Genomic DNA, 120,681 nt, shown 5'->3' on the forward strand with positions numbered 1-120,681 from the left:
TCCACTATCAAAGGCAAGTATTGACCCAAAGATGGAAGTCATAGTGAAACTCTTGTTGATCCCACATCAATGGAAGCAAGGGAAATTTTAAAGCTAGTGGTATCATATCACATCTACCCAAACAATCAGCATAGTATAATGCCTCTTCCTGGGATGAAATCTTGTGATCATGATCTGAAAGGAAGAAATGAAGCAGCCATCAGGCCCACACCAGATGGCAGGCACAGGTCAGGTGCTCCTGCATTTCATTCATGTTAGGGATCTGCTGGTGACCCTTGTTGCCATGGGTCAGAAGTCAGCTCCTGCAGTACCTTCGTGGAACAGCAAGTGGCCTGCAACTTCTCTGTGTTCCTGGAAATTTGGGGTAGGTTTGTTTGCAACTTTGTGTGGATGAGGTTTCAGCTCTTCAGCAGGACACAGCATCCTGGACATGATGGCACATTGATGCAAGTCCTAATAAGCACCAGATGAGTTCCATACTGCCCTAAGTTCCAGCTTATCCTACAAGATGCAGCCACGCATGCAGGTTTGAATGACCCTTGCCTTCCCATACTTCATACCCGCCTCCTTTCCTCATTGCACACACGGCTAACCAGGGACCGCTGCCTCCCGAACTCCCACAATCAAACATAATATCTTACTGTTGTTGGTGTCACTGTACCACTGCAGTGCTGCACCTAGGACCTCAGATGTACCACATGAGCATCGACCCCGACCTACAGCCCAAATCCTCTTTGTTCTCTGTGACAGGGTCTCATTGACTTACCCAGGCTGGCCTTGAACTTAACCGCCCCGCCCCAGCCTCCTGAGTACATTTTTCACAGGTGTTTATTACCTTCCTTCAGAAATCAATGTGGCCTGCCCCAAGAAACTAAGTTACCATGTGACCTGTACTTCCTACCATTAGCACATTGATTCATAAGGCAGACCACCAGCACAATAGAGGTGGTATATGAAAAAGTGAGCTCAAAACAGGTTTTAAGTGAAGGCAAGAACAAGGGGTACAAGTCTACCTTGCCCCTCATCAACCTCATGAACCCATGACCTCTCAGGGAGTTCCTGACACCTGCATTCCTTACATCTATTGTTAGACTGAGGAAGAAAACCAACTTAGAGGATTCTGTGTGATGAACTGGTTAGATGCTTAGGGCTGGGCAAGAAGAATCCTAGAAAAGTGGCACAGGGTCTGGGGAGAACTGTACAGGAACTCCACACGGGCATAACTAAGAAGACAAGTCCTGTGGGAATGCCCATTAACAATAACGAGGAAGACTCTAATCCATCAATGGACAAAACCTCCTGGACATCAGCCAAGGCCATTCTTGTACAAGAGCAAGAACACAACACTGTCTGTGTTACAGCATCAATATCCACTCACTGAAACTAATCTGGTTACACACAGGTCAGTGTCCAGCCTGCAGACTGCACATACTCACTGAGTCTCCTCTGTAGCACCATTCTTAAAAAGGAAGACCAGATGCCTGGCAGCAGACTAACAAGACACTGGAACCTTCTATGATGGAAGTGTCTCAGTCATGTACACTTGCTCTGCACATGGGCTTGCCTTCCCTGAAATGCTTCTGTGGAATCCACCATACTTCAATTTAGAAAATGCCTTATGGACAATATTCATATTTTGCACAGACTACTTCTAACCACAGCTCACAAAGTTCTTGGAAAAGTACTGGTTAATTTGCATCCCTCAGTATTTAGAATAACAAGGTTGAGAGAATAATAAAAAGACATTTTTAGAAAATCAATTGTAGTGCCAGCTGGGTAACAATACTTTAAAGGCTAGAGTAGTTTCTCTATGTCTCTTTGGCTCTCTGTCTCTATCTCTCTCTCACAAACACACACACACACACACACACACAGAGAGAGAGAGAGAGAGAGAGAGAGAGAGAGAGAGAGAGAGAGAGCGCGCCAGTGGTCTCATGGTCTGCTCCACATCAGTGAATACTGATGCCTCTGCCGGAACATCAATTCACAGCCTTAGGAGGCAGTGGCCCCTCCTACTGTGACCTTGAATGAGCCACTAATTAAAGTGCCACTCATTCCTCAGACTTTGGATGCTGCTGGTCTTGAGGCTCTAGGTACCAAGGAAAAAAGCAGTGCTCCAAAAACCAGAAGCCAAAGGCTTGCACTTGCACACTAGAAAATCAACAGACTAAGGCAGCTGAGCTGGCTGGGAAAGTGGCGCTGAGTACTAAGGGGAAGGTGAGTCACTATTACACCATAGAAATAAGGAGTGTGTCGGGAACAGGAGTCCATTGGGCACCTCCACCATTCCCATACATTCCTGTGATAAAGCTATTACAAAGTGACAATGTTTAATAATTTTTGTAATAAGCACACCAATAAGAGAAGTCTTTGCCTAGAAATGAACCTTAAACAGCTCAAGAAGGAAGCTGGAGAAGGCAATACTAAACACCAACTCTGACCACTGAACACCAAGAACAAGGCATGCATACCACATCTTTCTCCTTCATCTTTTGACTTGCCTATTGGCCGCACTCTTGTGTATTTCTGTCTTTTTTTTTTTTTTTTTTAGCTGAGGGTCAAACCAGGCAAGTGCTCTACCACTGAGCTAAATCCCCACCCCATATTTCTGTTTTTGGTTTCCTGGTTCTTCTCCTATTTCTCAAGCACACACATAAAATGGTTAATGGTAGTTAACTCCTACGTTAGGCTGTGAGTCTCACGTTAACCAAGAGAGTGGGACTGCGATGAATGAAGACAAATCAGTGCTCTGGGAGGCTGTACAGGGAGAGTTTCGCCATGGAAGAAGCATGACTGCATCACTGCCTGCATTGGTCAGTTCGGTAAGACAGAGGCCAAGTGGTAGAATCTGTGCTGTGCTGCCTCAGCCAGGGCCGAACTACACAGTGGCCCAGCATCCCCTTCCCTGGGCAGTTCTAGAGAGCCCTCCTTTCCACATCTCCATGTCTAGATGAGTGTCAGATCAGGGCTGGTCACCTTGCTGACGTGGAACTGCTGTGAGATGACCTCAGGAAAGCAGCAGGGCCTGCAGGGCCTGCAGAACCCATCCTCCTTCAGTTCTCCAAACCTTCAGCCAGGCTGCGTGCAGAAGTACAGCAGCTCTGTGACAGTGTCCCCATCTTCACAGACAGTAGTTTGCCTTTGCTTTCCCCACGCTCTAGGACTCCTCTTCTACCTGCTGTTCAGGCACCTCAGGCCTAGTGTCAGACACACAGATAACACACAGGGCTCAGCTGCTTCCCACAGTCATGCAGAGTTAATCATTAGTCACTGCAGAGATTCTCTTTCCACAGACATGCACTTCTGCTTCTCAACCAAATACTGCCTCATCCAGTGTCAACCCCGAAACAAAGTCAGCACTGGTGACCCTCACACAAAGTCCTGATGGACTAAGAATGGAAGAAAACCTGGGTGTTGAGACCTACTCAAAATGATACCGTTTCTAAAGCTAGCCTATACAATACAGGTAACAGGAGGTGAAAGTAAATACTCAAGTGAACGACTTCAGCAAGCCACGAAGAGAACAAGGCAAGAGCATGGCACTGCTGCTACTTCATCTCAGAGCACATTGACGTGAGTGGGTCACACGCCAGTCTTCTTAAGCTTGTGGTTCATGTGTGGATGTTCTAGCAATGTCTCAAGCTGAAACTCAGCAAGTGCTTCCCTCCCATCAAATACAAAACAACAAACCAAAGGCAATTTCAAAGGGTGTCTCAAATACAGATCAACAGATGGGTAGAAGAGCAGAGGAAGTAGACTAACTTCTTAAGATAGATCTGCTCCATTATTTGGTTAGTTTTAAATCACACTGGAAGAGTTGAAGTCTGAATAAGTAAAGTAAGACGAGAAATCCAGCCATGACCACACTAGACCTCTGCTCAACAGCACCTATTAGTCCATTACCATGAAGTAAAGCCTATTTGGGTAAGGACCTAAACAAATTATTACCACTGATCACTAACTTGCAGGCTGTGAGAACAAGTCCTGAGACAAAGCCAAAAACATGGGTAATTATATATCCACACTTACACTTAGGCAAACTGTAATGTTGTATGCCAGTTTGTGTGGTGGGTGTGTTCTATACAGAAGAAAACCCCTTCTGAGTATTTTTCTAAAGAGAACTCGGTCTTGTTTCCCAGCTGGTAGGGTAGCATGCAGCAAAGGCCATAACCATTACACCACAGAAAAGACTGGAGAACCATCCTAGTTAACGTTCCCTGCCCCTGCTAGTGGGTCACCCATCAATCAAACCAAGAGCAAAATCTGACTATCAGAGCACAGTCTGACCATGTGAAACCTGCAATAAAGGGAAACAGCTGATCTGAGGAAGGTCAATAATAGACAGACTGCTTCTGAGAACTTAGGGACTACTCAGAGAGCCACACAAAGCTTTAGATTCCAGTATGTTCAGTGCTGCATGGCTCATATTGTCAAAATAGAGCAAAAGTTCAAATAAATAAGGTCAGTTTTTTAAAAGTCACCCATTTCAGGCAGTAAAAATAGAATAATTAAACTACAGAATTTATTTAGTACCACATATATATTCTATATTTTTTCAAAACACATTCCAAAACTGTACAAATCATTAAAAACTTGGTTGAAAACTAATAAAACTAACGTCAATTAGCATTCATATTAACTGGGGCATTGGGGTTATGAGTGATTTGTATTTTCTTCTTTATCTGTTCTCAGTCTCCTATTTTCAGTCAAAAACAATCTCAGAGCACTTATGCACTGCTGATGGGAACATAAACGATGCAGCCACTGTGCAAAACAGCACTAGCTCCTCAAAACACTTAACATGAAATTACCATTTGATCCAGCCGATCCAATGAACAACTGGAGAGATTGTAGCATATATCTTAAAAGTTCTTATTAATAAAATCAACCCCGGAGCCAGGTGTTGGGGTGAATACTGGAAGATCAGAAAAGCAGAATAAGTCACAGCCACCTCACCTTGCCAATTCCTCAGCTGATCTTGTTTCCTCAGACTGGAAGCCTCTGAGTCCTCATCCGAATGGATCTCAGCTGAACTGCTTCTAAAAGCCTAAAAGCTTAACCAGCCAAATGCTTCTAGTTTCTGGTCTTCATGCCTTATATATCTTTCTGCTTCCTGTCATCACTCCCTGAGATTAAAGGCGTGAGTCACCATGTCTGGCTGTTTCCAGTGTGGCCTTGAACTCACAAAGATCCAGACGGATTTCTGCCTCTGGAATGCTAGGATTAAAGGCGTTGAGTGCCACCATTTTCTAGCCTCTGTATCTAGTGGCTGCTCTCTGTTCTCTGATCCCATATAAGTTTATTAGGGTGCACAATACTTTGGGGAAACACAATACCACCACAAGAGATGGCCAATGAGACGGCTCAATGGGTAATGCTTGCTGTGCTTGCCTGACAGCCTGAGTTCTATCCCTTGACTCCACAGTGGAAAGAGAACTGATTCCAAAATATTGTCCACTGACCTCTCCAACAATGCTGTGGCACATATACACCCATATTTACACCACAAACACACACACATAATTAAAAATCCATTGTAAGGAGAAACTTAAGACATTTCTATACTGAAGACTGTTAGAATTTTTCATAGTTGTCAAATTGAGCAAAAAAAAAAATTAACTATTCATCAACAGATGAATGAACAAACAAAACACAGCATATACATACAGTAGGACATTATGGGCCTTAAAAAGGAAAAGTATTTTGACACACATTACCTTGAAGGCATAACGCCATATGAGGTTAGATGGATACCCCTGTGTAGGAGGTCCCTAAAAGGTCACATTCAGAGAGAGAAAGGAGAACAGTAACTCTCCAGGGTTGGAGGAAAGGAAGTGTGAGGAGCTTTGTGGACCAGCAATCAGTCTGGGGTGGTCAGAAGGTTCTAGCGACAGACAGCAGTGACAGTCACACAGTGTGAATGCTCTGACCATCAGTGAGCCATTTGTTTACTAATACTGAAATGGGAAATTCTGTTGTGCACATAAATAAAACAGCTTTTAAAAAATCATTTCTAAAATGAGAATTTTTCAAACTTTTTTTCACTCAAAGAGTAAGTTAAAGTAGAACACAGTAACATACAGAGAATAACTGCAACCACTAACCTGAGACCGATGCCATTCTAAAGCTGAACTGGAGATCCAAGCGTCCTTCTAAAAGTGAAAGAACAAATACGGCAGCATTTTCTAATAGCAATACTGCTGGGTTGGCACAGGTCCTGTTCAGCATGCACAGGCATTAGTTACTAGGCAAGGCAGGCATTTTCCAGGAGCAGATTCCTGTGTCACACACTTCCAAAATCTTTACTGTCAGCTAAAACTGTTATGCTGCAAAATGGGTTTGTGCAGGAATGTATCCTTCCCAATTCTCCTGCCCTCATAGGAATAATGAACAGGCCTCCCTAACCAATTCCTAACTCTTCCTTTGTTCCTGAAGAGCATCATTTTTAAAACAATTCCCCTGTTCTCCCTGCCTCCTGATGGCAATAAATCTTTCTCCACTCTTTCAGGTCTCAGATGTACTTGTTCTGGCTTTGGGTTCACCAAGATGTGAATTCATGGTTTTTAGCCACAGTTTAATCTCCAGCACCACAAAACAAAATGCAAACCAAACCAATACAATCAACAATTCTCAGTCGATGACAATCTGTCACTATTGTGTGCAAAAAGAGCTAGAAAGCAAACCGTTTTTAAAATCCTACAGATGCTGGTGCTGAATAGAAGGTCAACAACTCTCACCAAACGTCCTACCGTTGCAAAGTGATAGAGCCAAAAAGGCCCAACATTAAATAAATCTGCCACCAGGACCATGTGGACCTTAACAGCATGACACACTGGTCCTCTAAGCCTTAAAAATTGGGATGGCAGGACTCATGGCCTCATCTCACAGAAGGTTATCCTGCCTCCCAGTGCTGGGACTAAAGGCATGCACAACCATGTCTGGCAGGACTTACTGTACAAATAATAAGTCAGAAATATTCAAATATCAAAGATTAGGTAAAAACATAAATAAGGGAACCACTTAGCATTTTACTGAGCACTTGCTTTAGTGTTACTGTTAAACTTACCCTTAAGAGAAACTAGTATTCTAAGCAGGTCATTTTCAGGACCTCCTCTCTGCTACAGGGAGCTTACTCCAACTTCTCTAGATTTTGCTCACTTGCAAAGAGAGAGGGTGGGGGAGTCTAGTATTCTATTGGCTTAAAGGAATCTGAAACGGTTAAAAATGGGAGAACACATGATTTATATTAAATTTTAATGGCTAAAGCTTAAACCTGAATGACTTCTCCAAACTGTTGTGAACTTCTTTGCATAGTCAATGACAATCTGGCACCATTACATACAAAAAATAAAATAAAAAATAGAAAGCATGTTATATTTTGCTTAATTTTGGATTTTGCTGAATCTAAGAGTGCACACCAAAGACTGATTCTGAGGCCCTCTATTCTCTCTTGGACTGTTTGCTTTATCAAACCACACCCTTCCTGTACACAGCTGTTAAGACAGATTGAGCCTTGACTAAATGGTATGGAATGGCCACACATCACTAACGAGCATTTAAGGATGAGTATAGGTCAAGCCTCCTCCTTCCTCACGTATACCAGCATCTCCTCACCATTTCCTAGAGTGATAATACTCTGTATGGACCATAACGTAAGGTCTGAGCAGAGTCTGACTCTATTCATTTTTTTTTTTTTTTTAATCAAACAGCCTAGCAAAATGCCTTTTCAAAACCTGAAAACAGGAGCTCTCTTCGCTTAGGAGAGGTACGATCTAAGTCCACTTCCTCCCATTCTTTCAAGTAATCTTTTTTTGGACTTTGCTGCCAAAAACCTGTCCCTTTTCTCCAAACTATGTAACTTCACAACAAAAGATATCTCCGCACAAAATATATCCAGGAACTAATTAAGTTACGAAAAGGCCTGTCAGTCAAAAGCCTGAGCCAGGTCCGCAGTCATCAATGCGTGAGGACAACGCAAGCTAACCCAGAGCGCGCCCCTCCACCCCGCTGCCTCCACAGGAGGAGGTGGAAGCGCATGCTGCGGCGGCGGCAGAGACGAGAACCGGCTCCCACCCGTGCCGCAGACACCTGCGGGCCCACGCGCGGGGCTCGGCGCCTGCACGCACCTGTCAGCCGCTCCGAGGTGAAAAAAAAAACCTTCCCGCCACCGGCCCGCAGCACCCACCCTTCCGGGTCGGCCCCCGCCACCAATCACAAACCAGCTTCTCTCTGATTGGCGGCGTGGCGCGCGCCCAGGCGCACATCCGAACAAGAGCATGTACTATTGGCCCCGCTGCAGCCAATAGCGCGCGGCCTTGCGGCCCGACGGCGGCGGCTGCGTGTTTCCGGAAGACGTGGCGGCTCGGGCCGGGCGGCGTCCCCGTGGCTCTTCTCCGGACTAGGCTTCGCAGCGTGGGCCCCGAGGCTCCGCGGTCCTCGCCGCCGCCGCCGCCATGATCTCCCTCACGGATACGCAGAGTAAGCGCCGCCAGGGCCTCGCGTTGGCCTTGCTCCCGCCGCAGCCTCTGCTCCGCCCCGCAATGAATGGAGCGAGCGCGGCGTGGGGCGGCGGCCTGCGGGAGGGAGGGGGTCGCGACCGGAGGACAGTCGGCTTACCCCGGCTCGAGTGGAGCCGCCGCCGGACAAAGTTTCCGGGGCGCCGGGAATGGGACAGTCCGCCCGCACTTGGGTTCCTGCGAGTCACTTGGGGTGGCTCGGGGCATAAGAGATTGGTAGTGATTTGTCTTCAGACACTGCTCTTAGCAGCCTGCCCAAAATTCCCTTGCAAAGACTTCAGTTTTCTGCCCGTTTAAGTTTCAACCGAGTTTGTCAATTTTAAGGTCACTTTGCGCCCAGATAGAGCACTGACTTTTGTTGGGAGTGGTGGCTTGGTTTTCTGTGTTAGGAGTCGGGATCACACTGTGTATGTAAATGAACCCTGCCTTTCGCTCTTTGTGTGGGCTGGTTGGTAATCCTTCTGCCTCAGCCTCGAAAGCTCTGAGATTCCAAGCATGAGCAACCCTGCCTGTCTCTACAGGTAAAGGATTTCTTTATTAGTGTTGTATACTATACTTAGTGGTGTGATTTATTTTAGCATCCGTTTCTGCCTATCTCAGCATTTCGATCAGCTTTGCAGTCTTGCCTTTTTTTGTGGCCCATAGAGATGAGAGCATACTGGACAAGTGTTCTGTGGACCAGTAGAGCTGTGGCCCGGCTCCGTCATTTTAATTTTTCTACCTTTCTTGACAATCTCAATTATTTTTCCACCAGACCCTGTTTACTTTGAAAGTTGTTTTTGTTTTCTTGTTTGTTTTTGTTTTTTATGAGTATGACATCTTTTTGCCTCACCCTTCCTCAGTGACCTTTGCGTCTTCACAAACTCTAGTCACCTTAGATTTTCAAGATTCTATTGAACTGGAACGAAAGCCTTCCTTGAAGTTATTGTCAAATGAAGTCTGAAGATTTAAATTCAAGTCATGACACACTGGAATGTTACAGCTCTTCTATGCTCCCTGTACACCTTGGTAGCCCAATCACACCCATGGGTTTTTGATTTGGACTAGCCCCGGAGTGTTTCCTATTGGTGCACCAGCTTCATTTGGTTCTAATCAGAAATAAGAGTCCCTTTTTCTTTTTCACAGTTGTAGAAGTGTTTTCTTTTCTTTTCATGTAAGGTGTAGATAAGTAGAAGGGGAGGGGTATGGACATATGCATGTGAGTGCCAGGGAGGCCAGAGATGGAGTTACAAACAGTTGTTAGCTGCCTAATGTGGGTACCGGGAACCAAACTCAGATCCTCTGGAAGAGCAGGGGTTTGGGGTTTGGTTTGGATTGCTTTGTTTTTTATGTTTGAGATAGCATGAGCATGGGAAGGCAGACTTAGGCTATTTAAAAACTGGAACATGTAAGACATTCAGGTACTCACACACACAGATAGAAAACGCTATGGTCCCAAGACTCATGGCTCAGAAGTCTTTGTTCTTTTCACTGTACTGCTGGCTTCTAAGGAGACTTGATGTAAAGGATGAAATTCTGTGATGTTCACGTGCCAGTGTCTGAGGTGAGATGAGTTACAACCCAGTGGTTGGAGGACCAGAGCTTTTAAATTCAGATTGTGTCTGTGTTTACTGCAGGTTTGGACCAGTATCATCCCAGAGAGATGCCAACATGATTGGGGCTTTAGGTTCTGAGAAGGGTGGGTGACGGTTGGTGCTGACTTAAGACACAATAGTAGTACTCTCTCCCCATTCCAGCAGTGCCGAAAGAAATGCCAAGGCTTGCAGTGGGGGCAGCGGCCATGTTACCTCTTGATTGTCATACTAAGTAAAATTCCGCTGTAGTGTTTGACTTACCGAGATTGATGCCCACTTGAACTTACCTGTTTTTTTAAAGGTTGTGATGGCAAAGGAGAGGCTACCCTCACTCTCTGTGAAGTATCCCTGTCACTGAAACGTCAGCTGGGTGGACATTAAGTTAAAGGGTTTTTTTTATAAAATTTCCTAAGTAGGCTTTTTTTTAAAAAATGTTATCTAATTTAACCCCTCAGATTGCTTATATCAAAATTTACTTTTTATGGGCAGAAAAAAAAATGGAGATAGGATATTATGTTTTCCCAAGTGCGATCCTGGCAGGGAGATCGTTGGGCCGTATAGGCCTTTTGAATTCAGAGGACTTAGGGATGGATAAGGACAGAGACAAAGGAAAATTTGGAGATGAGAAAGGGTGTGGTGAGGGGTTTTGGCCCATTTCAGTAGGATATTCCTGGCAGCATTGTGGTAATGATAATTTGACAAAGATTCCACAGGCAGCTGTCCCCTTCTGAGCTGCACTTGATGAGGCCGTGGGAATGTTTGGGTTCTGGGCTGTAGCAGGATTATGGACTGAGAGGACTAGATGTGAAGTCTACCTGCTGCCGGTGGCTTGGCTGCCACCCCCACTAATACTTACATACAGCAGTCAGTAATCAGATGTCTGCGGGAAACTTGAGCCATGGCTGCTTGGTGCCTCAGACCTTTGTTAAAAGAATCACCAGGCATGAGTATGGACACTGCCAGTGATGAGCCACGTGAGGCACCCTTTTCCACCGCAGCAACCTCTTAACAGTTCTGGTACCTACTAAGACTAAATGTAAGTCAGTTACATCATTCTATGTAGTCCAGGACCCTTGAGTTCAGTAAATATGTTTTTAAACTGTAGATAAAAATATTTATAGTGGTTAAAACAGACCTGTTTCAAATACTTGACCACAGTTTGATTTGGGGCAGCTTAAATCCCCTCTCTGCACATCATCATCCTCCAACCCTAAAGTGATTCTGCCTACATTCCTGTGATACTGGGAAGTTGCATTGCATATGCTCTGGGAAACAATTCACAGTGCCTGACTCCTGGCAAGTTCTCAGTGCATAATAACTATATTTCCATTTAATTTCCTCCATTTTTAAGCTTGGGGAATGCTTTTACTTTGTGTGTGCATGCACAGCTCTGTCCACATTGACATTGGGTGTCTTCAATCATTCTCTGTTTTATATATATATATATATATATGAATGAATGACAGGATCTCTCACTGAACCTGGAGCTTACTGATTTGGCTAGCCTGCCTGGCCAGAGTTTCAGAATCCTCCTGTCTCTGCTTCCCTAACCCCGGGATCGCAGGCATGAACCACCATGTCTGGCTTTGTAGGTGGGTGCTAGGGATCTGAACTCAGATCTTCATGCTTGCACAGCAAGTACTTTACCAGCTTGATTTCCTTTTTCAAAAACAAACATCTTAGATTTGGTGTAGCTATTAAGATAATTTGTGAACAGAGAAGTTAGTCACATTTGGATAACTTGGCTCTTACGAATTGCTCCTGTCAACTAGTTGCTTAATAGAGTTTCACTTTTAGTTGTTTTAGTAAATTCTCCTAAAACATTTGAGCAAGAAAATAATTAATCTGGAGTTTTGGTATTTGCATCTGAAATACATTTAAACTACAATGATGGTAGACAAGCTTGTAGATTCTTTCAGAATAATTTTAGAAACAGAATATATAACAAAAGTATAAAAAATTGAGGCCTAAGCCGGGTGGTGGTGGCACATGCCTTTAATCCCAGCACTCAGGAGGCAGAGGCAAGCGGATCTCTGTGAGTTCAAGGCCAGACAGTAACAAGAGTGTCTGTGACCTTAGACAGAAGATAGGACCTAGAAAATGTAAGGTCAATAAGGCATTTTATATGCAGGGTAGACCTCAATTATACTGTGTCCACCCGTATTTAGTACCTACAACACCCCTTGGTCTCTAGTAGTTGATTGGCAAATCTTGGTTTCTAAGTGAACAAGTGAAAAACATGTGCTAGGTTGTAATTTCAGGTTCTAGTCTACTTTATACTACATTGATAGTGTAAAGTTTGTAGGAGACAAATAGTTAAAACCTGTGCATTTTTGTCTAAAACCAGAGAGGTTTTTCAGAGGTAAATATATATATAATAGAAGGTTTAGAATCTGGACCTGTCTTTTCTTGTCTCCTGCCTAAGAATTGGGAATTTTCTTCTTTCCTGATTTACATTTGGCCATATAACTACTTGTGTTGCATCTTGTTGTTAAAGATCTTGATGCCATTAAGAAGCTGACTGACAGGATTTTGTGCTGGATTTGCAGGATTGTGAGGGACCTGATTCTTCTCTGCCATAACCATGTGCTTTGTGTTGCAGAAATCGGCATGGGCCTAACAGGATTCGGAGTGTTTTTCCTGTTCTTTGGAATGATTCTCTTTTTTGACAAAGCACTGCTGGCTATTGGAAATGTAAGTTTTGAATATGTGCATTTTAAATTCATCAAGCACTTTACCTATTAGTGACCTCCTTTACCTATTAGTGTTCCTTGCTGTCAGTCATAGGTAAATGACTCTCAAGTTCACTGTTTGCAGCAGCAGTGAACCCCATCAGCTCTCGGTGTGAATAAAAGATAAACTTAAGTGCAGTGGGTATCTGTATGCTGTGAATGTGTTGCTCTGATTGATAAATAAAACACTGATTGGCCAGTAGCCAGGCAAGAAGTATAGGCAGGACAGAGAGAGGAGAATTCTGGGAACAAGAGGGCTGAGTCAGGAGACACTGCCAGCTGCCGCCATGAGAAGCAAGATGTAAAGTGCCGGTAAGCCACAAGCCATGTAGCAACTTATAGATTAATAGAAATGGGTTAATTTAAGATGATAACAAGAAGCCTGAACCATTAGGCCAAACAGCTTAAATAATATAAGCATCTGTGTGTTTATTTGAGTCTGAGTGGCTGTAGGCCTGAGGGGACTAGAGGTAACTTCAGCTACACTTAAGGCTCCCACTTGGTCAACTACTCTAAGTGTTTGTGGTATGATTTACAATGGACTACATGAGTGCTACCCCTAAGTAGGAAGGGTTGGGAGGCAGAAGACCTAGCCAGGCATGGTGGCTTAGACCTATAAGCTCAACAGGTAGAAAACCAAGGCAGGAGGATTGCCACAAGTTTAAAGCTAGCCTGGGCTACAGAGCAAGGTGTTATCTCAAAAAATAAAGAGAAGAAAGATGATACGCTAGCCCCTATGTGTGGTAAATTTACAAAACTATTTTGAATATAAATGTGAAACCATGTATGTGGTTAAATTACATAAACAAATTTTTAATAACCTAGAAGCTTTTAAAAAGTACACCTTTTGGCCGGGCGGTGGTGATGCATGCCTTTCATCCCAGCACTCGGGAGGCAGAGGCAGGAGGATCTCTATAAGGCCAGCCTGGTCTAGAGAGTGAGTTCCAGGACAGGCTCCAAAACTTCACAGAAAAACCCTGTCTGAAAAAAACAAAAAAAAAAAAAGATGTACATCTTTTGTCATGAGATGGCTCAGTGGGTAAAGGGCCTTGCCACCAACTAATCCCTGGAACCTACAAGATGGAGGAAGAGAACCAACTCCTCTAAGATATCCTCTGACCTCCATGCACATGCCCACATACCGGTAAATAAGTGAATAAATCAGTGTAATTTTTTTGAGTACTTGCTTGTATTCCTGACTTCTAGAAAGGATGTGCTTTGTTTGCTTGCTTGTGTACTGCCCTGTCCATGTGTTGGGGTTGTACAGGAGTTCCAGGAGGAAATAAACCCCCTTGTGAGAAGATGGAAAAGTCACTGAATGATGTTGAGAAGATTTTGAAGTCTGTGGCCTACTTTAATTGAAAAGAGAAAGGATAGCAAAGTTGGTGTTTTCATCTGGTGGTATAAACAGAACTATTATCTGGGAATGTGGCACTTAGCTGGTAGGCTTGGTGTGTATTGGAAAGGAGAAATTTTTCCTGAGGAAAGTAGTGGGGGAAGAATTCTTATCCGCATGTGTCTATTCTGCTGCTGGGTTCTTCTCCCTGGCTTTGCACTGACCCTCTGCTGTCTGCATAGCCACCACCCAAATTACCCACCCATAGAAATCCCTACACCCCACCATGACTATTGCGGAATTAGAGGCTACATTTGGTGGCACATTAAAGCAAGCTGACCATCTAGGCCTTGCCAGATGTCCATTTGACTAAGCCATTTCCTTTGCCATCCAACCAAGCTGAGAAAACTTGCTACAGATGTGGGTTCCTGTGTCCCATTTCATCATCTTTCTCCATTGAATGGAGTTAGACAAGGAATGAGGCCAGTGACGACAGCCAGGACTTCCAGCATGTGGCCCCCATGCCCTGGCTCTGCTGTGAGATGTACAGGCAGGACTCTGGCACTGCACAGCAGATGCCAAGCAAACTGCTTCACTGCTGACTTAACTCCTTGCTCTTCACTTGATGAGGTGTTTAACCCTTTCTCTGTTGTGTTGTCTTTCTCTCCTAGGTTCTGTTTGTGGCTGGCTTGGCTTTTGTAATTGGTCTAGAAAGAACATTCAGATTCTTCTTCCAGAAACACAAAGTGAAAGCCACCGGATTTTTCCTGGGTGGTGTGTTCGTGGTCCTTATTGGTTGGCCTTTGATAGGCATGATCTTCGAAATTTATGGATTCTTTCTCTTATTCAGGTAAGGCCATTATTTTTTTCCCTTTACTGTGCCACTGTATCACATAACTATTACAGAATCCTGGGTAGTTTGGTTAATGTAAGAGGATCACTTCCTGAATGACCGTTGTTTAGACTGAGTCTTTTCATTTCAGGTCAGTCAACTATAAAAATGTTCCCTAAATGTAAATGACTGCCTGAATAAGGTAACAAAGTATTCGTTGAGTATTTTCTATGTTCCTTCCTCTGATGACTCTAGCTTGTGTCAACTTGACACACAAAACCAGCCAATACAACTGACCCCTTTTCAACTTTACACACAGACACATCACTATTAAGCCACAAACCTTCCTTTCTTATTCATCCCCAAGATCTTAAATAACTTTAAAAGTCCCACGGTCTTTACAAACTCAAACACATTTACAATTTCAGTTCTTTTAAAATAGTCAATCTCTTTAAAAACACAAAGTCTTTTAAAATGAAGTCTCTCAACAGTGGGCTCCAGTAAAATACCTTCTTACTTCAAGAGGGAAAAAAATCAGGACATAGTCACAATCACATCAAAGCACAATAAAATTCTAACTGTTCAATATCTGGGATCCATTCATGATCTTCTGGACTCTTCCAAAGGGTGTGGGTCACTTCTCTTGCTCTGCCGTCTGCAGCACACATCTTTCCTTCTAGGTTCTGGCTAGGTCCACTCTACTCCTGCTACTGTTCTTATGGTCATCCCATGGTACTGGCATCTCCAATATGCTGGGGTCACTTGCTGCAGCCAGCCTGCACTTTCACCAGTAGCCTCTCATAGGCTTTTCTCATGGTGCCAAGCTTCAGCTTCTTTGCATGACTCAGTCCCGGGCCTTTCGCTGCCACTGAGGCTGTACCTTCACCAATGGCATTTTCTGGCCTCTCAGAATACCAAGCCTCAGCTGCTCTCCATGACCCCTTCATTCCTTCTAAACCAGTGCCACCTGGGTGATGCTTATACATTACAAGTCCAACTGCCAACACGAGGTACAACCTTGGCTGCCTCTAGAACACAGCTTCTCTGTGCTCTCAGGAAACACATCCCAGAAGATTTCACCTCAGTGATGTTTGTCTCTTCTTAATCACTGCTAATTTCTTAGTCCAGCCAACCAGCATCAGGTATCCCAGCAAAGCAAAATTTTTGCCTTAATAGTTCTGGTATCTTGTTAATCACAGCTTTTTTCTTAAGCCCCAGTTAACCAGAACCACGGGCTCTTAATTCAAAATAACACATGGCCGCATAGAGTCTTTAAACTTCCCTCTGAAACTTTGCAAGCCAGGCCCCTATCCTCTGCACTTTCTTTCAACATTCTTCTAAGTTACTAAAGAACACCTCACTGAGCTCTCAACACTTAATGGTTCTTCTAGCCCAAAGTTCCAAAGTCCTTCCACAATCCTCCCAAAAACATGGTCAGGTCTGTCACAGCAGTACCCCACTCTTGGTAGCAATTTGTCTTAGGGCTTCTATTGCTGCAATGAATCACCATGACCAAAGAGCAAGTTGAGGAGGAAAGGGTTTATTTGGCTTACACTTCCACATTGCTGCCTATCACTGAAGGAAGTCAGAACAAGAACTCAAACAGGGCAGGATCTTGGAGGCAGGAGCTAATGCAGAGGCCATGGAAGAGAGCTGCTTACTGGCTTGTTTCCCCTGGCTTCCTCAACCCACCTTCTTCTAGAACCCAGGACCAGCAGCCCAGGGATGACATCACCCACCATGGGCTGGGCCCTCCCCCATTGGTCACTAAATGAGAAAATGCCTTACAGCTGGATCTCATGGGGACATTTCCTCAACTGAGGCTCCTTCCTCTGATGACTCTAGCTTGTATCAAGTTGACACACACAACCAGTCAGTACAACAGGGTTTGATGTTTCTTTAGTGGGATAGATGGGTGGAGAGACATGTCGTTTTCTTACGTAAATATGTTGCTTTATAGTGGCTGCTTCTTGACAGCAGCAGCATGCTTAGTGCATGTGCTGGTAAGAAGTCCAGTACTGAACACACTGAAAATGTTGATCAGGTGCTATCTTGTGGTAACAAGTTAGGCAATAAGCAGAGGGTTCATGGTGAGAAGATGTGTTCAGTAACACTACTTGTATTTATTTTTTTTTAATGCTAGGCACCATGTGACTTAAACCATGAAAACGAATTAAGTGCCAAATCTGTCTTAGGAAAACTACCATTTCTAATGTGGAAAACAGACTATAAAGTCTCAAAAACATACAGTGATAATGTTATGTCACCAAAGAAAGACACAGACTATTCTAAGATCTTAGTAATCAGGGAGAGGCCAGGAATGTTCAGATAAGCTGAGACTTAAAGAATAGATCAGACCACATCCTGTGGGTCAGAAAGAAGTTAGCTTGTTGATTGACAGGAGAGACTGGCAGGCTTGTGAAAGCTGTTTGTTCTGAAAAGGGGGAGCAGTTTCCCAATGGCAGTGTGGTCCATACGCAGGAAGAGGCTACAGTGAGGCCAAAAAGAATGTGTAAGCCAGCCAGGCTGCAAACTTTTCTGAATGAGTTGCTTATTGTCTTACCAGATTTAGGCTAAGGAGCTGTGTCTGCAGCAGAGAGGCAGGGACACAAAGATTTTTAAGCTAGAAACATTTGAACCAGGTAGGCGTCTTAGAGAGACTGCTCTAGTATCAATGAAATGCACATCAAGGTTCAATGAGATTGCCCAGTGGCTAAAGGTGTAAAGGTCTTTGCCACTAAGCCTGAGGACAGACCTGAGTTGGATCCCCAGGACCTACATGGTGGACTTAGAGAACCGCTGACTCCTATATGTTGTCCTCTGACCGCCACACCTGGCATGGTATGTGCTACGTGCACACATACATTAATAAGAAAAATTTTAGGGTGCATTTCAGAAAGACCAATTGGAGGCAAGGAAAATAGTTAAAAGGCTCAGATTTGGTGCCCAGTATAAAGTTAGGAAATTGAACATTAGCTGTTTGCCGTTGGAGTGGAAAAAGAAAGCAGAGCAGGGTTATGAATAAATCACTGGGTTAAGGAAGGGCGGGCAGCTCTTAAGGCAAGTTGAGCATGTGAGAGACTAAGAATGAATGTTGGCAACTATACAGCCTCCAGCAATGGAGGTTAAAAGGCCAGATTTGGCCCCTGATGCCAGTACAGAACAGGATACCATTCTTTGATTGGTAAACTGCATTAATGTATCAGCTTCATGATTTAAAGAGGCTTCTGGAAAAGTCCTCATGCTTCTGCAGAGTTTTGTTTATTCTTAGGGAGGCTTGGCTTAAGATCTAGAGCTAAGAGTCTTTATTGTTCTTTCTCCAAATCCATACAACCCCCAATAGCAGTGTATGAAGTCACAATTGTGTATTTTTTTTTTTAAAGATAATTTTAAAAATGCATTTGAACTCAGTACTGCTAAGAAAGCAACCTGTATGTCTCTGAAGCATGTGCCTAGTTGGACTGGAAGAGCTGTTCCTCTGGGGTGGGTCAGTTCACTTTCTGTGGTTCAGAGTTGAAGCTGGCAGCTCCGACCTCTCTCATGGTACTTTCATCCCTGGGAACTGCATTTTAAGAACCAGACACATGTTAGTTCTTATGTATTCTTAAACTCCTTCTCATCTTAGAGAGAGGTGGCCTCACTGACCCACACATAAACTAATTAGAGGCTGGGTCGCTTCTAATGGAGGTCAGAGGTCGACTTGCAGGAGTCAGCAGTTCTCCAAGTCCACCATGTAGGTCCTGGGGATCCAACTCAGGTCTGTCCTCAGGCTTAGTGGCAAAGACCTTTACACCTTTAGCCACTGGGCAATCTCACTGAACCTTGATGTGCCTGCATTTCATGTATCCAACACCCAAAACTGGCAAGATGTGAGGCTTACCATCTAGTAGGTGTTCTGTTGGTGGTGTTCTCATGGTTCCATGCATACAGGCTCAGCAGCTCATTTCTTCTGGTTACCCCCTCCCCCAGCTCCCCTGTCTTCAGCAGTGGAACAGAAAGCCCATGGTCTAATCACGGCACAGCTAGGTCCTGTTATACTCTGGGCACCATTTTACCAGTCATCACATTATTAACTGTGTTTGTTATAACTGGTGATTCTGGAGTATCCATTTCACTTCGCTAGTGGTTCCTCCTGGTAGAAAGCATTGAAGTCTACTGACCTGTCTTCTGCCTCCAGGGGCTTCTTTCCTGTGGTCGTTGGCTTTATCAGAAGAGTGCCTGTCCTTGGATCTCTCCTAAATCTACCTGGAATCAGATCAGTAAGTAGTCATGTATTTAGTAATACATTCTTAAAACCACCCAAATGAATAGATTATGATGCCTTTTTACTGGGTGCTTGAATCATTGATATGATTGAGTCATTGTGATAAAAATGATTGTGTCACATGTATCCTGGTTACCCCGAAAACCAGAAATTAATCGTTCCTAGATCTGTGAAACCTGATGTTCCGTTTAAACATGCCATTTTCAGTATTGTTTTCTATTTTTGATGTTACTTCAGTTGATAATGCTAAGCTACTTTTGTGAATTGATAAGTGAAACTCTTCTGCATTCAGGTGCAGTCTGTGGGTGCATGATACTAACCTGCCATGGAAGCTCCATCTATTGTGGGGTCTCTGAAGCCTCAGGATTTACCTGCCTTCCCAACTCTCTGTGGCAGACTCAGAATGGCTTTGCCTGCCTTCCTTGTACATACCTCTGTCATAACATGTGCCTGTTTTAATGATCAAGAAGAGAGCTCCAGAGCTGTGATCATAGTCCTTTAGGGCAGAGGTAGACAGATGGCTATTAGCCATTCTTCCCCAGGGCCCAGTATAACACCTGCCACTCACAATAAATATGCCAAACATTTTTTCCCAAGTCCATGAATGAAGGGTGATATTTCACTGACGCAGTCAATCTCATGACAGCTCTAGGTGACTTCTTTTTAGTCATCTTCCTTAGTCTGAAAACTAAGTGAGATCTTGAAATACGGAGAGAATGCTGGAGATGGAGTCCTTTTGAGAAGGAGACAATTTTGGGGGCTCTAGAGCTAACACATGTCAGGCGTCACTGGTGAAGTTCCGTGCTCTTTCTGAACAACTAGGTTAAAGTATAAAAGGTAATGAGGCCCATTAGTCTGTCTGGAGATTGCAGGGAGAGCCATAGTATTAGCTGAGAAGGACTTCCAGAAAAAAGAATACCACTGTAAGCCCAGTCATTTCCAAACCAGGTCAGTCTTAGAGGCAGAGCACCCTGACTCAGCCTGGGCATTTGCATTTATTTATCTGTGGAGAATGAATATGGTGTTTCTTTTACCACTGAAATTTATTTTAAGGTTCTAGTGAATTCACAAATATTATCAATCACCTGTTTATGATCATTTCTAAAGTTGGTACCTCAGCTTGGGGTGAGGTGGACCCCGGCCTTATTTATTCTTATTACCAGACTCAACTTAGATATTGTTTACATATCGAATAATGTTTGAATTTACTAAGACCTATAGTTGTAAGAGCATATTGTGTTCTCAGTTACGAATTCTGTAATGATTGTGTAAATGGGCACTGCCTAAGTGATCTGAAACATGCGTACAAAAGCCCCGCCGGCTAGAACCCGGCAGTTCTCTGCCTTGCAGCATTGCTATGTTTATATACACTCTGTTGCAAGCTGTACATCTCCGTCTGGGATGCCAAAGATAAAGGTTCTGATGTGGGATGAAGTAACCAAAGTCAATAACCATTTTCATGAGTGTTTGTTGAAGTTCATATTTGACAACTATAAGTTTATGTTGGCAACACTGAATGTTTCAGTGTCTTTGCCCCCTTCAGTATGATGTCCAGAATGCTCATTTAACATATTTTTAGTTGATAGTTGTTGTTTATTACTGAACTTAATTGAGTTAAATCTGTTTGTCCAAAGACCACATAGGCCCAGAAGAGATCCACAGGAATGGTCAGTGGCAATACCTTGTTGGGTTCGGTTCATTAATGCATGAGTGGCTGGCATTTCAGTCTTTTCTTTTGTGGAGCTAGCAGTGTCGGTGTCATTTTCTACATTCTTTTATTCATTGTGTTGCATTTTTCATGTTTCACCCTTAAATTCATGTGTATGACATGCCATGCAAAAGCAACTTTTAGAAAAGTAAATTATATACACACCTGAGAAGATGGTGGTGGACACCATCCAGTTAACCACTATCAGTCATGCCTTGAATTCTCGCAAATCTTGTAAAACTGGATGTTTTAAACCAGCATTTAAAGTGTGATTCAGTACTATACAGTGCCTGAGCTCCTTTGAATTATGTTTTTTTTTTCTCCTTACAGTTTGTAGACAAAGTTGGAGAAAGCAACAATATGGTATAACAGCAAGGCAACTGAAGACTTTAAATATTATATTATTTATAAACCCTTTGAAGACTATTCAGCACAAAGTTAAGTTTCACAAACTAGCTTGTAAAATCCTTCCAGAAGTTTTAATCATACACCCTCCAAAGTACCAACAGTTATTGAAGAAGCAATGACAGCAAGCTTGTGATCAGGTGATCGGAGTGATCAGCGGCTCAAGAGGATGAAGCCTTGTTACAATGCTTAGTGACTTGAGAAGGCTGTTTCTTAGTCTTGCTGCAACTTGTGAAACAGCCGTTCATAGAGAACCATGGTATTTGTTACTTTTTTTTCTTTTTAGAAGATTCAGGAACACTGATAGGCATTTATATATATATATATATATAATGTCCATTTTGATGACCCAGATATTTCTAGGTGTGCTGGGTCTCTGATAATGATGCCTGAATTGGATTGGATTATGTCGTCCGTGTATCAGTCCAAGGAAAGCCCAGTTTCATGTGTGAATCACTTTTTTTGTAAACATGAAAATAAAACTTTTGTGGTCCTTTTGAATCTTAATATTTTGGAGCCAGATAAAATTCTGAACTAGCTGTTCTTCGGAATACACAGAGGTCATTCTGAGCTGTCACTTCCTCAACCGTAGCTGACCAAGTGCTTTCTTGACTCTACAACACTCTGGATGCACAGATGTCTTGAGTGTGGCCTAGGTGTGTTTGTACAATTTGTTGCACGCAGACACCAAGCAGAAAGCATTCTGACCATGAAGTAGTCTGCCACAAAAGGGGTTGAAGTCAAGTTTTGAGATCCTAAATGATGCCTACCAGATGATTTCTCCCATGTCATGATGTAGTTTTTCTTCTTGTTGTGTTCTTATGAAATTTGGCTGCAGTTTCCCACTTTGGTTTCATAACTTGCGGTGACATTGAAGGTGTGTAATATGTTAAAGGCTTGATTCTGTGATTGTAAGAAGTATTAATTTCATTTGATTTTCCTCTTATTTTCAGCTTTATTATAACATCCAAAAATCAGCGTGCATCACATCTGCTTCCTCCACTGTTCTCCATCTTGAGTTAGGAGAGGAGATGCCCCCATTGACATGCAAAAGCTATTACACTATAACTAAACTTGTGGTTCCTCAACAAGTGCTGGGGGCGGCTTGTCGTCATTCCCTTCTGTGGCTAGTCTGCCAACAGGAATAGCAATGGCTTCCTTCCTTCCCCAGGCGTTAGTTTTCTTGTGGGAGGTGGGAGCACTTCACACACAGTAGTACTATTTATCTTACCACTGATGGTTATACTATTTATTCTTAACAGTGGCAAAGCTTTTTAATGCAGAAAATCATAATTGAAATTCTATTTATTTACAAACCATTTCTACAAGACATTACAATGTTAGTTGTGTTTAGTTAAATTTCTTGGTGCCAGCAAAGTTCCCGGCCTTGCTGGTCTGAGAAGGAAGCGCTGGTTTGTAGTGGGGTGGTTCACTCTTGTGGATTAATAGCGTGTCCAAACACGATATACTTGCATCTGACTTTATGGTGTAACCTGTGAAAACTCGATAAATGGAGAATCCTACCTCAATAGCTTATGGGATAATAAAAGAACTGGCGTTGTGTCTGATGTTCCTCAAAAAGTCACACCTTCCCTGGATAGTCAGTGCTGTGCTTTGAGAACTGACTTGTGTGAGGTGCCTGGTAGACTTCTCATTAGGCTTTGGCCCATGTGATTTGACAATGGCTAGGTGTCACTGTTAGATCAGGAGTCTGCCATTTAAACCTTTCGTAGGCATGACCCTATCAAAGTGTTTTTTTGCACTACAGCAAGCACTCCCTTTCAGCAGTCTGATTTCAGAAAACACTGGACTTGAGAAGATGCAAGAAGTTCACAATCCTTAGTAAGGTGGAGGGCTGGGATGCAGGGATGGCTTTCATTTTCAAGTGAGTGCAGTGGACCTGGGACTGCTTGCCAACACTGCACTCTGTCAGAACCTTGAAGAGGCTCTGTTTTTAAACCAGCCTTTTGACTTCTGGAAGCCCTATTCTTGAGGGTTCCCTAACCCCTGTCCCTTCTAAAATAAGCCTTCTGTCTTTGTGACAAAAAGGAAAAAAAAAATTGATGATTCCCCCAGATGGAGGAAAAGTTCCAGTACTCAGCCTTAAGTGTTTCTGTCATGTTGAAATGTATCTTCTGTAACAGAAACATGCCTGCAATGTTTTCCCTTACAGTTCCCTGGAATTCAACTGCTTTAGAAGTCTCATGGTCAAAATATATACTCTAACAATGGTATATTGTAAATAACACTTGTCTTACCTCAATAAAAGGGTACTTTTTTATTCATTGGTGGTCAAGTTTATCTTTGAAGTTTTAAAACTTAAATAGCCCTATAAATAATCTACCTCCTTTTAAAAAAATAATAATAGGCTCCAGTGCAATTTTGTCTGTCGAATGGCCTTGATGTTTTAATTTCTAAATTGCTTAAGTACAGTCATACAACAACTAAATTAGTAAGACACATTTGAAAACTATTAACACGTATAAAAGAATATTGAGTGGATGGAGAGGTGGCCCGGTTGTTTGGAGCTCTTGCAGAGCATCCAGATTTGGTTCCTGGCAACCATGTGGCATCTCACAACCTTCAGTAACTACAGGTCCAAAAAATCTGGTGCCCTCTTTGAGCCTCAGGCACCCAGCATACATGCAATGCGCACACAGGCAAAATGCTCGTACACATAAACGTCAATGAATATTCATTGCCTTGAGTTGTATGCTGTTGTTTTGTTTTGTTTTGAAATGTTGAGCTCCGAGCATTCAGGAAGCAGTGCAGGCAGATCCCTGTGAGATCCAGGCAGCCTCGCCTATGTAGGTGTGTTCTCAAGAAACAAAACAAACTGGACTCAAAGATTTGCTAAGCATTTGGTTATTCAACAGACATTTTTCTGAGTGTCTTCTGGGAACTTAAAGCTCATGACCAAATGCCAGCAATTAGAAGAATAAGCCCTGTCCACGGGACTTTTTAACTCTTAACATCTCCAAATATACTCTTGAGTTACACTGAAACAGATGGTAAAATAATGTCCAGACATCCAAGCCTTCCAGTTTCTTCCACTTTCAGCCTCCACCTGTGTAACAGACTTGTTTTTTAAGATGTGTGTTGTGTATTGGCATTCTCTAGAGAAATGGGACCCATGAAATGACCATATGTTACAGTGGGGGTTAGTTGGCTGTAAGATTCAATCTAACCGTCTCTGTCTCAGTGATGTCCAGTCTGGTGCTGAAGGCTTGGGGGTTCCTGGAGAGCTGCAATACTTCAGTCCATGTTGGAAGGCCAAGAAAACTGAGTTCTGATAGCAGCGGAGGACTGAAGCAGCAGAGGAGGGCAGGCAAAGCAGCTGCTTTCCCTCAGACCTGGCTCGCTGCAGGAAGGAGCTGGCATTCATGAAAGATGTTCCCTGGTTCAGTCAAACCTTCCAGGAGATTACCTCAGAAGCTTGCCTACAGGTGTCTCCTAGTTGATCCAGTGACATTATCCCAGTATCTTTGGAGGACAGAAAATGCTATTGGCATTAATTGGGGGAGTTTTCCCTCAAAATGTGGGGTTTTTTTTCTATTCTAGAAATGTATTTATTGTAGGGTGAAAGGATGGGTGTTGGGAGACATTTTTGCTGCTGCTGCTGTTGTTGTAATGTAAACCTCAAGATTCAGAACTGTCACTGCTACTCACTGTAAAAGCTGGCTCTGGATCTTTGTCACTACATTTAGCCAGGCTTTTTAGGGAAACCTGTTGTGTTTGCTGTTTGCTACCATTAATTACAGAATTTAAAAAATTCTAGCATGAGTAGAGATTAATTTCTAAGTTCAAAGGACTTGTAATATTTTTTTTCTGGGAAAGGAATTTATTACATTTGAATACTTGAGAGTCTTCATCCATAGTGTTTTCATCATAAATTCTGTTATAAGCACGCACAAAAAAAAAAAAAAAAAAAAAAAAAAAAAAAAAAAAAACGCCACTAACCTGGTATTTACTGAGTCCTGATTTAAACTTGACTGCCGTCAGTTGTCACTTGGGAACTGGGTGTCTTCAGTCTGTTAAGTATCTTACCACTTGGGAGGCTGAAATAGGATTGCCGGAACTTCATGGTCAGCCTGGACTAAATAATGAAACATTATCTTGTCTGATAGATGATGGATTAGTTGTAAGTGGATTTTTCTTATCCCGCCAGCCAGCTCCCAAATCATGACAAGGAGATTTATATTGATTATGCAAGCTCAGACGATAGCTTAGACTTGTTCCTAACTAGCTCTTCTAAGTTAAATTAACCCATAACTTTCAATCTATGTGTTGCCACATGGCTCGTGGCTTTACCTGTCCCCCAGCATGTCTTGCTCCCTCTGCATCTGCTGGCAACTCCTCTGATTCCACTCTGCCCCGAAAACCCTATTTATCTGTCAGCGAATCAGCTCTTTATTAACAATGAGAGCAACACATCTTCACAGTGTACACGATTATTCCACAGTAATTGGTGACTGATGATTTATAGATAAATAAATGATTATGGATGGACAGATGATGATCTAGCACATCTCTCAAACCTTGTCCAGGACCCAAAAGTTTCAACTTGAGTCCTGTTGTTCACTGAAGTCAGATGTGTGAAAGTTACTGACTGGCTGCAGTACTTTCCTGTGATGTTACTCAGTGGTGAGGACCTCACTAAACACCACTAGCATAGCTCTCCTTTCCTGTCTGCTGGGCTATCTTCAGGGTCCTTTGCATTTCTACTTCTACACTGATTTGGTAGCAAATGATTCTCAAGGCTCCAGTCCCTTATGATGGATACCCAGCCCTGGCATTTCACAGGTGCAGTAAGTGTTGAATGAAAGTCCTATTATCCGGGTTTGCTGCTGTCCTCTCCAACGCCTAGTGCGTTGAAGTCAGTTTTTTGAAAGCAGACATCTCTGTCAGCCACAGTGAATGAGGTGAATCCTGTAGAAGTCTCTGCTTCACATCCTGACCTTCACACAAAGTGACTTGTTACTGGAGAAGATGGGTCACCAAGGGCAGCCTTTCTTCCCTAAGAAAGCGAGATGCGGGTTGGGGATTTAGCTCGGTGGTAGAGCGCTTGCCTAGCAAGCACAAGGCCCTGAGTTCAGTCCTCAGCTCCGACAAAAAAGAAAAGAAAAAAAAAAAAGCGAAATGCTAGGAAGTCCCTCTTGACATCACTAAGGGGGTGTGAATCATTGGTTCTCAGGTCACCCTCCTTTCCATTGTGAAATAAAGGGGCGGAGGAGGACTTCGTAATTAGAAAGAATTCTCCTCAGGGGAAAGCAATGATGTAAACTTGCTCCCTAAGTGAATGTATCTGAAAATATCAATGTGCTTCAATCTCTGGCATGTGAAACTGTTTGTGATGGGCAATCAAATCCTTGGGCCTTGAGCCTTTTGATGAGGTGCTGTGATTGGAATTATAATGCAAAAGGCCAGCTGTGGCAGCGCCAACAGACTGGGCTGGCAGCTGATGTCAATACTCAACTGGAAAGATAATTATGAAAAGCAGAGACAGGAGATGTTTCTCCATGTGCATTGGGAAGGGAACTAAAGGAGCCCAGGGATCCCCAGTTAATCTTGAGTAGGCTGATGTGGGTTTCAACAGGTAAATTTGGGGCAGGATAGGTATGCAGTCCTGACTACAGTGTGGCCCAGTAATGCTTTGTCTTAGCTCTGATTCCACAGGGTCTAAAGAAGTCATTAGCTAGGCATGCTGGCACACAACTGTAAATCCTGGAATTTAGGCAAAGGTCAAAAGGTCAGGCTTCTGTTGCTGCTAGGCCTGAGTGAGGAGTCTTCTTCCTGGAAAAAAATGAACTTCTAAGCACCTCTTCTCGTGCTCTTGAGCCAATGAGGCAGCCCTGACTCCAGCCATGTGTAAGCACAGGTACTAACTGCCTTGGCTGAGCATCCAATTCAAATATATGTAACTTGAAGGGATGTCCCTCAAGTGACAGCAGTTATAGTTACAACTTAGTATATATATAATATCTTAGATAGAATATATTAAGTACTAGACTCAGGTTCTTTAGGATAGGACACCTTTTGGAATGATCTTTGTAACATGCCACCTACCCACACTCTAGACTTCCCTGGATTTTAGTACGTGCTTGATATAGTTTGCATTTATTGTAGTTCCATCTTATCTAGGTCATTATCCCTCATTACTCCTGGACAATATTTGATAACCATCTCTTTGTATATAGTCTTGTATTAGGTTAGAACCTTCTTATTTAGACAAAAGGGGGAGATGTAGTGGGTAGCCATCCCAGCCTTGGCCTGGAAGTTCCAACCCCCATTGAGGCTTCGGTAATGGTCACGCCCACAAGGCGGGGCTGAGAGAGGAGGTCTCTCTTGGTGCCCGGACCCTGGACACTGGAGGTAGACCGAGCAGAGTTCTCCAGAGAACACCGCCAGACTGCGCCATACCTTTGCCAGACCCTACAACCTATCCCTTCACTTGTAAGTTACCCCACAAAATAAACCTCCCTTTTAACTACGTGGAGTGGCCTTAATAATTTCACCAATAGGTGTCACTCAGTTACAAGTGATTGTTGTTCAAATGGAACCTGGGAAACCTAGAGCCAGGTTTCAAAATCTAAGTTATCTTAGTGACAAGGGCAAAAATGATCTCTAATGAATATACCTTTAAGGAAGACATCAGAGCCTATTTGATTGACAACCTGCTAGTGCATACTGTCAGCAGAAGAAAGTTCAGTATTTTGACCTATCGTATTTTGAACCAAACAATGGGGCCCCTCTCTTGATTCAGAAGTGCATCTGTCTTTAAAGCCTATGATGTAGCAGCAGTTCGCTCCTGGAGGCAGTGGCCTCTGTCCAGCCTTGCAGAGCAGCATCTGGCATGCTGTCTTTGATGAGGCCACAATATTGATAATATGTCAGAGCCATTCCCTCCATTTCTTCAACAAAATGGAAAATGGCAGCTTTGACGTAAAATACCTATTTAGGGATTCACCAGATAAACTAAGTGTGTATTTATTCTTCCTTAGACTGGAAGTTTCTCTTGGTGATTCATTTCCCTGTTCCTCTTCCTAAAACTTCCATGTGGTTTTTTTAAAAGATGTTTTGTTACATTTCTTACCTGTGTGGGGGAGCAAGGAGGGTGGGGTGAGCGCATGGGCCACAGCATACATGTAGAGATCAGAAGACAACTTTTCACGTTATGGGATCTGGAGATTAACCTCAGGCTCTCAGGTTTGTCGAGCATTGCTGTACCCACTGTGGCCAGCTCCCTGGCCCCTAGCACTCAGTTGAATCTGTCTCCTAAGACAGTGGGTGCTAGCCACCACTTCAGCAGCTCTGGCTCCTCTGGTGGGTGATCAGAGGTTACCGTTTTGTTGCTCTTCCTTTTGATAAGTGTTTTTAATTGAGATAGGATTATATCACTTCCCCTCCCTGTCCTCCAGCCCTTCTAAGTTGCCCTCCCTCAAACCCCTTTCATGTTCCTAACTCTGCAGTTGATAGCCTCTTTTTCTTTAATTATATTTGTTATATACGTGTGTGTGTGTGTGTGTGTGTGTGTGTGTGTGTGTGTGTGTGTGTAACCTGCTGACTTTTAAATAAGTTTGAGACAGTTGTAGACTATGGAGACTTTTGAAGTTGTACTGAATGCATTATTGCATTATGATATGGCTATGGCTACAAGCCTTTGGGGACCAGGCAGTAGAATGTGGTGGTTTGCAAAAAAAAAAAAAAAAAAAAAAAAAAATGGCCATGAAAGGGAGTGACATTATTAGATGTGGCCCTATTGGAAGAAGTGGGTCACCGTGGAGGTGGGCTTTGAGGTCTCATATGTGCTCAAGCTGTGCTCAGTGTCACAGTTCACTTCCTGTTGCCTTTGGATCAAGATACAGAATCCTCAGCTCCTTCTCCAGCAACTTGTCTGCCTGCACACTGCCATACTCCCAGCCACCACAATAATGGACTATACCTCTGAAACTGTAAACTACCACCTCAATTAAATGTTCTCCTTTATAAGAGTTGCTGTGGTCATGTGTCTCTTCATAACAATAGAAACCCTAACTAAGACAGACACAGAGCCTCAGGTCTCTGTCAGCCCATTATAGTGGAGCAGAATGGTTACATGCAGGGAAGATAAAGAAGAGGAAGATTGGGGTTCTGACTATCCATGTCAGGAGTGCACTAGAAAGACCTGGAGGCTCCCCACTGGGCCCTCTGAAAGGCTCTGCCATCTTTAAGTCCCACTCTGGGGAATAAACTTTCAACTCAAGGGTCTTTGGGGAACATTAGAGTTCCAAACCAGGACATCAGTTCACTGTAGTGTTATGCAGCCTACATGGCTGCCATCTCTCACACTCTCCTTCCATGAGTGGTAGAGTGTGTGGGGTGGAGCTCAGGTTTTCATCCAGTATCTTTTTGTGTGCAGAGCTGTTTGGGTTGACTTCTAGCACAGTTGACACCCTGTCCCTCTTGCTGTACTCTCCTTTCTTTATAGCATTGTTTTCATTTATGTGTATGTGTGGGCCTGCATGTCTGTGTATGCAACACATCTGTTCAGGTGCCCATGGAGGCCAAGAGAGGTATTGGATCCCCTGGAACTGGAGTTACAGTATGTTGTACACTGCCCAATGTGTGTGCTGGGAACCGAATCTGGGTCCTCTGCAAGAGTACTATGTGCTCTTAAACCCTGAGCCATCTCTCCAGTCATTTGTAGCAAGCTTTCTTGTCAGACTATCTTTGGATCACCAGCCCTCAAATAATGACATGGAGACTTATTATTAATTATGGTAGTTTGGTCTTTAGCTTAGACTTGTCCCCAACTAGCTCTTATAACTCAAATTAACCTGTTTCTATTAATCTACATTCTGCCACGTGGCTTGATTACCTCTGCTCTGTGCTGTATATCTGACTTCTTCAGAATCTTTCTGGTGTAATCCTTGCCTAGATTCCTCCTCCTCTTCCTCTCTTCCTGGAAATCCTGCCTATCTCTACCGCCTAACTCTTGGCCATTCAGCTTTTTATTAAACCAGTCACAGTGATACATCTTCACACAGTGTAAACAAATACTCTGCAACACATTCATTTAGTTTTTTCTTTATCTTTACTCTGTTATCAATTGCTCTGATTATCTTGGATGGATTAAGTCTTAGAAATGATTGTTATCAACAGACAATGACAAATCTAATGGATCTAAACAAAGACACAAAGGGAAGAGCATCACATCACACCCACTGAGTTCTAGAATACACTGTTAACACTGACACAATTGCTCTAGAAACTACATCTGTCTACACTGTACCAGCAGCTCCTTCTGCCCCAGCTGGAGGCTCTATCACATATGCATGCATGCTAGAGAAGCCTGGGGGTGCAGAGTCTACAAAGGTAGAGAGGCGCTTGCAATCTACACAGAAGAAGAAAAATTCCACCACCCAATAACATTATAATCCCACAGCCCACAGCTTAGAATACTCTGAGTCATCATCTCTCCTCTCCAAAATGTGACTTTTTGGCAAGATGTCAACACTTGTTTTGATTTCCTTGTATTTTATTGCTATTTAATCTACTCCAACTTTGCCTCTACCCTTGGACAGCATCATACTTCCAAATCCATTGGGTAGTGTCTCATCTTGCTTGAGCTCTCAATTTTTAACCTCTCTCTCTGTCTCTCTGTCTCTCTCTCTCTCTCTCTCTCTCTCTCTCTCTCTCTCTCTCTGTGTGTATGTGTGTGTGTGTGTGTGTGTGTGTGTGTGTGTATGTGTGTGTGTGTGTGTGTGTATGTGTGTGTGTGTGTGTGTGTGTGTGTGTGTGTGTGTGTGTATGTGTATGTGTGTGTACACACAACACCATGTATGCAATCAGAGGAAATTTTGCAGGACTCGTTTCTCCTCTTCCACCAGGCAAGTCCTTGGGATCAAACTGAAGTTATTAATCAGACTTGGCAGTAAGGACCTTTACCTGCTGAACCACATCATCAGCCACTCACTATCACTGCACACTCTCTGACCTGTTTAACATAAGGCCCCCTGAAAGGGCTTTTTTTCTTTTTCTTTTTCTGATTGCTCTCCTTCATCTCTTTCTCTGCGTCTTTTTATCTGTTCAGTTTCTGTACGCTTGTTTCCATGGCTCTGTCATTTCTTCTTATTGGTAGCTTCGTCCATGCCCAGTCTTCCCTCCACTTTTAAATTCTTACAGTCCCCATGGTGGATCACTCCTTTGTTTAGAAAGGGGAAAGCTAAGTTAATGGCCTCTTTGCTGGGCTCCTAAATCTGGCATTTCCTGTCACCTCTTTTGCATTCCTACTTGCATGTCAAATACACATTTTTGTGGTATTGTGTTCCCAAAATATTGTGCAGGCTAATAAACTTACCTGGGGCCAGAGAACAGGACGGCCACAATATTAAACATGAAGATAGGCAGTGGTAGCACACACCTTTAATCCTAGCATTCCAGAGACAGAAATACCTCTGGATCTCTGAGTTCAAGGCCACATTAGAAACAGCCAGGCATGGTGACACACACCTTTAATCCCAGAAATCCAGCCTTTAATCCCAGGAAGTGACGGCAGAAAGTAGAAAGATATATAAGGAGTGAAGACCAGAAACTAGAAGCATTTGGCTGGTTAAGCATTTGGCTGGTTAAGCTTTTAGGCTTTGAGCAGCACAGTTCAGCTGAGATTCATTTGGATGAGGACTCAGAAGCTTGCAGTCTGAATAAACAAGACCAGCGGAGGAACTGGCAAGGTGAGGAAGCTGTGGCTTGTTCTGTGTCTCTGGTCTTGTAGCATTCACCCCAATAACTGGCCTCAGGTTTGATTTTATTAATAAGAACTCTTTAAGATTCCTGCTACACATTTTTGTTTCTGTGTGCTCATAATTTGTTTCCTTAGGAAGCCTCTGTTGTCCCTGTAAACTGTTTCATTTATCCATGCTTGAGCCAAAACTCTAAGCAGCATCTTTGACTGACTTATTTTCTCATACTCTCATGTCTGGTTTACCCACAAATCCTGTGTTTTCCACCTCCAGAATCATTTCTAGCTTTCCATCCTTTGCCACTCTAGCCTGCCATCACAGCCTTTTGCTTGTGACCACATTGAAAATATGTTTTAGCCAGTGCCAAGCACCTGTCCCTGCACCCCCAGTGTTACTGACTTTTCTGCCTCGAATAAACCAAGCTATTTGCTGTCTCCCTGTTTTCCTTTTTATTTGTATGCAGTGAGTAACTGGAATATCAATTCCAAATCCCCTGGAATCTCATCTTTCTAATCCTCTAAGTAGCCCTGTAATGTCATCTTGGCTGCCTTTACTTCTAACCTCAGTTGTGCCAATCAATAGCTTGGAGGTAGTCCCCTCTAACTAGAAGACCAAGGGGGATGCTTGAGTTAAAGGAGGGTGTGTCTGGTAGGAGGTGAACATTCATCACATATTTATTAAATCATTGACTAGACAGATCCTTGAGTGATGTCAAGTTCCTCTGAGGTCCCTAACCTTTTCATGCTCACCAGGATGACTCATCTTCAGCCACAGCTCCTTGCATTATCCGTTTGTTTTCATTAATAATGATGGTGATAGACTGCACTGAGCGGCTAACAGGAAAGACAAAGGTGACAAGGCTGGTACACTCAGAACGTCTCCTGGCTGGTGTGGTCAATTCCTAAACAAACGATATCCGCTCATCAATCATTGTTCTATTTCTGCCAACTAGATCTCCCCAGAGGAGTCATCAGATCAGCTCCGTTCTGAAGATTGACAAGCTGCCTCGTGGTCTCTTCTCCCCTTGCAGACTCACACTAAGAGTTTTAAAGCCCCACGCTTGCCAGGGGATTAGCAGACTGACAGGTAGAGTGGCAGCGGTTGTGGGACTCTGGAAAGGGCCAGAACATGAAGGTAAGCCGCAGACCTGTGTGTCTGACACCTGTTCTGAGAAGCATTCATCTCTCTGCCTAGGTTATAGTTAATGAGCATTTTAGTGACAAGACATTTGAAGAATATGCCTTTAAATATTGAAATCATTTGTCTTTGCTGAGTAAAATAACGTATTCCCCAATTCTTTATTTGGGTGAAGTCATGAAAATCGTATATTTCTAGTTTTTAAAATTACTCTTTGTGAATTATCTAGACGGTAGGATCATATACCGAAGTGAAGAGCTTATTGTCCTGTCTGAGTAGAAGGCAGAAAATCCAGCAATTCCGATGGACCTGTTTGGTTATGTTTCTTGTAGGGCCCCAGCAGCCTGGCGGTGACAGCCTTGGCCCTTCTCCTGGCGCTGACTGTCCTGGGAAACTCCAGCGGCGCGCCGCAGGTAATGGCATGCACAGAATCCAGCCCGGGTGGGAACTGTGCAGCCTCCTGGCTTTTTCTCCCTTTCCGCCAGCTGCCCTGCTTTAACTGCTCTTCTCTCCCTCTGGGCTGCAGAGACTCTTTGAGAGGAGGAACTGGACTCCCCAAGCTATGCTCTACCTGAAGGGCGCACGTGAGTCCCAAACTCTTCATTCTCTTCACCGAGGTGATGGGAGACAGCAGGGGAATCCTGGAAGCCCCAGAGCAGGAGCCTGGGGATTCCGTGAAGAGTTGGCTCCAGGAAATAGATAGGGTCACAGACAATCCGGAAATGGTAGGCCAGGGCAGGCGGAACAGAGAAAGGTGCCCTGATGGCCAGAAACCCTCCACCAGAGAGGAACCTGGTGTCGGGGCTCACAGCTGTAACGCCAGCACTCGAAGCTGAGGCAGGGGAACTGAGCGTATGAGGCTAGCTTGGGCTAAAAGTAAGTTTCAGGTCAAAATAAGATCCTGTTAAGGAAGGTGGAAGGAGGGAGGAGGGAGGGAAGAGAGAGAAGGGTTCAAGAAAAGGGGAAGGAAGGCAAAAGGGAGGAAAGGAGAAAGGGAAATAAGGAAGGAAGAGGAAGGGGGCGGGCATCGGTTGGTTTTAAATGAGAGAACTACTGGGTTTTGCTGTTGTTTTTGTTTGTTTGTTTGTTTGCGCAAACAGGGTGTCTGGGGCTGGAGGAGCAACTAATGAGCTTGACAAAAACAAAACAAACAAACAAACAAACAAAAAACCCTTAGGAATTGTAAGGGGAGGAAAGGAAGGGAGAGGGATGCTGGAACCGGGCTGGGGCTGCTCTCCGAGGCAGGGTCACCTCCCAGGCCACAACCTGCGGTCTCCCCTGGCCTGTGGGAGGGGGGAGGGGGGGTCTGGTGGTCCGAGCTCAGCCCGTGTCTCCCCAGCAGAGGGCCGCCGCTTCATCTCCGACCAGAGCCGCAGGAAGGAGCTCGCAGACCGGCTGCCTCCAGGTGGGTCAGCGCTGAGCCCTTGGGGGGGCTCCACCTGCGCTGTCACACACACACACACCCCTACCCTGTCCCCAGCAGGCACCTGGTGAGCGGGGTCCCCATCAGGCAGGGTCTGAGGTGCAGACAGAGGGCAGAGAGATGGAGATTGTGCTGGTTTAAGAAGTTCACCAGGGTGTTTATGGATAGAGCCTTGGTCTTTTTCCTCCTAAACACGAATTACTATTAGGGATTGTATGAGCGAGAGATGTTGAGACCATGGATGGAAAAAGCACAGGGACAAATCGCTAAACTAGCAGAAACACAAGAACTGTGAACCAATAGCTGAGGAGCCCCCATGGAACTGGATGGGGCCCTCTGGACAAGCGAGACTGTTGATGAGCTTGAACTGTTTGGGAGGCCCCCAGGCAGAGGAGCCAGGACCTGTCCTTGGTGCATGGGCTGGCTTTTTGGAGCCTGGGGCCTAGGCAAGGACACTTTGCTCAGCCTTGGTGTTGGGAGGAGGGGACTGGACCTGCCTTGGCTGAGTCTATCATGCTGGGCTGACTCCCCAGGGGAGACCTTGCCTTGGAGGAGGTGGGAATGGCGGTTGGGTATGGGGGGGGGGGGGAAGCTAGGGGGTGGGAGGAGGGAGGACCGGGGAATCTGTGGCTGATATGTGAAATTAAGTTAATTATAAAATAAAAATATTTTTTAAAAAAGAATTACATAGAAGTTTCAAATGTATCTTAAATTACTAGAAACAGCTACCAAAAGGTTTTAAACCAAACACAGTAAGTAAAAGTCATTAAAAATAGAGCCAGATATGTGTGTGTATGCGCATATGTGCACAATAATAAAGAAAAAGGCATGAATTGGAAAGGGGGTGCAGAGAGAGTGGAAATGATGTAGTACTCATGATGTATGAAATTTTCTCAAAAAAAAATTTCAAAAAAGAAGAAAAAGAAAAAAGAAAAATAGGGCCAGGAACCTTTTTTTCCCTTGATGAACTTCATGTCACACTGCAGTTTAAAAAGAAGAGATATTGATTTTAGTAAAACTTTGTTTACAAATGCTAAGAATAAAAACTACACCTGTTTCGAGAAATCTTCAACACTGCTGAACATACCCACAACAGATGCTTCACAAGTTTTTTGTTTCTGTTCCTTAAGTTTGCAGTGTGATTAATCTTACGTTGTAAGAGTAAAATATGCTTCTTCTCTTTCTGTTACTTCCAATTAAACTCAATGTCTGCATTGAAATGGGACTGTGTCATCTGACAACTTAAATTTGAAGTAGAATGTGGCAGCATACACCTATAGTGCAATAAACATGTGACTTAAGGAATTTGAAATAGCTCTGAATATGTAGCAAATGTACCTTCAGTCAGTTAATGTAGGTGTTTATCTCAAACTGATTTGGGAGGAGGAAAGTAGGAAAGTCAAGCTCTAATGGAATCGTGCCTGAATCTTTTGGCCCAGACAACTGTTTTTAAGCTTTGAGAGGGAAAATGTACCCTTTCTAGCCCCAAAGAGGGAGGGCTTGTAGATGCTGTCCTACACCATCTTCCTTTTGTGGTATTCTCCCTAGCATAAGGTGTGCATTTCTCTTCCATCCTGAATATAAATACAGCAAAAACAACTGGAAGTCATTTCCAAGAGAAATATGAGGTCTAAGTTTATGAAGATCACCATGAGGCCAATGAGATAGATTAGCAGGTAAAGGCATCTGCCACCAAACCTTACTGCCTAAATCCGATCCCTCCAACCCATATATGGAAGGAGAGAGACAACTCTCCAGGATTGTCCTCTAACCTCCACACCTGTGTGTGTGTGTGTGTGTGTGTGTGCGCGTGCACACGCGCGCGCGCACGCACACACACAGAATAATGCACTAAATAAAATGCAATACAAATGTTAAACTCATTTTTGAAAATCAGTATGTGCTGTACTCTGCTCACGGATCAAGAGTCGGTTTCACAGAGGCCTTTCTGGTCCCACACAGCAGGGTAAGGTTCATTTACATGAATTCTTCATTGACACAGATATTTGAGTGCTAATTTATTTACAATGTTTAATTGACATGAATATTTGAATGCTGGTTTGTTTATATGAATATCAAGACTGTGCACACTTCTGTTTCTCCAGAAAGACGAAACCCAAATCTTCAACTACTGACTCTACCAGAGGCCGCAGCCCTGTTGCTGTCTTCCTTGCAGAAGCCACAAGAAGGTACGAGGGCAGTGACTTCTTTTTGTTCTGGACTGAGGAGCTTTGCTAACTGCTGAGCCCTTCCTTCCCCAGACCCACAGAAATGCCTATTCAATAAAGCCAATGTCCTTCCCAGTAAAACTAGTCCCAAGAATACAAAATATACTACCTTGATGAGAATGGGAAATAGTATATGAATTTCATGACCCATCTCCTCTTATTAGTAACATTTATTTGTTTGTTTTTAAATACAGTGTCTTATGTATCCCAGGCTGGTCTCAAATTTCCTATGTAGCAAAGGCTGGCTTTGAACTCCCTATCCTCCTGCCTCTACACAATAGTTAAAACTGAAGGTGCTCCAATCAGCTTCATTGTTTTATAATTGAAAACACTAAAGCCAAAAATGGTGAAATAATCAAAATCCAACTGCTCACTATTGAAAGTTAAACCAAATGAAAGTACTGATTGCCAATCCTTTTCACTTTTGCCCACAGCAGTAGATACGGTTCACCCAAACAGACAGGGTCAGCTTTTACTGCAGGCCTATGTCATTTTTACCTTCCTATCTTGCTAGCTTCTTCTAACCAGCCACTCTGTCCGTGGGGCATAGAAGTCCCAGCAGAACTGAGGTATCTTGGCAATGGGTCAGCTAGGTCTTTGGAAGTTCACAGACCGGGTGTACATCTGAGTTCTGTCAACTGTAACTAGCTGTGTGACCCTGACAGGGGTGGCCCTACAACTCTGGGGACCCACTATAATGAGGTATATAGTGAGTGTGTGTGTATGTAGTATGTGTGTGTGTGTGTGTGTGTGTGTGTGTGTGTGTGTGTGTGTGTGTGTGTACAGATGTGTGTACATGCACGTGGAGACAAGATGTTGTCATTGGATGTCTTAGTCAGTCACTCTCCACTTTAGTCTTTAAAACAGGTCTCTCAGTGAACCTGGAACTCACTAATTCATCTATCTGGCTGGTCAGTGGGCTTCCAAAGATCTGCCTGTCTTGGCAACACATCACTGGAGTTACTGCCATGTGTCATCATGTCTGGCTTTTTATGTGAGTGCTCAGAATCTGAACTCAGGTCCTCATGAGCACTTTATTGACTGATCCCACCTCTCCAGTCCCAATCCTATTATTAAGAGAAGACATCATCCGCTGGACATGAGAAGCTGGATAGGAGACAGAGGATATTGCATCAGGATGACTGGTTTCAACTTCAAGGTGTGAAACAGTAACCAAGTCTTGAGGTCCTTAGGAAAAGGACTGTGGTGATGACTGACTGGTAGTAGAGATGAGTGTGGGAAGACGGACAGAGCAGACACCAGACTACAACAGAGAAAGGAGAGTTCATTTTAAGGCGGAGAAGGAATACCATTCTAGGTCCCTATTTCAAGTGTTTGGGAGAAACAAGTAAATGTGTTAATTATTGAAATGAACTTTTTTTCACATTTACATAGGTGTGGGGTCCATTCATGCCACAGTATGTGTGTGGAGGTCAGAGGATAACTTTGGAGTCACCATGTTGGTTCCGGGAACTGAAATCAGATTGTCAGGCTTGGCAGCAAGTGCCTTGATGTGCTCCACCACTTCACCAGCCCTAATGATTGACATGTTCTGAATAGCTTGTCTCTGGAGATGAACTAAAGAAGCAAAGTTTTATTAATCTAAATAAATGGAGGAGTTTTGGATTCCCATGTGATGTGTCAATCACTAATCTGTAATGTTTTTATTCAGAGTCCTCATGTATCATCTGGAAGGCTCTTACATCTTAAGTTCCAATGACATCTGTGCTGGGACGTTTGCCTGTCCCATCCCTACCCCTTAGGCATGTGTGCATCTATGTATCCATATGTCCATACTTTCCTTCCTTCTAGAAAGAAGCACATTACTAATTGTCTATCTTTCAAAGGGTGTGAGTAATTGAGGTAGGCCAGGATTCAAATTATATTGTGACTAGAAGAATGTTGTTTTATCTAGAAGGCAGCCTTGGAGAAAGTAAAATCTAGGGCCGGCATGCTGCCTTGGCCACTCCTCTCTACCCCACTTCATGTTTCATCCCGTCTACTTTATGCTTAGGATACCATGATTCTGCTACTGTCTACCGTCTACCTCTAATCTTATGAGACACTCTAGGCCTGACATTTTTGCATTCCCATCCAACTAACAGGTACCTTTGCCTTTGGTCTCATTGCGTACCCAGAAGCAATCACCTGATGAAGGAATACTTTCAAATGTGTCCCCATGTCATCTGTCTCATGCAAGAGATACATCATCAGGAAGCACAGGCCATAATATTTTGATACAAGTGAATGACTATGAAGGCAGGTGTTTAGACTCTAGGCATGTTAACCAGTGCAAGACACACAGACGCTTTACATATCTGCAAAGCTTGCCATAGTGCACTTTCATTTATTGCAGAGATTTGGATGTTGGGGACTGGGATGCAACTCAGTTCATAGAGTGCTCAGTTGGTAGAGTCAACATGCACAAGGCCCTGGGGTTCAGACCCGAGTACTGCATAAACAGCATGGTGGTATATGTCTGTGACCCCAGCACTTGGGAAGTGTGGGCAGGAAGATCAGAAGTTCAAGTACATCCTCAGATACATAGATAGTGGATATAAAATGTGAATTGTCTGGGGTTGGGGATTTAGCTCAGTGGTAGAGCACTTGCCTCCCAAGCGCAAGGCCCTGGGTTCAGTCCTCAGCTCTGGAAAAAAAAAAAATGTGAATTGTCAGCTATGTTCTAGTGAGGGGGGAATTTTTTCAAAGATTTATTTATTTATTATGTATACAGAAGAGGGTGGCAGATCTCATTATAGATGGTTGTGAGCCACCATGTGGGTGCTGAGAATTGAACTCAGGACCTCTGGAAGGGCAATCTGTGCTCTTAACTTCTGAGCCATCTCTCCAGCCTAAGAGGGGGGAATTTTAAAGCCAAACAAATCAAACTCCAATATTTAAAAGAATTGTTAGACCATGAATTGATTTAACTTTAGGAGTCAAATATCCATTTCTTGAGGTTTTGTTTCTCTCTCTGAAGCCAAATGTGAGCATTCACTTTAAGTTTTTTTTCTTCTTTCTTACAGATGAAGAAGGGAATTTTGATCAAAGCAAATTCCTGGAAGACAGATTGCTGAACTAATGAACATGTACCAGGGCACATTCAAGTGTAGTTCTATTCGTGGTGAAAACTGTAGCCATGTTATTATGACCCGTGCATACTTCCTTCCATGTCTGTAACCTTGGATATCTGACCCCTAGGTTTAGTCTTCCAGAAGCAAGACATGTGGAATTCTTGGCTGGAACAACGTCAACTTCTTCTACTGCTTTGGGTTTATATCACCTGTGTCTTCCATAGGCTTAGATTTTATATGGCTGTTACAATGCCAAGGCTGGGAACTCAGAAACGTTCTTTCTTTTCCCTGTAGTCAGGCCCTGTCCGGATCTGGGCAGTATGTTTTTTATCCCATCACCTCTTGCACTTGGGTGTCACTCAGCAGCAATTCTCCCCAGTCCCCATCTCATTCCCAATAAGAGAGAAGGTATGATTGGACAGGAAGGGCAGTGTATCTTTTTGTGACTCACCTAAGAGAGGTCAATTAAGGAGGGGGATGGGGAGAAGATGCCTGGTACAAAGCTCCCATGAAAACATGTATCATCTATTGCTGCTGAGACAGGGGACCCTCCATGATGCTGAAACCCTTGGAAGGTCTGTGAAGACCCAAGGCTGGGAGCCTCTTGGTGGTCTAGGGATCTAACTGAATCCTACTTAGAGACTTGGACCTTAAAGTCACTGGCATTTAAACAGATTGTGATGGAGTTTGCCAGAGCTACACAAAGGTACAAACCAGTTTGAGGTGCCCTGTTTTCTGTGGCTGAAAGAGACTTCATCATGACTTTACATTAAGGTACACCCCCATGACATAATTGTATTTCATATGTATGGATTTATCCACTTTCAAATACAAATACTCATTCAGGCATACACATGCGTGCATGCGCACATGCACATACACACACACACACACACACACACACACACACATACATACACACACGGTGGGAAGATTTAGGGGTAAGATCCCTATAACAAGCAAATTTACTTGGAATTACAGCATGATCGCCATGGTATTTTTTACCAAATCGATTCAGAGTCATTAACTATAAAAGTGCCCAAGTGACAAATATTAATTCTTATCCTCCCCAGCTTACATCCATTACTTAGTAGCTACAAAATATCTTTATGTGAATATCTCTGTAATCTGAAATTTTAACTAAACTATGTTAAGTAATCAAAACCATGTGTATATGTTTTGTCTGCTCAGTTCATAATTAAATAATAAAACTGTATTCAAGCTAATGTACCATTGGCTTCTGCCAAAAACATCTAAGTACTAGAAACTGTGTGGCATTATCATAGGTACCTTTTACTAGTCATAGCTTGACTTAAAAGTAGATTTACTAGAGAGTCCCATATCCAACTTACAGAGTTACTGAAGGGATACACCTGGTATGGATTGCTCATTTTTAAATAGTTTCTTTGTTCCGAGGGTGCTTTTAACATCTGCTTCATGAAGTGGATCTTTTCACAGCTGGCCAGTACAATCTCAAGTGTTTTGTGCTGTAATGTAGTTTTTAAAAGCTGTCTAAATGACCAGCTATTGGGGTACCCTCCATCACATTCCTCAAATGCACTGTGTATAGAGGTACTAGTTAATCACATGGCTCCCTCTCTCCAGTTGATAAAACATTCCATCCCTCTTAGGATGTAGCTTTGTTGGGTTTTCGTTGCTGTAGAAGATTGCCTGAGGCTTGGTAATTTGTAAAGAAAAGAGATCTATTTTGGTTCCGGGTTTGGAAGGCTGGAAGGTCTGGCATCTCTCTGGTGGTTTGAAGAACCTAGTGTTGTTCACAGCCTGAGAGAAAAGTGGAAGGCAAGAGAACATATGAGAAAGAGGCAGAACAGGAGGAGAGGGCACATTTTGTAAGAACGCATTCCAGTGTAATGGCCTGGTTCCTAAGCCTGCAAAGAACTGCATTAATCACTTTTCATGACCTAATCACTTCTTAAAATTTTGTTTACAGTGGGAATTTGATGCGTGCTCAGTGTATGTTACTGAGCTTTTAACCTAAGAGTTTTAACCACATTTTAAAAGCCTCACCCTCCAACACTACTGCAATAGCAAGCAAATTTCAACATGGACAGATGGAAAGACTACATCTCAGACAGAACAGGGTGTGTTCTCAATTCTCTTAACTTCCACTGTTGTACAAACTGAAATGAATAAGGTCACAGATCAAAATTGTTTATGCTATGAGACTCATGTTTTAAATTGGGAATTGCTGATATCAACACATGTACATGTACTGGACCATCTCCTCTGCAGGATTTCCAGCCACTTTCTGCACAATGCAGAATGTTCTCATTTCATCCTACCCTACCTTCAGCCTTGACTCTTGGTGGTTCTCTGAATTTCTGGTAGATGTCTCCCCAAACCCCAACACCAATGTAATCCCAAAAGAGGAAAGACAAGGGCAAAGGGGCTCTGCCTTGTTCAGTGTCTGGGCCACACCTCCTCTGCACTTGGTGAAAAGCATAGAAATGGGTGAATATTAGCAGCTTTGAGTTTCATTGTTTATCTTGGCCTCAGGTAAAAGGAGAGTTGGCAATGAAACTCCATTTCAGTTCAGTCTTTCCAGTGCCTAATTCTTCTAGGAAGAGCTCATTTCTCATTCCATTTCATTCTTAAAATCACTGTGTGAAGATACAGCCACGTCACTATGTTATTTCATGGACAGCTGAGCTCCCCGTATGAGACCTCTTTGGACCCCCTCAAGAAGAGGCCTTTCTTTGCCTTGAAAAACCATCAGCACAGCATTTGCAAGCCCTACAGTTCATAGCTGCATGCAGAAAACCAGTTCTGTTCACCTTGGCTTTGCCATGGAAAGAGGGTGGTGGATTCAGTTAGCTGGGACTGCTAAAACAAAATGTCCCACACTGGCAGTTTAACAAAAACAGACTTACCTCTTAGAGTTCTGCAAGTGTCAAGTCAATATGTTGGCAGAATGGATGTCTAGTGAGGGCTGCTTTCCTATAGGTGGCTCCTTGCTGTGGCTACACCTCCATGTGAAAGGCAAGGCAACTCCCAGGGGCCTCTTGTCCTCCTCCTCTTCCTCTCCCTCCTCCCCCTTCTTCTTCCCTCCCTCTTTCTCCCTACTAGCTCCCTTCCTTCTTTCTTCTTTGTCTTCTTCTTCTCCTTCTTCCTCCTCCTCCTCCTCCTCCTCCTCCTCCTCCTCCTCCTCCTTCTTCTTCTTCTTCTTCTTCTTCTTCTTCATTTTCTTCTTTTCTCCTCCTCCTCCTCCTCCTCCTCCTCCTCCTCCTCCTCCTCCTCCTCTTCTTCTTCTTAGTTTTTTTGAGACAGGGTTTCTCTGTGTAGCTTTGAGCCTTTCCTGGAACTCACTTTCACTTTGTACACCAGGCTGGCCTGGAACTTACTCACAGAGATCCACCTGCCTCTGCCTCCTGAGTGCTGGGATTAAAGGTGTGTGCCACCACTGCCTGGCTCTTCTTTGTCTTCTTTCTCTCCTTATTTTGGTACTGAGTATTGAGCCCAGAGCCCCATGCAACTGAACAAGCGATCTGCCTTTGAGCTACATCCCCAGCTTGGGGGGGGGGGTCACTTTTCTACATCACAAACTGTTACTTTTCTAAGTCACAAGTTTCATTCTCAAAGACTATGCTCATGAACTAGACACCTTACAAAGGCCGTGGTTCCCAATGTTATCATGTCAAGGGATTTTTAGCAGTATTGAGTTTTATTTAGTTCATGTTCTTTCTTCCTGATGTACACAAAAAGGTGAGCTTACAACCATCTTCTATGGTTTGGTTCATTGCTTACATTCCTGCTTCTGCCTTCTCTGTAGGAAAGTGGTGCTGATGACAGCTTCCCCTTGTCTTCAGCCATGTGATGTGGTGCCTTTTCTACTGTTACTCTCAACAACCCAGCTCTAAGATCAACTCTTCTACAGAGCATTTTAGAGCAAGGTCAACTGATATGTCAGTCAAAATGATCACTATGCAGTGGGTGGGACACAGTAAATGGCTACTCAGTTAAGAGAAAGAAGCCAGGAGTAAATCTGGGTTTGGGTGTTAGTGTTTAGTCAATTTAGTTCATTACATTTGAAACTATCATTCAACTATCTCCTTAAATACATCACAGAATATGTTAGAGAAATTGTTCCTACATTGAAGTACATTTCAACTTCTACTTCTTTAGTAATTCTTTTTAAAGGATCCTTTCAGCTGGGTGATAGTGGCACATGCCTTTAAGACCAGCACTCAGGGAGGCAGAGGCAGGTGTATCTCTGTGAGCTCAAGGCCAACCTGGTCTACAGAAGGAGTTCCAGGACAGCCAGGACCACACAGAGAAACTTCTCAAAGAAGGAAAAAGAGAGAGAGAGATTCCTTTCAATATTTTAGCTCCTATTTATGACAAGTGCATCACACATGTTATTTTGATGTCTGAAACATTTTAAGAAAGATGTATCAAAGAAAATAAAATCTGTAGTAACACATTTACTCATTTGTATTTGGCAATTTATTATCTATAAAAGACTTAAATTTCTGTTTAAACAACAAAAGCACTGTTACAATAAGGTGACACACATTGATGGTAACATATTACTATCAATATTTGGGCACAAATTCTAGATACCAGATATGTAGTAAATATCCATTGGTATACATCAGAATATGGAATTGGGGTAGTTTGTTTTCTTGTGGATTTTGACAATCATCTGCAGAGCAAAATAGAAATTCATGGCTTTAATGCAAATGGCAAATGAATAAAAAAGTCTTGTTTACCTAAAATATGTGAGTCATGCAATCATAGTTAAGATTCACTCTTTACTAGTAGAGATTTGCTTAGAGTATAGAAGCTTCATAAATATTAATCAAAGGATTATGATGATTATTTTTGTGAAAAAAAAAGTAGCTAAAATTTTCTGATCACTTACTTTAACCATTTTTTTAATGTAAGGTCTTACTCTTTAACCCAGTCTGGCCCATCATGGAAAGCCTCCTGCCCAAGAATTCTGAGATTATAGGTGTGAGTCACCATTTCCAATAAATTAACCATCTTTAAAATGCCTCCAGTCCTGCCACTTTAAAAACCTTCTTATCTTTAAATTTACAGGGAAGTCTTTGCCCTGGAGGAGATGGGAATGGGGGGAGGGGCTGAAGGGAAAGGGGGCAAGGGGGCGTGAAGGGGGAGGACAGGGGAACCCATGGCTGATGTGTAAAATTAAAACACAAATATCTGTATGAAAAAAATAAACATTTAAACAAAACAAAACAAAACAAAAAATGTACAGGGAAAGCAAGACTTAAAGATAAAAATGTATATTTTATTCAGAATTACCAAACTGCCATTCACTAAATCACCTTCTTTCCTTATGGGCAGAGACTAGATTCCATTGTGATTTTCAGAAGAGAAAGGAATCAAACATTTTCACTCTTTCTGAGAATCATTCTTACTTTGTTCGCTCTGATTCAGCTCTTATATTCTCCATGAAGCTTTTTTCTTCCCCTTTGGAACGTGGTTCAGAGAAAATGGTGACTTGATATTTAACCGGTCCCTCTCAGCCTCCTCTTCCTCATCATATCTTTCATCCTCATCTCCTTCATCTTCCACATCACTGCACTGAGGACTGGAGGCCTGAGATCCTGATGGAGAAGGTGGTACTGAGGAGGGCCTGGGATACCTAAACCCATCCGTCTGCCAAGGACAAATAAGACACAAAAGTTAAAAAAGACTTCCAGGTATTCTCTTTTTTGTTGATTTTGTTTTGTTTTTGAAACAGTCTGGCCTCAAACTCACAGAGATCCGCTTGCCTCTGTCTCCAAAGTGCTGGGATTAAAGGCACACACTACCACACCTGGGTGGTTTTCTCTTTTTAAATATAATAGTCTTTTAAGATTCATAATTACATTTGTGTATGTGTATGCACACAAGTGCATGCCATACTCATGATTTATCTTTTCCAAACTGGCTTAGGTTTAACATCATCCAAACACATTTGCCGGCACACATGCACATGTCCACTTGAGCCCCCCCCCCCCACACACACACACTGCTCACAGATAACCAGATGAGAACATCAGAATCCCTGGTGAGGAATCAATAAGCCATTACTCTATGAAAAGTGCTGGGAACTGAACTCGGGTCCTCTGAAAAAGAAGCAAGCACTCTTCACTGCTGAGCCACCTCTCTAGCCCTGACTTCTTGGTTTTCAATGACACAGACAGTACAGATGCTAATTTAATTGTTTTTAGGTAGTCTGCTATGATCCTTTAGGAGCTCATAAATTTTGACTCTGGTACTATCAACATTGAAATAGACTCATCAAACATGTGGTTATCTTTGATTAAGCACTAAAATATACCAAGTGCTATATATACTGTCTATAATAATTGTATATACACAGTATAATTTAATATTCTAACAATATCTTCATGAAGTTATTCTTCCTGCTTCCTCTCTGAGAAAAGACAGAGAAAAAGCAAATGACTTGCTGGAAGCCACGGCATGTGAGTGGTACAGCAAAATTTTGTGCCAGGTCTGTGGCAATCCCAGGGTCTTTCTTTAGACTCAATGGCCACACACATTGCTCTGTCATCTTTTAGATATTTTTAGAAAGTCCCAGGATATGGACAGCTAAATAGGCCACTAACAGACACTGCTAGAGAGAATCCCAATGGCTGGGTGACCTCATTGATTCCTGAGATGGTACCAATCACATCATTTTAGTTTGTGACATTGCCCAGCTACCTCAGAGAAAGTTCACTTGACAAATGCATGCTGAGCACCAACTGTGCATCATGAGTCACAATGCCACCAAAGGCATAGCTTGGAATACATCACATATCCCTGATTTGCAGGAGTGCATGTGCTTGAAAGGCACTGGTTCATTTCATTTCAATCATTTTTGTACATTATTATTATGTTATACATGCATAGTCCTTTCAAGCTCCTGGTACTTTGCATGAAAGCAAAAAAGGACCTGGAGCATGAATAACCTACCATGGATCATGCTGCTAAAGAAGACAGTCTCTCCCTCCCTCATTGACCATCAATTGCTGACAGTTTCATCAGTTAAGGATGGGCCACATCCCTCTCCATGTGTAATACTGATTACTGCCTTACACCCACATGTGTACAAGCAGCACTAATTGGACTCAGTGGGTCAGAAGGTGGAGAAGGAAAAAGAAGAGGAGAAAACATGAAGTTGGAAGGGCTATTGGGGTGGGGTGATCTAAATACATTTATGACGGTATCAAGGAATTTTTTAAAAGAGCTGAACCTGAATTTAGGATCTCAGACAGAGTAAGAGCTAAACACTCATTAATTGAATAAAATATAAATGTGTGAATGGAGCTGAGTTAGCAAGTGAAATGTGTACCTTTAGATAAATGAGGCACCCAGCTCCACCAGTAATATTATGATAAACACAGAGGTTGGAATGTGCAGAGGGGAAGTTTAGGGGACTCCCCCTGCCTCATCTAGGGGCTGACTCTTCCTTCTACATCTCTTCCATCTGAGCTAGGTGGGCTAGTCATTGTATTATTAAGTAAAATTGTTTTAGTAAAAATGATTCCTGCCTGAGACCCTTGATCAGAGTACAGCTGCATTTGAGAGGTTTGTGTGTCTTTTTGATGGGGATGAACAGTTTTAGGAGAGTGATAAAACTGATGACTCCCAGCACTGATCATATTGTGACAACTTGGTGTACATTTCCTCAAAAGATATTACTTCAAGACATGGAGCCTGAGTGAAGCATATCTTTTCTGTTTGTTTTGTTTTGTTTTGTTTTGTTTTGTTTTGTTTTGTTTAAGGCAGGCTTGTTCCATGTTGCTCTTGCTGGTCTTAAGCTCACAAATCCATATGACCCTCATGACTTAGCCTCCTGAGTAACTGCACTATACGCACATGTGAATGTGGCCCAACACAAAACTGTAACCTTTTTCTAAAAGGGTAAGATTTTCTTTGTGGTTGTTAAAAACATGTTAACTTGACTGCGTGGTTCTTGTGTGAACTTTGTACACAACAGCACAGTCTTGCAATATGAAAAGGTTGGACACACCTAGGTCTCATCTTCTCACTCTGAGGCTGTCCCTGGGTGGATGCAAAGCTAAAACAAAAGTATAGTCCTTCGATGAGTAGAGGAGTATGTAGATTCCAGCAGGGATGAACCATGCTGAAGAGGAATGCCTGGATCTACACTGTCTAAAGTGTGCCCTGTCCTCTTTCTTTAGAAGAGGGCAGCTGTGAACTATGGTAGTTTCACTGACAGAAATGTCTAATTGAATGCTAGAAGAAAACTCCCGTACTGAATGAAACATAACCACTCATAGGGTCCAGCTCCTCTCTGAGCTTAACTTGCTCTACTTCACTCTTGCCAAGTGTCCATCCTATATTTAAACACTTTCTTGGATAGCAAATCTACCTCCTGTTATATCAACCCACTCTGTAGTTGAGTAACTCCCAGAAGAAAGAGAGCCTAACAACGCCTCCCAAGCATCAAGGCAGAGTTGTAAGAAGAGATACCTCTCCGATGGTCTGAATCAGTCATCGAGGCTTGTGGACCTCTAATCTTCACTTTGATTTATCACCATAAAAGGAATACTACCAGCATATTTAACTACTTAAAGACTCAAAGTTCTTGTTAGAACTACCAAATAAGAAATACAATAATGGAGTATTTCTCAGCAGAGAAAAACAATGACAGCATGATATTTACAGGCAAATGGATGGAACTAGAAAATATCATCTTGGGTGAGGTAACCCAGACCCAGAAAGACAAACATGGTATGTATTCACTCATAAGTGGATACTAGATATAAAGCAAAGGACAATCAGACTGCAACCAACAGAACCAGGGAGGCTACATAGCAGGGAGGACCCTAGGATAACTGTGGCTTATCATAAGTTTTGGTTTTACTCAATTACTGGGCAAGCCTCAATGAAACATTTCACTATTAGGATAAGAATTTATACTGTATCAAGCTGATAATAAATAAATAAATAAAATGAAAAAATAAAAAAGAAATGCCATTTTTGTAAAAAGCAAACAATGCATTAAATATTTACCGTTGGAGGTGAGGTTGGCTCCAGATGGAATTTATCTGGAAAAGCTCTGCTTAGAGTCAGGTGTCTGGCATGCTGGTAATACTGTCAAGGCAAAGCCAATTCATGTTATAAACACATTAGGTATTTTGGTAACCAAGTAAGGATATAAGGTCCTATTTTTCTAAGCCTGAAAAACATATCTCCATATTAACTGATATGTAAAACTGTACTTACAGTGTACTATTTTACCACATCAGACATTGTGTTGACCAATAGCTAATTGCGTATTTGAAGTTGGAGAATCTATGTGTGTATTTGTGAATAAAGAAACGACCATCTGTAGTTCTATTACTTGTCAATATACATGCCCAGAAATACCACAAAACATTGAGGGAGATCAGCTGTGTTGGCCATAATGAGTTCTAGATTGAATGTAAACATGACTGAAAATTGCTTTCATTCTTTAATATCTAGATATATTGAACACTAATATTGCCCATACCTAGGTAAGGGACAGAAATTCTAAGCCCCTGGCCTTCTTGTTCTCAGTTCAAATGAGCTAGTGGTATTAACTACTTAGGTCATGCTGAGCACCAGCATTATTGGATGTAGATACTCAGCATGTGGCTGCACCAATTCTTGACTGAAATTCAATGATATGCAAAAATCACATTACAGCAAAGCTAAGGTACTTCATTTATTATTAAATCACTCAGTTTTAAGATATGTGGACACCTATGGCACAATTGAATGGAGGCATTGCCTGTAGTTGTTGCCTTCATAGATAGTGTCTGTTCTACCCTGCATTGTTGAAGAATATGATTGCATTATCTGTGGAGTGAAAAACAAGGTCTTTGCTCTTGCATTTTCTCAACCCCACAAAACATTCCTGCATACCTGTTATGCATCAAGCTAAGCACATGCCAGGTTCAGCTACATCCTAATGGGCTTGATATCATGGATATCTAAACCCATGAAGACTTGAGTGTGTATCTTTGAGGACTCACATTCAATTAAAAAGTCCAGGGACATATCCCTGAGATTTCAGTACTCGTGGTACTGAGTTGATTTTTACAGATTGTGACTAAAAGCAAGGTTTTCTTTGTGCAAAGTGATGTCAACATGTTCCTCCTATCTCCTGAGGAACTTGCTTACTCTGCCTAGGTATCTCCAGTCCAGAAGATCTGAGAGCCTCTCTGTGCGGTTCCTCTGGATGATTCTTTGACGACGGGACTGTTTGCAAAACCCATAAAGAAATTGAGTCAGCTGATTGCAAGAATCATCTGGAGATCGGAAGCGCCTGTCAACGATGTAAATACCTGGAGAACACACAGAGATAAAAACACGACTTCCAACTTATTACCTAGGTTCCAGCAAAGACCACAACCAGCCCATCATGAGTGTCTGCCTAAGCTACCACCCTCACTTTATCTTCCCCCTTCCAAGGTTGTATGTTTTCTATGAACTTCTAATTATTAAAAACCATCATCAACCCTCTGCCAACAAAGCAGATCTAACCTTAAAAAAGGTATCTAGCCCAGCAGGCCAGCAATTCTCTAGAAATTGTTACTAACCAGAAACACCAGGTGGGACATATATTAGCTCCCTCCTCCCCAACTCCATGTTCCCACTTACAATCTCACTGAGAACTACCAGAGGAGAGCTGCCTCCTGCAGACTGAGTTGCTGAGGCATAGGCAGAGAACCCATCCTTGTAAACTTTCTTGTTGCTAGGCAACATGAACAGATATACAGTGAAATGCATATTGTCCTACAGTCTTTAAAAGTGATACTTTTCTACCTTGACATGGATCTTTAAATGAATAAATGTCTTCTTTATAGAATGACCAATATGCATACTCCGAGGCCATAGCTACTGTATTGTTGCTCCTAGGACTTAAGGGAAAAAAATCTATCACCACCATCAAAAATTAAGTTAAAGGCAAAGTTAGCCCAAGTTACATCCTTTTGTAATTCTTCTTGGGAGCAATATATTCAGTATTAAGAATATTCTTTCCTGTGAACCCCCTACTTAAGTCTACTTTTAATTAAATGAGAAATATAAACTTCAGTTTCATTTCAGGACAGCTTTAGCATTAGGGCCTGTGAAGTCCCTGAGGATACAATGGGGGAAAAATCTCACCATAAGCAGTAGGGTCAGCCACATGCTCCTGCATGAAACAGCCAAAGCCAGAGAGGTTTGTTGTCACGCTTGGGATGCCCATCACTGTGCACTCAGCTGCCAGAGAATGGACAAAGAATGAGCTTCAGACCCACTCTCAATTCTCACATTCACGTGTAGGAGAAAAAGTCCTGTTTGCCTAGTGGTAGATTGTTACTTCCTGCCGGGCATTGTATAACCCTTTATTTGCGGTCATAACACAGGCAATCTTTTCAGCCATCCATGAAGTGATGCTGACATCATCCCTCCCTAACAGGTGAAGACGGTAAAGCATGGGGAGTTGAGGTAACTTGGCCTCTTCATATAATCGGGGGACATGTAGCCAGGCGGTGGTGGTGAATGCCTTTAATCCCAGCACTAGGAAGGCAGAGGCAGGTGGATCTCTGTGAGTTCAAGGCCAGCCTGCTCTCTAAAGTGAGTTCCAGGAAAGGTGCAAAGCTACACAGAGAAATCTTGTCTCAAAAAACCAAAACAAACAAACAAACAAACAAACAAACAAAAGAATCGGGGACATGAGAGAGCTGGATTTGAAGTGAGACATCCAGTCCTAGAGTTCTTGCTGGGACCTGCTGCTCTCTAGTGCCCGAACCCAGCTGCCTGTTTGTTGGGTTAATTTTGTTCCATTCTGTGCTTGTAACTCTGCTTGACAACTTTATGGGGTAGTGTGTGTGCTTGGACACGGCCAAGTTCTCCTCTGCTAGAATCTCTGCACACATCCCTTCTACTCTTTTAAGGGTGCAGGGAATTCATGGTCTCTTTCAGTCTCCCCTCACCTTTTGATAAAACCTGCTTCCCACAAAATATCTGAGCTATCTCTGAAAATACCTTTCAAAGATAGTTACATTTTTTTCTTTGTTCATTTGTGTGTGAGTGTATGAACCTGTGTGTGCACATTCATGTGGATGCCCAAGGCTGATGTCAAGGAAATTTCCTCAGTTGCTCTTTGCTTTTCATTTAGTCAAGGTCTCTCAATGAAACCCAGAACTGGTATAGCTGGCCACCTTGCTCTAGGACCCCCTTCCTATTTCCTCTGAGGCTGGAATTATAGGCTTATTGCTATGCCCATGAGGCATTTGATGGGTTTGGGGGATATGAATGCTAGTCCTCATGCAAACATGTCAAGCCCTTTAATTCTCGAGCCATTTCCTGATCCCAATGTCTGCATTTTAAACAAGTAATATACATGTATTTGACTAGGACAATATTCTTGGTTTTGATTGGAGATGTGTGTAAAAGTTGTTCCATGGTGTAGTTCAGCTTAATCACAGCTTTGTCTCCTCTGCTTGTGAGTATTTCCTCTTGTCTTGGCTATTCAGCTGCACAGCAGTGTTTCTGACTTTTAGGGAGGTTGCAGAAGAAGGGTGGATGGGAATTACCAACTGCTTTGAAATCTAATGAAAAATTTGGAACTCCTCCTGGGAATAATTCATATACCTACATATACACAAAATTTCACCAAAAATGTCATGGGATTTCATTCTCACTAAATAATTCACTAATATATTTTGTAGTAAAAGCCAGGGAACCATGAAAGCTCAATGTATGTCCCTTGAATGAATTTAATAAAATAAGTGCTTTTTCGACCTGCTAAATGCTCAGTGCTGGTGTCTTAGCTTGCTATCTATTGTTGTCCTAGACACCGTGACCACAAGTAATCTGGGTAGGAAAGGGTTTATTTCGTCCTATGTCTCACAGTCCATCCTGAAGGGGAGTCAAGGCAGAAAGGCACCTGGAGGCAGGAGCTGAAGCAGAGGCCATGGAGCAACACTGCTTACTGGCTTCCTCCCCATGGCTTCCTCAGCTTTCTTTCTTATACAACCCAGTCCCAGCTGCCCAGGAGTGGTACCACCCACAGTGGGCTGGATCCTCCCACATCTATCATTAATCAAGAAAATTCTGCACAGATTTGCTTACAAGCCTATCTGATGTAGACATTCTCTAAAGTAAGGTTTCCTCTTCCCAAATAACTAGTTTGTTTCAAGTTGACAAAAAAAAAAAAAAAAAAAAAAAAATTAACCAGCAGATCTGGCTTTAGTGAATGCTTTCTATAGTTAGAACAGCACCATATTATTATTATAAAAACTAATTACAGATTATATAATACGAGAAGGCTAAATCTCTACCACAGGAAGGCTTGTTTTTTCTTCCATGTAGAGGGTGACTAACTCTCTTTGGTGGTCTGAATATGAGGTGGCCCCATAGACTCGTGTGTTTGGACAGCTGGCAGTGCTAACTGGGAAAGCAATGAAACCATTAGGAGGTGGAGTCTTGCTGGAGGAGAGCTTTGGGGGTTGACAGTCTCTCTCCACTGCCTGGTGACTCTTCTTCCTGAGTTCAGATGCAGATGCTCCTGCTCCCATGCCTTTAATGGCTGCCGCCATCTTCCTGTCATAATATGCCACCGGAAACCTAAGCCCCCCCAAACACTTTTCTTCCTTAAACTGTTTTTGTTGTTGTTTTAGGTTTTTTATTTCTATGTTTGTGTGTCAAAGTATTTTATCAAAGCAACAGAAAAAAAAACGAACATATTTTATTTTGGTGAATTTAAAAGTACAGAAAAACCCATTGGCTGTGTTAACGCAATGTCCACAGCTCCCCGCCCCCCATCTATTTCTCATAACTTCTTTGTCCTTTATCTTAAAACATTAGATAAATCTTTGCTATGATTTGGGATCCCATAAAATAAAGTTTTGGGGCCTGGAGAGATGGCTCCATAGTTAAGAGCACTGGCTGCTCTTGCAGAGGACCCAGATTGGTTTCCCAGCACCCACATGGCAGCTCACAATCCTCTGTAACTCCAGTCCCAGGGGATCCAATGCCTCTCTGGCCTCTGTGAGCACTGCATGCTTGTGGTGCACAAGTACCCCTGCAGGCAAAACACTCATACACTTAAAATAAAAGTAAAATGCCTTAAATAAAAGATGATTTGCTGGGTCATGATGGCATATAATTTTAATCCAAGCAGGTGGATCTCTATGTGTTCGAGGCCAGTCTGGTCTATAAAGTGAGTTTCAGGACAGCCAGAGCTGTTTACATAGAGGGAATTGGAGGGACGGCCTTATATATTCTAAGCACATGTTCTACCACTGAGCTACACTTCTAACCCATTTCTCTTTTCATAGGATGCTTCAGTACAAATGCAAATTCATCAGTCTTGTTGCTACTGGTAACCGTACCACTAAGGGAGCAGAAGAGAAAATGATAAATAGTGGATCTGAGAATTCACTATCCATTTAGAAAAAATAAACAGAGTTGGCAGAGTTTCTGAATATACAATGGCATTAGCTACAATACCTTACCCACCACTAAATACAATACTTTCTTAATACTACCCATGTTTTCAGGGCCAACTTTTGTTTTACAAAATCCAATTAAAATTAAAAAAAAAATTAACTGCATTCTTCTGAAATAGCTTTTAACGAACTGTATTGGAAGACTAACAATTTTCAGACTAGCTCTGACTATTTAGTTTCTACTTCACATTAATGAGATCTACAGAGATAACCTAAGAGTTATAATACAATCCTCATAAAATATTATCTTCCCCTTTGGAATACAATGAGGCAATGGGCTTGACCCACTCAGGAAGCAGCAAACCCCACTGTAGCATAGTCACATAGGCTTTGTCTCCATTCTTAGGTTAGGCTCTGCAAAGCATAAAACTGATGCCTGAATGGATCCAACTCAAATCACTTTTTAAAGGAACTGAGAAAACAAGCCTCAGTAGAGATTTCCCATCAACATTAACATTACATACACACACTTGAAATAACTTGCAACAAAATCAGAATCTGTCCATAATCCACATACCTGGAGTATAACCCCAAGGTTCATAGTATGATGGAAACACCCCAAGGTGACAACCCCGGACAAACTCTTCATAATCCATGGGTAGTAGGGGGCTGGTGGAGGACAGAAATTCTGGATGTAAAATCACCTAAAAGAGAAAGTTCTAATGAAGAAAATAAAACAACAAAAAAATCCCTCTACACTTTATTTCAATCCTAGAGGATCCACGTATTTTATACTCAGGGATAGAGGGAAAGATAAATTGTAAAGAACTTAGACTCTCCTTTTCCTTTCCTCCACTCTTCATCTCCAAATCTTGGGTCACAGGGTAGAGAGTTAGCATGTACATTTTCTGTTTTCACACTAAACTAGTCCCTCAAGCCTTCTCCAGCCTTGTTCCCCACTGAAAGTTATATTTGGTTCTCTCAACTGCTGATCCCTGTCTTACTAGTCAGTTTGTTCTCCACTTGAGCAAGAAAGAGAGGATGGGTCACCTGTGACCTGCACATGAGTTATCTAAGGGAAACAGACATCAGGGGAGGGAAGATATTAGAACAGTCCTGTCCAGATTAGTTCATGCTATCCCCTCTCACCTAGAGGCAGTTACCATCTACCACACTTGCTTTTATTTCACAAGGCTCTGTAGTCCACACAACAACTGGAGTGTCCTGTAAAGGTACTATTCATGCCTCTGCTCAAAAATCACACTTGACTCAAATAAAAATGCCACACATATCTGTGTGTGGTGGTGTGCTGGTGTTCAAGAACCAATAAATCAAATCATAAATACCTACTTATATGTAAAATATTGTAACTATATGATATTCTGGAAAAGACAGAATTGTCAGAAGTTAACAAACCACTATTCAGTGGTACACATATAGAGTACAAAGAGTGTTTAGGACAGCAAAGCTTTCTATGACATACTATAATGATAAATATACATCATTATTCACTTGTCCAAACTCAGAGTGAATGACGCCAAGATGAGCCCCAATATGAAGGACAGATCTGGAGGGATAGCAATGTACCAACTGAGACTCAGTTCTAGCAAATGGATTGTGCCAGTGAGGATGTTATAGAAAGGAGGTGGCATCTGGATGAGACACCCAGCAAATGAGATTGGAGAATGGCTCCAGAACTAAAGCCTATTAGAGTGTATACACAGGACTGGGAAGACGGAGGAATGCTTAATGGCTGGCTGCACAAGTGCAGAAGAACCCATACAGAAACCAGATGGGGGTCAATGGCTAAGACCCCTAATTGCTCCACCAGAGGAACAGGGCTAGAATTTTAGTACCCACATGGTGACCCATAACCATCTGCAGTTCCAGTCAGAATATCTGATGCCCTCTGTTGGCCTTCTTGGGTACCAGGCATACACATGGTGCACAGCCATACATGCAGGCAAAACACCCAGGCACATAAAACAATAATAAAAACATCACTCCATATGAAAAGAATTTGTTATAATAAGCACACTTGCAGGGCCCGTGAGGTACTCATCAGGTACAAGGGTGTGTCACTAAGCCTGACAACCTGAGTTTGATCCCCAGGAACCAAAGGTGGAAGGAGAGAACTGACTCCCACAAGCTGTCCTCTGACCCTTTCATCAATGGCATGGCACTTGTCATACTCTACCCCCGCCACAAAATGAATAAATGAATAAATATAATTTTAAAATAAGATTCATAAAAGAAAACAAAAAAACCACTTAATATATACCTCTTATCAGAGTCCTTTCCTAAAGTAAGTTTTAGAATATATTTTGATCATTAAAAAGTAGGTAATTTCTTTATGCCTACTGGTAGCATTGTGTGATTAAAACAAATGTTAGGATTAAAGCTCAGAGTTAATTAATGTCTAAGAGTGATTACCTAAAACAAGAAGCAGAATCCATTTTTTTAGAATTTCTTAAATATTTTTTTTCAGAAGATGTTAAAACAATGAAGAGATGGTAAAAATTCCCTCCAAAGTATATTTTATATAATTCTTTTATTTGTATATGTGAATGTGGGCACGGGGATATGAGTTCTAGTGGGTACATGTGTGTCTTAATGTCCCTATATTTGTGTGCACATGTGTGTGGAGGCCAGAGCTCAACCATGGGTGCTGTTTTTAAGGAGTTTCCATGTTACTTTTTGAGGCAGGGTCTCTCTTTGGCCTCAAGCTCACCAGTTAGGCCAGGCTTGCTTTCTGGGCACTGGATTTACAAGTGTGTGCCCAGCTTGTACCAGGGTGCTGGAGGGTGACCTCAGGTTCTCATGCTGACATGGCAAACACTTCACCAACTGAGTCTTTGCCTTGGCTTATTCTACACAATTTTGAAGCAGTTTATAACAAACCAATTAGTTCCACCTTGACTCTGTCTGCCCGATTGTTGAAAAGTCCAATCCGTCTAATGGTGCTGAGGATGGGATCTGTGGAGTCATCAATCATGTTGTGAGTGGTCACAGGAGGCAAAGACTGTCTCTGAGGGAACAGGGGAAAGAAAATGTCAGTGGTGAGAAGCATTAGTAAGTGTGACTCATTTCTGCAAAAGGCCATTAACATCTCATGCACCCTCTCTGTATTCAGCCCTCTAAGATGACACTGGTTTTGATGACTAAGCTTTGTGTATTGCAGGGAAAGAGAAAGGGTTCCAGAATAGTTGTGAACAGAAAGCTCCTATTCCCCTCATCCCCCATGCAGCTACTGTATGAAAGGCCTGGATTTCATAACTGCTTCTGCAGTTTTCTAAAATGTGCAGGAACTTTGGGATCATCATCCAAGATGACTTGATTCACTGCAACTGTCTAGCAAACTACATTATTAACAAGATGCCCATGCATGTCTAGTACACTATATTACATCTTAAAATAACAATTCTGTTCAGCTGAGAAGCATTGGCATTTTCTCTACTATGGTGGGGATCCTGCATTTTTGGAGATTTTCACAAGTTTTGTTGTTGTTGTTGTTATTGTTGTTATAATGGACATAGTTTTTCAGCTGAGTATATTGGTTCAAAAGGAATTCTGGAAATGGATTCAAAGACAGAATTGTGAGATTTCTAAAAAAAAAAAAAATCCCTTAAAAACGATTCATAAAAGCACATACAAAATCATTCAAGTGACTATTTAAAGAGTATGTTTCTGGGTTGGTAAAATGGTTCAGTGGTCAAAGGTTCTTGCTGACAAGCCTGATTATCTGAGCTCCATCTCTGGGACCCACATGGTGGAAAGAATCTAACTTCTTCAAGTAGTCTTCTAACTTCCACATGCCCCTCCACGTGACTTCTGCATGCCCTTCCACATGACTTCCACACAACTTCCACATGCCCTGTTCCACATCCACAAACATAAATGGAATGAAAAGAGAATATTTTTCCAACTCTCAGATTTGAAATTTCCTAATTTATCAAATTCTTTCATATGAATGAAGAAAATGCTGCCTGGGTTGATTTTAATGATTATGAGAGATGGTAGGTGCTTTTAAATTTTTCTTACCTGAGTTGAAAAAATGGCTCTCTTCATAATTGTTAAGTCATCTCGATCCAAGATACTATTCATGTCAGGAATTTCTCCTCTGTGATGAAAATGGTGTTAAAAATAATAACGGCTGGCACTAGTTAAGTGTTTTCTAATTGACATTAGTTCATTTATTGTAATATTGTTATTTACTAAGATGTTAACACAGACTTAATATATGAATATTTATAATTTATTTACTATATTAAGTCAATATACTTGAACTCAAAAGCTCCTTCAGTCTCAGACTGATGTATTAATGAGTACCTGCTGAATAAGAACCTGTGTGCATATATGCACACATGGTCTCCTATGTGCAAGCTGTTTATTGATTGTCAAAAGAAAGGTAAAATGCTAGTGCTCATATGACATCTGCAAAGGCTATAAATTCCATTATGTTGGGACAAAATTCATGAAAAGTGACTAAACTGTGATGTGTGAAGACCTAAACATTAGTGTGTATGTTGTTCTAAGCACTTACCTCAATAACCCATCATAGAGTTTCTTTCCAAACTTTTCCTTCATAGAATGCACGGTGTCCCTGTTTGACACAGACAGATTTCTAGTTCAGATGGAATCATAACTTTTCATAGTCATCTTTGGGCGTTTGAATGAGAATGGCTTTCAGAGGCTCAAATATTTGCCTAGTCCCTAGCTGGTGGGACTGTTTGGGAAGGATTAGAAAGTGTGGCCTTGTTAGAGGAGGCGTGTCATTGGGGGTGGGCTCTGGTATCAAAATGCCATGCATTTTGAGTGAGCGCTCTCTGCCTCGTGCTTGTGGATCGAGATGTAAGGTGTCAGCTAATGCTGCAGCACCACGCCTGCCTGCTGCCTTGCTCCTCACCATGACATTCGTGGGCTGTAATGCACTTGGAATGCTGAATTAAAGCTTCCCTTTATAAGCTGCTTTGGTTGTGGTGCTTTGTCATAGCAGCGGTACAGTAACTAAGACATCATCTGTGGTGAAGGCGCTGCTGTCTCATCAGTGTTCCTTGAAGTTACTAGTATTGTTTAATGTGGCCTCTCCTATTATTTCCTCACTGTCTAATTTAGCTTGGTTGAAGAAATCCAGGACTAAGGCCACAAGACATTTGAACAGCACAGGGAGCTGGAATTCTGTTTTGCTTGAGGTAACTAGGGAATGGTTGAGAGTGGGGAGGGTCAGTGAATGGAGGTGTAGACAGAGCATGTTAGTGAAATAAAGATTCAATAACTGATCTGGGCTGAGCGTAGAAGTCATCATATTCAACTCCTTGCTTTGGTATACACTTTACTTTTTCCCTGCAAAATATATCCAACCTATCTTTAAAACCCACGTATGGATACTTTGCTCATTCTGTGGTTGTTTGTTAGGATGTTTTCCTAGGACCACCGGCTGTGTTACAGGCATTGCACAGTCTAATGCAGCAGTTGGCTCCAGGAGAAGAGACCCACACAGTATTTATGCTACATCAAAGAAGAAACAAAGTTCAAGGATACAGCTCAGAGGTCACACACTTAGGCAAAACTCCCTTCACGTGTTGTCTGAGCAGGCTGACAAATGTGAGATTACCACAGCTGTTTCCGCACCGCCTGGCCCTTCAGGGTTTCCACGTTGAAATTGTTTGTCTTGGCAGGCATGATGAAAAACACCACCACAGTGACGTTACTCCTGTGCATCTGAGGAGGGTTAGAAAACACAGTAGCGTCACCTAACAAAGACCAAAAAGCACCTGGCACGGGGACCTTAAGCCTGGAAAACAGTGTTTTCACGTGTCACAGAAGAGAAAGAATGCAGAGTTGGGAAACCTGACTTCCAATCGGGATTTGTCAGCAATGAGTATTTCCACACCATTGGCAATTAATGTAGGTAGCTGCTCATGTCACTGTGTTTCCCTGTGGCAAAGAACACAAGGGACCTGACAGAAAAAAATCAAAATTCCTTCTTTAAAAGTTCAAAATTTAATGAGGATTTATTTCTTATTCTTCTAACTCTTTCTGATTTACTGATTTGTACAAATGGATTTTTTTTTTTTTTTACATGTTTCTGTTACTTGTCTAGATGGTCCATCTGATGCATTTTGACTTTTAGGCCAAAATGTAAAGGAGGAGAGCAAGCATGTGTTTCACACTTTTGATGTAGCTGACACCATGCTGGGACACTTTAAAAACACAATTGACTTCCATCCACCTTTATAACCGCCATCCACAGTTCATGTGATTCATTTCATTCTGCTGATGATAAGGAAGCATGGTATTCGATATATTTGATCTGAGTGCCCATAACCTATTAGGAACAAAGCTAATATTTAAACTGATTTTTTTAAAACCTCTGAAATCTGTTTTATTGTTCTCTTCCACAAATGCCTTAGGTCTAACATCTCTCACAAGGAAATGACATATATCAAGCAGCTTTGGAGTAAAAGCCTAAATTCAAGTTAAAACTATGAGCACATGGATGTCTTCATGATTTAAAATGATAGAACTGTGTCCTGAGTGTGGAACATCTTTCTTTCCATCAGTTGGCCTCTTCCCTCTGAAACCTCGTAGTCCATTCAAGAAATCTAGAAAAGTCATGGGGCATGAGGTTCACTGCAGGTGGCGGCCAATGTACTATCAAAGAAGCTACATATTGTGTATTTTAATTTCTCTAAGTATTATAATTATCTTTTCCCTCTAACTTAATAACAGTAGGTTTTTTATTTACTTTACAACTACAAATAAAGTGAATATTTAATAACTGTGGTGGTATTGTGTTCCCCAAAATATTGTGCACCCTAGTAAACTTATCTGGGGTCAGAGACAGAACAGCCACAATATTAAACATAGAGGATAGGCAGTGGTAGCACATGCCTTTAATCCTAGCATTCCAGAGGCAGAAATCCATCTGTTCAAGGATATAGCCAAGAATGGTGACTCACGTCTTTAATCCCAGGGAGTGATGGTAGAAAACAGAAAGGTATATAAGGCATGAGGACCAGGAACTGGAAGCATTTGGCTGGTTAAGCTTTTAGGCTTTTGAGAAACAGTCCAGCTGAGATTCATTCTGGATGAGGACTGAGATGCTTCCAGCCTGAGGAAACAGGATCAGCTGAGGAACTGGTGAGGTGAGGTGGCTGTGGTTTGTTTTGCTTCTCTGATCTTCCAGCATTCACCCCAATAACTGGCCCCAGGTTTGTTTTTATTAATAAGAACTTTTAAGATTCCTGCTACAAATAACTGTATGGATTGATATTTTTAATAATGACCCTAAACATAAAACATGTTTGATACAGTTATAAGCATATTCACAAAGCATGCTTTATAGATATATTCCTGGAAATATGAACAAAGATTATACCAGAATAATCATTTTCACTTTAATCTATTTTTGCAGATGGTATTATTACTACTAATAACTTTCTTATATTGCAGTTTTGGGAAATCTTTCTGCATATTTGGTATAATATTTTTGCTAACAGAGGAAAAAAGAACTATATTCCAGAAAAACTTGGAGACAATAATACAGAACTCAGGAAAATCTAGCTTGTCTCAGTATCTTTTTTTGTTTTAAACTAAGTGTATACATGTGTGGGTGTGTGCACATGAGCTCGGAGCCTGCGGAGGTCAGAAGAGGGCATTGGATGCCCCAGAACTGGAGCTACAGGAGATTGTGAGCTGCTATGTGAGTGCTGGGAACCCAGCTCTGAAAGAGAAGCATGTGCAGTCAACCACTGAGCCATCTCCATGACTCCTGATGTCTCTGTCTCAATAGCACTCAACTTTTACACTGTGTCATTTGTTCTGTATTTTAGTGTGATAGGATTGGAATATAAGCCAATCACTTTAATCAATAGTTAGGACATGAAGCCATTTTCTATAGCTGTCTCCCCTGCCTGTGTTTCTCTGCTGAATTCATAGGGAGCCTCTTTTTTAAAGAGTAATAAAAGGAATCAGATAAATTTTAATAATTCATGCTTTTGAACTTGACAAACTATAAATAAAACTTCAAGTACTAATATATCTTTCATTTTAGAATATGTTTCTAAAGCACTTTGTATAAAAATAATTCACTATTCAAGTATTATAATAGGGAAAAATTTTAAATGATGTTTTAAGATAGGAGATTGGCTGGAGTAGGACAAGTCCTGAAATGGAAAGTTGGATATTTGAACATTGCCTGTGAAGACAATGGAAGTGAAGGGGTGGGGGAAGTCTTCAAGGTAAAGATACAGGATGAACATCAATACATGTAGGACAACTGTAGGAAATACTACATTTCTGCCTGCAGAAAGAGCTGTGTGCATGGCCAAGCATTACTCAATGGCCAGTCAGTGTGACATCCCCAACCTAAGAGAGACTATGTGACTTATCATGTGTTATGAGAATGGGTCCGGCCCTGAAAATGTAACATATAATTGTCCAGAGTCTGGCTGTGAGAGGGGGCTGGGTAGAGCTATGTAGAGAGCTGCTGTGTAAAGAGTAGGGTGTACTGAGGGAGCAGAGGAGAAAAGATGAGTAGCTAGTTAGAAGAGAGAGCAAGAGAAATTTTCAAAAAGAGGCTTTTTTCAAGATGAAGTAAAAGAGAATGTTACCATCAAAAAATGTGTTTCCTGATTTACCCCTCAGAAAATGTCTAACCCTCAGATGGATAAGAATTCTTCCTAAGCCCTCCCTGCATTTGTGGATTTTTTTTTTAACATATCCTGGTGCTGATTGGGGGCTAGCTCCCCCCCCTTATCAATACAACAGAAGAAAACTAATCTAAACCAAATGATACCATAGTGGAGTATATTTATTGTCATGCCTTTCCTATACTTGTTTAAATTAAGGGGACCTCTTTTTAAGGCCTGACCCTGAGCAAAGGTGATACACTATGGGGAGTAGAGCCCTCTTCGTGTTCCCACGTGATGGAACACTTCAGAGATGGACAGTTGGAGATCTGTCAACTTGGAGAGCTGGTGTAGAGGATGAAGGGGTGGAGGAACTGAGTTTTTAAGGTCTGTCCTGTTCTGGGGAAGACTAGTGCTGGAACACTTGACTGTTTTGTATGCTGGAGGGCGACCACAGCTAGAGCTGTCTGGATTTGGATTGCTAGGTCTGATGCCAAGGGTGACCATCAGGACATTGTATCATCATTCATGGGCTACATCTAGTTTGGCTTCTTTCTTTCTTTCTTTCTTTCTTTCTTTCTTTCTCTCTCTCTCTCTCTCTCTCTCTCTCTCTCTCTCTCTCTCTCTCTCTCTCTCTCCCCTTCCCCCTCCCTCCCTCCCTCCCTTCCTTCCTTCCTTTCTTTCTTTTTCAAGACAGGGTTTCTTTGTGTAGCCCTAGCTGGCCTTGAACTCACTCTGTAGACCAAGCTGGCCTCAAACTCAGTGATCTTGCTGCCTCCTGAATTCTGGGATTAAAGAGGTGTGCCACCATGGTTTACGTAAATGTTTCTAATAAATGATATATGGCTTTAAGTTTGCTTCACTTTGCTGTATCTGTCTTTCAATAAACTCCCGTTAATGAAAAGGACTATTAAAATGTCTTTCTAACATATAGCATGTATAGTATGAAATTCTGGTTTAAAAATGTACTTTAAAAGTGTAGACAAAGACACATGTGAGTGACATGTAACTCAAATATGTAAATTGAGTAGGAAGAGTCATTTCCAGAATGACATCATTTAAAATGTTTTGTTACATTTCTCTCCTCCTCCTCTTCCCTCCCTCCTCTCTCTCTCACGCATGTGTGCGCGCGTGTGTGTGTGTGTGTGTGTGTGTGTGTGTGTGTGTGTGTGTGTGAAGAGCACAGCTGTACAGCTTCTGGAGTCTTTCCCTGTTTTCATTATGTAGGTTCTGGCATGGAAATCAGACCTGTAGCCAGTACCTCCACTGGATGATCCATCTCATCTGCCCAAGGTTATCATTTTAAGATTTCAAAGTCAAATTTCCTCTTGAAAGCTAGCTTCTTCACATCCCACAGCAGAAAGGCCTTGTGCCTCAACCCAGAGCTTTCTTACCCTTAGGAGGAAGTTGAGCCTGGATAAGGATTCCAAGAAGATGTCAGCTCCTTTGTTTGAGAATTCATACCTCCCAGCAATGAAGAGGAATAAAGTCTTTTCAAGATCAAAATCCAAATGACTGAAACAAAACAAAGCAATTTCTAATAAAATACAACAAGAGCAACAAATTCCAAATCAGGAAGTCTATTCAACCAGAAGGGGCCTGGGGAAGCATTTGCTATAATGCATGGGAACATCTTGAAAAAGATGTGTGTGTATGAGTGTGTGTGTGTGTGTGTGTGTGTGTGTGTGTGTGTGTGTGTGCCTGTAAATGCCCTTGAAGGCGAGATGAGGGTGTCAGAACCCCTCCCCATGCTAGAGTTACAAGTGGTTATGAGTCATCTGATACAGTGCTTGGAACACAACTCTGGTCTTCTGGAAGAGGAGCTTGTGTTCTTAAACATTGAGCCATCTCTGTAGCCCCCCAGGCTTTTTTTTTTTTTAATCAAGAAAAACATACCCATAGAAATGACCTCGAACAAAATCCTGGATTCTGGCCTTGTACATGGCATGGAGATTTTGAAATTCATGCACTGCAGAAAACTTCTTAACATTCAAGCCGTTGGGAGTTACTACATCTGGAAAAGAAAAAAGAAAAAAAAAGTGGGGAGGGGGGACTTGTTTCTGAGAGGTAATACACATTCTTTGTCACCTTTAATGTCAGAGGAATGTAATAGACAGACAGACAGACAGATGATAGAACCCTGAACTTGGTCGTTTCTTAAAATGACAATTTTGAGTGAGTATGGGAGGGCAAACACATGAGGCTCGGTGGGTAAAGGAAAGTGGCCGCTGTGGTTGGCTTTCCCAAGGTATTTGGAGGTGAGAGAAAAAATGACAACCTGCAACCCTTTGACAGAGCAGCCCCACAAACAAAAATTTCACTTTAGAACAGGAAAAGGCAAAGCAAGTGTGTAAGCTCAGAGAGGGGCACTGTGGGCAGCGAGACACAGGAAGATCAGGGGAAAATAAGGACATGTTGGTCGATCTCCTCTAGAACCACAAGTGTAAGGATGAGTCTGCATTGGTTGGGTTTTGTCAGCTTACTAGCATATCTGGGAAGAGGGAATCGTGATTGAGAAAATGCCCCTGTGAGATGGGTCTAAAGGCAAGCCTGCAGTCCCTTTCCTTGATCAGTGATGGATGTGAAAAGGCCCAGCCCACTGTAGCATCAGAAAGCTGGCTGAGCAAGCCAGGAAAAGCAAGCCAGCAAGTAGCGTTCCTTCATAGCTTCTGTTCCTCTCTGTTTCTGCCTCAGTTCCTGCCTTGACTTCCCTTAATGATAGACTGTGATCAGCCGTGAGCTGAAACAAACCCTTTCTTCCCCAAGTTGCTTTTGGTCGTGCTGTTTATTAGGAAATGGAACCCTAATTAAGACGGAGTCCCAGAGAACCCCAAATCCAAGGGAACATTTGGAAAGAACAGAGCATAGGTCGCCATGCTGCCTCTGCTCTGTCTTTGTCTTTTTTGCCTGTTTGTTTTGTTGTTTGACAAAACGTATTCACTTATTGAAGACCCTCCTCCAGACACCCAGTGGTCTCTGAAAGCAAAGGAACTGCAGGCAAGGTCTCAGAGTTAAGCAAGGCTGCTGCGGGTGTTAGGAGGCAGCAAACCCAGCCTCCGTAATTACCAGGCTTCCGCTTCAACATGTGCTCTGCCTCGATGGCTGTGATTTCTGACACTGTGGTGAAGACATGCGCGCAGTGCACAGAGGCCCGTTCCATGCAGTAGCGGTGATAAATCTGTCTCTCCCCCGCCTCTTTGTCTATGTCGAACTGTGAAAGACAAACACATGTTCCTTGAGCAATTCTCTCCAAAAGCAAAACAGAATCCTTAGTTCACAAGTTGTTCTTCCTCAGAGCTGATTCAAGTTATAGTAACCTCATCAAAGGACTAGTCAAGGCACTTGCGAAAGTATAAACTTGTTATTTTTAAAAGTACTGATAGCTTCACGTCTTCCAGACTGCTATTTCACCCCCTATAAAATTTTGACATTTTGTTGCATGTTTTCTGATTCCATAGTTTATAAGTATAAAGATAATTCTAGCCTCCAAGGATTGCACATTTTACCATAAACAATGAATCATAAAATAAAAAGGGCAGTGTAGCTGAGTCATGCAGCAGAAGCGTGCTGGGCCCATAAAATAATTTTTTAAAAAGGTTAAAAAAACCAAAATGGGGGTCAAAGAACAGCTCAGTGGTTAAGAGCACTGGTTGCTCTTGCAGAGGACCTGGGTTTGATTCCCAGCACCCACATGGTGGCCCACAACCATCTGTAATTCCAGTTCCAGGGGACCTAATGCACTCTTCTGGCTTCAGAAGGCACTAGGCACACACATGGTGCATAGACATACATTGTGGAGGCCCACAAGGTTTCCTAGTGAGATCTGAGCTTGCTTTACCCAGCAGAACTGCATTAGAGGATTGCCGACCATGTGCGTGGTTTCCAGGTGACAGGAAAGGTCTACACTTGTCTGAGCTAGGGTGGAGGTCTTTTGTTCCACCCCTTGACATCCTATAAATAATAGTCCTTTAGAAGAGACAGAAGGGGCTGGTGGATAAGGATCCAGGCCCTCCCGAGGCTATCCTGTGTTTCTATCTGTCTCTCTCCCCTCTATCTTTCTATCTAAATCTCTTATCCCTCACTCCTCAAGAGTACCCTGAGGTAAAATGTGGGAGCCAGTCTCCCAACTGGCCTCCCATGATACATGTAGGCAAAACACTTATACTGATAAAATAAAAATTTTTAAAAAAAGAAACCAAGCTGACACTAAACTTGACACTCAAAGTTTGGATAATTATTATCGTATTTAATTTGCTGAGAGAGAAAAGTTGAGTAATTTTTCCCTTGGTTATATACTCCAAGTTAATTTCACTTCAAATAGTATGTTAGATTGTGGGTGCATCTGTCACTCTTGATATCATTTTTAGTATAATATTTTTTATAAGATTTTGTACTTGCATTCTGTATATTTCAGCTAAAAACAAACAAAACAAAACAAAAACCCAGGAACCAAATCCTCAGTGAATGAACCCTTAAACAACTAGACTTCTTCTATTTCCCTTACTCAGTGCTATCTCTCACAAAGCTTCCTGTGACACTGGATTGTCTTAAAATAAGACAAATTTATATACAGCACCATGGGACGCCTCCAACATGGTGTTCAGCTCTGCTGTTCACTGTCTGCTTAATTCTCGCAAAACTCATATGTTCTGTCTTCATTATATAGAAGAGGAAACTGAATCTTTCAGAGGTCAGGAAACTTGTCCAGGGTCACATTTCTATTAAATGTCTTATCTAAGGAGTATAATTTGATATGTTTATATATTGCCTAAATCTAAATCTAGTGTGAGCTCAGGATCTCCTGCTGTAAAAAAAAATGTTTATGAATATAGCTTGAAGTTTAATTTTTGACTACTTGTTATCCACTAGTGGCTGGCAGAACCACTCACTAGAATCACGGGCTTGAAACACATATCAAATATCTAAACATACTTGAGATATGTAGTCATCATTGAAAGCATAATGTTGTAACTATTTAATCAAAAGACTTGTTGTAACCTATCTCGGTATTATAATGTGTTTGTTCTTAAATAGGACTACTCATTATACATGATTAGATCTTATTGGTTGTTGATCTACAAGACCACAAAAGCACTCTGGGGTGAAGGATTCTAAGGGCCGCTGTAAGATCCAGGCCCGACCTTCTCAGCACACACTGCTGCATCATTTACCACAGGTCCCTGGTTTATCCTCATTAGTTGAATGTTACCATACATTGTTTGCAGGTCTCCTTGGTCTCTTGACTTTCTAAGTCCCTTGTTGACTTATTGGAAGCCTGGGTCTCAGCTTGGGCTGACCTTTTTGTAGGACTGCTCTCATTAGAAGCTTTCAGAAGGCTCTTCTTGCATTCCAAATGTGTTCCAGACAGCAGCATCAGCTTCCCAGGCTACTGATTATAATTCACGAATGTTCATCCATGGATACACACATTCTGATTCATAGGATCCCAGATCTTTTAATTCTGGGTAAATTTTTAAAAACTCAAGTTTTCAACTTCCTAATTTTCCTAATAGTGAAACCAAATCTTTAAGCTATAAACTGATAAGTAAAATAGATATCAAGTACACATTGTTTTAGTTTATGGCCATCAATGGTGTGCTTTTGATAATCTTTCTGACTTTATAGTATAAAAGATGCTTTGGGGCTCTAGAGACAGCTCAATGGTTAAAGGAATGTGCTGCTCTTGCAGAGGACCTGAGTTCAATTCCCAGCACTCACTTGAGCAGTTCACAACTTGTAAATCCAGCTCCAGATGATTTGATGTCCTCTTTTGGCCTCCAAGGGCACTTGCACACATTTGGTGTACACTCACGTAGACACATAGATAAAATTAAAATTGAGAAGATACTTTTGTCATGCCAATTTAACTGAAAATGAAAGAAAGATAAAAACTGAATGATATGAGGTCACAGAATTGGGCAATTGGTAAAATGAGCAAACCCACCACCACTTCTGGTGACGTCTGCTCACTGGCACTGTAAGCACCTCACCTGTGCACTTCAGAATTCCAGAAAGATGCTGGGGCATTTTTCTGAAGTGTTTTCCAAAACATAAAACATGTGGAGGATAAACAGATAAGGCTCAGGTTAGGGGTCTACCTAAGATCCCAGTTATCTACCTGCCAGTCATCAGACTTTGAATCTGGAGAGAAACAAGATCTTATGCCTGGCAGTACAATGTCTCCCTCCTATTATGCCAATCTGGATCTATGTCTTCAGAGAGGGAGCATAACTCAGGCTCTCTACCCCACTGCACTCTGAGCAAAGTTAAACTCTCCATCACCCAGGGGAAACTGCTCCATGAATTTTGATTAGCTGAAAGGGCATTGCTGTCATGTGATTGTTAGCTGAAATGTGGAGATCAATATCTTTCATCCTTGGGCTTCAGTGAGCTGAAAGAAAGGGACAAGTGGGGCTGGTGGGTGGTTTACCTTGTCAAGCTGGTTGTAGAAGTCAATATTTGCTGCGCAGAGATACCGCCCAAGTAGTGTGGCATGGGTTGTAAATATTGTGGCGATGGGGAGTTTCCTGGCACGAGAAAGGACTAGCCCAGTTCCAGCCTGCCATTCATGGAATTGGGCAATGACATGTTTACCGTCTGCATGATCTGTCACCTGCATCAGGAGAAAAGCCTTTAGAAAAGTGATTGGTGATGCTTGGTCTTGAGCGTTCCCACAGCAGAAGGACAAATGTGAGGTGTATACATTGTATCCCTTTTGAAGGGGTCTAAACAAGAAGCATGTGGACTTAGCAAGAGAAAGTAAGATTCACTGACTGGTTGGTCAAGTCCATATGTTTTTATGTTTAATCCTTCCTTTTAGTAATGGATCAGATTTATTTTTGTATCCACAGAATAAATACAAATAGTATTAATAAATAATAAATATCAGTTATACTATTAATAACTTGAGTAAACATGCAATAGATAGTAATATTCATCGAGTAAGTAACTCAATAACAGAAGTAATGCTTTTGAAGAAGTCAAGGGAGTCCAGAGTCTGCTCACCTGAGCTTCTTTCAAAAATATACCACACACAAATCTCTGCATGTAAATATTCCTCCAAACACATGCACACTGCACACACAAATATACCACTGCACTAAACACACACAAATATACCTTCACAGTAGGCATGTCCCCCACACCAAACACACACACACAGCACACATACCTTCCAACATAAATACACCCCTAACCAATCACATATTTACCACATACACCACATATATACACATAAATATTCCCTCCACACCAAATTCACACACACACACACACACACACACACACACACACACACACACCTACACCAAATACATGCACACAACATACACAGTGTTGGCTGGTCTCCAACTTGTGGCTATGGCTCAGGCAGGAAGACTGTAGAGGAAGAGTTGGTGGCACTTACTGATGCCACAGGACTGCATATCTATCATTATGGCAGACTTTTTCCAAATCACTAACTTGTCTTCCCATCTACTACCACTAAAAATCTGCCTGTCCACCTTCTCCAGTCAGCCCTTGGTGAGTATTGGATAGGACCTCATCAGACAGACCTGTTAAGGGGAGCACCATCACAATACTACGCCTTTAGCTCCCCTCCTCCCTAGGAGTCTCCTTCCTTAAGATCTGACTTTTGTGTTAGGTATAACCATCTGGAGGTGAAGAGAGGCATGCACAGAGATCCTACTACTGTACTTTGAGAAGAAAAGAGAACGGAGGCTGGGCTCATTTAACAAACTGGCTTCCAGTGTTCTTACTCTGTGTACCTCTGGATTAATCTGCTGCTAAGGCTCCCTCGTAGCTGCTGAGGCCACTTCAGCCCTCAGTGAATGGAAATATCAAGAAGTCACTGTAAGTGCACTTGCACTCATATGTAGACAAAATGGAATGTTTCAAGTCTTTCCTGCTATCTAGAATTTATATGTATTTCTCATGACATATCTCTTTTATACATATAGTTTGCATATCATCTATATATGCAGGCAATATAGCTAGATGTTTTATATATACAATTTCATTTAAATAATATTACCTGAGGTAAATAGTAATAAATATTACTACTCTGTTGCAAAGGTTGGCACATAATTGAGAAATGGGTAAGTATTTCCTTGTAATCCCTTTAAAAATGCATTATGACAATTATCTCCAAATTCTTAGGTCATTGCTGTATCCTCAGTAGGCTGCCCTCTGTCCTATCATTATACAGCAAACTGTACCTCTTTTAAGAACCAGGCAGTTAAAGACCCAAATATAAGCATGTCATTGGCTTCTCGGTCATGGTGAGGGATGCCAACACCACATGCTTCCCAGAAGTCACCCTTCCACCTGTCCAGGTTCCATGCTGAAGAGCTTATGTCAAAGAGCACCACGTAGGGACTCCCTTCTATCAGCCATCTTCCAAAATACACCTGATATGGAAAGAAGACATGGCCATTGTCTTTTAAGTACAACATAAGAGAAGAATGTGTATTTGGGCTTAGAAGATGCAAGCATGATTTGGAGAGGGTTGTGATCTGAATGTGAACTGTCCTCTACAGGATCATTTGTTTAAACAAGTGGCCCCAGCTGGTTGTACTGTTTGGGAAGGTTGTGGAACTTTTAGGAGGTGGAGCCTCACTAAAGGAAGGTCTTGAATTTTTATAGCCTGTCCTGTGTGCTGCCATGTCTTCCCTGCCCTGATGGACTCTATCCCTCTATAATTACAAGTCAAATATGTCTACTCTCCCTTACTCTTGTCAGAGAATTTTATCACAGCCACAGCAAAGAATAATGGCAGACCAAGTGTTAATGTGAAATGTTTCCCCAAAGATAAAGCTCATGTATCAGACTTTTTCTTTTGTGCCACCAACTAGCTTCCAAATTATGACACAGAGACTTATTATTAGTTTTGAATGCTCAGTCTAGCTTAGGCACGTTTCTGGATAACTCTTTTAATTCCAATTAACCTCTTTCTCTTTATCTACTTTTTCTCAGGGCTCATTACTTTTCTTACTTCTGTACCTCTTCCTTTCACTGCTCCTCTATGTCTGGCTGACTGGCGTCTGCCTGACTTCTTGTCCCAGGTGTGTCCCTCATTCTCTCTTCTTCTTTTTTTTTTCCGAGTCTAAATTTTTCCTCCTGTTTATTCTGTCTACCTGCTAGCCCTGCCTATCCTTGCTCTGCCTAGCTATTTGCCATTCAGCTCTTTATTACACCAACCAGGTGCCTTAGTCAGGTAAGGTGAAACAGATTCGACATATCTTTACATAATTAAACACACATCCCTATAAACGGATGAAGTGTAAACAAAGTTTACACAGTTAAAGTAATATTCTGCAACATAAACAAATGTAACTAGGCAAATATCTTTGCCTCGTTAAAATAATATTCCACAAAAAGCTCATATGTTAAAAGCCTTGGAAGTTGGTGGGTTTTTTTGTTTTGTTTTGTTTTTGTTTGTTTTTTAGTTTTCTATATATAAGATCCATACCATCTGAAAATAGTGATAATTTGACTTTTTCTTTTCAATTTAGATGCCCTTTCTTTCTGTCTCTAGTCTTATTACTCTGGCTAAGATATCTAATGCTAGGTTACATAAAAATAGTAAAGTTTTCATAGGTTTCTTGTTTTAGATCTTAGAAAACTTTTAGATTCTGACTCAATGGATGAATTCATTCCTGAATTCACAACTAAGTAGCTATAAGAATATGGGGCATTTGAAAGTTATTTTTTCCATCTGTAACCTTCCTTTGTTGTTCTTTGTTTGTGTCTACGATGAGCTGAGCAACCACTAACCCATATTTCCATCAATACGATGTTCCATCTCAATAAATCCCAAAAGCCAGATAAGCACAGACTAAAATCGTGAACCCAAATGGATAATTTTCTCCTGTGGATTGTTTCTCAGATACTTGTCACCATGACAAAAAAATGTGATTGACACATCAAGCTACATACAAAAGAGCAGTGATAACATCTGATGTTTGAGCTTGAAGCTGGAGGGAGCGCCCATTCATCTGTGTGTCATCTCCAAATTCTGTTCTCATTAAGCGAGGTAATTTGAAAATCAGGCGTCTGGAGCATGTAATTTCTGCTTTTCTGTCCCTTATCACCTTCTTGTGACTCTGAGTTCATAGATACTGGGTTTAATATCATATGTGAGAAGCATCTCATTATGTAATCCAGTCTGGCTTCCAATCTGGGATCCTCCCACCTTAGACTATGAAGTGCTGGGAGGACAGGCATTTGCCACCATGTGGCTAGTCTGCAAGTTCTGCCTGAATGTATGTCTGTGTGTTGTGTGTATGGCTGCTTCTCAAGGAGGTCGGAAAAGGCTGTTGAATCCCCTGGTACTGGCATTACAGACGTTTCTTCCCTAACTTCCTTCTTGTCAGGGTATCACAGCAACAAAATATATTCTTTTCCTTTGTGCAGTTGTAAGGCTCTGACTTAGGGCCCCATGGCCTCATGCATGCTAGCCCAGTACTCTAACATTGAACTACATCCCCAGCCCTATCGCAGCAAGAGAAAGGGAACTACTGTAGAAACAGTTTGGGCCAAAGCTTACTCTCAGTCAGTAAACTGCTATTGAATAACGTCACGAATGCCTGTGACTCTGGCCTCAATTTATGTACAACTTTTAAAGACTGTCTTAACTGTCAATCTTCCTGGGGCTCCCACTCATTGTTCTGTTAGAGAATTGCAGCTTTCACAAGGTGCCTCAAATGCACTCTGTGTAAGAATAACCATTGTCTTTCCTGTAAACCTGCTCTTCTTCCCTAGCTAGGTGGATGGTCTTCTCTTCTGAGTTGCTGGAAGGTGTGTGTAATCTGCTTCCTGACAACTGTTCATTGAGAGTTGCAGAGGGGAAGGACAATTAGAATCTTTTACCTGGCAGCCATGTTTATTCATGGCATCCATGGCTCTTCTGACAGCATCATTGATGGGCTCACACTGTTCTACTTGAGTCTTCATATTATGCTCAAAATATGGACCTATTAGAAAGTAGTTTTCTCCCCATTCATCTGCTGTTGTTTTGGCCTTGGTCTGAATCACAGTATAGATGCCCCCAACTGTGAAGGAGAAAACTTTCCATTATTATTCCACTTGGTAATACAAGAGATGAATTACTACCTATTACAGTATTATTTAAAGTAGCATTTCACTTAACTTTTTTAAAGGGCAGGATTTAAGATATTTTGAAGAGTTCAGTTCTGGGCCTATTCTAAGTCACTTGATATGTTTCTCATAGGTTTCACAAAACACTATAGGGATAACCCTATGTTTATTTCACATATGAGTAAACCAAGGCACAGAGAGACTTTGTGATGAGTCTGTCATCACATGGGGTTGGTTGAGTTGGGATTCTAACTCCATCTGACTCTACAACCTCCAGGCAGCAGAGAAAGATCATAACTCAAGACCCACATGGAGCAACGAATTGATTGGCCTTTAGAAGTCATGGAGGGGAGATAGACACAGAGGGAAATGAGCAGTTTTGTGAGGAGATTAATAACACTGGGTTTCAGAAGATGTGATGATGGAATGTTTTATGTTGTGGTCTCAGAAACCCACGTGGAAAACAGGAGCTAAATGAGATAATTTGGGAGTTAGCTTTCTTAAACAAAATTTAATTACATTATTATTTTATGTACAAGGGGGTATGTGAGTCACAGCACATGTACGAAGGTCAGAGGAACGTTTACATGTGTTGGTTCTCTCCTTCCACCTTGTGAGTCCCAAGGATTGAACTCAGGTTGCTGAGTTTAGTTGCAGGCACATTTATCTCCTGAGCCATCTTTCTGTCCCTGGTTAAACTTCTATGTTTGTGTGGAGGGGTGTGAATGTGTAAGTATGTGTGCATGTGTATGAGTAGATGTATGTGAATGTATGCACATGTGTATATGTGTGAGTATATATATATATATAAAATTGTATATATATGTGTGTGTGTGTGTGTGTGTGTGTGTGTGCGTGTGTGCATAAGTGCATGATATGTGTGTACATGTGTGCATGTTTTCTATATACTTTTGAACTAACAAAAAGGATCCCAGTGACTTACAGATTTCAGAGCCACAGCTTTTCTTTCTATTTTCTAAATAGTCACATTTTTATGGGGTGTGTGTGACATTTCAGTATGTGTACATTAAACAATGTTGAAGTCAGGGTGAGTGTGCCCACAGGTAACACTGCACTCAGGGAGAAAGCCTGAACATTCTCTCTGTAAGATCTAGGTGAGAAAATGCTCCAATATTCACTATTTCTATTCAATATGGTGATAGGAACCTCCAGAGCAGCAAGATATGAAGAAGAAATGACCAGTTTCCAAGCTGGAGAAAAGAAAGTCAGATTGTTTCTGTTTGCAGATTACATGATCTTATATCTAGGAAATCCCAAAAACTTTGTTAAAAAAACCTACTAGAATTAACAAATCAGTAAATTACAGGATGAGTAACATTTCCATATTCCAAAAACAACTTACCTGTAAAGAAATCAAGAAAACATTCTTCTGTACAATACAATAAAACTTCAACAATTAACAATTAATTTAACCAAAAATGTGGAAGAGTTGTATCATTAGAACTACAAAATATCAATAAAATAAACAGAAAAAATACAGGAAAAAAGATACACCATGTTCACACATTGGAATAACCAAGATTGTTAAAATCTCTACACGATTTAAATCAGTATCTTGAAATTCCACTGACATTTATCATAGAAATAGAAAACACCATCCCAAAATTGATATGGAAGTACGAAGATCTTCAATAGCCAAAGTAAACTTGAGACAAAACAATAAAACCAGGGTCTGGAGAGACAGCTCAACAGTTAAGAGCACTGGTTGCTCTTCCAGAAGACCCAAGTTTGATTCCCAGCACCCACATCAAGTTGCTCACAACCACCTGTAACTACAGCCCCAGAGGCTCAGACAGCCTCTTCTAGTCTCTACGGACACATTCACACATGTGGCTGTCTTCAAAAACAAAACAAAGTAAAACAAAATAAATAAGTAAATAAAACAAAAGAAGGGGTACCAATGGAATAGAATAGCAAGCCTAGAATCCAACCACACAGATGCATCCTCTGACAAGGATGTAAAGAACACATGATGGGAAAAGGCTGTTATGTCAGTGAATGATTTTGGCAAATTTAGATGTCTGTGAGCACAGCAATGGAACTAGACCATTAACCACAAAACTAAATCCCAAATGAATTCAATACTTAAACTGAGATATGAAACCACTGGAAGGAAACACAGAGGACAGTCTTCAGAACAGTGGAACAGATGAGGATATTGTGGGTGAGACCCTCAGAGCACAGCAAACTGCTAAGTTCACAGCAACCAGCAAAAGAAGCAGTCAACAGAGTAAGTGGAGATTCGCGCAAGATGCGGTTTGCTGATTATTAGTCTCCTAAAGACTTAATGTCAATTTAATTGATATAGTTGAGTAGTGAATCATCACCACCATATGGTGAGCAGCAGACCTAAATAGACATTTCTCAAATAAGCTGCTGTTCCTACATCAATCCCTGAGTCATCTGGAAATCTGATAAAAATACCAAGTCTTCTTCTCAGAAAAAGTCTTACATTAGGCTGGGGAGAAGGCCCAGTCAATAAAGAGTTTGGCATGTAAGCATGAGGTCCTGACCTACACCAATATGCAGGGTGTTGGCACAGACTCACGATCCTCACAGGAGAGGTGGACAGGCAGAAGCCTGGGGCTCCCTCCCCAGACAGTCTAGCCTCATCCAGCCACTGAGAGCCTGTCTTAAAAATCAGCCCTTACAGCTGTGTCCCAAACAGCTAGTACATCCGTCCCCAGTGGACATTTCCAAACACAGACAATCTTGGTTAAAATCAGTGGTGGCAAAACAAGAAAAGGCATGAATGTGTGAAGGGGACCTGTAGGGACAGGGGAGGAAGATGGGTGGGTGAGAGTAAACAGAATATACATGTACAGAATTGTTAAAGAACAAATTTAATTCATGAAAAAATACATTAGAAGTGAAGGAAAAAATGATGTAATCTGATACAGCTGGAGATTGTCATGAGTAAAACTGACCAGACTCAGGATGACAAGCATTGCACATTTTCTGTCATTTGTGGATCTTAGGTTTATCTCCATAAGTTTATAATTTGTCAGGAGTTCCACAGTCTAGTCCTGGCCAGTCTCTCATCTCTCCACAGACTCCTGCTTTTCCCCTCAGGTCTGTAAACAGGGCATGCTATGCATCTTGGTCTGCACACCATGAGTCTTAGGGAGTCTGGTTCCCACACACCACACTCTCTCTGAATTGTTACCTCCTTCCCTCGTCTTTGCCCCACAGTGGTTTGGTCCATAGGTCTCAGCACAGCTGTCTCTCCACTAGACAGCTTTCCCTTAGCTCTAGAGTGGGCTGGGAATTCCAACACACAGTACAGTTCACAGCCTTGTTCTTCTGCCCTGACACCCATCACATTGGAGTACAAAATACAGTCATAACCATCTTCCCACAAGCCTGTGCACTTCAGAGGACTGGACAAATTCTGCATTAATGCTCAATCATACCACAAGGGCATTTGCTCAGCTATGTTCATATCAGCATTGTTTGTAATAGCCAGAACCTGGAAACAACCTAGATGCCCTTCAACTGAAGAATGGATAAAGAAAATATGGTACATATACACAATGGAGTACTACTCAGTAGAGAAAAACAGTGACATCATGAGGTTTGCAGGAAAATGGATGGATCTAGAAAAAAAAAAATCATCCTGAGTGAGGTAATCAAGACTCAGAAAGACAAACATGGTATGTACTCACTCATAGGACGATACTAGATGTAAAACAAAGATGACCAGACTGCTACTCACAACTCTAGGGAGGCTACCTAGAAAACAGGACCCTAAGAAAGACACAGGGATCGCCCAATGATAGAGAAATGGATGAGATCTACATGAACAACCTGGATGTGAGTGGGGGTAATGAAGGGCAAGGTTTGAGGGAAAGAGAGCTTAGGGGAGCAGGAGATCCCAGCTGGATCAAGAATAGAGAGGGAGAACAAGGAATAACAGACCATGATAAATGAAGACCACATGAGAATAGAAAGAAGCAAAGTGCTAGAGAGGTCCCCAGAAATCCACAATGATACATCTACTGTAGACTGCTGGCAATGGTCAAGAGAAAGCCTGATCTGACCTAGTCTGATATTTGGATGGCCAAACACCCTAACTATCGTGCTAGAACTCTCATCCAATAACTGATGGAAGTGGATGCAGAGATACACGGCCAGGCCCCAGGTGGAGCTCCAGGAGTCCAATTGTTGAGAAAGAGGAGGGATTGTAAGAGTGTGAATTGTTGAGACCAAGATTGGAAAAGCACAGGGACAAATAGCCAAACTAATGGAAACACATGAATTATGAACCAAAGGCTGTGGAGCCCCCAAATGGATCAGGCCATCTGGATAAGTGAGACAATTGAACAGCTTGAACTGTTTGGGAGGCCCCCAGGCAGTGGGACCTGGACCTGTCCTTAGTGCATGAGCTGGCTGTTTGGAACCTGGGGCTTACACAAGGACACTTTGCTCAGCCTGGAAGGAGGGGACTGGAGCTGCCTGGACTGAATCTACCAGGTTGAACTTAATCCCCAGGGGAGTCTTTACCCTGGAGGAGATGGGAATGGGGGAGGGTGTTGGGGGGAAGGCAGGGGCGGGAGGGGGGAGGACAGGGGAACCCATGGCTGATATGTAAAATTAAATTAAATTAAAATAAAAAGAAAAGAACCTAAAAAAAAATGTATTAGCCCTTCCAATCCAGGATTTTCTACTTAATTCTGTGTTCTTTGATTTCAACACTATTTTATAATTTCTAATATTCAATCTTGTATCCACCTTTGCTAGATTTATTTCTATTTATTTTATTATTTTGATATTATCATAAATTGAATTTTCATTGAAAAAAAAAGGCTGTCCATTCTCCCAGTGCCTGACACCTAGTAGACACTTGATGCTTTTTATTAAGCAGTAGCTGGAGAGTTGTAATAATAAATGGATGAATGAATAAAAAGCAATCATTTGAGGCTAGCATGGACAAGCAGAAATAATTGTTTTGAGGCCCGAGTGTAGTATATGATAACTGCGATTCCTTCACATGCCATGTTTCCCACATTTGTGTCACTCCCTGGAAAATCCCAGCACTGAACAGTTGTTTTTCCTCCCTCAAATGTCTTTTGTTGGACTGGAGAGATGGCTCAGGGAACAAGACCACTTGTTCATTCCCCAGCACCCACAACCATCCGTAACTCCGTTTATAGGGGGTCAGCTGCCCTCTTCTGGCCTCCATGGACCCTTCGTGAACATGGTACAGTGACCTGCATGCAGGCAAGCACTCACACACAAAGTTAATAAAAAAAGAAACATTTTTTCAAAAGTGCTGTTTTCTTGGCTCTGCATACTTTCTTGTTCGCCACAGATCACTGTAGAGTGGCCAGAGCATGCTGTATATTCATTTTACTCATGAAGCACCTGATATATAAAGATCCTAGAGTTCTTTTGTTTTGATTTGGTTTTTGTTTTCACCAAAGCTTCAAAAATCTCTGATATTTGACAGTAAGCCAGAGTTTTTTCATCTATGGAACATTTCTTTAGATAGTGGACATTTTGATATTTAGTTGTTATATGGATTTGGAAGGGACAAATTTGTGCAGTCACTGGGTGCCCCCATGTGTCCTTTTACCTATGAAGTGGGGAGGGTTGGGTTCATGAACTCTAAGATGCCTCCCATCACAGCCACAAACTGCACAGGACTACAGTCTCAAGCTAGGTTTTTAGAAGGAGCTACAGGTGCAACAAGTTGTCAGGAATGGCTCGAATCACTATCTATCTAAGTAGAACTTAACGAAATTAGATTGATTAAATATATGCTGAAGATGTCAACATGAGTAGATAGCATTTTTTAAGCATTTTAAGCTGAGAGATGGCTCAGTGTTGCTGCTCTTCCTGGGTACAATTGCAGCTCTCACGGGGCAGCTCACAGCCCTCTGTAACTCCAATTCCAAGAGGACAGACACCCTCTTCTGGCCTTTTCTGCACATGCAGGCAAAATATTCACACATATAAACAAAATTAAATAAAAATGTTTTTAAAAATAAAAAAGCCAATTGAATGTGTTCTGTATGCCAGGGACCTCTCTAGAACCAGAGATCTGCATGCATGTCATGTAGGACCCATGGGACTACAACTCCCGTGAGTGATCTCCTCTAAGGCCCCATTCATGGTTTGTTCAATGGAAAGAAGACCCCTGCTGGCATCAGGGGTCTGTGCATGGCTCTTCAGGACTGACGCCCAGCACTAACTCACCTCAGCTCTCCCGCTCCAAAAGCTCTCTCCTTGAGTTCCCTAGTACTCTACAGAGAAAATCCTTGTCTCCAGGGACACTCAGACTCCTGTGTAGTAGAGGTGGCCCAGTTCCCAGGAGCCCCAGCCTTATTCAGAAACTGGAGAGCATGAATTAGAGACTGGAGAGGGGGCTTTGAAAGAGCTGTGCATATAACACCCCCCTTCTCTGCACTAAGGTGTGGTTCTCTCTGCCCCTCCTCGTTAATACAGAGGAAGAAGAGACTATTCTCTGACCTTCATCTGGGCATTTCTCCCCCCACCCCCAGAGCTGAGGACTGAACCCAGGGCCTTGTGCTTGCTAGGCAAGCGCTCTACTACTGAGCTAAATTCCCAGCCCTTAAACATTTCTAAACAGAAGAGCTCACCGCTAACCCTTCTTTTATGTATTTCCTAAATGTGTACCAGAGAACTTTGGACAGCCACCATGAGGTAGAAACCAGGACAGAGTTCAAATACAACTCTGTGTGTGTGTGTGTGTGTGTGTGTGTGTGTGTGTGTGTGTGTATGCGTACAGAGTGCACGTGGTGCACGTGTGGGGACATGTTCCTGTGGGTGCACATGTGAGTGCATATGCGTACACACAGGAGGCCAGAGGTCAACAAAGGCCTGTTCCTCCAGGCATTGCTTTTTGAAACAGGGTCTCTCACCTGCCTGGAGCTTAGCAGGTCTGCTAGAATAAGCCTCTGGGGTCCACTGATCCCCCCTTCCCCAGCCCTGGGACAGTAGGCATGTGCCACCACACCCAGTTTTTTCACATGAGTTCTGGGGATGGAACTCAGGTCCCCATGCTTGCAAGATTAGCAATTACTGGGTGAATTATCTCACCAGCCTCAGCAAATATAATTCTAACTCTGACACTGTGCTGACTCTCAACAGGGGCAGGAAAGAGACGAAATCCTCATTCTCAGCTTCCATCTTCAAATTGCAAAGGCTGTTGTTACTGTTCACTCATCTATCTGCCTGGTTTTGTATGATCTTGGAGAGTTCAGCTTTCAAAATCCATTCGCCTGCTAATATTTCATTGAGATTTTAAGCCAGGTATGATGGCACACACCTTTAGTCCCAGCACTTGAATCTCTCTGAGTTCCAGGACAGCCATGACTGAACATCAACCCCCTGTCTCAGCACCCTGAAACTAGAAGACTTCAGTCTACAGGAACTGGTTTTCATACAGTCTTATAAATATCTGTATTAGGAAAATCATTTAGGTTGACTTCATTTTAAGAGCATTTTGTTTTTACCAATTTTATTTTCTTCCTTATTTTGTATTCTCTGTATAAGCATAGCACTAGAGAAAGGTTGATTTTATCCTTCCTAATAGAACACAATTTCAATTAAAACATAATCCAATCTCATCTTGAATTTTTAGAAGCATTTATTGAATTTTTCATATAATCATGAATAGTAAAAGGGCTAAAGTTTTTTTTATTGGCCTTGATCACATACAGCTTTTCCTCTAATAAAAGAATTGCTAAATTTTCTTCTTATTCCAGGGGAAAATGCTCCAAGAAAAAATAACTTCTAAATTTCTATTTTGTCATGACATTAATTTAAAATTTTAAATAAATGTATATATTCAGCTACCACTGCCCTTTCCAGTTCTCTCCCTCTTTGCCCCGTATGTAGGTTTATGCTTTCATTGCCTGTTGAAAAGAAGTTAGAGGCATCTCCAGATCCAGTGTTGCCCCACTCTCTGGTAGTTCACTGTCACTGGGGGTCACCTGTGGCTCCTAATTAGTCTGTGTCCTCCACACCCAGCACAGGCCAGGGTTAGGGGTAGTACAAACCTTTGTTGGTCACCTCCCAAGAGACTTCAAAAAGCAGTAAGTCTTCCACAGGAAGTCTTTCGGCTTCCCACACAGGGAGCCCACTCAGGGAAGTCACAGACAAGGACCGGCCTCTGAGCATTCTTCTTCCAGCCTCTGGTGCCTTTTGACTTGTTTCAGCTAACTGCAGTTGCTGGAGGTGAGCACGGAGCGCAAGCTGAGAGGTGTCAGCCTTGGGATCTGCTCTGCAGGGCGAACCAGCAAGGTGAGGTCACATGAACTCACAGCTGGAAGAACAGTGTCCAGTTCCTTTGCTGCCTTTAGGGGCAGGTCTGGAGAAGGCAATACCCACAGTTAGAAGACACATCCCTCCCGCCCCTTCCCCCACCCCAAATCGCAGTGAAACCTGCCTGTCCACAGCCAGGCAGGCAGCCAGAGCATAGGCTGAGCACAGGAGTCTAGCCCTTTAGCCCTTGTCCTTTAGACCAAACTCTACACTCCCTGGATGCTTATTTCATCATCTGCAGAAACATGAGCAGGAGTTTCCCTCACAGCATCTGCAGACCACTCTCCTTACTTTATTCCTACTTACTTTATTCTCCATAATTACTGTATTTTTTTTCTTATACAAAAGCGTAAACCACAGTGTCTTTGTGTGTAACACAGAAAGAATGTAATTTTGGCTGCTTAATGATTGTCAATCCCCATTTTAATAGCTGAATGGAAATGAATTTGAGTCATAATTGTAGATTTCAAATGTCAGGTATTATGGGATTGATAGTATTTGATAATTCAGTGGACAGGAAAGTATTCAAATATGGGAGAAAGTTACAAAAGGAGTTGAGCCCTGAACTTCCCCCAGGATTGCCGCACCAGGAAATGCCGTATGCTGCTTCTCCCTGTGTTTGTCACTGTGCAACTATGTGTGTGCCCGTGTGTTTACTCCTACACACAAACACACATCTGCACATCAGAACACCCCTGGCACCCCCCCACATCCACACACTCTCACACACACACTCACACACACATCCACACAAACACACTCACACACACACTCTCTCTCACACACACACTCTCACACACACACACTCACACATACTCTCACGCACACTCACACACATCCACACACACTCACACACACACATCCACACACACATCCACATACACTCACACACACACACACACACATTTCTAAAAGAGAGTTACAAGCATGCTCAACTTAGAGCTATGTATTTTATAGGTTTAGCATAATGTCTACATTATGCATTTTTCTTTAGAAAATCAATGCTTGCCCCAAATAATCTTCATGTTAGAATTTTAAGAATTGTCACTGGGCAGTGGTGGTGCATGCCTTTAATCCCAGCACTCGGGAGGCAGATGCAGGCAGATCTCTGTGAATTCAAGGCCAGCCTGGTCTACAAAGTGAGTTCCAGGAAAGGTGCAAAAGCTACACAGAGAAACCCTGTCTCGACAAACCAAAAAAAAAAAAAAAAAGAATTGTCAGGCCAGTAAGACCATTCAGCAGATAAAAGAGCTTGCCACCAAGCCTAAAGACCTCAATTTACTCCTAGAACCCACATGCTAGGAAAAGATAGCCAACTCCTGCAAGTTGTCATTTGAACTTCATACTTGTACTGTGGCACATGCACATACATACACACATGCACACACACATATGCACACATGCACACACATACACACATGTACGTAAGAAATATAATAGAAAAATTTAAAATAGAATTTTTAAAATTCTCACAAAACAACTTAATTATTAATACAGTATAGAAATTATTATTAGGTTTTCAGCAACATCATTTAGAGTTGATCTAATTTACTTAAGCCTGTTTTAATGACTCAAGGTGAATAAAGTCATATTACACTGTGTAACATAAATATATTTACACAAAAGAAAGAGAGTGCATGTATGTCTTCCAGGATTCAGTGGCATTTAAAATATTCCTATCCTTACCTTTGCTATATATATAATTATGTAATTTATTATTTGCTTGTTTGAAGTCTGACAACAAAGCTTATATGGCTAACTTTGAAAATCAAGTACAAGGTTAAATCAAGGTTAAAGGATCTTGTAGCAGGCCTGGTCACTTGAGTTTGATCCATGGAATTTATGAAAAGGTGGGAGGAAAGAGCCAAATGCACAAAGTTGTCCTTTGACCACACACACACACACACACACACACACACACACACACACACACTAAAATATTTTTTTAAAAGAAAATCAAAATCAAGTACTACAATAGTATAGATGTGTGCCACATGCTCAACATGGCTGTCTCTTTGAAGAAATGACTTGTGTGTGTTGACTTAACCATTGAGGGCTCTTCAAATACAAATTCCAGGAAAGCTGAACAGAAGGTCATGTTGACAAGTAGTGAAAAAGGGATGCCAGAGAGGAAGCAGAGCTTGGGTTTCTGTGATCTCAGCAACCTGGAGACTGTCTCTTCTAGCATGGAATGGACTGCATAGAGCTAATTCACACTACTACCTGCTAAGATCAAGTGCTCAGTTGTGAATCCTTCTTTGGTGGGGTCAAGTCCAATCAGTCTCTTCTCAAGTTATGTGAACTTCTGCCAGTGTTTACTAAGTTTAGTTCCTATGCAACACATACAGACTGATTCCATAGATGTCCTTGCTCAATAGGAATAAAGTTGCAAAAGAAGTTAGACACTAGTAGGAGAAGGGCCTTAACTGATACTTAGTCTTGGTTACAGGGTGTCCGTAACAATCTAGTCCAACCTCCCCCGAGGGCAGTGCTCACCACTGGAGAGTGATGGAGTGAGAGGAAGCTTTCTTTTTCAAAGTTATTTTGAATATCATACTCTGGATATTTAATTACATAAATACTTGAAGTGATGACCCTAGGTGAATGAACATATTTGAAGGCACATCATATAAATAGTTATTAGGATATAAAGTAGAGTGAACAATGAGACTGACTCAAGTCTGTAAACACGCATAAGTAAATGAAAGCCAAATCAACAGCCTAAGAGGCTCTGTGCTAAAACTCAACAATGATTGTCTCTAAATGGTAGGGATTATGTCTAATATACTTGGCTTCATGCTCAGCAAAGTAAATAAAATAGCTTTCAAAAGTGTAATCACTGCACTTCGTGGTTGTTTTATACATTTCCATTCTTGTTATTTTGAACTTTTAAAAGTTTTATTTGTGGAATGGAGAGATGGCTCAGCGGTTAAGAGCACTGACTGCTCTTCCAGAGGTCCTGAGTTCAATTCGCAGCAACCACATGGTGGCTCACAACCATCTGTAATGAGATCTGGTGCCCTCTTCTGTATACATAATAAATAAATCTTTAAAAAAAAAAGATTTATTTGTTTTTACTTGTGAATGGATATGTGCGTATTTGTGTATGAGAGTGCCCACACAGTCTAGGAGAGGGATTCAGATCTCTTAGAAGTGGAGTTACAGGTCATGGCGAGCCACCAGTGTGGGTGCTGGGTACCTGTGGCTGATATATTGTGTACCCCAATAACCTTATCTAGGGGTTAGAGAACAGAACAGCCACTACATTAAACATAGGTTTAGGCAGTGGTAGCACACGCCTTTAATCCTAGCATTCCGGAGACAGAGATCCATCTCTGTGAGTTCAGAGTCACACTGGAAACAGCCAGGTATGTTGACTCACGCCTTTAATCCCAGGAAGTGATGGCAGGGAACAGAAACGTATATGAGGCGTGAGGACCAGGAACTAGAGCCTTTTTAAGCTTTTAGCTTTTAGCAGCAGTTCAGCTGAGATCCATTCGGATGAGGATTTGGAGGCTTTCAGTGAGGAAACAAGATCAGCTGAGGAATTAATTGGCAAGGTGAGGTTGGATGTGGCTTGTTCTATTTCTCTGATCTTTCATCGTTCACCTCAATATCTGGCTTCTGAGTTTTTTATTAATAAGACCTTTTAAGATTCATGCTACAGGAACCAAAGGGGCAGTCAACTTTTTTAACTGCTGAGCAATATCTCCAGCCCTATTTTGATATTTTTAAAAAAATTTCTGGTTCCCCTTTTACTTTTTCATGTCAAGTTCTAACATGTTCAGTGACATCTCCTAATGATGCATCCAAGGAACATATGGGCAACTCTTTTGACTATTATTCTCAATGTGAGAAGAACTTTTTGCCAAACGTTTGCTTTTGTAGTAGTGAATACCATTTTGAAAATTGTTACTTAAGAGACATGAAATTATATGTTGTATCACAGCCAATTATAGTCTTACCAATCCATATCATGGACAAGAAAAGAAAAGAAGAGAGAGAGAGAGAGAGAGAGAGAGAGAGAGAGAGAGAAGAAAGAGAGAAAGAAAAAGAAGGATTTGCATCAAGCAAAGTTCTCTCCTTCACAAACTTCTAAACCTTATATGAAAACTACAAAGTGATGAGCTGGCAGCAGAAGGAGAACTGTTCTGACAGACAGGAAGAAGGACGGAAGGATGCTGAGCTCAGTTTCAAGCTGTGCTAGCTAGTGTTTTGCCACTCAGTGCAGAGGCAAGAAATGAGTTGGACATAATGAAGATTGAATTTGATTCCTGTGTTTACCAGGCCACCAGGGGTCGCCAGATACACTTAGCAAAGCACCATTGGCTGTGATGTGTTGGAGTTTTGTCCATCTTTAGTGCTCCTGAGGCTGGAGTAGCTCCACTTGTATGTCCAGGATGATTCTGGACATGTTGTTGTTGTTTGTTTGCTTGTTTGTTTTTCAAGGCAGGGTTTTGTTGTGTAGCCCTGGCTGTCCTGGAACTCACTTTGTAGACCAGGCTGACCTCAAATGCAGAGATCTGTCTGCCTCTACTTCCCAAGTACTGGAATTAAAGGTGCACATCACCACACATGGCTGATTCCGGACATGTTAATGAAGCACCTATTATGTACACTATTCCAGTGGTCCAGGATATATTCTGGGTTCATTTGTTTGTTTGTTTGCTTGAGACAAGGTCTCTCTATGTAGTCTTGGTTGTCCTGGAACTTATTATGTAGACCAGCCTGGCCTTGAACTCCAGAGATCCTCCTGCGTCTGCCACCATGCCCAGAGGCCCAAGATATTTCCCCTCAACAGTAGTCTCAGCTTTTAAGTAAACATAGAGACTTTAATCTTGTGAGATATAGATAAGTCATACCACTAAGTTCCTTAAAAAGGCTCTAAGATGGTTAGCAATATCACCAGATAGAAAGGTGGACCTGTGGAGGCCAGAAAGTAATGTCAGAACAAGAATATGGTGAATACATGAAGATCTGAAAGAAGTAACAAGGGCTTCCATTCTCACATTGACAAAAGGAAAACCAGCACGCCTGGAACTCAAGTAATAATGAAAGTCAAGGGAAGACAAGATGAGCAGAACAAAGAACAAGTGGACCATAGAAAAACAGAGCATGGGCTTCATACAAGTCGTAACAGAGAGTTTGCTTTATAGAAAAAGAAACATTGAGAAGGGCATAGTGGGAGGAAATCAGAGGATATGAAGCCTGCATTTTAGTGCCAAATTCTAGAATGTGAAACATTGTCTCTTCTGAGGGTTAACATCATCTTCACATCCTAAAAACTGAAATGAAAGTGAGCTATTTAGCATTTGAATGTTAAGGTTTTAATTTTCTCATGTGGCATTGCTATATATTTCATTTCCATGTCATCATCTGTTCAAAATGTGTCCTTTACAACACATTGCTAGTGTTGTGCTAACAACATTGTGAGTGCGATATCAGGCTCTGTGATCAGAAGCCTGTTCTTGTGGGGTTTCCCGCATGGCATGTAAAGCAAATGCTGATGAAATAAATGAGTGGCCTTGGATTAGTTACTTGTGTAACCAAGCACTTGATGGACATAGGTTTAGGAGGAGGGGCTTGTTTTAACTTGCGGTCCTGGAGGTGTCAGTACATTATGACATGACATGGTCATGCACCTTGGTTCACAACAAGGTCAGGAACACAGAAAGAGGGATACAGGAAGGGACCAAGGCAAGGTATTGTGAGGCCTAAATTTACATTTTAAGTTTTAATTACTATGCTTAATAGACCTATAAAGTACTAGCTAACTCTTATGCTTTAATTAACCCATATTTTTTATCTGTGCTTTTCCATATGGCTCATGGCTTGTTACCTCATTTTCTATATGTCCTGCTTCCTTGGCAACTGGCTGGCATCTCTCTGCCCTTCCTCTTCCCAGAGTCCTCTGTGTCAGGCTGTCTCACCTGTACTTCCTGCCTGACTACAAGCCTGTCAGCTTTTTATTAGCCAATGAGAGTAAAACATATTCACAGTATACAGAAGGACTGTTACACAGCAAGATTATATATGTTTTCTGTCATAATATTAATGGTCACATAGAGTACTAATGAGTTATAGAAATAATCTCCATCTAGCTTCCTGTACATGTTTTAAGACTTGGGTTTGAAGCAGGTAAGTAGGAACTAGGTTTGTGTACCCAGGGTTTATTTAACAGATTGTGGTCCTTTAACCTCTTGGAATTATGCTGCATATGGCACTTAAAATGATTACATTTTCTGCAGTGAACCATGACCATTCCTGGCAGTGACCTTTGAAGTCTCCAAAAGGATAATGGGGCCTTGAAATTCTACCTGGACTGTGATAATGCCATTAAGGTAATAAACACCACCCAAAGATCAGCTTCAGACTACAAACTGCTCAGGACACCTTCTAAATTGTTGGCTAAGATCATGCAGCCTCATAGACTACTCCAACCAGGGCTTCAGACAAGCCCTGCACTTTCCCATCACACAGAGACTGGACACAAATGACACAGCCAGCATCCCCTAAAGATAACATTGCTCCCAGACAACAGGAAGTAGTTTTAAGAGCAGGCCACCCACATTCCTAAGTGGTGCAGTGGGTGACTTTTGGTCATTTGGTGAGCTATGGATGTTGGTTATTGTCCAGGCAGCCAGATGTTTCTGACATTTCTATAGTTTTGGAAGTTGCTTGCTCTGTACTTTCTGTTTGCTCAGATACTATTTTAAGTCTCTGATGGGGGGTTGAAGACTAGATAGTTATAGTTTTAGCATTTTCTTCATTACCAAGTTAAATAGTAATTCACAAAAGGGATATAAATTTTATAAAGGTTGAACAACATAAAAGCTTAAATTGTTTATTTAAGAAAATGTTTTAAGGTCTAAAAGGATATTTTTAAACTAGTAATACAAATTATGATAGAAAGTAGTTTAGGTACAAAACATTGTACTCATTAAAATAGGATAGATACTACAGTATTTTCTGAATTTGTCAAGTATAAATGGACTGCACATTGTGAATGTAATTCTTACCTTATCACTGTATATATTGTATTAATATTATTATTATATATAGTTTTACTGTGAGCCTATGGAGGACATTTTCTTTTCAAATCATAAAAGTTTCTGAGGTTAATGAGTAGAATTCCAGGCTCACAAGACTGTGCAACCACAGAAGTAACCCAATATAGAATATCAAGAATGACCTCCATAAGAAAAATCATATTTAAGTCTAGACTAAAGATAAAAATGGGATGTAGAAGAGTTCTAGGTAGTGGGACTATCATATGCAAAGATGTAAAGAATATGGGAAACTCAGAGTTCAAAATTTAACATGCTTACATTCAGAGATGATATAGAGTGGGCTAGAGCCTCAGGAAAAGAAAAAAAAAGGTAAAAAAAAAATGTGTCTTTAGCTCCATGGAATGACATGTATGCTGATGTGTGAGAGACATGTCAGAAATAAAGAATCTTAATTACTTAAAATTATGAAAATTCTCTTTAAGCAAAATATACTATTGAAAACAGCATTTTGTCTCTTGGGGATAGAGAGGGACAACCAGTTTGTACATAGAGTAATAGGAAAAGAAAATTTTTGTCTGCCATAAACATCTGCCCTCATCCCTACCCCATCCCTCTTCTAACTTGCAACAAACTTGTGATTCTTCTGCCTCAGTTTAGATTGCTGGCATCATAAATATGTGCTGCTACCATTTTCTGGTTTCATTCCTGTATTTACTTTATCAATAATATTGTTTTTAACAATGTTTAAAATTTAAGAATAAATTTGCTTATGTTTATATTGTATGAAACTCAAAAATTAACAAAACTTTTATATTAAAATAAAAAAGAAATTGTTTACAATTATAGGTTTTCTGAAGTAAATACTGTAAGGAAAAGAGAGCCTGTGCCCTAATTTTTTATATTGTATTTATTACTGTAATTAAAATTTGACTTGTAACTTCACCCTTTATTTTTCCTCCCACTAACCTCTTCCATGGCCCCCATACCCTCTCCAACTGAAAGCCTCTCCTTCCTTTGTTTATTATTATTCCATATATGAATGAACATATGAATGCCAAAATAAGAAGAAGTAACAAAAATGTTTTAGCAACTTAATAGAGAAGGAGCTGATTTTGACTCTCGTCCCAGATCACAGTGCTTCTTGGGGAAGCCAAGGCAATAGGAACTGGAGGTAGTTGGCTATGTTATATCCATAGTCAGGAAGTACAGCAATTACTGTATTTATCTTACAGAGTTATTTAAATAGTTCACACAACATTTTCAAAGCTCTCCATGCTTCCTGGATGGAGTTGAGCCAGCTCCAGATGTTAGTAAGCCCACTAGTGAATCAGGCTTTCTTTTAGGCCACCAGCCAGCTCCCAAATCATTAGTTTTGAATGTTCAGCCTTTGCAAGCTCTTATTTTAATCTGTTTCTTTTATCTACATTTTGCCTCAGGGCTTTTTACCTTTCTTCCCTTCTATATGTCATACTCTGTTTAGCTGGCTGATGGCTCCCTGTCTGGCTGGGTCCAGGCTTCTCTCTCTTTTTCTCTTCTCCTCTTTCTTTTCTCTCGAGCCTAGATTCCTCCTCCTATTTATTCTTTCTGCCCACTGGCCCCACCTATCCTTCTCCTACCTAGCTATTTACCATTCAGCTTTTTATTAGACCAATCAGGTGCCTTAGGCAGGCAAGGTGAAACAAATGCAACACATTTTTACATAATTAAACAAATGCACTGTGTACCTTAATAAACTTGCCTGAGGATCAGAGGACAGAGCCGGCCACTAGACAGACAAAGAACTCAGGCAGTGGTGGCACACACCCTTAATCCTATCACTTGGGGAGGCACAGATCTGTCTGGATCTGTGTGAGTTCAAGTCCACACTGGAAACAGAGCCAGGCAGTGGTGGCATACATCTTTAATCCCAGTACTGGGAAGCACACATGTCTTTAATCACAGGAAGTGATGTCTGGGCAGAGAAAGGTATATAAGGTGTGAGGAAACAGAAACTTACTCTCTTTAGGCTGAGGATTTTATAGAGGTAAGAACTAGTGGCTGGCTGTTCTGATTCTCTGATATTTCAGCTTTTACCCTGGCTCTGTATTTTTTTTTTTATTAGAAGACAATCTCAGATTGGAACAACAACTTCTCATGTATTGTTACTATTTTGTATTGAAAAGACTCCATGTCTTTAGATGATTAATTCTAAACTAATTTTACCCATGTTTGAATGCAGTTGTTATCACTTCAGAGCTAGAGGGCTCTTTCTTCTCTGTCTACAGTACCCAGTATCAACTAATACCACCAGACCTTCCTAAAGCATCCAGATGTGCCCTGCAATGTATTAGCTGTCTTTTGTTTACTAAGTGTTTGGTCCACACAGCAATCCTGAGAGAGTTGTTCTGACACTGCAGTCCTTCCTAAGTGACAATCCCAGGACAAAAGTCAATGAATTATGCCCTCATTTCATTTCTGTGGCTGTGATAAAATACCATGACAAAAAGCAACCAGGGATAAGTTTTGTTTAGCTCACAATTCCAGGTTATAGTTCATCATTCCAGGAAGCCACAGTAAAGCTTGACATAAAGACATTAAACCAGTCTTATCATATCTACAGTCAAGAACACAGAGAAATGAATGCATATAGGCTCACTTGCTTGCTTGTCTTCTGCTCAATCTTTCTGCTCTTACACAGTTCAGGACCTCCTTCATAGGGAATAGTGCCACCCACAGTAGACTTGAGTGTTCTCATCAAGTAACCTACACAGGCCAACACAAAGAAGACAATTCCTCATTGAGACTCTCTTCCCAAGAGATTCTAAATTGTGTTAAGTTGATAATTAGAGATAACCATCACAGATCGGGTCAAAGTCAGAAAGGTTGGAAGCCACCTTTCACTGGGAAATTCAACTGCAAAATCTGCTCTCGGCTCAGTGGCCTGACCACTGCTTGTGTCACTTAAAGTTCTGTTAATTCAGTCTCCTAGAATTCTCCAGAACTTCCTGCTTCTCTGTTTTTCTGCCTGCACTGTCCCAGTCTAAGCCTCATCAATAGTGTGTTGCTGGGCCCTGGCAACAGTTTCCAAGGTACTGCTCATCCACTTGACCACTAAGGCTCATTTTTGCCTTGGACGATCTCACATTCTTTCACCTTTGGGCCCATTGTAGTCTCAGAGGAGGTCCCCAAAATAGACCACTTTACTTTCTAAAGACTCTTGCTTGGCTGTTTGAACATTCTCCTCCAAATCTTGTCTCTCATGATTGCTGTTCAAACTTACCTTGCCGTGTGCTTTGTAATGATTGCTGTTTGTAATTACTTCACTGTGTAATTATCTCATTAGTGTTTTTTCCCCACTGGGCTTCTCTGTGCCTTCCACAGCTTCACCCGACTCATGTCCTGTTGCCTTGTTAGCCCTGCACATAGAGAGACCCCAAAACAAGACTGGGCTCCTTGTGGTCACCAAACCTGAGTAAAATGTCAACTGTCACAGCTGAAAGATAGTAAGAATTACTTACAGGGAAAATAGAAGATTTGAAAAACATTAACAGGAGAGGGGAAGAATAGGAAAATGCAGAGACACAATGTCAGCTTGGAAGAAGACTGATAACCCTTTGCCAGGCAGGACCAAGAGGCCCCTTCCTGGGAAGCCCATTCCTTTTGGACCCAAGTGTTTCTTTTCTTAGTCAAGTACTTTCATTCATACTCAAACCAGGACAGTTGCTTCCCAGATCATGAATAAAGAAAGATAGTGTTTGCTTTGCTGCTAGAAGCTGAAGCTTCACTGTAGGTGAAGGTAGTTTATTTAGTGGCTTTAGTTTTTGAGACTCGTATACACAAGCACTGCATCTGCCTCCCTCCCTCTGTCCTCGCAATATTCACGTTATATTTTTTACATGTATTTATATTTGGAGTGTTTTGTCTGCATGTATTTCTATTCTCCAGTGCCCAGGAAGGATCAGAAGACAGCATTGGGTCTTCTCGAACTGGAATTACAGACAGTTGTGAGCTGCCATGTGAGTGCTGGAAATTGAATCAGGGTCCTCTGCAAAAGCAACAAGTGCTCTTAGCCACTGAGCAATCTCTCCAGCCCCCAATATTTATGATAAAACATGTAAATACCATTCTTTCAGAGTTTATTAGGAATACATTTTTAAAAATGCAAATCCAGGGAGCCTGAAAGTCATAACACTCAAGATCTCAAACACGGTCAGCATTTCTCACAGATTGTGAAATGCCTGTGTGTGGCTGGGCCACCAAAGTTTTTCCAAGTGACCAGTCTCTATAGTCGTGATTCCAACACTTCCTCCAGCCTTACTGTCTAACACTCAGACTCACCAGCCCAATGTTCCCAGTTCATCACATCCCACAACACACCAGGGCTGGTTTTTCTTCCTGCCCTGATAATATCCCTTCTGCTGGGAATAGTCTGTGTGTCATTCATCCTACACATGGCCAATTCATCTCTCACTTCCTGAGACTCCATCAGATGTCACCTAGGCCAAAGCTTTCCTAAATTCTGGTCTGTTAGCCTTGTTGAATCTCCTCCATGCTCTTTCATGTCCTGGAGGGCATATCTACAGTTGTTTTTGTTGTAGTGTATTCCACAGCAATATTTGGTCTCAGTGCCAAACCCAGTGAAGGCAAGAGTGTGTTGTTTCCAACCTTGTACCCAAGTGTCCAGCATAACACTCAACAGAGTCTGGGGATGCTCGCTGCTATTGTTCTTTGCATGGTTTTAGATAATACTCTTTAACTTCTGTCTAGATTTTGAAATAGCAATTTTCATCTTGACAATGATTAAAAGTCCCTTGTGTCCCATGTTGTGTTGCTTAAGGCAATGAGCAGTATGAATTTATATCCTAGCCAGCTCTATGTTGAAATCAGGCAACTCAAATAACCAATTGAACTGTAAAGTTCAACCTTGAACTGTAAAGTTCAAGGAAACTTTACAGAGCAACAGGTATTTCTGAGGTAGTGAAGCATGTGTGTGGTGATGTTTTAATTGTGCTGAAATGTGATTTTATTTGTATGTGTTTCTTATTTAATAAGACTTTAGAAATTCGTCTACACATGTGAGCATGTGACTAGGTCTTTGGGTGACAGAGGAGGGTTCATCAACCTGCTTTGAGAAAGGAATGATTGAAGAAGAAACTGGGGGAATCATGGTCTGGGGCTGAGCGTTAGAGAACAACTTAGTATGGCTTCTCATGCACTTTTGTGTTTAAAATTCTTTTCAAAGATCTATTGGATGATGAGAAAGTCAAGTTAAAAAAATAACATGAATGAAACATACCCAAAACTAAGGTTAAAACTGAATGCTATCATAACTTAATACTCATTATAATACAATTCACCCTCCTTATTTGCTTCATGCTTCTCCTTTTTTTGTAAGCTTATTTATTTCATTTGGATTAGTGTTTTGCTTGCATGTATTTATGCATACGAAGTGCATGCCTGGTGTCCATGAAAGTCAGAAGAGAGTATCAGATCCCCCAGAACTGCAGTGACAGTGGTGAGCTGCCAAGTAGGTGCTGGCAACCAAACCCAGGTCTTCTTCAAGAGCAGTGAATGCTCTTAACCACTGAGCCATCTCTAGTTCCTGCTTCCTGCTTCTTATTTGTCTGTAGGAAAGAGGAAAGAGGAAAACATTTTCATTCTATTCTCGATGTTCTTAAGTTTAAAAGCAGTTTCTCAGTAGATCCTGTTCTTATCTGTATGAGTTTGGGTGCCCAAATACATTCGTGTTATTAACATATAAATGACCTTATATTACAATCAAGGCAGTTGAAGGAAGTGTCTGAAATAAGTCATGTCATTTATAATGATTTATAAGTACATTGTTGAATTTTCACAGTATTTAAAATTAAGGGGATTGGAGAGGTGGTTCTGTGGTTGGGAGCACTGGTTGCTCTTCCTGAGGACCAAGGCTCAATTCTTAGCATCCACATGGTGGCTCACAACCCTCTATAACTCCATTTCTAGGGGATCTGACACCCTCTTCTGGCCTAGGTGAGCACCAGGCTCACATGTGGTGCATAGACATACATGCAGGTAAAAACACCAATACACATAGAATAAACTTAAAACTGTTTAAAAGTTAGCACAGATAAACTATGCTTTGTCATTATCTATATGAATATTTCTTTGACATGTAGGGTTACCATGGGATCTTAAAAATTAAATTTATTCTATGACAACTTCATACACGTATATTGTGCATTTTGATCATAGCCCCACCCAATCTTATCTGCCTCCTACCCTTGCCAACCCCCTCCCTGCAAATACCACTCCTACTGACTTTTAATATCAAAACTCATTTTGTTAACACACAACTGAGCTGTTGATCAAACACCTATTTATGATAAGCACCGTGTCAGCACTCTCCTCCCTTTCTCTGCTTGTATGTTAATATTAAAGGCAGAAATGATAACAGAAATAATTTTAATACATTTCAAGTGTTAAGGAAGCAGCTCATGGTGCCTGTTTGCAAAGCACAGAGCTAGGAGGTACAAGCTATTTTTAAGCACTGTTAAAAATACCCTGTACGTTGTTCTTAAAAATATTCAGCTGATTAGAAAGAATCATTCATGTCACCAGGGGGATTGAAAGCAACAGCTGCTGGGATGAGGTGAGAGACTCACGTTCCAAGAGCCTTCACCTTCCTCAAGGCCAGGGCAAATCTGACAACCATCGAGTTTTGAAATACAGCAGCTAAATAGCTTTTAGACAAAATAAATGAGAGGGGGGGCATGCATTGTCACAGCCTTTTGAGATTAAAATTTCCTCTTTTATTTAACCCTTCAAACCCTTCATGCTTTCTATGTTTCCTACAAAGTTGTTTTTAATCAAATCTAGACTCATCTTGGAATAATGTGCAAACCTATACCTCTGCTCTTCTCTGGTCCTTAGTAATGAAATTTCTCAGTTTCAAATAAATTACTCCAGTCTCTTGGAGATGCAAGAATTTGTTCCTTCTCTATCAACTAATAAGAGATACTGGTTTTGACTTTGTAAAGTCTTACTTTGCTATCAGCACAGATGAATTAACAAAGGATAGGAAAAGAAAATGATGGTTTGTACATCATTATGGAGTTCAAAAAAATAATTGAGGGCCTGTGAGATGGCTCAGCAGGTAAAGGCACTTGTAGCCAACCCTGATGACCCAAGTTCAGTCCCCAGGACATGCATGATGGAAGTATACAAGCAATTCTTGCAAGTTGTTATCTGACCTCCATACATGGACTGTGTCATGCACACACACGCCCATGAATGAGTAAATAAATAAATAAAGTGGAGAGGTTTCAAAAAATAAATATTTTGGGTTATTTTCTTATATTCTGTGGGAGAAAGTAGTCTATCAATATCCTTTTACTTATGAATATTTTTCACATATTTAATATCAGTTTGGACAGTTTTAAAAAATAATCTACCTAAGCACAGCACCTAGAATTTTTCCACTATTTTGTTTTCAAAATTAAATCTTAACAATTCTTACACACTGAGTGGCCAGCTCTGCCTGATCCATGAGTTGACATCTCCCTGTCAGCTGCTGTCTCCAGTACACTGTTTCTCCAGAAAGAACCTGCCTTATGAAAAGGCAGACTTTGAACCTTAGAGAAGTCTTTCTAAACTTCAAGGCCATAAAAGGATTTTCCAGATACATTTATTGCTTAATTAAAAAATGAAAACTATTTTATGTGTATGTTTTGCCTCTATGTATGTCTGTATACCATGATACCATATATGTGCCTGGTGCCAGAGGAGGCCAGAAAAGGGAACTGGATCCTCTGGACCTGGAGTCACAGACATTGGGAGCTGCCGTGTGGGTGCTGGGAATCAAATATGTGTCCTCTAGCTGGCACTCCTAACCTCTGGGCCATCTCTCCAGTCTCTCCAAATACATTAAAGCCTCCATGCACAGATATTTGTCCCCGTCCCCCCCCCCCCCCCCCCCGCTCCCCCCCACCTCCCCACCCTCACCCCCCTTGTAGGGTGAGACACTAATGCATGCCACACCTTTTCCCAGCCATACTTTCAGGTTACTCATAATCCTCTCCACATTCCTAAATGTTTATAAATTATTTCCTATCATTTCGTAAAGATTGCTTTTCAAGACTGGCACAGCACTTTGGACTTGACCACTGTGCTATTCTTACAGTAACAACATAGGAGTACTGGTCCACAGTTTATGTCATTTCCAAATGTTACTTAGTCTATATTACTTGCTACATTTTAGAGTCTGATTATGGGGTTAGAGCTGTGGCTCAGCGGAAGGACACATACTTAGCATGAGCAAGGTCCTCAATTTAATCTCCTACATCAACAAAGACTAAGGAAAATTAAAAGGGAATAATCTGACACCATGATTACATGCATTTGGAGAGCTATGAATCTTTAACATCTGGACTAGTGTCCCCTTTCTGTATTAAATATGAAATGGGGCTAAGAGATGGCACAGGAGAGTGCTTACTGCTCTTGTAGATAACTTAGGTTCAGTTCCCAGCACCCACAGCCACCTTTGACCCCAGCTCCAGAGGATCTGACACCTTTTGCTGACCTTCATGAATGTGCACATACCCACACATAAGTATATCTTTTTTTTAATGGGAGCATATAATATAATGCATATTTACACATTTTGTTTTCCTGAGTCATGGACTTCCACTTCTGTCATGTAACTTACTTGGTGATACTTGAACACTTACTTGTTGCTTAGTTATTTCAATGTGTCATGGTTTCCTGCTATGATTTGCTTCATTTTATTTGACACTGAACAGTGTTCCAAAACTAGATGAACAGCGTCTGCTTGGTCCTCAGCCCTCAGCTGCAGACTTTCACAGCAGCATTTTATGTAGGAGCTCTAGCAAAAACAAGAATCCCATTTAAACCCTTAACTGGTCCATAAATTGAATCTTGGAAACGAACAGCTTACTATAAATTTAGCATTCACTTAGGAACTACGACCAAGAATTGCTGTTGAGACTTGTCCTCTCTACTTATAGAAATGGTCTTGATACAAACATCATTTTGGAAATGTGACTTGAAAAAAATTAATTTAATACCTGTCTTGGTTGAAATGTGATTTGAAAAAATTTATCTGTTTTAGTCTCTCTTCCCATAATACGAGCATCCTCAGGGATGTTGGAACATGAAACAAAGCTTCAATGCATTATGAAGAAGTGGTGTTTACTGCAGAACACATGAGGTTTGAGGGCAGGAGTTGAGAAGCTGCCAGGTCTGACTTGAATCTTAGCTGTTCGGTGGCTGGCTGTCGTGTCTGCACACCTCTCATTCCCTCGTGGGAAAACAGAGACTCAAATCTTCTGAGCAGTGGCTTTAATAAGAATGACTTTGTCTCTTCCCCCAGGGAACATTTGGAGATGGCTACAGAAATCTTTAGAGTGTATTGAGGGATGGTATCAATGGACATCTGTCAGGTAGATCAGGTAACCATCAGAGCTGCTGCCAAACATCTCACCATCAGTTTCCTTCAGTATCAAGGTCAAAACAAAGGTGAAAGCCAAGGTGAAGAAAGGTCAAATCCAAGGCGAAGAAATACCACCTTATAACTTGGGAGATCGAAATCTGCGCATAACACCTGCAATAGTAAGCCCTACATGTGTGTTAGCCTCTATTATGACCATACATTATACTAAGAGTTCTATGTAATTTTATTTATACTTCTTGGGCTTGTGATACAGCTCAGTGGCACACCATTTGCCTAGCTTGCCCAAGGCCCTGGGTTTCAGCCTTAACACTGAAAAAAATCATTCAAAAGTAAGGTAAACTATTTAAATTGAAAAGGAACCATTACCATCACTGTTCGTGGATGAAGGAATTAAGGCCTAGGTTTTATTAGACAGCAAGAAATATGCTCAGACCATTATCAATCAAGGACAGAGCCAACTCACAAAGCCAGGGTTGTTATGACGGCTCTTAACCATTCTCAAACTGAGTCTCAGATAGCCCATGTATCAATCTCTCTTTCTGTCATTTCTCCATTGTGTTGCCTTCCTTGAAACCTGGGTCTGGGTGACTCAGCCCAAGCATTCATTTTCCTTCCCTATCAAAGACAACTCCAACATAAGTCTTTTCCAATTTTACAAAATAGTTTCTTCCTTTCAGAGAATTAAAATAACCTTAAAATTGTCATCACAGCTGGAGAGATGGTTCATTGGTAAAGAGCATGTAGTGCTCTTGCAGTGGACCCTTGCTTGGCTCCCAGCACCAACATCAGGTGACTCACCCTTTGTGACTCCAGCTTCAAGGTATCTGATGCCTCTGGCCTGGTGTGCACATACCTACACATAACCATAATTAAAAATCTTCAAAATATTGTAACCATATTCTCAAAACATGAAAATCATGGAACACACTATGACTGAATATTCTGGTGTTGTCTGTAAGGTGCAGGAGCAGAGATGGCAGAATTTAGGGACATTTGATGTGTAGAAAGAATCATTTAAGAAACTTATGACAACTTTTCAGAAACCATTGGAAAAAAGCACACACAAAGAGAGCTTGCAATCTCAACCTCTGGGAGGGTGAGGCCAGAAGATCAAGTTCAAGGCTGGTCCCAGCTACAAAGGTCCTGAAACACCATCTCAAGCAACCCAGAGAAAAGGACACAGAATTATGCTGCAACAGTTAACTTTATTTGTTCAAGAGCTCCTAGTGCAAATGAGCTGGGGCTTTGATCTGTGAGCTCATGTCACATGTCAGGGGAGAAGCAAACTGTGACCTATGTACAAGGCCGAAGACTGAGGGCTCACGATTAGTGACTTTGGAGGTTGGATTCTACAGCCTAGAACCGGACAGTCACAGGTCCTTGAGGTCCTTCTGGATGTCCCACAGGGTGTCTGCACTCTTTCTGAGCTGAGCAACCTCATCATCCTTCAGCTTCTGGTTGATGACACTGGTCAGTCCCCGGGCATTGAGGATGCATGGGAGACTGAGGAAGACTTCGTTCTCGATGCCGTACATCCCCTGTGGGAGCAACAAAAGCATTCAGATGAGGCATGAGGCCATGGTAAGAATAAGCAAGCACTCTCTACTGAGTTACATCCCAGCCCCTGACTTCAGGTTCTTCTTGCCTCTTTTGTATGTTTGCTCCATAGTTTTTTCATTAAATGAGGTTTGCTACGTTATCAAGTGTTCCATGAAAGGCTGTCTATGGTTTATTACATAAGCTTAAAATGAACCTCATTATGCTTATTTAATGGTACAGTAGAGGCAGGTTCTGAACAGGATTCACAGTTAATAGTTTTTACATCACACACAGATTCCTTAGAAAATGTTATCAGACACCTTAGCTCCTACAAAGTTGAGTGCTCTTGCCCTAGACTTTGGTTAGGAAGAGAAAAACTAGGCTTATATAAACCCTAAATGCAGAACTATGGACCAGAAACTTCCCTTATCTTTCTTTAGATGAATCTCTTTAAACAACCTAAGACTGGACATCCTGTTACACTCTGCAGCAGTATCCCTCACCTTCACCATTGTAGACACAGGGTGAATCCGAGATAGGTTTTTCAACATGGATTCAATGAGGTCAGCCACACTCAACCCAATGGCCCAGTTGGTGTATCCTTTTAGCTTGATGACTTCATAGGCACTTAGAAAAAGAAACCACACAAGAGATAGTTGAACGTGACACTGAGTTGACGCCTGCTCTGTCTCTAATGGTCATCTTGGCCAATTCTTTAACCTTTTCGGTTCTAGTTCCTTAGTAAAAGAGAACATGCATCTGGTTTTTAAGCTTTTTATGAATATCAAGTGAATGTACAAATAAAATCTATAACAGTGTAAGGACTACATGGCAGGTGATACACAGGTGTCAGTGAATGTTTATGAAGTCACAGTGCTTAAGAGTGTTCATTCTCGAGCAGGCGTTTTGGAGCCCAGTGACTCGGGCGGGACACCTTGCACAGCCTTGGTGCAGGGCGGAGGGGTGTGGACCTGCCTCAACTGAACGTACCAGGCTCTGCTGACTCCCCATGGGAGACCTTGCCTTGGAGGAGGTGGGAATGGGTAGTGGGTTGTGGGGAAAGGCTGGAGGGCAGGAGGAACAAAGAGAGGATCTGTGGTTGGTATGTAAAATGAATAGAAAATTTCTTAATAAAAATTTCTTAAAAAAGAATGTTCATTCTCTTTTTTTCAAGATTTTTAAAAAAATTATGTGCATGCACTGTGTGTCTGTATGTACATGTGCTTGTGGGTACATGTGCACATGAGTGCCAGTACCAAGAGGCCAGAGGATGCCCCTGGAGCTGGGATTCAGGCAATCATGAGCCACTCAATGTGGGTGTGGGAACTTAACTCTAGTCCTCTACAAGAGCAGTATACACTCTTAACTGATGAGGCATCTTTCCAATTCCTAAAACCAGACATTTTCAACCAACGTTGATTTACATAAAAGTATATTTCCAAATATATTAGGAAACAGTGAATGACAGCAGAGGCCACTCAAGTGAGCAGTCACCTCATTCATAAAATCAAAGCATTGTGCTCGGTGGCGGGGGCGCATGCCTTTAATCCCAGCGCTCGGGAGGCAGAGCCAGGTGGATCTCTGTGAATTCGAGGCCAGCCTGGGCTACCAAGTGAGATCCAGGAAAGGCACAAAGCTACACAGAGAAACCCTGTCTCGAAAAACCTAAAAAATAAATAAATAAATAATTTTAAAAAAATCAAAGCATTGTGTAAACTGAAAAAAAATCTAAGAACTTTTTCAACTTTTAGAGTTTTTATATACAGTCAAATTCCCTAAGAAAAGTCATTCTAAATAAAACTTCCATATTTGAAGTAGCAATTTTCCCGCAAGAACTTCGCAAACACTAATTGAATGCTTGTCAGTGATAAAATGTGGCCCTGTATGTGATGTGTAACTTCATTTTGACAAATCCACTGGGTCTCACACTTTACACAAGTTAACAGGTCCACAGAGAATGTGATTATGGATGACTATAACCTATACTAAATACATCTGGGAGAAGACAGGTAGCAGCTAATCTTGAAGGTTCAATGGTTTCCAGTACTACAGTCAGCTTAAGTGTTAGGACCAGAGTCCAAGCCTGCCTCATTGGCTGCATTTCAAAGTGATACATTATTTGGGGCAGAACAATCATAAAAGTGAATAGGTGATAAGAGAAATGCCTTCAGAAAACAAGATTAGGGTGGCAGACATCTGTAAGGAGAGGCACAGGGTAGTAAGACCAGTGCTGCTTAAATACTTCCAGCAATCTGCCTGAGTGCCTGTGCAGGAGGTTATGTACCAACAGGGTCCAGGTTTACCTTCTTTGTTGACAGGTGGCAAGGTGAAGACCCCTCTCTCACTAGGCAATTCCATGCTTGCTTCTACAGCCAGCTTTCTCATTTGCTTTCTCTAGAGACCTGTACAACAAGTCTGACCGGTCTAAATTAATCCTGAAGGTGAAGAGTTACCTGAGCAGGCAGTGTGGAAATTGTTTAGGGTTTTATCTACTGGGACAGGACATGAATTCACCTAAGTGGAGCCGCCTCCACTCACCTATCCACCACCATCTTATGCACTTCCTTCCAGTTCTCACTGTCATTGTCTGTTCCCATTTCTGGATTCAGTTCCTGGAGGGAGACCCCTGCCACATTCACCCCACTCCACACAGCCACTGTAAAATAAACAAAGCAAATTTTTTTCCTTAGCTCAGATCTCAACTCTGATGCACATTATCCCAATACCAGTTGGTACTGTCCAATGGCAACTGCCTCTATAGTAGAGTTCCCATCCGCTTTGGGGAGGAATTTATTCTGATATTTGCCTTCAACTAGCAATAGATCTGACCTTTTAAACACATATATTTAAATAAAACACACACCCATCACCATATATATATGTGGGGTATGTGTGTGTGTGTGTGTGTGTGTGTGTGTGTGTGTGCGTGTGCAGATCCCCAAAGAGTCCAGAAGAGAGTGGAAACAACTTGAGGTTGCAGCAGATGTGAGCCACCTAATGTGGGTGCACTTGGGTCCTCTGCCTTCTGCCACAGCAGCAAGGGCTTTTACCTGCTGAGCCACATCTCCAGCCCCTACTACTGACCTTTTAACTTTCAACAAATGTGGCTCAAAACAGTCATCATATAATTTACAGAGAACATGAAGTTCTTTCCAAATCTCTAGGTTGGTTAAACCACAAGAGATTATAGTTTGGAACCATCCTAAACTCTCGATTTTAGAAATGTAAACTTCTTTCCTGGGCACTGTTTGGTAACCAAAGTCCCTTTCTTTTTAAGAAAAAAAAAAAAAAAGATCTAGGATAATTATACCCGAATAGAGTTATGGAAGTACACTAATATGTAAATTAGGGTCTTCATAATTTAGAGGAGAATGTCTAAAAACATGGGAAGTGGGCTTTGAATCTCCAGTCTCGCACTCCTCAGGACTTTTGGAGAACACTGGTGACTCCCAGTATGAACAAGGACTCAGGTAAAGTCTAGTGCAATCACTCAGCTATAGCAGCTAAACTGCTGAGGCTAAGGAAGACTACCTGGTCCACAGTTTCTGATGTTCCAGGTCAACCAGACATCCTCATGGCCTTTAAGGAAAACCATTGATCTATCCAATTGTGCCCAAGCAAGACTAACTTCTCTCTCATTCTGTGTAAATACAGGTCAATAAGGAAACAGGGGGAAAAAAACTGCTCTAGGGAAGAAATAACACAATGAGAGAACAAACAATGAAAATCCACCAGAGAACACGGCAGAGGCACCAGAGCCAACTTCCCGCTTGGGCAGTACTTGTCTGGAAGGATGTGAGCTCAAACTGTTCAAAAATAGACAGGGATGGACGTTCATGTTCCAAAAATGTCACCACCATGAAAACACACAGATCAAGAACTAAGGGAGACTCAGGAAACAGAATGAGATACAATTTATGATGTCAGGATAGATCCAGATGGGACATCAGAGGGTGACATTTGCAAATGGCCATGAATTAAATATGGGCTCAATGTTACATCTCCTGATTTTGCGCCTTGTACTGCAGTTATGAAAAAAACTTTTTTTTAAAGTTAAAAAAAATTAATTAATTAAAAAAAAAAAGAACCCCCCCCCCCCCAGGTGTGGATCCCAGCAATCAGGAGATGGAGGCAGGAGGATCAGAGTTCAAGGTCATCTTCTGCTACTGGGAACTTTAGGCCAACCTGGACTATATGAAAACAAGACCACAGAACAAAGCAAAGCGAGGAGGAAAAGGAGGAGGGAGAGGAGGAAGAGAAAGAACAGAAGAAACCGTACATGAAAGGACTGAGGGCGAAAAGAGCATGACTATGATTCATACTTAATTGGTGAGGACAAATACAGTGAGGTGGGCAAGATGGCTCAGCAGGTACAGGAGTTTGCTCTCAAGACCCACGACCTGAGTTTCATCCCTGGTACTAACGTGATAGGAGAAAACCAACTCTCAAAGTTGTCCTCTGATTTCCACATGTGTGCAAGTGTTCACACACAGATGTTTTTAAAAATAGCTAGATGAAGGTGGCCATGGTGGCGCACACCTTTACTCCCGGCACTAGAGATGCAGAGGCAGGTGGATCTTTGAGTTCAAAGCCTACCTAGTCTACATGGCAAGTTCCAGGACAGCTACATGGTAAGTTCCAGAGTTACACAGTAAGACCCTGTCTGCAAAACAACCAAACAAAAAGATAGCTGAGTGGATGGGTGGGTGGGTGGATGGATGACAGAAAAAGCAAACTGGAATAGAACCCAAAATACAGGTATACTATTTCTGAATCCTTTCTGAAATATAGCAAAGTATGAAAAACTAAAATTTGAATAAAGCAGAAAAATTAAGAATAGTCTGCATAACCCAGAGGCACAAAGGAAACGATCTTTCTTACCACTGGAGTCGCCATGTTCACCCAGAATCCATCCATGGCAACTGCTGGGATGAATGCCAAGCTTCTCGGCCATGAGGTAGCGAAACCGAGCAGAATCCAGATTGCATCCACTTCCAATCACACGGTGTTTAGGTAACCCGCTCAGTTTCCAGGTGACATAAGTAAGAATATCCACTAAATATTTTAGAAAAGAGAAAGTAAATTGGAACTGCTGAACCAATTAGAGGGTGCTCTGGCTTCTCCCTCCCCACATGCCCATCTTGCTGGTGAGATACGGCCTCAGCAAGGTATGTAATTTAACTTTTCATACTCAGGTTCAAACAGATATGAAGCATTTGTGAGAAACTGTATACATGAAATATGTAAAAATTGTGCATATGTATCATTATTTGACATAAGAATACTTAGGAACTTTACAAGTCAATGAGCTTTACCAGTAAAGAAAGAAAAAGGACTGTTCTGGCCCTCACCGTGATAGCCAGATGATGTGATGGACATGATGATAACAATGTCCACCATTGGCTCTTTTTATTTGAATGCTTAGTCGGGAGTGATACTACACAAAAGGATTAGAAGAATTAAGTGTGGCCTCATTGAAGGAAGTGTGTCAGTGCTGGTAAGCTTTGAGGTTTCAGAAGCCCATGTCAGGCACAGGCTCCTTCTGCCTATGGATCAGGATGTAGAGCTCTCAGCTATTACTCCAGTACCATGTCTGTCTGCAGGCTGACATGATTCCTGCCATGATGATAATGGACTAAACCTCCGAAACTATAAGCCAGCCCCAATTAAATGCTTTCTTTTATAAGAGTTGCTTTGGTCATGGTGATTCTTCACAGCAATAGAACACTAACATATTGCTACCAACTCTAACAGTCCATGACTGTGAAGGCTGTCATCAGAAACAATGCCGCTGCTCAGTTAGCAAGGGGTGCCAGTATACATTTTCTTGAGTACTATATTGTCCAATAAGTCATGTCATTACTATCTGAAGGCCAGACAACTGCTATATACCCTTCCTCCCCATGTGGCACAATGGTAAAACTTTTGCTGGGTCACAGAGGTTACAGGCTATGTTGGAAAGAAAAAAGGAAATGGTCACATGGTCAGAAAGGAAGCTGACAGCAGGTTTGGCGATCCTCACCCCTGCCCTCCACTCTGGAGCCTGGTGAAGGTGTTTAAGCACACACTGACTGGATAATGCCTTTTGAATGACAACTTTAATGCATGGGAAGTGGCTTCCTGGAGACTCAGACTTGGAAGGTCTACCTTGGAAGTGATGTAATCAGTGACGACTGAATGTGGATATGTGGAGATGGAATATGGCTAGCTGACTGCCATTTCTGTTCTGCATCTATATAGTCTGCTTGTTTACATACATGACTGAACCACTCAGGAAGCCGCAGTCTAGGCACATAAAGACTAAGAATACAGAAATGATCTCCTATCAGGTCCCAACTCCCAGTACTAAAGGAGCTGCAATGATTCCCCAGGCTTGTCCACAGCCCTCCAGGGGAAGGGTCAGTCAGAGACAGGTCTGCCATTTTATCAACATTCTGTCTATGCTAACTATCATGCAGTGACTTGATGGTAAACTACTGACTAAAGATGTGCGATACTGAACTGAATGGGTGACACAGCTCAACAATAGAATACTTACTCACCATGTAGTTCAATTCCTAGTGCACCCCAAAAACAAAAAGTGGGGATAATGACACAGACTGAACTTTAGCCATTTGTTCTGGCATGTGACAAAATACAATGTACTTATAAAACCTTAAATTGTCCTTAGAAAACTTTCTTTTTATAAACAGGAAGAAAAAAGGCTAAGGAGAGAAAATGCCAAACAAAAACCAGCTCGGCCATTTCAAAGTTACTTTCTTTGCAAGACAGTCATAGAAAAATAAAAAGGAAAAATAAGTGATGCCAGGTTCTAAGAGGTGATTCTATTTTTAAAGAGTTTTATTTGTTTTTATTTTATGTGTGTTAATCTACTTATGTCTTTGTGCCACATGCGGAGTCCGGAAGAGGGCATCAGATCCTCCAGAAATGGAGTTATAGATAGTTGTGAGCCACTGTGTCAATGCTGGGAACTGAACCTGGGTCCTCTGAAAGAGCAGCTTGTGCTCTTAACTATCAAGTCATTCTCTACAAGCCCCTTCGGCCCCTTCGGCTTGTAACTATTTTGTCTCGTGTCCTAATTTACCAGTTCAAATGAATGCTCAGTGGCAGCGTTGCGGTGTGGACTTTGCTTTATGAACCCACTCTGATTTTTATCCTGGTCTGCTGGGGTCCAGTAGAGGCTGTAAGCAATGACCTCATATAACTTTTATTTATTTGGCTACAACGGTAGTATTGGGGACTGGAGTGTTGTATATGGTGTATGCACACTAGAGTACATATATGCCTGTGTGAGTGTGAAGGCCAAAGGTCCATGCTGAGTCTTCTTCAGTCACTCCCCATCTTATTTTGAGATGGAGTTTCTTGACTAACCCAGAGTTCACCAGTTTGGCTAGGTTGGCTGGCCAATGAGCATCAGGGATCCCCCTGTCTCCATCTCCCTGACACTGATATGACCCCAAGCCTGGCAGTTTACATGGATGCTAGAGATCCAAAACCAGATCCTTGTGCTTTCATAACATGTACTTTACACGGTCACCTCCCAGTTCCACCTTTACAGCATTTAAAAAATGCCTTCCAACTCTACACCAAACACAGATGAACAAGATGAAACCCCACAATATAAAACTCACATTTTTAAACATTTGGCCTGGGATGGAGCCACCTGTTTTGCAAATACCATCTTTCTGCACCATCAGCAAAAGACATGTGGAACACCTCTGTCAGTGAACAAACCCCAAACACTAAGGTCCCCAAATGCTGAAGCCCACAGAACAGAACCAGACAGGCCACTATTACAGTTAAAGCACCGGGTTAGTACCTGGGTTGGAAACCACAATGATGGTGCAGTCAGGGCTGTACTTGACAATCTGGGGAATGATGAACTTGAACACATTGACATTTCTCTGCACCAGGTTGAGTCGACTCTCCCCTTCCTGCTGACGGACACCTGCGGTCACCACCACAATCTTAGAATTGGCTGTCACGGAGTAATCTTGAAGAAAAAAGGCAGGAGAGAGAACCTTAAATTCAACTCCTTTGCCAAACAAGCCATCTATGGTATGTTCTAGAAACTTCATCTTGCATAAGCCTCTAGAACTTATAACTTAATTTTCTGTATTAAAAGATTGTGTTTTTAAGATGTGTGTGTGTGTGTGTGTGTGTGTGTGTGTGTGTGTGTGTGTGAGAGAGAGAGAGAGAGAGAGAGAGAGAGAGAGAGAGAATCTGGAGCTGGAGTCGCAGGTGGTTGTGAGTTGCCGGACACAGGTGGTATGGGCTGAACTTAGGTCGCCTGGAAGAGCAGCTCACACTACTTAACCACTGAGCCATTTCCCCAGCACCTATTAAAAGGTTTCAGGTTCAAGCTTCTGCAGCTGTGTTTTTCTTCCTTGAGAAAGGATGAAGCAACCCCACTTTAAAACTGGCAGATAACGAATCAGGGAAATGCCCTAAAATGTTTGTGGCTAAGAAGTCCATTGGATTTCCAGGAAAAGCTAAAACATGTCAGTGAGCCCACAACCTAGTAGGTGGGCTTTCCACAATTGCCATGAAATTGTGTTTTTGCATATTCCTGTTAGTAACATGCAATACAAACAAAACTCAAAGTTTCTTTTCAGCCATATAATGCTACTGACATCTACAAAGGAAAAGAAAGGCAGTGTTTGGTTTTGACTGGAAATCAAACTTTGATTTCTAATATTCTGTGTATTAAGGGATAGGATATACTTCTAATGCCAGCACCCCCCTGAGTGCTGGCATTAGAAGTATAGCCATGAATTCAAGGCTAGCATGGGCTACACAAATATGTATTATACACATACATACATATGTCTATAGTATGTACAGGCATGCATGTGTGTGCACGTGTGTGTGTGTGTGTGTGTGTGTGTGTGTGTGTGTGCATGTGTGTGTAAGACAATCTCACTATGCAGCCCTATCTGGCTTGGAACTCACTGTGGAGACCAGGCCAGCCTAGAACTGTCTGCCTCTGCCTCCTGAGTGCTGGGATTATAGGTATGTGCCACCATACCTGGCTATAACATATTTGTTAAGGAAGATTATTTATGTTCTAGTGGTGTTAATTTTTGTGGAAGATTTTATTTTTCTACTAAGGAAGTGTTGATGCAATCAGCAAGTTCCAACAAACAGCTCATGCACATCATAAATGCCAGATATTAGCAGCCTTTTCCCATCAAATGCAGTGAATATTCCTAGTTCCACCTTATGACTGGTTTTCAAGGTGAGGATGGGATGGCAAACCCAAACACCTGACCCATGCAGGACTCTGAAGGGACTGTCCAGTAAGTAATGGACATTAGCTAGTTTCTTCAAGGCAACTAGACCCTGGACATAGAAGAAAGGAAGAAACCCCAACACTATTTACCAAGGTAGGAAGGTGAACGGAGCTGAAGAATTAGATGATTCTGGGACAAATGAAATGCAGCTTACTTGAAAACTGAGATACTATATACAGACCTTGCTGGGGTTCTATTATTTTTCAAAAGGTATATTTTCAAGGTGATTTTTCAAAAAAGAATACATTCTAAATTTACTTCAGAAAAAGAACTGTGTTGCCAGGCACAGCACTCCACACCTCTAATCCCAGCAGCTAGGAGGGGCCAGCCTCAAGTGCACAGTGAGTTCAAGGCAACCTGGCTCCCATGAGCTCTGTCTTAAGCAAGCAAAATGAACAAAAAGCACATGTTCGTAAAATAAAGCTAACAAAGATGGCTGTTGGCACATGGAGTACAGGACCACATTCTACAGGAACTCTTAACACAGAATATGTTCACATGCTGTGTGCTCCTGTAAGCAGAATCTCCAGAAAACGGATTTCTAGGAACTGACACAGAAAAGTTGGCCTCAGTGAGGAAGCTGCAGACGGTAAACACCACCACACATCACAGCCTGTGCTTCTTTCCTGGTAATATGGCCACAGGAGAAATGGAGAAGAATCTCATTTTTAATGACTATACAGTCTGCAAGAAGTAGAATTATGGACAAATCTTAAATTAAAAAATGGGGGACCATTTCTAAGTAGATGGAAATTTTGTAGTATATAAAATTACTAAAACATATCATGAACATTTTGGCATTAGCAATTACTGAAACAATCACCCCCACAATTCCACCTTTTTCTAGTTAAAAAATAGTCTTAGCTGGGCGATGGTGGTACACATCTTTAATCCATCATATAGGCAGAAGCAGATGGATTTACAGAGCAAGTTCCAGGATAGCCAGGGCTGTTACATAGAGAAACATTGTCTCAAAAACAAAACAACAAAAACGAAGTTAGGTTGGGGTGTGTAGCTCAGGGGCACACTGAGCCCTGGGCTTGATTCACAGCACCACAGGTAGTAACAGTAATCAATTAAAAGTGAATTGTGGTGATACTATGCCCCCCAAAATATTGTGCACCCTAATAAACTTATCTGGGGTCAGAGAACAGCCATTAGATAGACATAGAGGCCAGAAAATGGTGGCACATACACCTTTAATCCTATCACTTGGGAGGCAGAGATCCATCTGGATCTCTGTGAGTTCAAAGCCACACTGGAAACAGCCAGGTATGGTAACACAGGCCTTTAATCCCAGGAAGTGATGATAGGAAGCAAAAAGGTATATAAGGCCTAGGAACTAGAGCCTTTTTAAGCTTTTAAGCTTTTAGCAGCAGATCAACTGAGATCCATTCGATTGAGGACTCAGAGGCTTCCAGTTTGAGGAAACAAGATCAGCTGAGGAACTGGCGAGGTGAAGAAGCTGTGGCTTGTTCTGTTTCTCTGATCCCTCAGAATTTACCCCATTACCTGGCTTCCTGGGTTTTTCTTTATTAATAAAACCGTTTAAGATTCATGTTATAGTGAATGACCAGTTTGTCATGCTTGAGGGTGCATTCCAATCACCTATTTGTTATAAAATAATTTTCATATAAAAACTCTTGGAGAATGCAAAGAAACTACCTACCTTTATCCGCCACAATTTTAGGAGTCTGAAGAAATAAGCTCCCATGCTGCAGGTCCATCATCTCTCCTTTGAGCTTGTCTTCTAAGACATCCACAAGGGCCAGTTCATCAGCTAGAGACTAGAAACACAAAAGCAGGCATGCATTCCTATTGTGGCTTGACTATGAAGTCTCCCACAGGCTCTGAGTTCTGATCACATAGTTTCCAGCCAGCGGTGCTGCCTGGGGAAATTGTAGAAGCTTTAGGACATGAAGCTTTACTGGACAAGTGGATCACTGGGGATAGGCCTTGGGGTTCGCATTATAGCTGGCTTAATTTTCTGCCTTATCTAAAAAGACATAAGCAAGCATGCTTTCTCCGCCATGACAGTCTGTGAGGGAAAATATCGCACCTTCTCATTCGAATTGCTCACCATATCTTTGATTACAAATATAGCACCCTAAGTCACATAAGGATGGCTTAGCACCAATCTACCCTAAAGAAGCCTTTTACAAATGGCTAAGCACCTAATGGCTAGAATCCTCAAGAATTTTGATGTTTGGCATTCAAGACAAAGATAATTCAAGAAAAAGATACAAAGATTCCTCATGAAAGTTGACTCAATAGAAGACACAGACGAGAGTGGAAGTCTTCACATTAGGTAATGAATATGTACATATATGAAAATACACACATACACACATATATGAGAGAGACAGACAAAGACTGACTCAGGAAAAACATTAGCAGTTTTGATGTCATCATAATTCAGAGGGCTTCTGGGAGAAAGATCTGACTTAAATCTCCAAGGGTGATTTCACTTTGGAGTTGAACTTGGTTAAAGCCTAGAATGCTTAGGTTGGCTCTAAGTAGCTAAATATCTTCCCAGGAAAGGCAGCCATGTCATAGGATAAAGAGTCAGCCCTCAGGAACCAATCCCTAAGTGCAGGGAGCAGTGACAGTTCTGTATCAAATAAGGACACAAATTCTTATCTACATTTTGATTTAAACATGTTTGAAAAATATTTAAAAACAACTGTTTTGTTCTTTTACATGTAGCATCTAAGAGCCCACAACACCCTTATTTGCATTTTTAAGTTCTAAATTAACACCTTCTCACTTAATAATATCCTAATATTCTTTGACAACACCCAGCACCAGAAATTCCAATTGTCTTTCAGTAACAGCACATGGGAGCCACTAACGTCAACAGCTCAACACTATGTAGAGCTTCTGTGGAAAAGCAAGTCACAGGATGTCAGTGCCTCTGTGTCAGTGGGTGTAGAGTACCAGCTTTAAAGTGCACACTTAACTGAGGGAAGGTGGTGAGTCAGCACCTAAAAAATAACCAAAGTGCTGCATATAGCTGAATGTGTGTGATGCACACCCTCTATGAGCAGGGCTACACAAATAGATGCATGACGGAGGACTGGTGCTGCTGAAGGACTGAAATCTCTGTAACTACATCTACATAGCCTAGTACTGTGAATATAAATACATTACTAAGGAATGAGGCCCATTGGAGTCAAGAACGTTACTGTAGAAATCTTTGATCTCAAGTCCCAAATGGAATGGCTACAGTTGTGCTTCCGGCTCTGGGTTAATGACTGACATCAATGGGTTGGTATGTGATGCCAGCATTTTTATATTCAAGTGCTTGTTAAGCATGAGATTTGTGAGAGGAAAAGATAACTTTTCAAGGTACCATTCACTAGTTTGCATTTTTGAGCTTACCCTAGCCTAGAGATAGATAGTAAGCTATTCTGGACAGTGGCAGTGGACTACAGGATCCAGGGCTACAGTTCTCTCCAGGGCCCTGTGCTGCTGTGGCATTGGGTAGGTTATTCACACTAAAGAAACGCCTTGCACTGTAGGCACGCTCTCTGCCTGAGCACATTTTATCTCGACTGTCACCGTTAGAGTTTGTCGTCACACGTGTGGAGGAACAGCCATCCGTGCAGCTCTTACTTGAGACCAGCATGGTTTGAAGGAGACCCCCAAAAGCAAAACAGTAACTACCCGCACACAAAAAGGTTGTTTTTTAAAAAAAATCTATTGATTGTTTAGAATAAAGCACTTCAATAGCATCAAATACATAGCATATATTTATGGTATGTATTTATTTTTGTAAAAAAAAAACAGAAATGTAAGCTCAATTATTTTGTTCTGACCAAAGGAAGAATGAGCACTAAAATTAAGACTACCTAAAACCCCTATAATTCAGGAAGCAATCACATTCACAGGTATCTAGTCAATTAAAAGTAGCTAGAAAAGCAAGCAAAAGAATACAGTACACACTGATGAGTTCTTTGATAGCTATTTCTCAGTTAAAAGAGTCACAGTTTGATTCTTTAGAATTTAAAATTTACATGCTGGAGAGACAGACAGCTCTGTGGTTAAGAGCACAGGCTACTCTGCCGATAAACCAGTTCAGATCCCTTGCATTTACATGGTGCCTCACAACCATCTGTAAATCTAGTTTCAGAGGACCCAACGCCCTCTTCTGGCCTCCTGATGCACATACACTCAGGCAAAACACCCATACACATGAATAAGAAAAAGAATTTAAAGTTTGGGGTCAGGTCTGGTGGCACATACCTATAATCCCAACATTTGGGAGGTGGACAGAGGAGGGATCACAAGTTTGTGGCCAACATAAGACACACACAGAATCTCAAAAGCAATAAAAATAAAAAGGGCTGGGAATGCAGCCTAGGGACGGAATTGTAGAATCCTGGCCTAGCATACAGAAGAGTCCCTGTACTCAGTCCCCAACAAAACAACAACTCATTGAACTTCACAAACAGAAGGAACATGCTTGGTCAGAGGTATTCAGGAAGCCTCCACACAGAGTCAGTGTGCTCTGTGGGGGAGGGGGAGGGGAATTGTGTGTGGGGGTGCTGCTCACTCAATTTCTCTCTTCCCACATTTAAGGAAGCTCTCAGAGTAAGCAAGGCCTCAGTCACTAAAGTAAGAGAGACAAGAAAAGAAACTGGTGTGAACCACAAGGGGTATCTGTAAGGACAATCAAGAGTCTACTGACAGGTAGACTGCTGTGGGGTGCTCTGTATGTCAAATGTGTGCTCTGATTGGTTAATAAATAAAACACTGACTGGCCAGTAGCGAGGCAGGAAGTGTAGGCAGGACAAGGAGAGAAGAGAATTACGGGAAGTGGAAGGCTGAGGCAGAGAGACACTGCCAGCTGCCGCCATGACAAGGAAGATGTAAGGTACTGGTGAGCCACGAGCCACGTGGCAAAGTATAGATTAATAGAAATGGGTTAATTTAAGTTAGAAGAAGTAGATAACAAGAAGCCTGACCATTAGGCCAAACAGTTTAAATAATATAGCGTCCGTGTGTTTATTTTATAGGTGGGCTGTCGGACTGCCAGGCTTGGCGGGACTTGGAGAGGAAACTCCAGTTATAGTAGACAGTAGAAGGAATGCCAACTCTGGAGACTCAAAAGCAGCCTTAAAAGTGACGCCAAGAGCCGTGGGCTGCAATGATTGTCCTGCTCTTAGAAAACAGGCTGGAGAACTTAGAAAGTTTCATCTTGTCAAGATATTCTCCAATGGTTAGGGAACCAATACATGTATACATATACACATACACATAATGGAGGAGGCTAGAGAGACAAGAAAGGAGGGGAAGAGAGAGAATACAGCAAAATGCAGAGGGCTGGTAACCCTGAATGATGCATACATGAAAATCTTCATTTATTAAGATAATGTTTACACATTTTCTATTAAGTTTGAAATCATTTAAAAATAAAGCCACAGGTTCAAAGTTTGAGAATAGCAAGCCACTGTTTCAACAAGTCACTCTACAAAAATCCTGTAAGAGAAGGCAGAGACCATTGCACCTAATTTTCCAGTCACTCATTCAACTGCTGTGGGTTGTTTTGTATGCTGTGAATATGTATTGCTTTGATTGGTTGATAAATAAAACACTGTTTAGCCAGTAGCTAGGCAGGAAGTATAGGCAGGACAAGCAGACAAAGAGAATTCTGGGAACAGGAAGGCTGAGTCAGGAGACGCCAGCCCATCTTCCAGGGAGCAGCATGTAATGGCACATAGGTAAAGCTACGGAATACGTGGCGACATTTAGATGAACAGAAATGGGCTGAGTTTAAGTGCAAGAGCTAGTCAGTAGTAAGCCTGAGCTAGTGGTCGAGCAGTTTTAATTAATATAAGCTTCTGAGTGATTGTTATATAAGAGGCTGTGGGGTCCATAGGGCTCGGCAGGACCAGAGAAAACATCAGCTACATTCAACCACAGGCCTCAGTTTATCACAATAGAAATGAGGCAAGTTACCATGCTATACCTCCTCATGTGGGACCACCAAACAGATACAACTGTATTAATCACAAGGAAACACCCCAAAAAACATGGAGAGGATGTTCTGAAACTGGCCTGGACCATTAGAAAAATTCAAAGGCTTGCAAGACAGAAAAAGAGGCACGGTAAGAATATGAAACACATGTCTTGGATTAAGGCAAAACCAGCGCTAAGGGGTGTGATTTTTGACAGCATGGAGAATTTTAAATATGAATATGATGGGGGACACCACACTACTATAACAGCATTAAGAAATCTCTGGGTGGTAGCTCCAGTGTGGTCATGAGTGGTGACCAGAATCCTCTGATATATGTACAAGTACTGAAAGGTAAGTGCGATCCTACAAGTTATTTCAGATTGCTGAGAGGTATCTAAAGACAACCCGATCCTAGGCTGCCTGCCCAGAGAGAACATGCATTCCTGCAGGAATTGAGACCTCTGTTGCTCTTGAAACGTACCTTTCCCAGAATGCTGATAGCACATGCCATCCCAACTTGTCCAACACCCACTACCGTGATCTTATTGTTCGGGGCGGCTGCCTCGTCTTCCGTGACTGGGGCGATGAGCTTTTCCTTAAGGGTTGCCATGTTGCCCTGCAAGAAAAGAGTGATCAATGCATTTTATGTGAGTGGAGTCTGAATGAGAACCAGCCTAAAACGACACAGCTTCAACCTCAAAGTAAAGTATAGGACAACAGGAGTGAGCCACAGGGTGGTCTAGGCACAGAATACACTTGAGGGAACCATTTCTCACTTAATGGAGGTGTAATCAGAGGAAAATTCTCCAGGAGCTTAAAATGAAAAGCCTCCCTGAGCAGAGGATGTCATGCAAGCATCACTCCTATGCCCTCTTTTGTTATAACTGCTCATTACTGGCTGAGGGATAGGGATGTTCATACGTACATAAGCGAATTTCCTTCCATTGTCCCTATAAGGAATTATAGAACAACTATGTTAACCAGCTAACTTATATTTAAGCTTTTGTTTTTAAGCCAATATAAATGATTCTAATTCTCCCTCTGTCCTCCTTCACTCCTAGAGGACAAAGACTGAGTTTTGTACTTAAAATCTCATGAAATGTACTGTACTGCCCTGTTCTTACAAGGTTCTTCTTCACAATAAAGGATCAAACAGTAATCTATGCTGACTATCTTAGTTCCTTTTCAGCTTAGCTGATCACAGCTGAGGCTCCCCTACCCTACTCACGGCCCATCCTGTTCCTTCTAAAGGCCAGTTCTCGGTCTAACCTGTAAAGGACTAAGTGACTAAACCTGGCTTAGTTAACCGCCACCTGAAGAACCCTCAGTTGTCCTGAGTGAAGTGGCTGGAATCAATCACAACTATCTTTTTCCATAGTGTTTTTATTATTTTAAACCTCTTCCCCAATCTGTACCACTTCAGAGGTTATTTTGCCTTAGAGAAATCACAATCTCTGAAGGGCTTGGACAAGCACTGACCTTAAAACGAATTCAAACAGACCTTGTATTTTAAGCGGCTTCAACAGAGTGGCTACGTTTCTTCGGTAAGAAAAGCACACCCTCCCCAACCCCTACCCACAGCAAGTTTATTTTTGTTAGTTGGCTTAAAATCTGTTAGGTATGTTCCAGAATGCATTAGGAAGGCTTGGAATCCCAGCATTTGGGAGGTGGAGGCAGAAGGACCAGGAGAGGTCAAGGTCATCCTCCATCACACAGTGCAATCTTCAGATTCCTGAGAGCCTGGGGTGGGGGTGGGGGGCAGGAGGAACCCGAAAAGGAAGCAGAAGCAAGAGCTGGCTATCTCCAGCTGGGCTCTCCTGAAAACATTTTAAATTAGTTTGGGTAATTTCAAAAGCGACCCTGTTGACGACCTGAGCACAGGCAGACTCACTCAGTATCTAACAAAGGTATGGCATTCTCCTCCCACCCGCCGCCCCCCAACAGTGGTAGAAAAAAAGAAAAGAGTTCGCAAGCAGGCCTGTGTCAAATGAGAGGTGACTGTAGGGAGAGATAAACAGGAAAACAAAACAGGGGAGTCTCAGGGTCCCCCACGTTCCCCTCCCCTATGGATATGAACTAGTGCTCTACGTCAGGGGCTAAGGTCCACTCTGCAGAGTAACTTCCATGAGAACTGTTAAAGCCCAGGTTTTGCCTCGAATTCCCCCACTAAAGCAAACCGGTTCCTCCACCCAGGTCCAGGTTGGTGATAGTTCGCTTCACGGCCCACAGGCCACCTCTCCTGTGCAAAGCAGGTCACGAGGGAGGCAGCAGCGCACATCTCGGATAAAGTCTCCTGGGGCAAGTCTAGGCCTTGCACACTGAACACGAGAAGTAAACAAAACCCTAGTGCATCCAAGAGGCCCAGCAAGCGCCTGTACCGGCTGCAGAGCGGGCAGCGTGAGCCGGGGATGAAACCTGACGTTCAGGACTGAACTTTGCTTTATCCCCATTCCTACAACTCAGGGGCTTTTCTCCATCACCAGGTGCAAGACCTTCCCAACCTTCACAGGACCCACCTGGTCCCGCCGGATTCCCCAGCCTGCACCCCAGTAGGTGGGTGATGTGCCCGCCACCTGCCGACCAAGGACTTGGTGGAACCAGGTTGACTTACACCTGAACAAATCTCTCCCTTGACAGTTCTGCCTCAGCCTCCTGCCCACCTCTGCTCCCTGGGCTAGCCTCCCAAAACCGCGAGGAAGAAGCAGGCTGGAGCGGGGATGCTCAGAGGCAAAGGCCCCAAGAGGGAGAATGTGTCGCAGCTCCTTCCTCCTGTTCCGCCAAACAATTACCCCTCTTCACTCCCTACCCCCAACACACACCCTGTTGTTCTGTGAGTCAGGCTTTGGGGTCCCGGGCCCAAACATACCGGACAAGAGGAGGCTCTGCAGCAGCCGAGGAAGGGAAACCACCGCAAAGTCAGCCGACTACAGCACAGCCGACCCTAGATCTGCAAGGAGGAGGAGGAGGAGGCGGGGCCCGCCAGCCTCCTAGCTTTCTCTATTGTGATTGGAAACCCGAGCTGGGTCTACCCCTCCCCTCGGCTCGCTCAATCCCCTTCAAGGACAAGGCTGGAGAGAACCCCCGCTCTCCCCCGCTCTCTGAAGTTGGAGGTCACCTTCCGCAGGCAGCCACCTTATTCTCACAGCTTGAGGGCTGGCCCTTGCTGCGGCAGTTGTCGCCTAAACTTGCCTTTCAGGTCCTTCTGGGCTGTCCCCATCTTGCGCAAATAGAAATCTGTGTCTAGATTGCATTTAGACTCAACTTTAGACCCATCTCCTCGGTTAAGATGCTGCTGGTCCATCCCTCAGAAAAGCCTCCGGGATTCCGAACTCTGTCAGAACCCACACCAGAGCAGGGTCTCGCACAAGCCTCTAATGCCATCACTGGGGGTGCTGAGTCCGGAGGGAAGCCAGGAGTTTGAGACTAGCCTGGGCCGCCCTGTTAAGACTGTTTCAAACAAACAAAAACAACAGAAAAACACAAGAAAACTAAATAGTGACCGGCATTTTCAAGTTCCTTCCATAAGGCATTGACCTCCCCTCTCCCCACACCTAATTCAACTATAGCTACCTAACAAAATCAAGGGGGCTGTTTTCTGCCCTCCACATGTCCTCCACAAAACTGCAAGGTCTCCAGGGAAGGTCTGGCCCCTAGCGGGAGAAAATGGGGACCCTAAGTAAGATGTAGTTTTTCTAGGAGTCGCTGAGTTGGTTCTGTGTGTGTGTGTGTGTGTGTGTGTGTGTGTGTGTGTGTGTGTGTGTTGCACTGCTTGGGAGCTGCAGCTCCAGTCCTGTAACTACCTTCCCACACCCTCAGCTCTGTCTCAGCCTTGCGCCTGGTTCCTTACTCCTGCATGGCTTCAGCAATCGGAGGTGTTCTGAAGGTTCAGGGTAGTTCTGTTTTCTTAGGATAAAATTGTTTCCCCATCCAGCAATCCTACTAACTCTGGTGTTGAGTATTTGCCTTTTGCTTTCTCTCAGCATATAGCTCTTGTAAATGACTGTTAATTCTATAAATAGATCTCTCCTCTGCCAAGCACCGAAGATGTGAGTATGAACACAACTCTGTGCTCATGGGGTGCTTCTAGTCCCAATTTTATTGAAAATTGTGTGAGGGGGGGTGGTGTCCGGGTGGAGCTACCACACTACTGGGGAATAGAAGGATAACTAGGAATTGAAAAAAAGGAGATGCTTTGATATAGAAGTGTTAGGCCGCTGTGGGTGGGGCTCAGTGGTAGAGTGCATGCTTAGTGTGTGCAAAGTCTTGGGGTTTGAAAAAGAGTAGCGGAAGGGGCTGGATAAAGGGAAGATGTTAGGAAAAGAACACACGTTTTCAGCTGTAAGATAAACACATTCTAAACATCGAGGCAACGGGGGCTAAAGAAATCAAAATAAATCATTCCCAGGGAGGGAGATGGGTTATAAAATGTAAAAACAAAAAGAAAAAAACAACAACCAATCGTCAAAAGAGAAGCTGGGTTTTCCTCTCTAAAAGCAGATACTGAGAACTTTCCCATGTGACCAGTACTGCTTCAAGAGGAACACACAGAGGAGATGCCTGCTAACGGGCTTGTGTACACTAGTAGAACATGTACATAAACAAGTGAGTAAAATAGGCAATAAGGATGTGATCGTGTCCCAGACTCAGGAGGCAAAGACAGGTGGATCTCTGAGTTCAAGGCCAGTCTGGTCTACAGAGCTAGTTCTAGGACATCCAGCTGTACACAGAGAAAACCTGTGCTCTCCTGCCCCAAACCCCCCAAATCCTGGTGCAGCTCCTTAAAGCACTGTGATTAGGGTTCATGAAGTGCAGGGATGAAGCCCAGCGCTGAGAGTGGAGAGCGTGCAAGGCTCACCTGTGCAACACACTCCTGTGGTGTTTGTTTTTCCTCTTGTGTCTTACAAAGGTTATCTCCCATTGTCAGGGTGCCATGCTTTAGAACCAGGGCAACTGAACTGTGGGACCTAAAAGCTTTGGAGATGATCTAACCCAAGTACATACTCAGTGTGAGTAGCTAGTATAGACTAGTTGCCGCTTTCCCTTGCTGTG

General features: G+C 42.1%; 5 protein-coding genes across 7 annotated transcripts in view; 2 read left to right on the forward strand and 3 right to left on the reverse strand.

Annotated features, from left to right (window-relative positions):
* Recql (RecQ like helicase) overlaps positions 1-8,190 on the reverse strand; it is a 24,697-nt gene extending 16,507 nt beyond the window's left edge. Inside the window, exons 1-2 of one of the 2 annotated variants that reach the window (XM_036180525.1) lie at positions 8,127-8,190; positions 6,105-6,152 (exon numbers count right to left, since the gene is read on the reverse strand). In XM_036180525.1, the coding sequence (XP_036036418.1) occupies positions 6,105-6,120 (16 nt within the window). In that variant the 5' untranslated portion in view covers positions 6,121-6,152; positions 8,127-8,190. Of the gene's footprint in view, positions 1-6,104; positions 6,153-7,066; positions 7,986-8,126 lie in introns of those variants that run through there. The other variant, XM_036180526.1, reaches the window with a different exon arrangement.
* A 133-nt stretch (positions 8,191-8,323) lies between these two features.
* Positions 8,324-23,652, forward strand: Golt1b (golgi transport 1B). Of its 2 annotated transcripts, XM_036182620.1 has the most exons (6): positions 8,324-8,478; positions 12,693-12,784; positions 14,830-15,008; positions 19,168-19,249; positions 20,889-20,921; positions 21,293-23,652. In XM_036182620.1, exons 1-5 carry the CDS (start codon positions 8,454-8,456, stop codon positions 20,895-20,897), a joined length of 387 nt encoding a protein of 128 aa, XP_036038513.1. In that variant the 5' UTR covers positions 8,324-8,453; the 3' UTR covers positions 20,898-20,921; positions 21,293-23,652. The 2 variants fall into 2 exon arrangements, with proteins under 2 accessions (XP_036038513.1, XP_036038512.1); XM_036182619.1 differs by lacking the exon at positions 20,889-20,921.
* A 9,528-nt stretch (positions 23,653-33,180) lies between these two features.
* Positions 33,181-40,806, forward strand: Spx (spexin hormone). The gene is made up of 6 exons (XM_036182751.1): positions 33,181-33,222; positions 33,558-33,638; positions 33,752-33,809; positions 34,568-34,630; positions 36,754-36,837; positions 39,903-40,806. The coding sequence occupies exons 1-6, from the start codon at positions 33,217-33,219 to the stop codon at positions 39,956-39,958; spliced, it is 348 nt and encodes a 115-aa protein (XP_036038644.1). The 5' UTR covers positions 33,181-33,216; the 3' UTR covers positions 39,959-40,806.
* A 4,568-nt stretch (positions 40,807-45,374) lies between these two features.
* On the reverse strand, positions 45,375-82,313 carry Gys2 (glycogen synthase 2). Its single transcript, XM_036182559.1, has 16 exons — positions 82,134-82,313; positions 73,861-74,042; positions 71,208-71,399; positions 69,422-69,604; positions 66,058-66,202; positions 64,888-65,005; positions 64,386-64,506; positions 59,973-60,079; positions 58,902-58,961; positions 58,400-58,478; positions 57,273-57,386; positions 54,936-55,062; positions 51,087-51,182; positions 50,100-50,263; positions 48,966-49,046; positions 45,375-45,593 (listed from the first exon to the last, which is right to left on the reverse strand). The coding sequence occupies exons 1-16, from the start codon at positions 82,252-82,254 to the stop codon at positions 45,375-45,377; spliced, it is 2,109 nt and encodes a 702-aa protein (XP_036038452.1). The 5' UTR covers positions 82,255-82,313.
* A 17,710-nt stretch (positions 82,314-100,023) lies between these two features.
* Ldhb (lactate dehydrogenase B) lies at positions 100,024-118,598 on the reverse strand. Its single transcript, XM_036182408.1, has 8 exons — positions 118,499-118,598; positions 116,114-116,248; positions 111,340-111,457; positions 108,197-108,370; positions 105,259-105,432; positions 102,916-103,033; positions 100,881-101,004; positions 100,024-100,376 (listed from the first exon to the last, which is right to left on the reverse strand). The coding sequence occupies exons 2-8, from the start codon at positions 116,240-116,242 to the stop codon at positions 100,209-100,211; spliced, it is 1,005 nt and encodes a 334-aa protein (XP_036038301.1). The 5' UTR covers positions 116,243-116,248; positions 118,499-118,598; the 3' UTR covers positions 100,024-100,208.
* Positions 118,599-120,681: the final 2,083 nt, after the last annotated feature.

Source organism: Onychomys torridus, chromosome 3 (genome assembly GCF_903995425.1).
Source record: "Onychomys torridus chromosome 3, mOncTor1.1, whole genome shotgun sequence".
In the NCBI taxonomy this organism is placed as follows: domain Eukaryota; kingdom Metazoa; phylum Chordata; class Mammalia; order Rodentia; family Cricetidae; genus Onychomys; species Onychomys torridus.

Bases quoted from the DNA above. Each gene is read 5' to 3' on its own strand.
- Ldhb (XM_036182408.1), bottom strand. From the start codon at position 116,242: ATGGCAACCCTTAAGGAAAAGCTCATCGCCCCAGTCACGGAAGACGAG. The intron at 111,458-116,113 runs GTACGTTTCAAG...TTGTGTTTCTAG, and splicing joins CTATCAGCATTCTGGGAAAG to TCTCTAGCTGATGAACTGGC. The intron at 108,371-111,339 runs GTAGGTAGTTTC...TTTTTCTTCAAG, and splicing joins TAAAATTGTGGCGGATAAAG to ATTACTCCGTGACAGCCAAT.
- Spx (XM_036182751.1), top strand. The intron at 33,639-33,751 runs GTAATGGCATGC...TCTGGGCTGCAG, and splicing joins ACTCCAGCGGCGCGCCGCAG to AGACTCTTTGAGAGGAGGAA. The intron at 36,838-39,902 runs GTACGAGGGCAG...TCTTTCTTACAG, and splicing joins CTTGCAGAAGCCACAAGAAG to ATGAAGAAGGGAATTTTGAT.
- Gys2 (XM_036182559.1), bottom strand. From the start codon at position 82,254: ATGCTCAGAGGCCGGTCCTTGTCTGTGACTTCCCTGAGTGGGCTCCCT. The intron at 69,605-71,207 runs GTACAGTTTGCT...CTCCTGATGCAG, and splicing joins CTGCCTGGTTCTTAAAAGAG to GTGACAGATCATGCAGACGG. The intron at 58,962-59,972 runs GTAATCTCACAT...TGTGTCAAACAG, and splicing joins GCGGTGCGGAAACAGCTGTG to GGACACCGTGCATTCTATGA.
- Golt1b (XM_036182619.1), top strand. From the start codon at position 8,454: ATGATCTCCCTCACGGATACGCAGA. The intron at 8,479-12,692 runs GTAAGCGCCGCC...TTTGTGTTGCAG, and splicing joins CTCCCTCACGGATACGCAGA to AAATCGGCATGGGCCTAACA. The intron at 19,250-21,292 runs GTAAGTAGTCAT...TTCTCCTTACAG, and splicing joins ATCTACCTGGAATCAGATCA to TTTGTAGACAAAGTTGGAGA.